At 47.2% G+C, this 144179-nt stretch overlaps 2 protein-coding genes across 3 annotated transcripts in view; both read right to left on the bottom strand.

Moving 5' to 3' along the window:
- Limd1 (LIM domain containing 1) overlaps nt 1-41230 on the bottom strand; it is a 46292-nt gene extending 5062 nt beyond the window's left edge. Inside the window, exons 1-4 of one of the 2 annotated variants that reach the window (XM_051203024.1) lie at nt 39377-41229; nt 17802-17903; nt 4054-4121; nt 3390-3452 (exon numbers count right to left, since the gene is read on the bottom strand). In XM_051203024.1, the coding sequence (XP_051058981.1) occupies nt 3390-3452; nt 4054-4121; nt 17802-17903; nt 39377-40772 (1629 nt within the window). In that variant the 5' untranslated portion in view covers nt 40773-41229. Of the gene's footprint in view, nt 1-3389; nt 3453-4053; nt 4122-17801; nt 17904-39376 lie in introns of both variants that reach the window. The other variant, XM_051203033.1, reaches the window with a different exon arrangement.
- A 14191-nt stretch (nt 41231-55421) lies between these two features.
- Nucleotides 55422-137457, bottom strand: Lars2 (leucyl-tRNA synthetase 2, mitochondrial). The gene is made up of 20 exons (XM_051203011.1): nt 137217-137457; nt 131771-131899; nt 117816-117907; nt 115101-115161; nt 100967-101056; nt 98617-98760; nt 92319-92426; nt 91833-91992; nt 88395-88499; nt 85160-85275; nt 81453-81736; nt 79725-79823; nt 75638-75775; nt 66687-66787; nt 66081-66263; nt 64676-64845; nt 63207-63284; nt 62158-62269; nt 58503-58630; nt 55422-56579 (listed from the first exon to the last, which is right to left on the bottom strand). The coding sequence occupies exons 1-20, from the start codon at nt 137448-137450 to the stop codon at nt 56400-56402; spliced, it is 2712 nt and encodes a 903-aa protein (XP_051058968.1). The 5' UTR covers nt 137451-137457; the 3' UTR covers nt 55422-56399.
- Nucleotides 137458-144179: the final 6722 nt, after the last annotated feature.

Here is a 144179-nt window from a genome sequence, read left to right as displayed (position 1 = left end):
AGAAGGGAAAGTCTCAAAGGCCTCCTTCCTCTCAGTGATGTGATGACTTGAACTGGTAGAGCCTTTCGAAAACAAAAAGCTAAGACACAGAGGGAGGAGAGGACAGTCAACAGAGGAATGGGAAGCTGACGGGAGGGGATGGGAGGGGAGGAGAGGGGAGAAGAGAGGATGGGGAAGGGAAAGGAAAGAGAAAAGAAGAGATGATAGAGGGTATGAGCGAAAGGGGAGGGGGAGGGGGGAAGGGAGGGAAGAGAGGGGAAAATGGAATAAAGGAAATATGGGAAAGGAAAAGGAGAAACATTGGGAAGCACAACCTTGGACAAGGATGTAAGTTCTTAGTTACCGCTTCAGTACCATGCCTGCCTGCCTGCTGCCTGCCTGCCTGCCTGCTGCCTGCCTGCCTGCTGCCTGCCTGCCTGCTGCCTGCCTGCCTGCCTGCCTGCTGCCTGCCTGCCTGCCTGCCTGCTGCCTGCCTGCCTGCCTGCCTGCCTGCTGCCTGCCTGCCTGCTGCCTGCCTGCCTGCTGCCTGCCTGCCTGCCTGCCTGCTGCCTGCCTGCCTGCTGCCTGCCTGCCTGCCTGCCTGCTGCCTGCCTGCCTGCTGCCTGCCTGCCTGCTGCCTGCCTGCCTGCTGCCTGCCTGCCTGCCTGCCTGCTGCCTGCCTGCCTGCCTGCCTGCCTGCTGCCTGCCTGCCTGCCTGCCTGCCTGCCTGCCTGCTGCCTGCCTGCCTGCTGCCTGCCTGCCTGCCTGCCTGCCTGCCTGCCTGCCTGCCTGCCTGCTGCCTGCCTGCCTGCTGCCTGCCTGCCTGCCTGCCTGTCTGTCTGTCTGCCTGCCTGCTGGCATGCTCCTCGCCAAGATAGCCATGAACTCATCCTCAGGAACTGTAAGGCTCCAGTAAACTGTTTCTTCTGTAAGTTGGCTTGGTCATGGTATCTTTTCACAACAATAAAAAAGTAATTAAGATGCTCAGGGAGACTTTGGCTAGTAGTAAGCTCTGCTGTGTTCAAGCCCTAGACGGCAGCAGGTACTCCTCATGAGCAGGGAGGGTTCTGTTCACTGTTGCTTTATAATTGTATAGAACCAGTAAGAAAGCACATTCATCAAAGACATGTACAAGGGCTGATCCTCAGCTGGTAGAATGCTTGCCTAACATGCATGAGGCCCATGGTTCAAAACCCAGGTAGAACATTCCCTGAATCCCCGCACTCAGGAAGCAGATGCAGGTGGATCTCTATGAGTTTGAGACCAGCCTAGTCAATACATCAAGGCCAAAACTACATAGTGATACCCTATTTCAAAAAAATCAGCACACACACACACACACACACACACACACACACACACACACACACACACAGACCCCTAGCACTACATATAACCAGTGGTGGTGCATGCTTGTAATCCTACCATTCAGAGGCAGGGGCAGAAAAACCAGAAGTTTAAGGTGATTGAGGCCCGGGCTAATCTAAACCACATGTACAAGAGTGCTCTGAAATGGCAGAAGCTTTGTGTGCAAGTAGCTCAAAAACGGCGAATATCCAAATTCATATGTACAACAAAATCTACTTGGAAATAAAAACAAAGAAATCACTTCTATAGGGAACAATGTGTGTGAATCCCATGATGACATTTTTGTTTTTTGTTCTGTTTTGTTTTTTGAGACAGGCTTCTCTCTGCAGTACTGGCCATCTGGAACTCACTCTTTTAACCGGGCTGGCCTCAAATTCACAGATTCATTCCCTTCTGCCTCCCAAGGACTGGGATTAAAGGTGATTTCTACCACTGCCCAGCTCATGACATATTTTTAAGCAAGGACAGGCATATACTAACTAGAGTGGCTCTACAATTCAACTTGTATGATGTTCTGAAACCAGTTAGCACATGTGACATTGGATCCTGGAACAGCTGTGGCCTCTGTGGACAAGGATTTTAAGTGGGAAGAAGCAATTTTATGGTGTTTAGACGATGTCTTGCATGGGTAGGTGCACACGTAAAACTTCACTCATTAGCACACTTAAGATTTGTGCCTTTCGGGCTGGAGAGATGGCCCAGATGTTAAGAGAGCTGCCTGCTCTTCCAGAGGTCCTAAGTTCAATTCCCAGCAACCCCAAGGTGGCTCACAACCATCTGTAATGAGATCTAATACCTTCTTTCTGGCATGCAGGTGTATATGCAGGCAGAACATTGTATATGTAATAAAATAAATAACATTTTAAAAAAAGGAGAGGGGGAAAAAGATTTGTGCCTTTTATTCTGAATTATTTCTTAATTAAAAAAAAAAAGGTGAGAGAAAAAAAAAAAACAAAAAAACAACGATTGACAGTTCCCTTCACCAGAATGGAATTAAGAACATAAACACAGAATGGAATGAATGCTTCCAGCTGAAATTATGTTAGATAACCATCTGCTACGACCAGCATATAAGAGACATTTTTTTGGACATGCTTGGCAAGCACTGTGCAACTTCCCAACCAAAAAAAAAAAAAAAAGAAAGAAAAAAAGAAAGAAAGAAGAAGAAGAAAAGGTAAGAAAAGAAAGAGCCACCTGTAAGCTGAACACTCCCCAGAGGAATCCTCCACACAGGATTAACTTTTCCTGCCCCATCAGAAGTTCTTTAAGTGGAGATAAGCACAGCAAATGAAACAAATCTCATCTAGCAGGAGAGTGGTTCCTGGGAGAGAACACCCACCAGACAGCGTTTTTAAGGCACAAGTCAAGGGCTCAGGGAGTGACTTAAACCAGTTGTCAGCCTCTAAGCAACCAGCATAGCTGACTATTTCTTGGTTTTGTTTTTCTCCCAGTGTTAAGGACGTGCACGTGGTAGGCAAGCATTCTGACACTGAATTAAACTCTCAGCTCCCAGTTCCTTAAAGGCCAGTTTCCAACAGCAAACAATTTGTTGACCTCACTACCCGATTCCACGGGGAGCATTATTCTTACGTACGAAGCAAAGACTGAGACCCCACATGATCTAAAAGAGCCAGTGGCTGAGCACAGAATGGGATATGAAAACCTGGGCTCTGTCTATTTGAATGCCAAAAGCTTTTTTAGGAGTGGCTTGTGCTGGAAGAAAAAAAACCTGTTCATCTAGCTGTACCCAATTCCCAGGTGGTTGAAATTTTTGCAAGTAAAACAGGCTGCTCCTAGCACCTCACTGGGAAAGCCAAGGATCACAGAGAAACCAGAGGGAGGCCAGCGGGAGGCATGATTTAAAAAATGCATTGGTCCAAGCCAACAACAGCTTCTACTGGAGAAGAATGTCTAAACCATGCAAGAACTTCTTTAAATAAAACCAGTAGTGACCACAAGCCAGAAAGAAAATGTTGTGTTCAATTATTAACTTCTTTTCAGCCTCCTTCCAAAGCGCTATGATCCTGCTGAACGGCACTCACCATGTCCATGATCAGATGTCCACAAAGAAAACATCTGTCGGCAGACTGCTGAAAGCCAGAGTACTATAGAGAGAAAAAGAAAGATGAGTCAGCCACCTCCCCATCAGCAGCAAACGATGAGGGATTTCTGGAAAAAAACCTGTGTTTCCCCTGAGAGTGTGTTGAGTCCCGGGCAGTCCTGGGCCACCCATCCCAGATACTGTAGCCGGGCCGCACACTTTGTTTATGACACCATAAACCCAAAGAAGCTTTAATCCCTCATCTCAAAGGTTCCAGACACAAGACCCATAGAATCACTCGGAAACTTGGAACAAACTAAGTTTGGGAATTTTGCCCCACATTTACTATGATGGATACAGGGCTGGGGCCTGGCATCTGTGTCCTAACCGGTCTCTGAAGATAGCACATGCTCTCTCTCCCTCTCTCTCTCTCACACACACATACACAGGCAGGGAGTGTGGTGCAGAGGGCACATTTGTACATACATAAAGCTTTGTGGCTTGTATTCTGCTTCAGGACTCAGGTTACCCAGGCATCCACAAGGAGGGAATAGCCCTCTCCCATTAGTACCAGGAGAATAGAGAAACAATCTCCTGCCTTCTGGGCCTCTCCGGTTCCTGCCCTAAGCCACCCTCAACCCCTGCAGCCTGGGTGATATACTCACCAAAAAGTCTTCCTCGCAGAAAACTTTGCCATTGACAAAATAGAAGGCTTTTCCTCTTAACTTCCTGCCTGAAGTAAAAACAGGAACAGGGGGTAAAAGGGAAAAAAGTTAATACATAATGAAGACAGTTTTAAAGAAAGGGCTCCTAACTCTAGCCACACAAGCGATGCCAAACTGTTGATGACAGTTTTGTTACTAAAGGATGGTATTAGCTAGGTGCTGGACACATATATCCTAGCATTTCCGAGGCAAAGACAGAAGGAGCACCACAAGTTTGAGGATGGCTTATGCTAATAGTGAGTGACAAGAACAGACTAATTCCAGGAAGAAGGGTCCCCTGCCTTGAAGCCAACTTGGGATTCCCCACACATCTCCTTGTAGGACTTCTCTTCTGCTCAGAAAAACGTCAGTGAACCCTGGTGACAGGATAGAGGAGGCACGGGACAGTACAGGGCTCTGGCAGCAGTCTCTCCTGAGACACTAAGGACAGTCACCCGCGACAACCTAACAGTGCTATAAAATGGTTAGCTATAAAAAGCCGCAAGGGAAGGATGTGCTGTGTTTTCTCTAGATATGAATGGTGTGGTCTGGTGTATGGGGCTTCAAAGCGTCAGCTCTTAGATTAGACTTCTGGTTCTATGAGGCAGAGACACTGATTAGAAAAGGAGGAACAGCAAGGCTTCCCTAGGTCTGTAGGGGGATGCCGCTTTTGAGGTAAGCCAAAGCCTTGCAGGATCCAACCCATTAGCTGCTCCTGTCCATCCACCGGAAGGGAGCGGTGGGTCAGCAAGACAGATGGACAGGATCCTCCCATGCTACAGTTCCTTGTGCCCTGGAGACGGGGCCTTGCATCACAGGAAGGCTTAGGCCTAGGGGATTGGGGGGGGGGGCTGATGATTAACGGGAACCTTCTCTAAAGCTCCTTTCTCCCTGGCTATTAGTCCCTTTCTCCCAAGCAAGTCTGCCCCTCAACCCCCAGAGTGCATCCAATGATCCCTCCCTTGGGGTGACAACTCCCCACAGGGCCTCCTAACCCACCGGGGTGGCCATACTTGGGCAGTTCTCAGTCCTGTGGGCTGGGCTATCTGGGGGAGTGGGTCCTGGGTTTGGATCTTTCCCTAGGGGCCCTCTTACCCCTCTCTCTTCCTCTCCTATTGCTGTAAATATTTCAACAAAATAGAAAAGGAAAAAAAAAAGACAAAAGAAAGAAAGACATTCTCAGCTGGGCAAGGTGGCACATGCCTTTAGTCCCAGCACTCAGGAGGCAAGCAGATATCTGAGTTTGAGGCCAGCCTGGTCAACAGAGTGAGTTCCAGGACAGGCAGGAATGCCAGGAATGTTACACAGAGAAACTCTGTCTTGAAAAACAAAATAAAGCAAACCAAAAAAAAAAAAAAAAAAAAAAAAAAAAAAAGGAAGGAAGGAAGGGAAGAGAAAAAATCCTTAGCCATATTTTGTTGCAAACGGGTGAAGAACCAGGAGAACCAGGGCAAATGATGGATGGAGTTCAAGCACAGCACCTCTGTGGGGAATGCAAATGCGGCTCCACGGTCCTGGGGGTCCCATATTTCTAGTGCCCAACTGGAGACAGCCATGGGCCCTGGGAAGTCCCGTAAGCGTAATGAATTCTTGGCACTGGGTGGGATCAAGATCTTACAGTCAAAGACCCAGCCTGATGGCAAAATCACAAAGGTCACAAAGCATGGTGGCACTGGCCTGTCGTCCCAGCACTTAGGAAATTAAGGAGGGGGGGTACTGTGAGTTCAAAGGAAGAGGATGAGCAGCTGCAGAAGCCTGTTACATCATCCTAACCATAATCTTGGTTATTAATAGCAACCTAAAATCTGCCATATACTATAAAGATGCCAATTCCACCTGTAATCAAGAGAATTAAATTATAAATCTTTAGCTCAAAAATTGGCAAAGCAATAAATCTGGCTGGGTATGGTGAAGCACACCTGCAGTCCCAGCACTCAGGAGGCAAAAGCAGGAGGATCAGGAGTTCAAATTCAGCCCAAGTTACCCAGCAAAATCTTAATTAAAAAAAAAAAAAAAATCACAACAAAAGAAGAAGAAAAAAATTGAGACAAGATCTTCCCATGTAGCCCTGGCTAGCCTAGAGCTCAGTTTGTAGACTAGGCTGGTCTCCAACTCACAAAGAGTCTCCAGTCTCTGCCTCCTGGACTGGTACAATATGGTATCCACTGGAGAAGTGTCCAAGGAGGTAGCCACCCTGAGAGTCCTGTTAGGAGCCTTGAAATCCTTGTGCACAAGGATATAACATGTTCTACAGATAAAATAGAAGCATCTCCAATGCCCTGGAGATGGAAGAACTGATAAACCAAACAAGAACCTAGAATTATATTCAGTGGATGAGATACTAAACGCGTACCAAAGTTAAAGAACTGGATCGGTACGTATCACCCATCAAACATGCAGTGTCCAGAGTTTGACACCTGTCCGTCTATCAAGTCACACATGGATCACCAAGTCCTAGTCCAGTCTTATTTATGAGCACCCATATTTCCCCCGACGTGTGCTTAGACCTCCCAGGGAATGGAGCCAAAAATCACAGGTGGAGAGGGGGTAAAGAAACAGGACTGCATCAAATACTGGCTCCGCCTCCAGGGGTAGGGCTAGAAGTGCTAAGGAACCTGAGCTAGAAACCAATACTTGGTTTTAATGGTAACTCCAGTTTCAGGGACTCTAACACCTTCTTCTGACCTCCATGTACACCAGACGTGAAGCTGGTGCACATACTTACATACATGTAGGTAAAATACCCATACACATTTAAAAAAAAATCTTAATAGAGGAGAGAATAGCTCTATTTTAAAACCCACAAAAGATCATTAATATGCAACATAATTAAATCTCCTAGCATGCACACAAACACACATGGGGAGGGGTAACATCATTAAGGGCTGTGAAGTTGGAAATCCCTGTCACTGTATATTTTCCTAAGCTACTGAAGAAGTGTAAAATGATAAACCCTTCCTGGAAAGGAAACTTTAAGATGTTTATCTTGACTTATGAGGCCGAGACTTGGCTCTGGGTCAGAATAAAAAATGTCGACAAATATTTACTCAGAGGAAAGATTACATAAAACAAAGAACATCTAGCTGATGAACTGTTATGTAGCCTTTTAAAATATCACGTGAATAGCGTTTTAATGGCACCAGGAAATGTCCTTGCTATAAAAAGACAGTCAGAATGTGTTAGTGAGCGAAGAAAGCAAGCTGGACATGTGAATTCATAGCACAATCCCTACCCCACACAGCAAGAAGAGTGGAAATGGTATGTGGAAGAGCTACTTTATGTACTTCTAAAATACTTGACAAATGGCACTGCAAATTTTATTTTTTTTTCCACTTTGTACATTCTTTGTTTTGCTTTTTAGAATTATGTATAAAGGAAAATACTTATTTAATTTTTAAAAGGTCATGTTATTAACTTTTAAAAATCATATTATGACATTAGAAGAAGAAAAAAGTGAGATCTGAATGCCCCAAGCACGTGAAGACAGTTCCTGTACACCTGCAGAATGGAGGGGTTTCTGCTCTTCCTCCTTTCCCACGTTTCACCAAATGCTTCACAACAAGCAGGAGTTGCTTTGATTTCTCTTTCTAAGACAAGGTCTTGCCTTGTAGCCCAGGTGGCCTTGAATATTAGGTACTGATCATCTTAAAAATCACCAGCTGGCTAGACAACTGCTCTTCCTACCAGCCCTGAGCTAAATAGTCTTGTGCCCAGACAGGAAGGCTCGGGGAGGAGCTCAAAGGCTAGCTTTTCTATGTGTCTGGTTTCTCTGTATTCTCCACTTAAATGTTAAACACCCACAGAGACCTAAGAGGGTAGGAATAGGTCTGTGTCGAAGAACTAACTTCAGTACTCACTTCAGTTTAGGGACTGGATACAGCCTTCAAATTTATTTGTTTGCATTTTTTCAGAGCGAGGAAAAAAAATAAATACCACCTGCTTATTTCCTTTTATGTGTCAAGGCTTGTCTGGAGTCTTTGTATAGATGTTCTAATTTTTATTTTTAAAATTTTTTACTACTGTGTGTGTGTGTGTGTGTGTGTGTGTGTGTGTGTGTGTGTGTGTGTGACAGGCAGCTGGTGAGCTGCCTAACATGGTGCTAGGACTGGACTCAGGTTCCCAGGAAAAGCAGTGAGTGCTCTTAACCCCTGATACATTCTTTAGCCCAAGCTTTGTATATTTTAAGGAACACTTTCAGCCTGGCTGCACATTCCCACTGCTGACTCTGTCTTGTCACCTGCATTTCCGGGAACTAACAGTCATTTTCTGCTCAAAGACATTGTCTACTCCAGGTTTCAGATCGGGGGAATGAGTCACTAGGGTGAAGCAGAAATAAAACATATGCCTATTACCGTCATTGACCAGAGCAGTAAAACCAGAACTGATTACTTGTGGGAGAAACAAGAAACGATATCTCAAGATCACTCTCAACTTTGGGGGTTTCCTTTTCTTCTCATAAAAACAGACTCTCCCTCCAGGAATACTATGGACAGAACCCAGAGCCTTGTGTGCGACTGCTGAGCTACACTTCCATCCAAAAGCATGACGATTTACTTAAATGCTAGCTATGGTCTTTGTGTCATAAATGAGGAATTCTAGGCTCACCCAAGTAGCAAATGGGCAGCTTCGTCTGATTCTGAATGTGCCTGATCAGCAGCTTCTCTGGGCCACCCCACACTCCTAATCTTATAGAACACAATTCCACATTCTCTCTTCCTCAGTGAAAGCAAATGAATCTTTCACTATTTACAACATACTTCACCCATTCTGTCACAGGTAAGTGTAATCAGAATTCTCCAACAACAAACTTGCATAAAGCAAGACTGGCCCTAACTCATACTTGGAGGCAAGCTTAGATGACTACCTGTTTAGAGAAGAGAGGCATGAAGTCAGGTAACAGCAAGCAGCCAGTCTTGAGAGCAAAGAGGAGAGAATGTTTGACCCAGGCTCAGTCACTCCAGATCAGACCAGAAAGACACCAACCAACCCACCTAGAGATCCAGGTTCATAGACACTCACAAATAAGAGCACAGAGCTACCACTAGGTGGTGCTAAACCCAGGCAGGAGCAGGACAGACTGAGGCAATCATCCCAACGAGAACCCCAAATTGGCAAGGGGTTGGTAGGAGGTAACATGGATTATTTCATTCATCTCCCAATAATGCAACCACACACGTTAGGCATTTGAATGTAACTTACTGCATTCTGACTGTGCCTTCTTTTGCTGATGGGTTAAGTCAAACTTAAAAGTCTAGAGTTGAAAATCAGAGCTGAGATTCAAAGGCCTCTTTTGTTTCCGGTCTGTAAGGGTTCTCTCTCGGAGTATGGGGTATGGGAGAGGAGCAGGTAGCTACGGCCATGTGTGGCTAGCTACACATGACTTTAATTAAAGTCGCTTTAACAGTTGAAAGTGTATTCCAAGTACTTGATGCACAGGCACTGAGACCACAAGGTTGTAGGACATCTGTATTTGTCCTAGGGTTGGGCTCCCAGCTGTCTGCCTGCTTTGTCTTCACGTGGTACTGAGAAAACTACCCGCCTCTCTGGTCTTATCTAAGGGCACCATCCCCACAATATACTACCTGAAAACATCACACTGGGGTGAAGGGTGCAACGTAAAATCAGGGAGTTCACACACTTTATTCCATTATGGGGAAGATGCTGGTATTGCCAGTGAAATCTCATACCCACTCTGCTCATCTAGGCAGTGAAATATGCCACCGTTTTACAAACTCTTAGAGCAGCTCACCCTTAGAGGCACGTCACTAAGGAGCTCTGACTGCCATGGGACTGAGGACAGAACAAACAGCATGGTGAGCAAGATTCAGCTTGCTTTAAGACAATCTATGTGAGGGCTATGGTGGTGACTCAGGAAAATTGCTTGCTGTACAAGCACGGGGACATGGGTTCCCACCCCTGGGACTCATGTTAAAAGCTGGGTGCTGCTGTGCACACATTGGTAATACAACGGCTGAAGCTGGATGAAGACAGAAGGAATATTAGGGCTTTTAGCTACCAACCTAACTCCAGGTTCAGTAAGAGACCCTGCTTCAAGAAAATGAGGCAAGGCACAATATAAAGGACATCAAATGTCCTCTGTGTCACTCCTGTAAACACAGGTATGCATAGACCCCTCCACCTCCACATGCCACTGTGAATCACCACCACCCCGGGTGGACCCTGTTAGTGCTGGCTCCGTCCCAGAGTTTCTGGTTTTAGTATGGATGGGAAGATGCTGAGGACCCACATTCCTAGTAAGTTCCTGCTACCAGTGATGGACTAATCCAAGGACTGCCTTATACAGCAAATTCAATTCAAGCCCAGTATGGGCTAAAATTAAGACCCTATCTTTAAAGAAGACAGACAGTAAGTAGGTTAGTTAGTTAGCTAGCTAGCTAGCTAGTTACGTGAGTTCTAAGTCTTGAACAAGTACATTCCGAGGACTTGGTGGTCACCTGTGACTAGGGGGAGAGGGGTGTTGCATCATCACAAAGCTCCGACTGATCTACTTCAAACAGCTTTTTCCGGAATAGGTTAGCTCTTCAAGTATACTGCTGATAACAAAGTAACACAGGGGAAATACTTCACTCTCTTGCTGCTATTGTTACTCTAGCTCAGCTAGCCTGGACCTCTTCACTCTTCCTGCCGTCTGACAGCTGGGATAACAGGTGTGAGCCATAATGCCTGCAAATCAACCATATTGATTAAGCTCAGATGAGCGTGTCTCGCTTGCATTCCAAAGGCTCACTTAGCCCCGGTGAGTCAAGGTCCAGGGCAGAAAGGTGGAAAACAGAAACATTCAGGCTTTGCCTGGGGTTGTCTTGCCTTTGTCCTTGTCTCTTTCCAGGAAAGAGACACTAGCCCATTATCTAGCCTCTGGGCTCCTTAGTAGATACCTAGAAAATGATAAAACCAGGGATTCTGGCAGACAGGAAGTCCAGCACAGTCCCAGCTCCTGTTAGGCCACTGTCATAAGTTACCAAGGCCAGGTCACCTACCTGAGGAAAATAATCACAGCCACCCCTATTATCCTCCTTGTCTATACTCTTCCCGTCTCTGATCCCTTCCCAGTGTGACCACTGTAGGGAGTGTTGCTGGTGTAGAGTGACTTTAGACACTCCTATGGCCTCTGTCCAGGAGTTATATTTGCCAGATTCCCAGGCCCTGAAATCACATCTGGTTCCTGGAGGCTGAGCCCTGGCTCTCACAATGTCTGCTCTACACGTGGTAAGATCTCTTCCCCTCTAGTTTCTAACTGGCCAGAAGGCTGCGTTGATTTTGAGTCATCAAAGTCAACGGGATCTCATGCAGCAGGTGGCTCTGAGGATGACGAAGCCTAGAGAGAAAGGATGTGGAACATCTGTCTGAGTGGAAAAAATGGGTATAAAAGTGAGTGTGCAGCATGACATTAGCAAGGGAAAACCAATGTAAAGTGCAGGCGTTTTTGTTTATTTCTGGTATTGAGTTATGTGGGAGTCTGTTTCCAGGTGCAATTTTTTTTTCTTTTTTATAACGTGACTATAATAAATTTGTGATGTAGAAAACACAAAAACAATAATAAACTTTACTGATAATTTCTCACTAGCAAATGAACTCTGGTTTAAAAAGATGCAAAAAACAGAGGTTTTTACATATTCTGCTCAATACAGTAGCCACTAGCCAATTTGAGTTTGAACTTTAATCAATAAGATGAAAGATTCAATACCTAGCCTTATTTCAGGGGCTCAGAAGCCACGTGTGGCCAGTGGCTGCTGCTGTGGACACTGTAGGTCTACAGTGGAGGAGGAGCCAGAGCGATGGAAATGCACAGGACAGAGGAATAAGTAAGGCCACCTCTGTGGATGCAGACCAAGTTACCAGCCGTCTGCGGTGAGCCCTCAGCATGCTGACCATGGATGTGGGCCCTTGGGCCATGTGTCATCTCTGCAGGAGCCAGTGAGCTTGTGCTACCCGGGAGAAGGCCGGGGCCACAAGTGCAGTAAGTAGTAACAACATGAACCGTGGGCCACCTAAACTTGAGCGCTTCCCAACTCCCCACTCACAGTGAGGCTCCACACCTTCTTGCAGGACATGAGAGATGCTAATTAACGAGGGGGCATGAAAGGAGAAGAGCCAGAGGGAAAACAAATATTGAAGGGGACACCCCAGAGACAGAGGCAGGAAGGACACTTGGGCGATCGAGAAAGCCAAGGACACCACAGAGTGGAACTCCAACACCTCATGTGACACCTGAGGCATGAGAGACTCCCCGTAAAGCCAAAGAGGCAGGTGACACACGGGGGGGGGGCATCCTTGGTCTGAACAGATATGGGAAAGGATGACTGTTCCCATTCCACTGTTTAATATGAGGCCATTAAAATGGAGATGCAGCAATGAGTGAGTGGGGGGGTTATCAGAATGGCTCAGGGGGCAAACAGTCCCGCCACCAAGCTTGATGGCTCAAGTGTGACCTCCAGAAGTCACACATTATTCTACAAGTGGACTGTGGCCCACCCACTCACCCACACAAAATAAATGTAATAAAAGGGGGGAAAATCAATGTGGACAGCTCCTGACAAATCAGCCACGGTTTTCCTCTGGCCTCTGGCTAATGGGAACTCCAAAGGACCCCCGAAAGTCAGCATACTCCCTTCTTCTCATCAATCACACCACTGCCAGAGATGAGTGCTAGCCAAGTTCCTAGACAGTGCAAGCCAGCATAGCCTAGGCCACTGTCACTGTCTCCCCAAGGGTGGACCTCCAGCTTCCTAAGAGCCTCTTGTTGGAGCCACAGTCACCATGGGTAAAGCATGAGTTAGGAGAAGTAAAACTTCAGCACATATCTCCACAGCAACCAAACACCCAGGCGCCGAGGAGCTCACCAGGAAACAGAACCTGAACAACCCACACAGATACCCACACATTCACTCCCTGAATGACCACTTCTTGGAAGAAACTCCAAGGACACAGCTCAGAGGAGGGGGCGTGGGGTGGGGAAAGCAACATCTAATAACTCATAAGCCAAAAGGAGCTAAGTGCAGTAAGGCTGTGCTATGATAAGTGGGTACTGGCGCAAATACAGGTGATAAGAGGACGAACCGTGGGCATATTTTGGTCACAACCCTGAAGGTATGCAAATCTGGATAAAGACTGGAGGGGAAACACCAGAGTGGAAACAGATGCGCTACAAGGCAATTCGTTTCTCCTGTTTTTAAATTATTCTCTGCGGTTACCATGTGGTTCTCATATCTAAAAACGAACTAAACACAGCGCCTCATCAAGGGGCGGGTGAGTGGACAAACCTGTACACAGTGCCCATACCTAGAAAGACAAAGGTCTGCCTGAGCCTTGGTGGAACGCCTTGTATGTAGCTTCAGAAACACGAAGTAGGTGAGAAGGAGTCTGCAGCCAGCCTCTCGTTTCTACAGAGATAGGAGACCTTCAGGCCAATGCGCATAGTAAAGTGTGCGCACTGACGCTCCTTGAGCACAATGCAAGCCTGACGTATTCTTTCCAGTTGTCATTTTGTCTTAGTCTGTTTTCTATGCTATAACGGAATGCCACAGTCTGGATGACTTATGAAGGGAAAAAAGTCTACTCCGCTCACAGTTGTAAATCTCCCAAATGGAAAGGTCACATCCAATGAGGATCTTCTTCCTAAAGGGACTTTGAAGAGGTTAAAGGTGTAGCACAAGGCGTTTCAGAATGATAGCGGTCTGTCCTTCTGTTCTAAAGCAATCGGGGAGCTCCATCCTCACAACCCCAACTAACCCTAACCACCATCCAGGGGCTCCCACCTCCAAGTACTACCAACTATCACTCTGGCCAGTGTACGTCAACAGGAATTTTGGAGGAGCCCCACACTCAAGCCAGAATACAGTGTGAATTATATTAAAAATTTAAAAGAGACTAGGTCCACCTAAGTCCATAAGTGTCTGTGTGATGCCATTTGAGGCCGTCTAAACAGTCCATTAAGAAACAGATGCTATTAAAAAAAAGAAAGAAAGAAAGAAAGAAACAGATGCTATTCGAACAGCCACAGGTAAATGACTGATGCACCACATTCCCCTAAATTTCTTATGCTAGATGCCAGGCTCCAAGGCGCTCACACCAGGAGGCAGGTCTTGGGAGATGGAAACTTATGAAGGAGGTCAGAGCTCTGGGATGACTCTGAGAAGGCCCTCTGAGAGCTTCCATCCCTCTTCTGTGAGGATTCCAGGAAGGTCATCTACGAACCAGGAAGCAGGCCCCTTCAAACACTAAATACGCTGGTGCCTGACCTTGGCTTCCCAGCCTCCACTGTGAGCAGTCCATGTGGCTGTTTACCAGCCACTTGGTCCGTGATGCTTTGATACAGCACATGCCCATAGTAATTAGTAGGCTTCTGCCTGCTAACAGCTTTCCTAGTTCAAACAATACTGCCTGAAATTAAAAGAGAGGAAGGAAGGAAGGAAAGAAGGAAGGAAGGAAGGAAGGGAAGAGGAGAGGAGAGGAGAAAAGAGGAAGAGGAAGAAAGGGAAGGAAAATCTCTACTTGGTATTTTTCTTTCCCATGGTAAACAGAGCAAATATTAAGAAGTAGTTATTAGTCTTCTCAGGAAACAGCACACCAATTGGTTACCTAACAGCAGTCAGTCCTAAAAACAAAAATACAAGTAACTTTAGACAGGCTGCAGCAGGTTGTATTTAGGAATAATTTAGGGATACACACTCACACTTACACATGCATGCAACAGCATTTAATGAAAAAAACGAAGCCATGAATTTGAAAGAGGGCAAGGAGGGGTGTGTGGAAGGGTTTGGAGGGAAGAAAAGGAAGGGATAAGTGACAAATATAAATATAAAATATAAAACGATTATATTATAATTTTAAAAATAAAAGGACACTTGGAAGAGCCAAAGTCCCAACCAAGGTAAGTTTTCTTTTGAACATGTTGCCCAGGTTATCCTTGAACTCACTTGCATGTAACTAAGGATGGCGCCAAACTCTTATTCTTCATGGTGGTATTGATTATAGGTGTTCACATCATGCATGATTTAAGCGGTACTGGGAATTGAACCCAAGGCGTTCCAATGCACGCTAGGCAAGTACTCTATCTACTGAGCTATATCCTTAGCCCCTCAAAGATAAGTTTTAAAGAGCCCTGGTTACATTGTCCACATAGACAAACCACAAACAGGAGGCCTGGTTACATTGTTGGTATAGACAAACCACAAACAGGTCAAATAATGTATCAACTAATGATACTGGCAACATGCTATTGGGAGAATGCAAAAAGGATTTATATCATGGACATTAGGAATGCTGAAGGGGAAAATTGTTTAATAGACACAAAACCGGTCAGGCTCCACAGCAATAAGAAATATCTGCATCTCTAGCAGACACAGCTCACATTGTTGTGTGTAAGTCACGTGAGCAATGGAGCTCAGACACAAGAAAGCCTGGAGACCCAGAGATCCCAGGACTCCAGAAACACAGGAAATTCCCTGACTCACCTCTGAGTGTAACAGAGCTCAGAGACAAGGAAGGCAGGAAGACTCGGAGACCCAACAACCCGGGACACGCAGGGGACTTCCTGACCCATCTCGTTTTTTTTTTTGTTTGTTTGTTTTGTTTTGTTTTGTTTTGTTTTGTTTTTTTTTGTTTTTTCTAATTTTCCCCTAAAAACTGAACATGATGAATGCTCTCAGGCGCGTTTTAAGGGAAACTGCAGTAGAATGGAAGTGTGAGGGTAAGAACTCTTGGAGATGGCAGTACAGAGGCAGGTTAGCCAGCATTAACTAGCCAGGGAACCTGGGGGAAATCTGCCAGGCTAGACCGTGGTAAGCAGGGTCTTCTCACTGACCCGACTCACCCCAGGAAGCTTCTGAAATGAAACACATGGTATTTATAATGATTAATTTGGGCTATCAACTTGACAAGATACAGAGTCACCTAGGATACAAACCTCTTGCCACATCAAAGTGGGAGTTGCCTAGACCAGGTTAATTGAGGTAGGGGGACATACTCTAAAGGTGAGCAGCAGCATCCCATGTGTTGGGGTCCTGGGCTGAACAAAACAGAGGGCTTCCTTCTTACCAGCGTTCACTTCTCTCTGCTTCCTGAGTATAGATGCAATTTGACCAGCTGGCCCATAACCTGTCATTATGGACGATACTCTCCAGCTCCGTGCCCAAATAAACCTTTCCTTCTGAGAGGCTGCCTAGTCAAGTATCTTGTTACAACAATTAGAAAACCAAACAAAAAATGCTTTACATTTAAACTGCATCTTTAAACCTTTTAAATTATATCCTTTGAGCACAGACCTCTCTCTCTCTCTCTCTCTCTCTCTCTCTCTCTCTCACACACACACACACACACACACACACACACACACACACACACACACACACGATGCTTTGCTTGCATACATATCTGTCTGTGTACTTGCCTGGCCCCTGTGAAGGCCATAAGAAGGCATCAGGTCTCCTGGAACTAGAGTTAGAGATAGTTATGAGCCCCTCTGTGGTGCTGGTAATCAAACGCAGGTCCTCCGAAAGAGCAGCCAGAGCTCTTAACCCCGAGCCATCTCTCCAGCCCCACCGATGACATTTTGCCTAACATATTTCATGTATGTATTGTCCATATACTGTTCCTTACTTTTCCCTAAAACTTAGGTGTTATAATGTTCACATCATTCTTACACACAAAAACAAAAAAACCGATGACACATCAGTGTCTTGCCACCCTCGACCTTAACCGGGTTCGCTCTCTTGGGACTGATGATCAAACACATGGGGTAGGTGAGTGTAACCACAGAAGAGGATGAGATGTTAGAAAGGCTCATTATGTGGATCAAGGCACAGACATGGCAGAAATTGCTCTGTGTGTGGCATTATGACCCAATGAAGAGATAACGTTCTTTCTTTCTCTCTTTCCCTCTCCTTCCCTCTTTCCCCCTCTCTGAGATATCCTGGAACCTTATAGACCAGGCCGGATGAACTGAGATCCACCCACACAACCCCAACCCAAGAGCTGAGTGCTGGGATTAAAGGCATGCTGTGTACCACCAGGGCCCAGGCTGAGCCGACTTTCAGAACAGAAAGGAAATGCAGGAAAAAGGGAGGGAGACAGAGAGAGGAACTTCCTTTACAAAAATCTCCTCTGATCTTCAGCAGAGGCCGGAATCAAATACAGTCCATGACTCGGTCAGATGTGCAATCATTCTGTCTGTCAGACTCCAACAGTGACCAGTCAGTGTCTGTCCTTACAATGCACTGGAAGTGACGACGGCCTGAGTCGTACTGAAGGCTCCAGTGTGTCTGTATTTGTGATGTATGCACATTCGCACAACATTCTTCAAATCAGCCAAGAGGGTCACACTAGGTGCAGTGGCTGACGGGCGGCCCACTAGCTGTGTGCCCCCCCCCAGGTAGGGGAGACAAAGTGACATGGCCCTGAGCACCTCTCCCCTCTGTTCCTGAGACCTCCACTGCACATTACAAACCTAGTGTTACTAAGGATGGGTTTGGAGCCACCCAACTTACCATCACCATCTTAAACACTTAGAGGTAAGTCACCTTACTTCGCTATCCTTGTATTAGGGGTAGAGAACCCTTGCTCTGAAGGATACTGTCCAGGCGGGGCGTGACTCCGTGCTGGAGCCACACTGCCTGCATGTGCCGGAAGCTGTGGGTCCCACCCCCACCCTCTGTCCCAGCTCCGCCTTCCACCCCCCACCCCACACTTACTGCAGGCTGCGCAGGTGAAGCATGCATCGTGGTAGAGGTCCCCCATGGCCTGACAGGCCTGGCCGGCTCCAAACACGCCTTTGCTGCATTTCACACAGGCTCCTGCGAGGCAAGAGGACAACACCAAGTCAGGAGAGAACCTGGGGTTAGAAAACCATGAAAAGCCAACCAACAAAACAGAAATACTGCCCCCTGCCACAATATCGCACCCATGGGTGTCTCGGTGCTCAGTCCTTACAAAAACAGAAAACAGCCACCATCAACACCCTCCACAAAGGCACACACACACACACACACACACACACACACACACACTGCCCCTACACCTGCCCAGAGCTTTCAAAGGCTCCCACCATTTGGAAAACCAAATCCTAACCACACCATGACTATAACATAGCTCGGGAGGAAAAAATCCAACCTCAAAAGTGTTTGAATATGTTTAAGTATATTGATGAAATAGGTTCTTACTCTGTAGCCCGGCCTGGTCTAGAATTCATTATATAGCTCACAATGGCTTTAAACTCATAACAGTCCTCCTACCCCAGGCTCCTGAGTACTGGGATTACAGGTATGTGGCAACATGACTGGCTAAAGTTTTAATTTTATGTGAATTATACGTATGTGTTTCAGAGCTCTCCCCAGCACTCAGCCGATGATAACCAACTTATTGTATTATTTCAGAGTTCCTATTTTGACTGATTGATTGATTGATTGATTGATTGATTGAGATAAAGCTCTCTATGCATCCCTGGCTATCCTGGAATTCATTATGTATACCAGGTTGACCTTGAACTCTCAGAGATCTACTTGCTTCTGCCTCAGAGTTCGGTCTTTTCCTCGAGACAGGGTCTTACTATGTAGCTTTGGCTCTCTTGGAACTTACTCACTGTGTAGACGAGGCTGGCCTCGAACTCACAGAAACCAGCCTGCCTGTGCTTTACACATGCTGTGGGATAAAAGGCGTGTGACACTATGTCCAGCCAGATTTTCTATTTTAAATCAACAAACTAATTACTACCAAAAAGTCTAACCCACTACACTCTTTATAAAATGTCCAGATAGCAACCACTCAAGCAAAGAGAAAACATTACATATTACCTACATCTACCAGCCTAGTCCCAAGAAGTGAATTGTCTCATTAAGGCTCAGGGGGGAAAAAAGGCCACAGCCATCAAATCTTGCTCATAAGATTTAGGGCGTTTCCAAGGTGACCCTGATGACCACCAACCTCCCAGGATTAGCTGGACTTAGAAGGCCTTACCCACTCTTTGTAACCCGCCCAAAAGCACTCTCTCCTAATTCTGCCTTATCTTGTTACTTACTGCCTCTGGTCTCCTGCCTGACTCTCCTCAATTCATTTCTTTGGGCTGCAAGCATCGTTCCTCATCATGTGGACTGCCAAGCACAGACACAAAACAAGGAAGGAAACTCCATGTTCAAACTGTTGTTCATGGAGTAAAGAACAGCCATGCAATGCCACATCAGTAGGACAATATTTGGTGTGGATGAGTGGCAAATGGATAGAAAAGTTCCTCTTGGAGAGAAAAAGTGGGGGGAAAAGCGAGTTGAGTTGGGATTCACACTCTGGGAAGTGTGCCTAGCATGGAGACCTTCATTTAAAAAAGGCCCTACTATCCCCCTCCCCACAAGCCAATTTCTAGAAAGGTCAGCCTGCTGGGAGGTTTGAAATATGGAATCTGAGCCCATTTAATCTCTGTGTGGCTATTCACTCTATGTGTGCAGCACCTCACGAAGAGATGGGACTCCCTCCTCGCCTTCATCGTCTGTCCTGCTCAGGGTTCAGGCCGAAGAACAGCCATGCCCCGACCTCACACTGCCAGCCTGGCCCACCGCCCATTTTGCCTTGTTGCCCCCACACAAACCCCAAAGGCCATCTCTGCCCCAAACTTCAACCACAAGGCCCTTCCCATAAAAATGCACCCTTCTGCAAGTGACAGTGTAGCCCTGTCCTTTTCCTTTTGCCCAGTATTCCAGACTGCATTCGTTCAACTATAAATACTTCTCTGTCGCTTGGAGACAGGCTCTCCAGATACTGCAATGGGATGAGGAAGAAAGGTGATTGGATCCAGCCAACCCTGGAGGAAAGAGCAAGCTGTTGATCCTGAGGCCACAAGATTTAAGCAAACACCCAAAAAGAAATGAAATGTCAACAGCTTTTACCGAGCCAAGAGGAAAATGAGTGGAGCATAAGCGTTTAGGAGACAAGAGGCAAAGGCAGGCGCCTTTCCCTGCAAACTAGCTACCCTCTAGTCTAGTCTCCAGACTCTTACCAACACTCCTGTCTCGGCCTCCTGAGTGCTGTGTTCACAGGTGTGAACCATAGTTTCCCTGCATAAGAACAGCTTTTGTGAGGTGTGCCATTCAGTGAACTGCCCATGTATGTCATTTCTGTGTGTGTGTGTGTGTGTGTGTGTGTGTACATAACATGGCACACACACAGAAGTCAGAGAAGAACATTGGGGATTCTGTTCTCTATTTTCATTGTGTGGGTTCTAGGGATAGAACTTCAGGTCACCAGACTGAGCACTTTGCCAGTCTGCATTTAAAGTGTGATGTGATACATGCTGACATTGACAAATGCCTACAGAGTCAGCACAATGAAGAAAGCAAGCCCATCTGCCACCCCAGTGAGTCCCATGCCCTCCCCTCTTCTGTAATCCACTCTGGAGCTCCCTTCCCCGGGCAACTATGGCTCTGTTTACTATCATCCCAGATTAGTTTGTGTCAAGCGTTTATTTAAGTGGCACCTGGACTGTATACCTCTTTATCTGGTTTCTGTCACGGCGTAATTATCTTGGATTTACTCTTGTCCGGGTGGATATCAACAGTTCTCTTTGTTCTTCTTTGTTGCCATGTAGGATTCAGGGGTAGGGGTAGACGACAGAGATATATTCCTACTTGGGGGCTTTCCCGTACTGTTGCTATCAACATTTGGGCAAGCATCTCTGTATAGACTCTTTTCCTCTGGAGTAAAGCCCAGGTCTCACAGCTGGTATACACTTAACTTCCTAAGAAACTGTCCAACCGTTTCCTTTAAAATAAGTAAATAAACAAGGTCTCACGCAGCCCAGGCAAGCCTCAGACTATACATGTACTCAAGAGTGACTTTGCATTTCTTCACCTCTTGCTTCCACTGTGGTCTACATACTGAGATCGTGTGTTTATGTGCGCTGGGGATGGAGCCTGGGACCTCTTAGGACTTCCAGCATCCAAGGCAAGCGCTCTATCAACTGACCCACATCCTCAGTCCCTGCCCAACTCTTTTCTGAAGAAGGGAGATCATCTGACATTCCACCAGCAGTTTAGGAGACTTAGTTTCTCCACATACTTGGCAAGACTTGGTACAGACAACTTTTAATGCCATCCATTCTAACAGGTGTATGGTGTAACCTCATGGTGGCTTCCAGCTGCATTCCTCTAGCAACTACTGTTGTGCCCGAGTCTCATGAAAACCTTTGGTTCCTATGCTTCATCTGTTTATTTTCTTTTTTTAAATTTTGGGCTCTTTTAGGCCAAAGATCAATGCAGCCTCTGGTGTTCCAGCCTCTGAACGAGTATCCATTAAACTTGTGCCAAGCTCTGCACTACTTTTTAATAACATTATTAAATATATATTTAAAGTTATTGTTAAGTACGTATTCGATAGCAAGCTGACACCCAGTTACAGTCATCACTTGACAAAGATGAAGCAGAAAGCTCCAGAGTCAGGCTCACTCAACATCTGTGACTTTTCCGGTCCACTGTACAGGCTTCATAAGGGTTGAGGAAGTAAGGGATAAGAAGAGGTTGTTGTGTAAGTTTCCTGCAAGATTGAAACATACCATCCTGTAAGGAAACTCCTTAATTAGGAAGACAAACAACTCAAAATAGCTTCAGGAAGTTCCTGAAACTGACCAGATTCCCTGGGCCCCTTTCCCCTCCCTGCCAGAGTAAGCCACAGGCGCTGTAAATACTCTCAGACAAGACGAGCTAGCTGCGAAGAAGGCTCTTAGGCAAGACCAGCTGCCTGGAAGAGGTTTAGACCAACTGAGGCAGCTGGAGAGGATGCTATCCCTGCTGAGCTGCCTTAGGCTGTGCAGTTTGCCCTCCAGGTCCCAAGCTTTGTGAGCTGTCACCCATGCTGGGGTGGCTTTGGTGATGCTGCTGTCTGTGGGTCATTTTTACTCCAGCAAGTGACCCCTCACCAATACTCCCATACACAACTCCAGTAAATCTCTTTGGTTCATGCTGAGGCTTTAAGGAGGAACCCAAGCCCATGTTTCTCCTCATGGCACCTTGGACTTGGAGGAACCCTGAACAAAACGTGTGCCCAGGCCTCTGCTTCCCGGGATCATCAGCACCGAATAGGCTGTTGGAAGAGCATTAGTTCAGTTTGTAGACATTAACATCGTTTTGGTTTATTTTCCTCAGGATCTTAGCAATAGGATTTATCGTTTAACCAAGACTCCAGAGGATGATGCTTTCCTAGGAGGCTACACAACTGTCACTGACTGATGAGGCCTAGGTCTTCTGTGGGAAATCCACTCGCTGAACCTCTGCATCACAGGGACCCCCCACCCTGCTTCAACCTTCATGCACCTCCCATGGGAGAGGCTACAGTTGGTGGCTAGGGCCTCGGGCCGTTAGTAGATCAAAGTTTCCATGTGATGGAGAAGAAAAAGTGAGTGTCAAGCAAAGAAAGACACCAATGTTTTGATTTGTTATATCATCATGCCTTTTGAGAGGCTAAAGCAATGTCACAGGCTTCCCACAGAGCCTCTCAACTCACCAGAAGTAAACAAAATGTTCTTCCATTAAGGAAACTAATGTTATAATTGCTGATGCCACATTTGGGCTCCAAGTTAGTGGTTGTGATGATTAATATTGTCAGTGTGACAAGACCTGAATGTGTCTGTAGGTAAACTGAGGCGAGAAGCTTCACTCTTAACTGTGGACAGCATCATCCCATATATAGGCTGGAGTCCAGGTGAGTGAAAAGGAGAGAGAGCTGGCTCAGAGGTTAAGAGCACTGCCTGCTCTTCCAGAGGACCTGAGTTCAATTCCCAGCAACCACATGGTGGCTCACAGCCATCTGTAATGAGATCTGCTGCCCTCTTCTGGTGTGCAGGATTCATGCACTTGTTGCAGCAATAAGAAACCTGAGTAATACAACAGTATTGAGATATATAGGAACCTGACTAATACCAGCACTGAGATATACAGGTCCCCAGAGCCTAACTCTCTTCATACGTAGCGATGCTGTCCTGATTGCTTTTAATGGAACCTCAGAAATACTTAACAGGCTGGAGAGATGGCTCAGCACTGCTCTTGCAGAGGACCTGGCTTTTGTTCCCAGCACCCACATGGCAGCTCACAACCATCTGTAAATCCAGTCCCAAGGGATATAACACATCTCATCTCTGATCTCCTTGGACTCCTGCATACATGTGATATACATACAAATACTCAAGCACGCAACAAATGTTTCTTAAATACATAACTGAGAAAGAAGTTACAGAGATGGCTTACAGTAGCATAGTGTCTCAGCCCACGAACCAGTTCCAGGGAGAATAGCTGAACACCAGTAGCGCAGTATAACAGACCAAATGCAGATTCAACCCAGCCCGGTCTTCAGCATTCCTTGTGGAAGCAGTTGCTTCAAGCTGAGAGTAACTTATTTCCCCCACTCTCAAAGCCAGAGTCCGGGCTGGCCCTGCTATGCTCCCAACTCTCTGTGAAGTTGGAAGCTACAGCAAGGCTGCATGCAGCCTTAGCAAGTTGACCTAGAATAGAATTCTCACCTCTTCTCTGTCCATCGCTGGCTTAAGTGGACCCTGAAATTTCAGTTCCCTTGGCCCAGTCCGGTGGAAAGGCTTTAAGTGAGAGGATACCGCCAGGAGAAGCCAAGGCAGAGAATCTTGAGCTCAAAGCCAGCCTGAGCTAGACTACACAGTGAGACCGTCTCCCAAACAAGCAAGCGAGCAAACAAGCAAAAACAAAACAAAACAAAAACAGAAAGGAAAGAAAAGAAAAACCGCCGAGGTGTTCTCAGTACAGTTCATCAGTCTGTCACACCTTGACTTCTCGGTCACCAAGGAAGGGCAATCCCTTGGAGCTGTACTCTCTGCTCCCACCACTGGATATCACACAGCCATGAACCCTACTGTGTGCTAAAAAGGGAGATGACGTGGAGGTCAGGGCAGCCAGTCAAGAATGGTGTGGTGCTTTGAATAGGAATGCCCCCCATAGGTTCGCATGTTTGAATGTTTGGTCCTTGGGGAGTGATACAGCTGGAGGGGGACTAGGGAGTGTGGCCTTGTTGGAGGAAGAGGTGGGGCTTTGGGGTTTCAAAGGCCCAAGCCAGGCCCAGTGGTCTTCTCTCTTCCTGCTGCCTGTTGATCAGCGCTGAACTCTCAGATCCTGGAGACAGCGCACCCTATGTGCTTGTATACCCCCATGCTTCCCACCGTAATAATAACGAACTAAACCTCTGAAGTGTAAGCCAGCCCAATCACATGCTTTCTTCCATTAGAGTTGCTGTGGCCATGGCGGCTTTCCACATCAACAGGACACTGACTAAGACAGATGGGATATAAGAATGCTAGGCTAGGGTACAAAGCCCAGAGTGAATTTGCACAAAGCTTGTTCTCAGCTAAAAGTTGTAGCCTGTGGTCCTGGGCAGCTCTGGGAAGTCCCGGACATCAACATGTTCTATGAATGGGCCACACCACTGGATCAAGGCTTGACCAACGATCCTACCAACGCTCCTTCCCTGCCACACTAAAGGTTATGATGTATCCCTAGAGGCAGCCAGCGTTGGATGTCTACCTTATACAATGAGCACATCACCTCCTCTCCAGGCCAGCTGTTCAGGTGATGCCCAATACCACCCCCAGAGAGTCCAAAGTCAAAGTTTACCAGCGGATCCTCTGAACATGCAGACAACACAATACAGCATTGCCTGATTCTATGGGCGTCCCGGCTTCTACCCTCTCCCATGAGCTCAGTCCCTGAGTCAACTGGTGAGGCCATCACTAACCCACAAAGGAAGTATTTAAGGCCACTTGGGGCTATAGCCATTGCACCAGCCTGCTTTCTTCAGATGTCCTCAAATGCAGCAAAGGCCTCATTTCACTCAGTGGGGAAGGAAGTTCGGGGGCAACTTCTCAATCACTGTGAATGTGTCCCTTGCTCTCTGGCCGCTGACCATGCTTTCTTGCCCTCAGAGGAAGAAGGGTTTAAGACACTCCACCTCACTTCTTCTGCTAAGCCTTCTCACAGCCCACTGCAAGGCAACCCCTTTAACTGCTGCACACACTCTCCTGAGGGAACAAAAAGAATAAATAGCATTTCTGGAGGATATTTTGATGTATTATTTTCTTTTAAACTCACTCTATGTGATCCAATAATTTCACTGAATTTTTCCTGAGGAGGAAAGACATGCAAGATGCTCGTAAAAACAATGCCAACAAGGCCGGAGAGGAAGCTCAGAAGGTAAGAGTATGCACTGCTCTTGTAGAGGTCCAGGGTTCTGTCCGCATCACCCACATCTGGCAGCCTGTAACTCCTGTGCCAAGGGGATCCATTGCCAACAGCTTTATATCCAACACAGCGTCTCTGTGTGTTATTTGGGGCCGATGTGGCTGTGGGACCAGGCTGGCGGGAAAACTGCTCGTAACAGGACTTTAATACTTTGATAGCTGGACCTTGGTAATCAACCTCAGGAGGAAGAAATGGCCAAATAAGGGAACAGACCTTGGTGGATAGCTTTAGCAAATGTAATCTAATGGAGTTTGTTTGTTTGTTTGCTTGTTTGTTTTTCTGCAAGGAAGAAGGAATGGGGAAGAAAGGCAAAGCCTGCAAGAGCCATGCTTGCCACATGTATACACACGCATGCACATGCATGCACATGCACACACACACACAATTTAAAATAAGATAAACCTTTAAAAAATTACAAGGACTGCTGGGCAGTGGTGGCAGTGCACGCCTTTAATCCAGCACTTGGGAAGCAGAAGCAGGTGGATCTCTGTGAGCTGAAAGCCAGCCTGGTCTACAGAGCGAGTTCCAGGACGGCCATGCCATGGCTACAGAGAAAAAAACCCTGTCTCAACAACAACAAACCAAAAACTTACAGAGACAGAAGCAGATTCATGATTGCAAATCTGGGGTAGGGTTGCATTAACAACAAGCATGGGTCTAAATTTCTTCTTAGAGCAAAGAGTCCTGCTGCCTGGACCCCAGTTGGACCAGTTTCTGTGCACATGCCTGTGGAGGTCCAAGGTTGATACTGGAATCATCCTTCATCTCTCTTCCAGGGTATTCACTGAGATAAAGTCTCTCATCAAATCCAGAGGTTGCTCATATGGCTAGTCTTGCTCTGGGGCTCCAGACTCCATCCTCCAAAGCTGGAATTAAAGGCAGAACACCACCACCGCTCCTACCCAGGAGAACCAAACTCCAATCCTTATACTTGCCATGGGACAAGCACTTAAACCACTGAGCCATCCCCCCCCCCAGCCTCCAATAATGAGACTTTCAGATCAGTTTTATATGTAACCTAGAGTAGAATTCAGGGCAAATCAAATCATTAAAGCTTTTTTTTCCCCTTTAGGGAAATATTGCTTACTAAGACTGCCCTGCTTAAAACTGGAAAGAGGTAACAAAACAAAAACCAAATCTGTCATCAAAGGGCTGGCAACAGGCACAGCGGGTAAAAGTACCTGAAATCTAATAATGGAGGCGTGAAGACTTGAGCTCCATCCCCAGAACCCACATAAACGGGGAGAAGGGAACCAACCACACAAAATGTCTTCTGACCCCCACACACACAGGGGAAAGGGGGGTGGGGGGAGGGGATGGAGAGAGAGGATTACTATGTGAAGTGTGTGATCTGAGAGTTAATATTAGTAATTTAAAGGAATCGACGAGTCAGGCAGTGGTGGCGCAGGCCTTTAGTCCTAGCACTCGGGAGGCAGAGGCAGGCGCATCTCTGTGAGTTCCAGACCAGCCTGGTCTACAAGAGCTAGCTCCAGGACAGCCTCCAAAGCCACAGAGAAGCCCTGTCTCAAAAAACCAAAAGGAATGAAAGACTCTGTGTTTGCTAGTGCCAGCTACGGAGGGAAAGCAGGACATTTGGCAAACACTTATTTGCACTTTGCGGAAAGATAGATGCATCCACGTTTCTGGCACGGTGTGCTCACAACTTCTACAGAGATGGTGCATGTTTTCCTAAAGACGGATGTCAAAAACAACACATGAGCTATTTCACTTAGGGTTAGAATGTTTGCCGCTCAATTTAACTGTGTTAGCGCGCCTCTCTCACCCTCAAATGCACTTCATAAAGCCACCTTTCAATTTTATTTATAAAGGAAATCATTGTTTTCCATTTACTTATGTGGATTATGTGGCATGTGTGCCACGTATGTGGACTCCAGAGGAAAACTTGCAGAAGACGGCTTTCTCCTTCTATCATGTGGGTCCCAGGGATCAAACCTGGGTCTGTGGGCTTGAAAGCAAGCACTTTTACCCACTGAGCTGTCTAGCTGGCCCTATAAAACGGAAATTCTTTAAGAGAAATAAGTAAGCCGGTTCATATGTTTTTATTTATTTTTTTAAACTTTACTCAAATGCTAAGCTTTGCTTAATCTCTAAACTGTGTTGCAATTGGACACTTTGAACAATTTAATTTACAAAGCCTCAGAGCCATACATACAGCCATTGTAAAGACACCTGAGTGTGATGCTCTCCCAAGCAGCTGACAGCCATGTTTTGAGAGCATGCACTCTCTTTTACCTACATGTCTCTTTGTCTAAGGCAGGGGTTCTCAAACCTTCCCGATGCCGTGAACCTTTAACACAGTTCCAACGTTGTGGAGACCCACAACCACAAAGCTATTTTCATTGCTACTTACTTCACAACTATAATTTTGCTACTGCTTTGAACGGTAATGCATCTTATATGCAGGCTATCTGATAGATGATCCCTGTGCAGGGGTCACTCAACACCAGAGGGATTGCAACCCGCAGGTTCAGAACCACTGATTTTTAAAGATTTATTATTTTAATTGCATGTGTGGGTACGTGTGTGTGTGTGTGTGTGTGTGTGTGTGTGTGTGTGTGTGTGTGAGTGTAGGGGCCCTTGGGTTAGAAAAGGTGGGATCCCCTGTAACTGGACTTACAGGAAGTTGTAAGCTACTTAACATGGATGTTAGGAACCAAAGCTGGGTCCTCTGCAAGAGCAAGAAACACTCAAAACTGCTGAGAAATCTCTCCAGTCTAACGTCTCTCTGTCTAAAACTTTAATAGGCCACTAGCTTTGCTTCACCCTGACCTGTGCTATATGGTAAATACCCAATCTAATATATAGTACTGATTTGTTAGCATCGAACCACGTGTAAACATGACATGAATTCTTTTACATCAAGGTTCAGAACAAGCGGAACTTCTACATGGGGGCCAGCAGGATGGGCCATGGAGTAAAATGCTTGCTGCCTAAGCCTGATGTGATGGCTATTGTTGGTTGTCATCCTGACTGTATCTGGAAGTGACTAAAACCCAAATGGCTGGGCATACCTGTGAGGGATTTTTTCTTAATTAAATCATCCGAAGAGGAAAGACACGCTTCTAACCCAGTTCTTTCTAATCTGGTCCACACCTTCTTCTGACAGAAAGTGCATTCCTTCACCGGCATTAGAGCCTACTGATTTGGGAGTTCCAGCCTGTACGGAAGACTAGCTGAGACATCCGACCTCATGGACTAAACAGCTACTGGATTCATGGACCTTCCTTGGGTAGACAGCCATTGTTGGACTGGCTGGACTACAGCCTGTAGGCCACTCTAATAAATCCCTTTTCTAGATGAGAGGCAGACACATGGATGGATGGATGGATGGATGGATGGATTATAGAGATACATACATACATATGTCATACATACATACATACATCATACATACATACATCATGCATACATACGTAGACCTCCCAAAGCACTATCTCCATTCCTCCTACACTCACCTTTATCTCTTTGCTCTGTGGCTATGAACTTGGGCAGAGCTGTCTTTTACACACAACACATACCAACCCCCAGGAATGGGTCAAACAAAGAACTGCAGTCATGGCCCCCAAGCAGAAGAGGGGTTGCTGCCAGCTCCGGCCATTTCAGTGTCTCACACTGACCTCTGGCTAGCCAACAAGGGGCCTCTGTTAAACCCTTGCCACCTGAGAGCACAGCCCCAGCTCCGTCAGGCCTGTGCCCCAGCCTGGCTACCTGCCACCTTCCCTCCCCAACAGGCCAGAGCATAGACAGGCAGACTGTTCCCCCACAGCCTCTAGTGAGCCGATTCCCAAACCACCCTCTTTTCGGGACAGGAAGTGCCAGCTTTGACATACCTGAACCGTGGGATGCACAGTCTTAGGTGCTCTGCCTTCACTCACTAAACAGAAGAGATATTTGATGAGCAGGCTGTGGCTTCCGACCCCCCTGTGCCTTTTCCCAGGGAATACACTGCAGGGAAGCAGCTGAACTCCCCCAATCCTTGCCTCAGGTGGGTGGCAACCGCAAAATCTTTAAAAGTCCGTGCCTCTGAACACATCAGCTGGCACCGTCTTTGAGCTGGGATAACTAATGATGATGGTCTGGTACTTTTCAGAACACAGAAACGTATCTTAAACAGAAAGGGACCCATACCCCTGCCTACCATAGTCTGCTTCCAAGAGAGTGAGGAAAGCCAGGAGTGCGCTCACATTCACAAACAGCCATACTTTAAAGAATAAAAACAAGTGAAGCTATTTTGAATAACATTTTGCTTAGCCTGTCATGTCCAAGAGTCTCGTTTCAACAGAACACATGTGATCTGACAACAGATTGTGTAACCTAAACTGACCTTGAACTCTAGTGTCATCCCTCTTCTATCTCCAAAGTTCTGGGATCACAGGTATGAGCCACCACACCCAGCTCACATAGAAACGCTAACAACTTTTCTTTGTCCCCACCAAATCCTCAAACTCCACCAGATCTCTAATATCTCATGCTTAAAGCACACCTTGGCTTGTACACGTCACCTTGTGATATGCTTAACAGCCGCGGGTCCTCAGTCCCCCATGCTAGAGCGCTCAGACCTACACCAGCCAACCCTGTTTTCACTACAACCAGATGCTCGATTTGCTTATGGGAAAACAGAGGCTCAGAGCAGATGCTTGTGAGATTCTGCATTCCCACAAACAGCTCCAAGCCTGACTTGGTGCAGCAGGAATGTCTCCTCAGAGAGGACCACATGTGCTGGCCAACACGTCGCACTGACACGTCGCACTGACACGTCGCACTGCTTCATTCCAACCTGTGTAGGATTTGGTGAGCTTATCTCTGGGGCTCTTCAGGGCTCTCCAAGGCACCAGGCAGGCGAAAACTACCCTACCCTCACCCTGTGTGAGTGCCTAAGCTGCCTGCAGCTTCCTTCTTCTTTCTCCTCTGTCATTACCCCACATCTTGAGCCATTCCTCCCCCCTCAACCCCCACCCCCGTCTTCAGAAATTACTTTCTGCTGCACGTCTATTTCTGGATAGCCAACCTATACACATAGTCTCAGGAACCTGGCCTGGACCGTTGGGAGGCTTTGAAAGCGATGGAAAGGGGAGGGCTTCAATTTCTCTCCACTTCACCCCATCTCTGCCGCCCATTTTCACTGTAAGACTCTTGGCTGGTCCCTAAGTCTCTTGGGAACACAGTAACCTCACTATGGGATGTCAGCCATCTAAAGGACACTTCAAGGAACTAGAAAAGTTAGAGAGGTGGCATCTGGTACTTTAGGGAAGTCTCAACCAGTCAGTGACCTGAACCTGGTCCAGAGAGGGCCAAAATAAACACAGCACAAACCTCAAAGGGAACCCCACACCCTGTGCGACTTCATGAATGTAAGCAAATCTGTCAGGGCACTGTGCACACATGCATTTCACACCTCCCCTGCCTACCACGTGGCTCCATTGCCACTGCAAGCAGAAGGGGAAAAACTCTGAAGTGTGCCAACACACAAACTTGTTCCTCTTTTCTATGTGCGTATGCACACACAGAGTCTAAAGAAGATTCTGTCCCAATTAACCTACACGTGCGCGCATACACACACCATCTGAAGACTCTGCCTGAACCTCTGTCCTTCTCAGAGATGGAAATGTCCTTCTGGTCAACAGCAGGAATGTGAAGCTCACAACCTAGGAAAAGAAACCTGATCAAAAGACCACGTCATCCAGTCCCCATAGCAGAGCAAAAAAATGTAGCAAAACGCTCAAGCTCGCACAGTTCAAAAGCAGCACGCATAGGTCCTGCTCCCCGAGCAGTTGGCTAATACCAGGGACAGTTCTGTCAGCAAGCTTCCTGGAGCCAGCCACAGCTGCCCCTGAAGTCCAGCTCTTTCTAAAATTGCCACTGTACTGAGTCATCAAGGAGAATTGCTAACTGTGTTGGAAGGAGAGCAGGACACACTTCAGCAGATTCAAAAACCTCAGGGTGTGGCCTGACCATCCCGTGAGCCGCCATGGTCCCACCCTGTTGAAAGGAAACCCTGGAGGCTCAGAGAAAGTGGAAGCTGAAGCTAATGGTCAGAAGGGAACAGAGGCAAATCTGCTACTGACTTTGTTTAAAATGGCCATCACCTGTTGCCCAGCACAGGGCATCACCTCTGACTCTGGATCCACATGAACAGGCTGGGAAACCTGTCCACTAGGTCGTCCAAGGACCTTGGTCATTATACCTCTCCAAATTTAAAAAACAAGCATCATCATGGCAGGCTTCTAGGACTTTCTATGAGCCTGATGTGTTTTCTATAACCCTCCAGTAACCGAGAGTAACCTGTTCTCCCTCTTCTGAGACACATAGATAAGTCGCACAGAGCAGGATCGATGAGAAAGGAACTTGACCAAGTCTACACTCACCGCCTATAAAACTTAAAAATAACCCAGCTGTAGATCTTAAAGCCATCTGCTTGAAATGGTCAAACAGAAGGTCTCCCACAGCATGGTTCTCAGATCCCAAGTCCAGCTGGTTTCCCCATGAGGGATAAAATGAAAAAAAAAAAAAAAAAAAAAAAAAAAAACAACAAACTCTGGAGTAGATATAAATATTTTCTGGCCAACACTCCCTGCTTTGGAAATGTTGGTGACCTGTTTCGTTTAAGGGTAAAGCTTCTGTTCAGCTTGCCAGATATACTCAGCATAGTTTCATCTAAGTTTGGTTTATGTCTCTCTGGACACTGCCTGGGGACAAGTATACAAAATGCTTCCAAGAAAAGTGTGGGTTAGAACACTTCAGCCACGCCTACAACACACTGGGGAGTCACGAAAGCACTAGTGTGGCCTGCTCATATGACCACATGTTTGAGTGGAACATGAGCAGGCAGAGGCTGGCCATCGGGAAGCCATGCTCCCTACACTGGGATCCTACCACAGCACTGCAAGGAAGCATGCCTAGGGGAATGGGATCCTGGGCAGAAGAGGACATGGGTGCTGGACAGGGCTGCAAGACAAGGATCTAGTGTGGGTACCAGAGAAGAAGCTCAGCATGCAGGCCCAGCAAACTAGACAGATTACTGAACACCTGTATACCCTACCGTCCCCACCTGTAAAAGGAGAAGTAATGGGGTTCTCGTGAGGATTAAACAGCAACACGTGGGGTCCTATGAAAAGTAACTTCCTGACAAATTTTGCCCAACTATCAAGTGTGCTAAGTCTGGTAAGAAGCCCAGTCCTTCCCCCTTCCTACCCTAAAGAGTGTCCCTCCATTTTGTCAGTGCCAATCCACTGAGGTACAGAGGGAAGATCAGTGCACCGTGTGAGGCCTCAGGCCACCATCTTGTGTCAGATGACCAGGCTAAGGTCCAGCATTGTCTAGGGTGCCATGGGCATCCAGGGGCATGACAGCAAAAACAAGGACATCAAGCACCACAAACTGCTGCCCCAGCTGCTCCCGAAACAAGTATTATTCTTTAGATAAACCCTGAGTCCTTCCTAAAGCAATTAATTCTTTTTGCTTTTTTTTAAAATAATTATTTAATTAATGTGTATACACATACAAATATGCATGCATGCACATTTACTCGTGTCCAAGGTCAATTTATGGAAGTCAGCAAACATCTATTAATATCTACTAAGCCATCTTCCTGGTCCTCTAAAACACATTTAATTGTGGTTTTTTTTTTTTTTTTGAGACAAGGTGTCTTGGTGTAGCCCAGGCTGGCCTTGAATTTAGAATAATCCTCCTACAAAATACTAGAATTATAGTTATGTAGCACCCACCACTTTTTCTTTTTAATTATGTTTTCCAGCCAGGTGTAGTGGCCCATTCCTTTAATCCAGTGGTTCTCAACCTGTGGGGTGCAACTCCCACGGGGGTCACATATCATATGTTTACATTATGACTCATAACAATAGCAAAATTACAGTTATGAAGTAGCAACAAAATAATTTTATGGTTTGGGGTCCCCACAACATAAGGGACTAACTGTATTAAAGGGCCGAAGCATTAGGAAGGTTGAGAATCACTGCTTTAATCCCAGCACTCGGGAGGCAGAGGCGGGTGGATCTCTGCGAATTCGAGGTCAGCACGGGTCTACATAGGGAGTTCCAGGACAGCCAGAGCTATAGAGTGAGACCCTGTCACAAAAAAACCCAAAAAAACATATGCTTTCCAGAATATACAAGGTAGAAATGCTACTACTTGTCACTGAAAATGGAACTAAACACAAAGCTTTCACTAATTCTGTAGCAATTTGGAAAGGAGACGGGTCTAGGCAACCAGACCCAGATCTCTCCTGGTAGTCGCCACTGTCAACAGTGACAAGCGATGCTGCTCAGACCCCGTTGACTGACAAGCTAAAATCCAGATGTTGATCATGCCCAGTGCCACACCTTAAGGCCTCTGAACCTGACAAGACACTTGGAGGCTATGTTGGTTTAGCAGAGACAGAGACTTGCCCAGCATCAACCCTGGGGCTTCTGGTAGCATTAAGCCCCGGAACAGCTGGCTTCCTGACTTCCAAATGAGCCCTTTCTTCCACAGCCCTGCCTCCCAGGCAGCAGCAAGCAGAAAGGAACAACATTTTCTGGGAGCTCTGACAAGAATGGTCATGTCAACATATCAGCTTCTTGCTCTGAAAGGGTGGGCAGGGGGAGGGGTTTCTTTTATGGTCACAAAGGAAAAAGAGTAGGAACGCACCCTCCCAAGGAGGGGAGGACCTCAAAGAGAAGGCACGATGGGAGGGGACTCAGGTCAGTTAGAGTCAGGGCCCCTGGAGGGAGATCAGCATCAGCGGGCAGGTATCTGCTGGGAACAGTCAGGGCAGCTTGGGTACATGGGTGAGGTTGAGATGCTCAAGCAGGGGGAGCAAAGCCAAAGAAAGTACTCAAGGGCCTTAGGGGAAGCACACATTTACCACGAGTGCCAGACCTGACACTGGCTCCTGTGTCCTTCCCGATCAACTCAGCCAAGTGCTGAGGGCCCGGTAGGGGTGGCCTCAAATGCCCAGTGCACCTACGGATTGGCTGAAGAGGCGTGCAGCCCTGAAATAAAGCCTGGTTCTGTGCCCTTGACATCTCTGAAGGGAGGTGCCAGGAAAGAGGGGCTGGGCGGGCAAAGGGCTGAAGCTTGGGTGAACGTCACAGCCTTCCAGAAGACACAGAAGACCACGTTGTTGTCTGAGTCCTGACCACCGACCATACAGAAGGCACCTCTGTCACTTGCTCTTCGAAGAACCTGCAACAGGGCTTTCTTTCTTTGTGCTGATGTGACAACCCCTGGCCCCTCCCAGACCACCTTACTCGATGACCCACGGAACTCCCATTCGCCCCCAAACACATCACGGTATGTTTTTACTTATTTCCATGTCATCGTATCCTACCTCAGATCTACATTTTCTGCTGCGAATTCCAGAGGGCAATAATGACAGTAAGGGTTCCAGAGGCTTCTGGGATGGTGCAATAATGCTCCGTAGTCACCTGGTGCTAAGGATAGGCTGTGCTTGTTGTGAAAAAGCCGCCCTGTTCTAGCAACCTGAAGGAGCTCCTCTGTTAGATCTAGCCCACGTCATCATGATCTTGCCTGTTATTTCCACCCCAGCTGGAATTCAGCCCCTCACTTCATACCCGCCACGGGAGTCAGGTAAGATGCACTGAAGGACTGGGTGCCTGTAACTCCAGCACTCGGGAGGTGGAGTCAGGAGGATCAGCAGGTCCCAGGTCATCCATCCTCAGCTACATAAAGAGCTCAAGGTTAGCCTGGGCTACATAAGAAAGACCCTGTCTCGAAACAGTAAAAGACAAGAAAAATGCCACCTGGAAGAACTGACCGGACAGCTTGTGCTGGCTTCTTTAGGATGCACAGCCACTCAAATGATATCAGAGTCAGTCTCTGGGTCTTTGTAGGTAGGGAGGGGGTCTGTCGTCTACGACCTATGTTTTCTTTCCTTTACACCCTCAGTGGGGCGCCTACCAGAGGGGGCAGTGCACGTGCTCTCTGGGGTAGATGAACAGAAGACATATAAGCCACTGGGAACCCCACCCCGGAAGAAAAAGCAGCGGTGAGGGCAGTCTGCCATCAAGTCACTGAACCTTTTCACCACGGTTCCTTGTTTAGGACAGAGGACAATGGTGCCTGCGCCACAGCTGGCTGCGAAGGTCCCAAGCACTTAACTCAACGCCTGGCCTTCGGTGGACAGCAGCTACTATCAGAGCTGGGGTATCCAAGGTCACATGTTCTTTCCAGCACCAGAAGTAGGGCTGTGACCTTGCTCCACTGTTTATAAAGCTAGTGTGAGACTGACAGACAGCTAGCACCTGTCGTCAGCCCCTAGGAAGACACTCCAGCCAAGGTCATCTACTCCCAAAATGGCCCACACACAGTAGCTGATGTCTGGGGGAACTTTGCCAGCTCCCTATGGGGTCAGATGTGGACCCCAAGAGAACCACTTAGTGAGTACCCTCCAAGATAAGTTTCAGAGTTAGCCTCAAAGAAAGCCAGGCTGGGATGGCTCTTTGTTTGTGTCCCTTTTCCTTAGAAAGGGAGGAGAGGACCGGAGTCGAGGAGAAAAAATTGGGGGCCCACTAAACAAATCTATGGTGCCGCCTTCCCTGCCTCCCTGCGGCAAGAGCGGCACTGTGAGAACATTCTCTTCAGCGAGTAATGAGCATCAGGGAGGCTGGGAGTCCCAAAGCACCTCTGACGGCATGGATGGCTTCTTTCACCATGAGAAAAGAAGTAAATCAGGCAGAGAGAAATGAACACCACACACGGACATCCAGACAGACACAAGAGTTTATGGGTTAATCTCAAAGAAGCAGATAATAGAACAGTGTTGCCAGGGCGGAGCAAGGGCTGCACTTGGTGGAAAGAGGATGAGGGCCAGGAGGGACCGGAGGGACCGAGTCTGGCACACCAGGGGGGGGGGGCGGGCGATGATGATGAGGAGAAGTGACTGAACATTTCCAGAGAATGAAAACGGAATCATGAAACACAAGTGACAAAGGCCTCCTTGTGCCCTCACCTGCTCCCCGTAGTTTGTGCTGAAATGGTATATGCTGCTCATTGACTCATAAGTACCCACAATCATTTGGGTGTCAGATCAAAATGAAAAACAGGAGGAGTGGAGGGAAACATGGCCCTGTCTAGGCGCATAAAGAACCCAGGTGCAGTAGCTGATATCCATAATCCCAGCACTCAGGAATCGGAGACGGGAAGGTAATTGAGAGCTACAATCTAAGCTATAGAGTGCGGACTTTTCTCAAAAAAAAAAAAAAATTAACTAATTAATTAATTTAAAATACACACACACACACACACACACAGACATCCATGCAAAGTTCCAGGAGTACCCTTATTGCTGAGCTAATAAATAACCAAAAACTAGGACCAGCAGGATGGCTCAAAAGGTATATGCCCTTGATGCCAAGCCTGCTTCCAAGGCCCACAGGGCAGATTGAGAGAGCTGACTCCTGCAAGTTTCCCTCTGATCTCCACACATACACCATGGCACTCGGGTACTTTCCTACCCCCTCCCTCTTTAATACAATTTAAAAAAATCATTAAGTAGCCAGAAACTAGGCATCTTCAGAATCCAACAGCATTCACAGGAGGTGAAGGAGAGCGGCATTAAGTTCTGCCCAGAGTCAGATACCCCAGAGACACCCACAGTCTGTTCCAGAAAGGTATCTAGGATAACAAACCAAATATCTCGTTTGCTTCTAGAGTCCTACTGACTGATGGAGAATACTTCAGCTCCCTCGGGCAAAGGTGCTGTGCCTTGAAATATTATTCTACCTGGAAGTAAAAGTTAACCATAATTTAGTATATACCAAATCTTGCAAATGCTTTGAGAGCTGGGGAAGGGGAAAGGCCTAGTCCACTGGTTTTCTAGGCAAAGGAGGTGCTGCCTAGGAAAGCGCATGGTCTGTTAAGACTTGCCGGATGAGTCCTTAAAGGGAGGAATTTTTTCTGCCACTTGATCAGACCAAGAGAAATTAGAAAGACAACCCACCATCAAAGCTGCACAAGGCAGACTCAGAGCCTCGGCCCTCTCCCTACAAAGTACAGTGGTCCTGCATCCATCCCTTGCCTCCTTCAGGCTCTTGCCCAAACGCCAGTTGAGACTTCACTTTATGACTCAATTTGAAACAAGTAATGTCACCCTTAGGACGAGGCTTCATCCCTACCCTATACCTAATATTCCTCTCCCTGGTACTTGATCATTTCCTTCTGCTTATACTGTATTGGCTGCTCACCTACTGTGCACTCCCAAGGCCTAGCCCACAGCACAACCCCAGACAGGTGATCAGTGGTTGGAGGCTGAATGAATAAACGGTATGGGTCAATATCATTGCTCTGATGACGAGCATAAACCAGCACCCCTGAAATAATAAAACGCTTTTTGTTCCACGAGCTTTAAATTAAGAACTAAGTAAGTTTAAATTAAAAGACCCCCAGCATCTCCAGCTAAATGTTATTTTTCAAGGCCATGCCTTGCAAAACAAGATGAGGTTCACAGCAGGATTAAAAAAATAAATAAAATAAAATAAACCAGGAGCTGGAGAGTTAGCTCTGCAATTACGAACACCTGTTGCTCTTGCAGAGGACCATGGTTCGACTCCCAGCACCCACATGGGGGCTCAAACCCATTTGTGACTCCAGTCCCAGGCAATCCGACGCCCTCCTCTGACTTCTGCCAGCATGAGACATGCGTGTGGTGCACAGGCCATGTGCACAGACAGAACACCCAAATATAACAATAAAATAAACCTAAGGAGAAACAGTTCACAGCAACCATGACCTCTGAGTGCTGAGTGTCCTGAGCACTGGGTCCCAGGGCAGCTTACGATGAGCAAACCCCAGTGCTACTATGAACTGCATATATGCCCATGGTCCCACTCCTTGGACCCTCCTGGGGCCTCGGGGCAGATCTGTTCATTCAGAGAGTGGAAGGAAGCCAGCACCTTTCTCTCCAAGGGCACCCCCTGATCCAGCACCCCTCTGTTTGGGAAAGCTGCTACTTGGTAGGACTTGGACTATGGAGAAATCATGAGCCCTTTACTCAGAGGCCAAAAATAGAGGAAAAATTAAAAGGATGAAAAAAGCCACAGACTTCTAAGCACAGGCTGCCTTCCCAAGCCATTCTCCCACGGGGCTGGCAATTGTTTTCAATGGAGGAATACAGATATTTTTCTTGCTGCCTCCAAACCCCATGCAGAGAAAAAAAAAAGCTGAAGGCAGCAGTCTCAAAAGAGTCCAATTTACTTTTTTAGAAGAGAGAATGAAATTGGCCAAGCCTGAGCAAAACCCTCAAGAAGTTTCTTCATCCTGGTTCAGGCCACACCTGTGGGTATCAGCTGGCTGCTGGCTGGTACCTCGGGAAAGGACCTAACAAACCGGGTTCTGGTGTCTCTGCCCAGCAGGGTCACCTTCTGCTGCTGGCTAGTACCTAGGTGTGAGCTGAGTCAAGAGGCACCTGGCACATTGGCTCAAGTGACCCCGCAGGGTCCTAGGTCCAAGGGGAAGCTACAGAATTCCACTTCTAACCAGCACCTATCTAGGCAGAGAGATGAGGCTGGCCCGGACCTACCTGCGGAACTGCCTTGCTGAACAGCAGTCAAGTATCAAAAGCCTCACATTCCGCTCCCTCACACACGGTGGCTGTGAGTAGAACAACCACATCTCTGGCACTGGGGAAAACACTCCCCCATTCAAGTCCAGCCCAAGCCTTTCAGTGGGAGAGGCTTGAGGTGTCACCTCGAAGCCCTGGAACCCGAAGTCACAGCACTTCCTTTTTTGTGAGAGCAGTTGTGAACAATTCACCCCTGGTTCACACATGGGTAACTCCCTCGCATATGAAGGCTGCTTTCTGCTCACAGCTCTCTAAACAAGCGGTTAAAGAGGAATAATAATAATAATAGCAGACCAGAATCGGTTGAAAGAGGAATATAATAATAATAGTAGTAGTAGTAGTAGTAGTAGCAGCAGACCAATTCAAGAGCAGCCATAGCATTCTGGTGGGGACCCCATCACCCTACCACGGGCAATTCCACAAGTATCTCACTTACCAAAGTAATCTGCTTTGGGATGAGCATCCATTTCTTGCTCCAGACGCTGGGTAAGCGCTTCTAATTTCAGCTCCGCAGTGGAGGGTCCAAGCTCGGGACCTGGTGCCAGGGTCTGGCAGGGCAACCTCACCTTGGTGGGGGTAGAGCTCTCTGGAAGCACAGGTCCCAGGCTACTGTCGCTGGACCAGCTGGGAGGACCCTCTTTACAAGGTAACTCAGACGGAGTGGACATCACCGGATGGACAAGGCTGGCGGGGCTGGGCTTGGGACCAGTGCCAGAGTCCATGCATCCAGGCTTAGGACCCAGCTCGGGGGTCATACCTGGCTGGGTGCTGCCCTTGACAGTTGTTGAGGGTAATGGAGCAGAAACAGAGAGGTAAGACTTAGGGCCATCCTGGAGCCAAGGCTGAGCATCCACAGTAGGGAGGGCTCTGCCTGAATCCTCACATCCCAGACCTGAATCTCTTCTCAGACACGCTCCTTGGCTAGTGCTGTTAGGATCCGGAGGTGCAGAAACAGTTGTGCTCTTGGGTTGACCTGGGGCCCCGTTCTCCAAGCCCAGAGAGGAAAAGCCGAGGTTCACGCGCTGAGAGGAGGCAGTCGACCAAAGGCCTGTTGGCCTCACATTGCTGTGGCCACTAATGCCACCATCCTGGCCACTGATGGCACTCTCAAAAGGCCTGCCAGAGCACACAGGGAGTTGTGGCTCATAAGGGTAATGGTCCCCGCAGGATCTGGGCAATGCGGAATCATTCCCTGGGCAATCAGGCCACCCACTCCTTACACTCGGATTCATGCTGGGGGACACTTCTGGCTTATCTCCCCACTGTGGGCTCGTCAGAGAGAAATTGTCGTAATAGTCTCCATGAGTGAGGCAGGAAGGGTCTTCACAGGGACCCAGGCTGTGTAAAGCGGGCCTCTGGGAACTCACAGGCGCCTCCCTGGAACCACAGTTCTGATTGCCAGGCCTTGCACCATGGGTAGATGGCCTGGCCCTCTGCTCCTGAGACGGGTATGAGGGCTGCAGGGCCACAGTGGTGTTGGCTAATCCAGGTGCCACTGCTGGCGCAGCCAAGGGGGGCTTGGCGGCACCATCTGCGGCCAGCTTGCTGTTCACACCCTGACGGCTCCCACCGTTCACAGGGTTTCTGCCTGCCCTAGACAGGGCCTCCTCCTGTAAGAGCTGCTGCTGCTGCTGCTGCTGCTGCTGCTGCTGCTGCTGCTGGAGATGGATTTTGGCCATCTTGGTCGCGAACACCCTTCGAGTTTCCTCAAACTCAGGGTTGTTGCCCACACCCTTGTCCACTCGGAAGAGTCCATCCTTGGAGGCCTCGTACATGTTCAGGTCCTCGATGAACTTACTGGCCTCCAGGCCCAGGTCGTCATATTTATCCATGCTGCAGATCAGTGTCCGGGGCCTAGCTCCGGTACAAGATGTGATTGGGGTGGGGAGAAGTGGGTGCCAGCCGAGGTTCAGGTCCAGCCCAAAGCAGACAGAGACTCCCACCTGCCCAGGGAGAAGGTCATGACTCCAAAACTTACAGTCCAACCAAAGCTGAGGCCTTCAGGCCAGCTAGGTAAGTTTACTTCCAGACTTCTTTCCCCGGGGGAGCGTCCGCGTCCACGTCCGCATCCACGTGGGGGCAGAGTAGCCTTCAGCTGTGCAAAGGCCTGCTTTGAAAAGTTCTTTTTTTTCCCCCCCTCTAAGACATAAAACCAAAAAATACAGACGAAAGAAGACGGAGAATGAAAACAGAAAAAGCAAATCCACATCCAGGCCAGGCAACCGAACTTGCAAACCCACGGGGCAGCGGCTGGCCCGGGGCCGGTGGCCGAGCCCAGCAGAGCTCACAGCAGCGGCGGCGCGCGGCCCATTGTCCGATGGCGGCGGCGGGACGCGGAAGTGAGCGCGGGTAGTCAATCCCCGGAGTTTGCTGGCCCTCTGCGCCCGCCCCGGGCCGCCCAGGGGCGCAGGCAGAGGCTCGGAGGGCGGGACGGCGCGGGGCGCGGGCGCCCCCTGCAGGCCTGTGGCCGTGGCGTCCCGCGCTGGGCACCGAGAGGGACCGGCCGGCGGTTTGCACCGTGCTTTGGTGCAGACTGTAGAGAGCTCGCCGCCGCCTCCGCCTAAGAGTCAGGGACGAGCCGAGCCATGCCTCCCCACCGTCCCCTCGCGCGTGCCCCACGGGCTCCACCCCTGGCAGCGCTGGGGGAAGTATCCAGGGAGGAAACTAGTGTGCTGGAGTTTGGTGTCGCTGCTCAAGGCCGCCACTTTCCCCAGAGAGCTGCAAACCGATGTTGCTGTGGCTGGTCCTCTTTGACAGAGAAGCCAACCAAGGCAGATAAGGACAGGAGTCCCAGCGGTCTGAATCTTCAGCAAAGCATGGAAGGAAGCTCAGATCCTCTGAAAGAAAGAAAAGGGGCAGGAGTTGTTGTTAAAAGGATGCCTTGGAGCACACTTGGGTTGCACATCCTACGTGTGCCCAGACAGGCTTATCGTCCATTTGGAGACTCTTGAACCCCAAGCTGGTCCAGGGTTCCAGGCCTGTCTTTTCTGCTCCCCCTCCTTCCCGCCCCCCATGGTTCAGGATACTCTCTGGGATAGTTTACATTTTTAACATTGCAGTAGCCACAGTGATCTACAGCAAATTCCAGGTCTGTCGCTTGTGAAATCCAACCCTTAAGGCTTACTTGGGACTTAGTTAAAAAACGTTGCTTCACTTCTGGCCACCCTGCCTGCTACCTCCTGATTCGGGGTCTTCCCTGAGCTCTAGCAGATGGAATCATGACAAGGAAATGTAATCTGTATGTTTAAAACAAACACAGTTTTTTTGTTTTTTGTTTTTCCTTTTCTGAGTGTTTTCCACCCTTGTTGATCAAATGCGGAACTTAGATATGAAGGGTCAACTCCAGCAGTGTATTCATCTGTATATTCTTTTTGTTTGCCAGCTGGTCAGTTATCCAGGGTTTGGTTGAGCATGTATGTCTTGGTGACTCTCTACGGGACTATGACAAGGAGCAAGGAAATATATATATATATATATATATATATATATATATATATATATATATAGAGAGAGAGAGAGAGAGAGAGGGAGAGGGGGGGGAATCAGATACCCCAGAGCTGGGTGATTTTAGTACAGCACCCTGTGTAAGTACTGGGTACTGAACTCCACTTCTGTGCATGAACAATATGTGCTTTAATTGCCAAGCCATCTCTCTTGCCCAGAATTAAATATTTGTTATTTTAAAAGAATTTTGGGAGTTACAGCCCAGTGGTAGAACACCTGCTGGGCATACCTGTGGACCTGGGTTCCATCCCCCAAACAACAACAAAAACAGTAACAGCAGCTTATGAAGATGGTGTCTCTATTCACCATCATGTATGTGATTGTGATTCTTAGAAGTACTGGAAATGGGCTGAAGAGGTGAGTCAGTAGTTAAGAGCACTAGCTGCTATTCCAGAGGACCTGGGTTTTATTCCCACTACCCACATGGTGGCTCACAACCATCTCCAACACCCTCTGCTCGCTGCTCTAGACACTGCATGCATATGATGTGCAGACATACTGTAAGCAAAACGCCCAGGAGCAATGCCCAAAATGGTCAGGAAGCTATGAATGTTTTAGTGTTGCTGTTCAATACTGAAGAGACCAAGATTGTTCCAATTCTGCCCATGACATTTAGAATACCAGCCACAGTTATTTAAGGTAGGCCAGTTTTGTCTGTTTCGTGTATTGGAAAACTTCTGTTGACTAGTCTCTCGGAGGATGTTTTTGGGGCTAGTGAGATGGTTCAGTGGGTAAAAGGCATTTGCTGCCCAGCCTGATGACTTGGGTTTGATTTCCAGAAACTATACCTAACACACACACACACTAAATGAAGGGATGAATTAATGAATGACTGATAAGTGGATAATCTTAAAAGATGTGTTCATTCTTGCCTACCAGTTGTTTAAGGAGAAAAATATTGCTAGGTCTGGTGGTGTAATCCCAGATTCTCAAGAGAGTAAGTCAGGAGATTCATAAGTCCAAGGCCCTTCCTGCGCTACAAATTGAGTTCAAGGCTAGCTTGAACAACTTAGTGAGACCCTATCTCAAAATTAAAAGTAAAAAGAGGGCTTGGAGATGTGTCTCAATGGGAGACCATTCGCCTGGCATGAGAAAGACCGAGAGTTTGGTCCTCAGTACCACAAAAGATAGAAATTGAAAACATACTGGAGGTACAAGCAGGGCCTGTGGCGAGAACACTGTGGATGTGGAGTGGAGGCGGGGCCTGACCTGCAGGGCACAGAGGGGAAGGATTTGAGTAATGGGTGGGTCAGTAAGGACAATGATACTGAGATCTTACTAATAGAATAGAAGCCATGTTAATGGCCTGGATTTCTTTTGTTTGTTTTTTGTTTCGGTGAAATAGGAAGTGAGTGGGTAACTGATGTCAGCAAAGCACCTGCTGGAAACTGGCCGTTTTGTGGAGTAAGAGAATGAGTGACACCGGGGACAGGAAAGTCCTCAGCTGCCCAGCCCCACCTGGAGTCTCTGGGCATAAGGGTCACCAAAGTGAGTGTGGTAGTGTGAAGGCCATTGGCTCCCATAAACTGGCTGGGAGTGGCACTGTTAGTGGGTGTGGCCTTGTTTAGGTGGGTGTGGCCTTGCTTAGGTGGGTGTGGCCTTGTTGGAGGAAGTGTGTCACTGTGGGGGCGGGCTTTGAGGATTTCCATGCTCAGGATACCGCCCAGTGTCTCAAATGACTTCCTGTTGCCTGCAAGATGTGGGTCTCTCAGCCGTTCCTCCAGCACACTCCCATGCTCCCACCCTGATAATAATGAAATGAACTGAACCTCTGAAACTCTAAGCGGCCACCCCAATTAAATGTTTCCTTTGTAAGAGTGGCCATGGTCACGGTGTCTCCTCACAGCAATATGAAAGTTCTAAGACAGTAAGTTCACTACGGTAGCTTGTGTTTCTCCAGTTCCTCTGAGCAGGTGTAGGTACCGAGAGGGAGACCTGGGTCCGTCTAATCAGTGCCAGCTTCGGCCAGCTAGGAGCAGTGTACCAAGAGTAGGCATTTGCTCTGCCTAGAAATCCTTCCCCAAGAAGGCCATTTCTGGGGAAGCCCTTCCCAACACCACTTCCCCAGACACACAGGGGGGAGCTTCTCCCTTGTTGTTTCCATTAGTCTCCTAACTAAAGTACAAACCTTGCCAAACCGTGGACCTCTAACTATTTGCTCTGTTGCTATAATCGAGGACCTCAGAAAAGTACCTGACACATGACAGAGTTACTCAAGAAAGGTTTAAAAAAAAAAAAAAAAAATAGGCACTCACAGTAGAAAAGGGATCGCAGGTGTAGCCATTACAGGTAGAAGAAGTTATTTGGTGGCTCAACTTTTAGAAAGAAACTAACAAATGGAAACCATATTGTTATTCTTACAACCAAGGGTGTCCCTCACGAATGCTAATGGTGCATAGTTTAGTCAGGAGTGTGACTTCAGCCAGATGTGATGGTCTATGCCTGCAATTCCAGAACCTGGGAGGTAGAACAGGAAGACTGAGAGGTGAAGGTCTATCCCCTACTACTAAGAGCATTTGAGTCTCTACCTGAGCTACATGAGAGTTTGTCTTACAAAACAGAAGCAACAACCAAAAAGAAACAGTAAGACGGAGTGTGATTCACATAGGTGTGTGTGTGCATTTAAGTGTGTAAACTATATTTAGGAATACCTGTTTGCAAACTGAGCATGATAGATCACATATGTAATTTCAGCACTCATGAGGCTGAGCAGAACAATCTGTAAGGGTTTGAGGCTAGCCTGAGCTGCACAGTGGGTGCCAGGTCAGCCAGGACTATGGAGTGAGCCACTGTCTCAAAAAAACGTAGAGGCTTAGGTTGTAGTTCAGTGGCATGTATGATTCTTGATTTGAACCCTACACTTGAAAAAAAAACATTTACATGCAGACATATATGTTTTTAATATAGGCATGTGTAAATAATGATGGACTCAAGGGCATCTGAAAACTCCTGTAGCCTCCAGGCAGGTCACTGGAGCTACCAGACATACGAGACAAAGATCGTCTGGCTTGAACAGACAGAGTCCTGCTTGCTTTGCAGTGAACTGAAAGGGCCTTTCTATGGCTTTTGCTTGGTTATAGGAAATGTCCCTGTGCACAATGCTGTGTGTGTCCCAAAGTATGTTCCACTGCAGGGGCAGCTCTGAATGGGATCTTTATATTTCGGCTGAGGAGATGGATGAAGAATTAGCCATTGAGGTTCCTTTGAGCTCTTTCCATCCTACTGATGCCCAGAGCAGGCCAGGAAGTGCTGGCTGCTACAAATCCGCTTCCTGAACCTCGGGCCCCTCTGGCCGCACGCCTCCCTAAGGAACAGCCCCATGAATGGCAAGAAGCAGCTACCTTGAAGGCCCTTTCCTGCTGCCTGTAATGAGCCTTTGTTTCATCATTCTCTGCCCTGGAACACTGCCAGGTCAGGCCCAGAATTTAGGATTGTGACCTTGTTCTGTGTGTGTGTGTGTGTGTGTGTGTCCTATGCCATGCCAGCAAAACGCTACTCCTACCTAGTCCTGCTGCCCCCAGTACTGCAGCACACAGACAGCCTGGCTGATGTCATGTGCCTGGCCACGTGTTCACGGGGATGGGGGGATGGGGGGTGAGAATGTCTAACATCCGTCAGCCCTACTGAAGAACAGCCGGTATTGAGGGAGGAAGGCACAATGAGCTGGCTGGCTCTGAGTTGACACTGGTCTCAGGCTCTCTCTTTGTTGTTTAGAATAACAGCCACCATGGTTGGACAGTTGATTCAGCTGTCACGAGGGCCTGAGTTTTCAACCCCAAACCCATGTTAAAATCCCAGGCATGGTGGTGCATACTTCTTAGATATGCTCCCAACTATGAAGCAGTAGATAGATCCCTGAGGCTATGGCCAGCCAGGCTAGCCTACTTGGTGAGCTCCAGGTAAATGAAAGACTGACTCAAAAAGCTAGGTAGATGGCTCCTAAGGCTGGACTCCATACCCTCAGGAGCATGTGAACACACGAAACAGTAATACACCAGTATGACTTCAAATTCAAAGGGTGCAAATGAGCACACAGTACCAAAGATGTCCTCTGCAGTGCCCTCTGCAGAGCCAGCCACAAACACCTTTCCAAGCCAAGTCGACAGTGCCCTCTGCAGAAACGAGCCACAAACACCTTTGCAAAGTATGTGGAGACATGCTCATTCCTTAAAACGGAAAAGAGTTTTAGAAGTTCCCTGCTCTGGCACTTTGCAGTATATATTAATTTTAGAAATCTCACATTGCCCCGATTTGCAGCTGGCATTTCTCTCCTTGGCTGACTTAGGGATCCACCAGCAGTCTCTTCCTCGTAGACACAGGTGAGTGATTTACAATGAATGAGGTCTTCCTGGGCCCTGGCAAGTCTTATGTCAGCTTGACACAAGCTAAAGTCATCTGAAAACAGGGAACCTCGATTGAGAAAATGCCTCCCAAAGACCCAGATGTAGGACATTTTCTTTCTTTTCTATGTCTTACTCCCTCCCTTCCTCCTTCCCCCATCCTCCTTTTCTTTCTTTTGGTTGGCATGGGGAAGGGCTCAGCCGTTGTGGATAGTGTTCTTAGACTGGTGGTCTAGGTTCTTCAATAAAGCATGCTAGGAAAGCCAGCAGACAGCATCCCTTCGTGGCTTCTGCATCAGCTCCGGCCTCCAGGTTGCTGCCCTATTTTGAGTTCCTGTTCTGACTTCCTTCAATGACAGACTAAGATGTGGAAGTGTAAGCCAAATAAATCCTTTCCTCCCCAACTTGCTTTTGGTCATGGTGCTTCCCCACAGTGATGGTAACCCTAATTAAGACACCCTGTACAAAGCCAAACCAGGCTATCTATGGGGATAGACACCTATGATTTAGGCACACATGCAGCATTCAATAGCTTTACAGTTTTTGACTTTACAGAGGGTTGGTTTACGGAAAAGGAATAAAAGCTCTAGATCAGCTGTGAGACAATACCTCGTAATCTCCTGGGAGACAGGAATCTTTTTAGTCCCTCCACTGCAGCCAGGGCTCAAAGCTTTCTCACTGCCCGCATAGGAGTTCCTGGAGAAATTTCAATTCTTTAGGGTCCTTGCTACACTGTTATAGATCTGTCTCTAGAGCTGTGCTGAGTCAGAGCCTTTGGGTGCTCCCAACCGGGTGCCTGTCACCCACAGCCACTTTGACCTTGGAGTTCTGAAACAGTGGTCTGGGCTCACTAGCTGGCCTAGAACTCAGAGAGCCTTCTGATCTAACTTTTCTCATAGAGAGCTCCAGGCAAATTATGAAAGAGAGCTGGAGAGATGGCTCAGTGGTTAAGAACACTGATCGCTCTTACAAAGGATCCTGGTTGAATTCCCAGCATCCCCATCTGTAAGTCCAATTTCGGGGGATCCAATGTCCTCTTCAGACTTCCATGGGCACAGCAAAACACTCATACACGAAGAGTTATGGAAGGTCTACACAGCGAGTTCCAGGACAGCCAAGGCTACATAGAGAGACCGTAGATGGAGCATTATCCCACATCAAGAGACCCTTGTCTCAAAAATAAAATAATAATAGTAATTAAAGGTAAACCAAACACAGTGAACCTTACTTAATCCCAGAACGTAGGAGGTGAAACAGAAGGATGACGGGAAGGGGAAATCGGGGTGAGACGCACGTGAGGCCCTGTCTTAGAGGGGTGGGGGAAGACATGAGAGGTTCTTGTTACAGCTGAGAAAGAATTCGGAATTGAGACAAATCATGGGGAGTTTTATTACAGGACAAAAGTACCCACTGGAGAGTAAGTGCACGAGAGAAGGTTGCCGCCCCCCACCCCACCCCAGGACAGCTCACCTGGGAGAAAAAAATTGTTTAGGGGTTCAAGCAAGAAAAAAAAAAAAAAAAAAAAAAAAAAAAAAAAGACAGGGGATTCCAGGAGTGGATCTGGGTTACCGGGAATGACGTGTTACTTCCTTTTTCTGTTTTGTACAGTTTTCTCGGTGTGTTATGGTGTTGGGTCCACGTATATGAGAAGCCCAGACAATTCTGCAAGGCAGATGTGGAATGTCGCTGCGATGAAGCGGATGATAGTCGTCAGTCTCCTTGGTTGGACATGTTGGTCCTAGCTGCTCTTGGGTGGACTTGTTTTTCTGCTCTCCTGTCGGCACCAAACAGTCGAGCTGCTGTGCGCTGTGACTCCTTCCCTGTGGGCTGAGGTCTGGCTTGCCTTGGAGAGAAAGCCATCGTTTCCCACTTGTATATGAGGTGATGCTCCAGAACAGAGGAATGCAGCTTAAAGCCAAGGAGACGACAGCTGACCAGAAGGCACTACGTGCTGGTGGCTCGCCACCCCCTGGCTTGCGCTCGTGGCCTCAAGCAGTATGAGAGAATGGCCATTTTTGTTTAAATTGCCTACTTTGTGGTACTCTTTCAAGGCAGCCTTGGGGGGGGGGGATACCAAATCCCGGCACAGGAACCAGTTTGGTTCATGGCAGTGTTTGGCTGTTTTAATCAACCTCAGTGTGAGCAATCAGAGCCCCAGAAGGCAGAACTGGGAACAGGACAGGATTTCTCTTTCAAACATTTATCCCTCTTCTCCTCGGGACGGCGTCTGCCACCAGAGCGAGGCAGATCACTGCTGGCCCATGGCGTAACCAGATAACAGGAGCAGATACACATCAAACTGATGAAGTGCCACACTCCCGTGGCTGTGTCAGGGAAGAAAGGACACACAGGCGTGGCTGAGGGCGTGCGGTTGAGGGAGGACTCTGTGGAGGTGATATTTAAGCCTGGAGCATGCTAGAGACAAATGGGAAGAGTCAAGGCAGGTGAGAATGGTATCAGCAAATGTGTGGTTTGATTGTGCACCTACGGGGGGGGGCAGGGGGCGGCAGGGGTGGGGTGGGAGGCGGCGGGGGGCGGTGGGGGGCGGGGGTTTCCAGGTGCTTGTGTAGCCAAATTATACAAGAATATAACTGCAACAGAAACAGAAACAGAAATACTTCCAGGGAGGAACAGGCTGGAGCAGAGTTAGTAGCTCAAACAGCCCCAGGGAACATTTGGGTTCCCATGTAATAGAACACGTGCCTTTGGGTTCATATATGTATACACAGTGTGGGCTTCTCCTTGGATGCTAATCTGTGCATGTCATTGTACGAACAACTTCATGCATTACAGATCTCGTTAACATTTTAATTTTCTGTCAAAGGGAGAGAGTTTTAGGACTACCCAGGTCACCTTTAGACATGCAGTGCCTGAGCCAGTAGACAGGACTAACTAGCCTTTGATGTGAGGGTCAGACCCAGCCACTCTCAGAAGATGGGAGTACACAAACACTGCAGGAGCACTGTTGCATCTGAACACATGAGGAGATGGGAAGCAATCTGTTCTATCATCCCGCAGGCCCCGGACGATAGGCACTTACCCCACGGTGGGACGTTATTAGTTCTCAAGAGCTAACTGAACTCCCACACCAGGAACATGGCGTGAGGCACTTATCTTTGAGAAACAAAACCCAACCACCATATGCCTTCCCCCAGGACAGGCCTGTTGCTGTGTGATGTGTGTGTGGTGTATGGGAGGGAGCAATGTGGGGAATGTATGTGGTATTGTGTGTGTGTGTGTGTGTGTGTGTGTGTGTGTGGAGGGTTGTTTATATGTGGGACATATATGTATGTTTAGATGTACATGGTGTGTTCATATGTAGTTTGGAATATACAATGTGTAGGTGGTGGTGGTATGTATGTGTGTGGTATGGCACATACATGTGTTAGGGTGCAGTGAGGACCAGAACACATAGAGGCATTCAAAGGGTGACCCTCTTCTAACTTGCAGAGACAGTCATGCCCCTTCTGAAGCAGAAATCTGAAAGATTCCCTGGTTTTCCTGCAGGGAACCTCCACACCTTTCAACAGTCCTAGCACTCCAGAATATTATCTCCACAAACCAATATGTGGGTCTCATGGAAGACAGAAAGTGGGAGGTTGGGACCAAAGAGCAGACCCTTGGTGCCAAGGTCAGCACAAAGAACGCCTAAGTCACACATCTCCGTGGGACAGAGAATGGGGTCTAAGCCGGGAGGAGGGTGGGCTTGGGGTCTGTCCAGTTTGGCATCAGCAAAGGACTCTGAGTATGCAGTTACTTTAGTAGCTCTTACAGCCTTAGAGGGTACATGGCTGCCACTCAGGAAGTGTTAGTTACACAGCGTCAGCAGATCTTTTAGATCTTTACAAGGTAACTGAAGACACTGCTGAAGAGGACTTGGCAAGTTAAGAATGGCCATGGGGCAGGGCGGGGTCTCCCTCTCCTGTTGCTGGGAGCAGCTGCCCAGACCTTGCAACTGCCTGACCCCTTTATGGCTGGATCCTTGCCAAAAGGAAGTAGGCAAAAGGGCCGTGTGCAATTTGAGATCTAGTTTTCAATCTCCTCTGGCTGTCCACCTCCCCACTTCTCTGTGGGCCGCTGGGATATCTTCAGCAACCTCAAAAGCTGCTAGGATTCCCACGCCCTCTAGCAAGCTGGAATTTGCAGAATGGAGCCCTTCACCCCATCCCCCCTCCTCCAGAGAGTTAGACTGACAGGGGCGATGTTTGCTGTGTGTGAGAGACACTAGAGTTAAGTGTTGCTGATGATGTCAATGCTGTGTGTGTGTGTGCGCGCGTGTGCACGCACATACACATGCAAATGTACAGGTGCCCTCAGAGGCCACAAGACAGCACTGGATTCCCTGGAGCTGAAGTTACAGGTAGTTTTAAGTCACTTGGCACAAACGCTAGGAATTGAACACAGGTTCACGGCAAGAGCAAACACGCTTTTTTACCCCTGAGCCATTTCTCTAGCCCACAGATGCCAACATTTTAAATCTGAGGATGACTGACTGACAAGGGAGGCATGAGCGGAATGCTAGGTGTTAGTGTGGCTACGGGGTCCTGGGTACCGACCGACGCAGTAACCACTCAGAGGGAGCTGACGCCTAAACTATTCCCTGGAAACACTATTTACTGACAACCACCAATAATGATGGGGACAATGGGTGACACTTAGGCATCCAGTGCTCAGCTCAGCCCATTTGTGGGGCGTTCTTCCCAATGCCACTTGACAATCCCCCTGGCCTTTACTAGTGGAAAGGACTTGCCCTTACCCTTGAGAAGTGGCATCGCCCAGTGTAGCCCGCCACCTTCCAGTGCACTGCCACCAATACCTTTCTCAATATGCCTGTGAAGGGGAGGCCTCCCTTAGTACCCAGTCTCCTGATTCTGGGGCAGACCATGCCTTAGGAATCCCCAGATGTGCTTTTCAGTGACTGCGGAAAGGATGTCCTAGGGAAATTTCCAGAAGCTCTGCTAGCAAGCCCCACCCACCTTTTCAGACATTTCTTAGGATGTGCATTGGCCAAGCCAAGGTGCCTTCCTGATGTGAGTCCTGGTGACAGTGCCCAGGGGAAACTGAGTCTGCCAGGGGTAATGACTACTCAGTCTGTCAAGTCTCAGGTTCAGGGGTGTTAGGCTGGGCTGGCCTGGGACCAACTTTCTCAGTCACGGGTTGAGAAATGTATACTCGAGAGACCCTGGGGTGGCATCTAGACATCCGGACTGTCTTGGGAAATGCGGAAGGCGCAGGGCTGGCTCTAATAAAGCTGTGGAGCAGAGCGGGGACATGGCTCTGCCCTCTTCTCTGTATGGTCTCAAGCAAGGCCCCTCATTTGATAAAGAAGAGCCTGCACACAGTCCACAGAAAGGGCAGAAATGACGCTAAGTGCTTGTTGGCTTAGCTGTACTCTTCCGGATGCCAGACAAAAACTGGAATTCAGGTTCAGGGTGTGAGGGTCAGGGAGGTGTGAGTCATATGTGTTGAGTTCCAGCAGGCCTGGCCGCTTCCCTTAGGGCCTCATTTCTGTATCTACCTTCCTTCTCCAAGGGTGAGGGTCAACTCCAGGAGGCCACTGGCCTCAGGCCTTTGTCTCAGGCCTGCCCTAAGCAGTCCTATCAGGGCCACCCCGCCCACTACCCACAGGGGGTCTCCCCATGTTCATTGTTGGTCATCTCAGATCCCACTTACCCAACTCATCAGCCTGGGTATGAGCCACTGGCCGCCCACGAAGGAAGCGGCTGTTTTCTGCTTTCTCACTGGCCTCCCCTCCACCTTCTCATGAGCTACGGGTGGGACTGATCCCCACTCAGAAGGCCTTCCGCTCATGCCCCTGCAGCAGCACCGGGCTTCTGCAAAAGGTGCTGTAAGCGGGATATTTACGGAGTGGAGAGTTCAAGAAAGCTCACACACTGTTGCCTGAGCCGTGGGAGCAGGTCTTGGCACAGGCTAAGGGCTTTCTCTGATATCATCTGCAGTCTTGACTGCTGGCAGATGGTCAGTCACTAGGGAAGCAGGAGCACCATCTACAAGATCCCAAGGCTAGCCTTCCCACTCACACCTAGTACCTGGGCCAATGCGGTCTTCAAGTGTTGCTGTGACTCTCTGGATTCGGTTCCAGACAAAGGAGGAAACATTCCCTGGCTGTATCCATAGTCCCAGAAAACTGGACACCCTGACTCGGAAGATAAAGTACTACAAGAGGCCTGATTCATGTGTATCTTCACAGCATCATACTGTCGATTTCTTCATTCACTTGGTATCCCAGGAGGCTTCAGACACATCACCTAAGCTCCCCAAAGCTGGGATTATAGGTATGCAGTACCACACTGGATTGACATTATACATATTGACATTTTTCTGTTGCTAGAATGCTTGATGGCAAAGAGAAGAAAATATAAAATTATAAACAGAAGGAAATACCCTCACACAATGATTTGTGGTGCTGGAGAAATAGCTCAGTACTTAAAAGGACTTGCTGGTCTTACAGTAGACTCAGGCTCAGTTCCCAGCACCCACATAGGTGGCTCACAACTGTAGTGGCATCTTGTTTTGCCAGTGAACTTGCAGTGATGGCCACATCCTAGGGGCAGACGCGATGTGCAGATGTGACCCCTTAAAAGGAAGAGGAGGGGCTGGCTCACTCTCTTGGGTTGTGGTCAGAGCACAACCTGGAGCCAGCCCTTCCTCTAATTGCAGGAGATCCAGCACCCTCTTCTGCATGCATATGCTATACAGACAGACAAGCTGGCAACATGCATAAACACAAATGTAAAGCGATGGTGGTGCATGTCTGAAATCCCTGTACTCAGGATGAGGCAGGCAGGAAGGACAACCTGGCTGTAGAGCGAGGCTGACTCAAAACAAAAGGTTAGGATCACATTGTCTAAGGTACCTTGCTTTTAGTTATGAGAAAATTTCCATGTAACAATTTTAAAGTGTCTTTGCTTGGCTGCCGTCTCTTTCACTGAATGGGTGATCATGTCTGTAATGACCTGTTCTCTGAAGGAGGGTATTCTGGCTGGGTGAGGAATGCCTGGCAGTGTACCACCACAATTAGTGTTTTGGTCTTGGGAGTCAGTTTCATTTTCTTTGGCAGAAGCCCACTCTGGCAGGATCCACGTAGGACTCAATCTTTTTTGCTCACAAATTCTCTTCATCCACTTCCCCAAAGAAATAACCTTTGTCCACTTGGAGCCTGGATCCCCTAGGAGCTATCAACCTTTATCCTAGCCCTAAGGGACAAAGCCCAGGCTCCTGTCTCTCACCAAACAACCATCTGCCCCGGAAGAGTAGGGCACCAGTGCAGTGGTTTCCCAGACTTGAGATTGACTAGTTTGCCATGAGGGAGGCCCAGCCAGACTGCTGGGAAGGCTGACATTTCATCACATTGTCACACATTGAGAAGGTCACTTGGGTAAAGGCCCCGTGACACAGCAGGGCAGCATTAAGATAAGCCACACATGAGTTTACACCTGCCTCTACATAATAGCTTTGAGAACTAGGCAAATTACTGACTCTGAGTCTCGTGGGTTTTTGCTGTTTTGTTTTCATATTCACGAGAATAATTCCTACCCTCCAGGGTTTTGTGGAAACTGAGATAATGAGTTTCTGACTCAGATCACACCCCACCCCATGCGCTCACCCACAGGGAGCAATTTTCTGTCCAATCGTTCCTCATATCCACTTTCTCCTACGAAGTTCCGATGAGCTCATGTTTCCAAGTTTCATCTTCTTGGAGAGAATGTTCTCCAACGCCCATTGTATCAGCCCAGCAGCCTACACACTTTACTGGTCCAGTGCTTGGGACAGATAACACCCAACCAGAAGGCTACTGGGCTCATTCCTGGGGAATACAAAAACAGCTAAAAGCCCTGGCCCTCCCTCCACATGCTCCTGTGTGTCATGGGACGGTCACTTGTTGTCAGCTGGGATTTCCTCTTAAACCAACTCTCCAGGTTGTGACTCTGCCTTCCTTTCTGGTCCCAAATCTCTCCCAAATCTACTTCCTCATGGTACTGGGCCAAACTCATCCGAGGTAAGATGAAAATAATGGAGAAAGGACTGGGTAGAAATTGTGGCTCGGAAACACTCATTAATCCAGTGCTTTCAAACTTCGCTTCTATTGGGGCCTCTGGTAGTTTTTCTTTGAGGCAGAGTCTAGCGTAGCCACAGATAGGTTTAAACCCATGATCCTCATGCCTCCCACATGCTGGGATTACAAGTGTGCTACCACAGTTTTCTTGATAGAACTTCTTTTGCTTTTTTTTGTGTTGGGGATGGAACCTTGGACCTTGCCAACCTAGGCTTGTACACTACCACTGAGCTCTATATATACCCTCAGCAGCCTGACTTGTGAAAAATGTTTAAATCTTTTATGATGACTACAGTTAAATTACAACTTCTAGGCATGGAAACTCAAGGCCCCGTGCATGAGCCTCTCTTGCTCATGGACTTGGATGAGCACAGTCTGTATGGAGTGTGGGTTCAAGGTGACACACCATAGGTATTCCAGGGAGGTGATACAGACCCAGGGCCTGTGATGGTGGAGGACACTGGTCTGCTACCAATTGACCCTTAGAACTGGAATATAGGGCTGTTCCAAGATCACAGACATGTCTCAAAGAGATATGCATTATGACATTAAAAGGCATCTGAATGGTAGGAGACAATGACAGCCACCTCTGGGTGACATCAGATTACAGATACAGAGCTTCGGCATTCTGAGATGGCTAGGTTCTTCGGTCCAACCCTCAACTAAGTATTGAGCCTTTCTTTGCTCAGGCCATGTCCGTGAGAGCCCTTTACTGATGACTCTCTTTAAGTTACTGGTGAGCTGGCTCTACTCCTGGCCATCTCCTAAACAGCTAAAACATAGCAGCTTGGGCACAGGAGGGCATCTACTCCTCTTTGATGAACTTGCTTTTGTTAATGGCATCCTGGGGGCCAAACTGATAACGATAGTATCACCCACGTGAGCCATCCGGGGTTCAAACCCCTGCTGGGCTGTGATGCACCTCGTGACAGCTTCACCCACCAGAGAGCACACTCTACACACTGAAACAGTGGCTATGGCACAGTCCTTCTGTTTGGGCTCGTAAGTGGGGTCCTTACGTAAGTGGGGTCAGACTCGGAACGGGGACACCCAGCTGGAGCGGAACAGACCTGCGTGACACAGATGAAAGGTGGTGGACAGACGCCAGTAGCCATGTCCAGGCCCTCAAGTGAGGCACGGAGCATATACTGAAGGGTTTTATCTATCCTGTAAGCCAAGCCCAGCCAGCGCCTTCCTTCGTACACCTGATCATCGTGCAGCTCCTGAGCCTAATGGTTCCTCTGGTCTACACGGCTTCTGGAGAAGTATCTGAGGCAGTTCCAGAGGTAGGTGCTTGCCAGCCTTGCTTTTCTCCTTGTTCCCATCCAGCAGCATCTCCGGTAGCTTCACACCCTGAGTGGGAGTGGGGGGCGGGGTCACAGGTCCTAGGTTCAGGCCTCAGCGCAGGACACAGGTCCCTGCTGACTGCAGTCTGTCCTGGCACAAAGGTCAATGTCCCTGATGTCTGCCTTTTCTCTTTTCCTAAGCTATCACCCTTTCCTTGATCTGGACAGAGACAGGGGGTCCTTGAAGCCCTGTCACTCTTGCACCAGGAAGTTGATGAGGGCAGTCCTGGGGGAGAGGAAGGCCTTCTTGATGCTTCTTCCCTGCAGCAGCCTGACGCCCAGCTCACTCTGGAGAACAAATTCATGGACCTTGTCCTGGTCCTGGGCAACCTGCTGGGGCACAGAGATCTTGCCACAGGCCTTGTTGTTGATCTGAGAAGGAAAAGAGAAGAGAGGGTTAGGAGAGTCCACAGGGAGGCAGGCTGTGAGGGTGCTCCGACTCCTGTGAGGGTGCTCCGACTCCTGTGAGGGTGCTCCGTCTCCTGAGCCAGGTACTCTTTCTAAATATGGGCTTCCTGTGTTCCATGTGTGGCACAGGTACAATGGGGCCAGGCTTGCTGGTCAGCCTTCATGGATTTGCTGTTTCTCAGCCTCCAGGGTGGATGTGAAGCTGGCTGGCACTTTCCACAACACAAGCTCATTTTGTTTATTGTTTTTTCCGAGACAGGGTGTCTCTGTGTAGCCTTGGCTGCCCTGAAACTCACTCTGTAGACCAGGCTGGCCTTGAACTCACAGAGATCCTCCTGCCTCTGCCTCCCTCGTGCTGGAATTAAAGGCGTGTGCCACCACTGTCTGGCCTCTTTCCTTCTTTTAAGCTTTTCTGTCCCTCTGGGCTTTAAGCTCCATGAGGATAGGAACTCTGCTGCCCCACTGGATTTTTTGGTTTTGTTGAGTAATGTCTTATCACGTATCTAGAGATAGCATCAAACTCACAGTGGTCCTCCAGCCTCCGATTCCCGAGTGCTGAGATCAAAGAGTAAACCACTGTGCCTGGCTTTTGTTTGATTTTGTATCCCTGGAACCTAGCACCATGCCTGGCCTAGAGTGAGGACTGTATGTGGGTGAAGTAAGTCACTTTTTTCTGAGTCTGTAGGAATGGTGTAGCCTCTCATAAGATAATCACATTTGGGTGTAAACAACCCGGTTCCACTCTGCTTGCCATCCGGAGGAGGATCAGGGGAAAGCCTTCCCTGGTCCCTTCACCTTCTGCCGCTGAAGCCATTAGCAGATGTCCCTAGAAATCTGTCTTACAATAAACAAATCATATCTGCACAAAGGGAAACCTACAGGGACCTAGGTTTTGCATAAAAGTTTAAAGGGAACAAAACAAACTATTCTTGCTGGGCCTGGTGGTACAGGCCTATTAATTCCATATTCCTTGGAGGCTGAGGCAAGAGGATCAAAGCTCAAGGCCAGCGTGGGTTTTAGGTCCAGCTTAAGGTCAGTTTGATCAGCTTACTGAGATCCTGTCTTAAAGTAAAAAAATAATAAGAGGGCCGGGAATGCAGCTTAGCAAGACACCACTTGCCTAGAATGCTCTGGGCTCCAGGTTCAACCCCAGAACCTAAAAACAAAATAAAACAAAAACTTGAACCTTGAACTTCCCTCCAACATTACTCCTATATTGAAAGTGGTCAGTTTGCCGAGAGAGAGAGAGAGAGAGAGAGAGAGAGAGAGAGAGAGAGAGAGAAGAATTTATGTAACTTTACTGAAATATGTTTGACAGAGGCATCACATTTTTAAATTTTATTTTATGTGAGTGGGTGGTTTCCCTGCATGTATATACCTGCGCACCACATGCATGCCTGGAGCCAGTGCAGGCTAGAAGAGGGCAGCAGAGCTCCTGGAAATGAGCTCACAGATGGTTGTGAGCTACTACATGGGAGCTGGGAATCGAACTTAGGTCTTCTGGAAGAGTATCCAATGCTCTTAACTACCGAGTCATTTCTCCAGCCCCACAGAGGTATTCTTTGCTGACAGATGTTACCATCTATGTGTCTCCCCGTCCCGCTGCCTTAAACCTACCCAGATGCTAATGAATGCAGCTGGCAGACACTGAAGCCATTGAGGCAGATCTGGCTGGTATTTCCCCTTTCTAGTCCTTCCAGGCCTTAAGAGTTGAAGCTTATATGCTTCTGGGATATAGTGACGGAGCAGAGAAGGGAGTACAGGCCTCTGTGCTGTGGGCTTGGTCAAACGGAAGGGCTGGTTTGGGGGCTTGGTTCGTGGGTCACTGGTAGAAGAGGGATAGTCTGTAGACCACGGTCTAGAGCTGCGGCTGTGGGTGGCACTTACCAGGACGGCCATCTGCACGACTTCAGGCTGCTGAAGGAACTGTGAGTCCACAGTGGGCCAGGCCTGAAGCATCACACCAGCATTCCAGTCATAACTGTCACAGAGCTTGCTTGGCACCAGCGCCAGGCCTGCAACACCAAAGCACAGAAGGTCAGGCCACTCAGCACACACGTCGGTGGGGTGGGGTGGGGGGCGGGGGTCAGGGTGCAAGGCTGTGCCCTTGGCTTACAGCCTTTTGAGAAATCAAGGATGCCGTAACGTGACTTTTTCCATGAGGTTGTGGACTGGCCACTCTGATACTGCCAGTGCCTTCGGTTTTGTTGGCTTGTCTTGGGTTCTTGTGCCAGTATCAGACAGAGATGTCTCATGACTGTTAAAACTTTTTCCTATTTGACACTCTTATGACTGTACGGCTGATCAATGGGGTAGAAATGAAGGCCGCTTAGGGCCTCTTCCCCTGGCTGGTCTGTGACCCCATGTTTCAGCCAGCCTTTCTATAAAAAGCATACAGTGGCGTGAGGATGGATGGACACGGTGCTCTGAAATGAGTGGAAAGGCAAGGCTGCCAGTGTTCTGGAGTTGCCCCTTTGCTGGGGGGAGGGATGCCTTCCTGGGAACTGGGCCCCAAGTGCAGGCTGCGCTCACAGCTTCTCCTGCCATGAGCGCCTTGGTCTTTGCTCTCATTACACATGCTGGCCTCACTGGCTCCCTCTCAGGAATGGACCCTGAGCTTGGGGTAGGCCACATGAAGGTGGTAAGGTTTAAACACTCTCCAGCCTTCTTCTAGAGAGTGCTGGGGCTTCTCCCTTCTGTCTTTTAGGGCTAGGAATGGAGCCCAGGGCCTTAAGAATGCTAAGCATATGCTCTGCCACTAATCTGTACCTGAAGATCCCCCTTTCTTTTTTGAAAAATTATTTATTTCGTATGCATTGGTGTTTTTGCCTTCCTATGCATCTGTTAGGGTGTTGGATCCTGTGGAACAGGAGTCACAGACAGTTGTGAGCCGCCATGTGGTTGCTCAGAATTGAACCCAGATCCTTTGACAGAGTGGTCAGAACTCTTAATGGCTGAGCCATCCCTCCAGTCCCTCCCCATTTTCTTTTTAAAAACACTGTTTTAAACATTTTCCAAAAAGGGTACTTACTGCTTTTATACATACATATACATTACAGTTGTGCTGGCGACAAACCTGGGATTTACATGTGCTGAGTTAAGTGTTTTACCACCGAGCAACACTCGGCTCTTTTGTAATTTGAAAGATAATAATTTTAGTATAGAGTTTTTCCATACTGTGAAATCAGTTCAGGAATTTTCTTTTGGTTTCTTTGAAAGGTTTCATCCTCCCCCACCCCCATTTAACTTTCAAATTTAGCAGTATTCTATTTTGTTTGTCTTATAAAAAATTATCTTCAGAATCACAAAGTAAACTTTTCTAAACCAAGTCTGCTTGCATAAAGAAAGCTTCCTTCCTTATTGATTTGTGGGCTTTCCTTCAAACTATTATTATACTGGGATTGGTTTGTGACCATTGGCTTCAGATATTCAAATTATATGTATATGTAGAAGAAACCAGGGGTCAGAATGTGAATCAACACATACTTCTTCCTTTACTAAAAAAAAAAAAAAAAAAAAGTTCAGGGATGCAGCCGAGTGAAGAAACGTTTGTTAGCATGGACACCGTCCTGAATCTGACACCAGCATTGCAAACACACGTGTGCACACATGCACATACATACACTGTGTATTAGCAATCGCTAGTTTATACCCACCATAAGCTCCCTTCTTCTCACAGACTGGAACTAACAGTCATTAGGTAAGCCTGAGTTGTGGACAAGAAACTGAGTGGCACTGATGCATTCTAGTCCACTGGCCTCTCTGGCACATTCAGTCATTGGAGCTTTTTAAGTTTTCCTATCTGATCCTGGTGACCCTGCGCTGCCAGCTGCTGGCAGGGAAGTGAAGGCTCCTTAGAGCCTGAGTACAGGACGTTGCCCACTCCCTGCCGGTGCCCAGGGTCCTGGCCTGAGCTGCTGTACTTCCCAATGGTCTTAAATGGCATTTTGGCAAATGCAGAAAAGATTCCAACGTCTTCCTTCTCTAAAAGTGAGATGGAGATCACGGAAGACAGACAATCATGTCTTTATTTGCTGAGCTGGTGGGGGCTTGTCCTGTGCCCCAGATGTAGCAGGAAGGGTTCCAAAAACCTCTGTATGGAAGTCATACAGGATGCCTAGTAGATAAAAGGGCCTTGGATGAAAACGCTCTGGATAGAAGCTGTTAGAAATTCTACTGAAAAAAAACAAGGAAGTCAGACTTCCTGATGTAATCAGGGTGCTTATTTATAGGTACCGTGCATCACCAGGCTTTCCCTGGACAGTGTGGTTTGGCCACAGGGGGCGGAGCTCAGGATCCTGCGTATATGCCACTTTGCTCTTTTAAGTAAAAATACCCAACATGCGCATGGCAAATACAACGGCAAAACCAAGGAGACCGGTCAAACAGGGTGAGTCTGAATGCAGGAGATAAGTGCCAATGCTCTGCCATGCAGGGCCATCATGCGGGGCCAGCTGTACGCCTTTCATCCCCACATCTGGAGAGCTGACCTTCTTGCAAAAAACAAAACCAAACCTGTCCCACCCCACGCTGAGCGCAGGCTGCCTGCCAGGCTGCCTTGGTGGGCCACAGTGATTGCTGGGGGCCTGCGGGTGGTGGTCCTGGTTTCTGTGCAGGGCAGTTCTCTCCTGGTGGTACTCCTGGGCCTGTCTTTGCCTGGTCTTTGCTAGCAAATCCCACTGAGTGTGCCAGGAGGGCCTGGGTCTATGCTGACACTACTTACAGAAGCCCTGGCAATTCCAAGAAAATGCACAGGAAGCAAGGCCACTTCACGCTGACCTTTCCCAGAGATTTGATTTTGCTCATATGCTTTTGAAAGAACAACATCCACATTGCATCAGAGGCTGGGGTGTGGCTCTGTGGTAGAGCATGTCCTTAGCATGCACAAAGCTGGACTCAATTTCTAACACCAGAAACTAACAACAAACAAACAAATGTTAAAAATAAAATAAAACAAAAACTATCAGAGGGCCTGGTGGAATGGAGACTCAGTGTCTGGATGAATATTGTGGAAGTGGCTTGGATACCAAAACAGATAAAATCTGAACTTAACTCATGAGTTCACAATGAGGACGGGTCAGGGATGAGTGGATACAAGAGCTTATCTAGCGAGCTTGATGACCTGAGAACCGATGTAAAAACCCCAAACATCTACAGTCCAAGAGCGCTGCTGTGGGAAGGCAGGAGCATCTCTAGTAGCTCTTGGGTCAGTTAACCTAGGTTACACAGTAGTTAATACCTTGTCTCAAAACAGAGTAAAAAGATGGGGACTGACACCCAAAGGTGGTCCTCTGACCTCCACACACATTCATGGCATATTCATGCCCACACCCACAACAAAGCACACACACACACACACACACACACACGCACGCACGCACGCACGCACGCACGCACGCACAGGCTGACAGCGAGTAGCTGAACCCTCAAGGGATGAAGAGCTCTGACCAAGACATTTGCTGAGCTACAAACAATGAGCAATGAGAGGCTTGGGCAAATGCTGGTCAGAAGTAACTACCTAGACAAGGACCCTCTCACATACCTGCCCAGAGCTCTGAGGTTATGTGAGGAGCCATGGGGGCAGCCATCACCAGCAGCGCACACAGAGCATCCTCAAACTCACGGCTATGGAGAACCACTCTCTCGGAGGCTTGCTAGGGAAGAGGAAGGGACACTTACGACTGGGTACAAATAAAGCAGGGGTAAGACAGGCCATGACCGAAGTAGAATCCAGAGGATCAGCAGGTGGGAGAAATATTCTTCATTGCCTCTTTGGTAATGAGGGTCCAAGGATCCCTCGTGGAACCTCATACTCAGTGCTCACAACTGCCCTTCGAGGGCAGGATTTGTACCTCATCTGTCAGAGGAAGAGGCTAAGCCTCAGCAAGGGAGGAAAATCTGCTCTGGGGGCAAGGTCCTCTCCATCCCCCAATTACTGACACATTCTCCCCTTGTCAAGAAAAGCTGGAGTTGCACATAGCAAAGTGAGTGGCACTGAAGACGATGGCTCTCTGCATCAGTGGGAGTGACAGCAGATACAAACATCTACAGTGCCACAAGGCCAGGGCGAAAGCCTGACACATCCACGAAATCAGGCAGTGGGGGATGAAGGTCAGAACACAGAGACAGGCCTAAGCCTGGTCCTGGCTTTGCAGCTGCTCATCCAGACAGGGCATCTAACCTCCTGGGCTTTAGAAAACACGGGAAAGCAAAGGGCTTTAAGCTAGGAGGCAGAAGCAGGAGCATCATCACATGCCAAAGGCAAGCCTGAGCTACATAGTATGACCCTGTCTCAGGCTTTGCTCAGAGGTTAAGAGCACAGGCTGTTCTTCCAGAGGTCCTGAGTTCAATTCCCAACAACCACATGATGGCTCACAACCACCTATAATGAGATCTGATGCCCTCTTCTGGTGTGTAGGCATGTGCAGGCAGAACACTGTAAACATAATAAGTAAATAAATCTTAAAAAAAAAAAAAAAAAAAAAAAAAAAAAAAACACCTTGAAGAAATATGATAGAATTGTGACCATGGGAGAAATGTTCCCAACATTTTCACCCTCCCTCCTCAGCTAAGTGAGATCCAGCTTCTTACCAAGAGGGCACTGCTGAGTCCCATCAGCTGAGAAACTGCAGAATTCAGTGCAAAGTCCTCTGTGAAATGGGTGGTTACCTGTTGGAAAAATTGATTTTATTTATTTATTTATTTTTTTACTCACTTCAGAAATTCTTTTTAGCTTTCCAGAAGAAAATCGAGCAATTAAAAAAAAAAAGAAGGAGGAAGAGGAGAAGAAGCAGCAGCAGCTGCTAAGGGAATATAACAAAAGATGTCTTGAATAATAACCAGATTTCATGAATGCAAAGACTTAAATTCAAAGTCAATGTTGTTTCTGCTGCTTAAGACCACCTTTCTTCCCACATCTGAGACAGTGCGCTTCCCACAACAGAGGCTTAATAGGACAACGCTAGATGCTGGAGCAAGAGGTAGGAGCTGCTGACAAACGCCATAAAGACAACAGTGTGGGTAAAGACATGAGAGGCAGATGATTGCACTTCAGGGTAGGCGCTCACCTAGCAGGAGTGAGGCCTGGACCTAGATTCCTCACACTGGAGAGAGAGAGAAGGAGAGAGAGAGAGAGAGAGAGAGAGAGAGAGAGAGAGAGAGAGAGAGAGAGAGAGAGAGGAGAAATGACACAGCTCTCAGATGCCAAGAGTTCCCTGGTGTTAAAACAACTCGTCAATTATCTGACCTGTGCTCCAGAGAGAACACGTGGTTGCCTGCAGCACTCGGATCCCCAGAGTCACAGAGAATCCAAATAAAGTTGAAGAGATGCCATTACATGAGCATGCTAGACCCAGGGCCCCTCGGTCAGGTCATAAAAACAAACAAACTAACAGAAACCCTGCCATGTCATTAATGTCATCTGAGCTACGGTCCAGGCAAGCAGTGGCCATGGGTGACTTCAAAGGCTTGATTCAGCACCTTTCCCTTCTTAGTTCATGGACTAGAACCCAGGCCTTGGCACACTCTACCACCAACATACACCTACCCCTGAGTCAGCAAGGAAAAAATAAATCAGCCTAAGAATTTGAGTTATCAGATACCCATGAAAAAATAACCTCATATTTGGAGTACAAGGGAGCTCGGATCCCAATCTGTGTTCAGTTCCCCATTAGCTGTAGGATTTTAAGCAAGATACCTGACCTGTCTGGGCCTTAAATTCATCTATAGAATGAGAAGGTATTTTATGGTACTCTCTGTTTCTTTCAACTCTGCATCCCTGATAATAAAATGTACAATGTCTCATTAGAGATTGGTTCTACCTGCAGGTCAAGTCCAGAGACACAGGAAATTGGTGGCTTCCTGAAGTCTAGGTGGAAGAAGGTGACAGGGTGGGAGGGAGCCACCAGGAAGTCTTGGTAAAACAGCCGCAGCAGTGACAGCGGTTAACTGAGGCAGCAGGTCACCTCCCGAAGAAAGAAGGCCACTGTGGCCCTCTGGGTGTGAAGCTGTATAGGCCTCGGGGCAGAGTTTCCCTCAGAGTGAGAAGTGTGCATCCTGACCTGAGTTATGACTGAGTTTTTGTACTCCCAGAGGTTTCGGGCCTTGATTTTCTCCTTGTTGTTCAACAGCTGAGGTTGGGGGACTGGCCCAGAAGTCCTTGCCTCGATGAATCGCGTCGTCAGGGACCACAGCCGCTGTTGCCACCTCAGCACTCCGGGGAGTGCGTCAGCTGCATTTTGTGGCAATCGAGAAGAAGAAGAAATGAGAAAGGCCCCACGTCCCCCCTTACCCCTTCGGTATCCCTGATAATCTGAGCATGGGCAGCAGCAGTAGCCACCTACCCTGGAATGGGCATCAGCACACCGCCTCCTGGGCCCACAAGCTTTCTCTGACAGATACGCCTTGGGGCCAAAGGGTGCTTAAGGTAACTACTGAAGCTGAGGTCTCATGGGAACAGGTAACAGTGGCAGTGGCCACACAACATGCTTGGGAACAGCCTTGGGGCACACAGTGTGAGGTCAGCTAATAACCCCTCAGCTTGCCAGGTGTGTGTGTGTGTGTGTGTGTGTGTGTGTGTGTGTGTATTCCAAACATGTTTACCAAGTCTAGGGGTTAGACAGTGGTTGTTCTGACCCACTTGGTGGTCCTGGGTCATATAGCTGACCAAATAAGCGTGGGTGCAGATGCCTGAACCCCACATTCCCAGGGGTGGGAATTCTTAACAGCGGGGGCACAGCAGGGACAGCCAGAGGCTGTGGGACTTCCCGTGTAGAAAGGAGAAAGCTGAGCTAGTGCCTACACTGCTTTGCATGGTTAGGGCTGGCATCTGTCAGCACCGTCCAGACCCACCGCCCTAAGACACAGTGAGATAAACCAGCCAAGCCCGAGATAAAACACACTCTTTATAACACAGGCACTGGCTTTCACTTCCCACACCCACTCAAGGGCAAAAAACGAAAGCTTCAGAAGGACAAATCTCCTGAGGAGAAGGGATGCTAGCAGGGAGTGGCTGAAAGGCTGCACCTGATCCCAGGACCCAGGCAGCATCCTGGTGAGGGAGGTGGACTCTGTTCTAGAAAGAAACAAGAAAAAACCTGCAGGAAATGCAGGAAGAAGGCTTGCCTCTTTGTGGCACAGCAGGCCCAGGTAAGCACGGGTGCTTGGTCGTCAAGGAAACAGTTGTGTAGAGACCTCGCATTATAATCAGTACAGAGCCTGCAATGGGCCCCAGTGCCAGCAAGTGTAGGGTGAGGACTGGGAACGTGCATGTGCAACGGGAATCTCTCCCATCCACCCCCCACTAAGGGACCCAAGGCTCCTGAACAAAGGGGAGCTAGGGTCTTGGTGTAGGACACAAGGCTGGGCATGATGACCTCTAGAATTCTCCTCTACTGTTTCCAGCAAGACATCCCCTTCCCCAGTTCTTCCAGAGACCGGGGCAGGCTGCAGAGGGAGCAGACTTACTCTTTACATCCCACAAGATGTCCTTCTCAGGGGGGGCTGCGAAGAGGATGTAGAGCCGGATTGTGTCAATCCCGTACTGTGCCACAATCTCCTCAGGGTCCACACCGTTGTGTTTGGATTTGCTCATCTTCTCCCATGTCACCTCTAACCTCCCTTTTGTTTTTGCACAGACAGGGGCAGGACCTAGAGGCCAAAAGAATACTTAGGAACAACGCACAATTCTGAGTGGGTCCTTAACGGGGGGGTGGGGGGGGGCAGCTGCTCGAAGAGGCCAAGGAAGCTGGCAGGGTGGAGGTTCCATATTCTGAGCTGTGCTTTATGGGAAAGGGTCCTGGAAGACCGATCCTATGTTCTGAGTCTGAGGTTCTGTCCAGCAATGTGAGGTCAAATAAGGCTGGTCAAAGGGGCAATTCCCAAGTGAATACTATGTTACACAGGATGGGGCTCAGGAGATAACCAGCCCCAGGAGCAGCCTGCAGAGGCTTGACTAGGATCTGTCTCAGCCTCTGCACCCAGCCAGGACCCAGTAGCAGATGCTGGCTTCTTAAGAGCTCCTGGACCTGGCCTTGGTTCTTACCTGCTCCAGCCAGGTGGGGCCCACCTTACCTGTGAAGTCTACATCCTCCCTCTTTAGACACAGTCCAGATGGAAGGCGGAATGTCTGTCCTTTGATGAGGCCTTGGGCCAGCAGTTTATGGAAAGGCTCCCTGAGGCAGGAACACAGGAAAGAAAGGGGGTCAGTGGGTGGAGCAGCAAGGATACAGGGTATCCAGAAATCAGACCACACACGAAAGCAGGCTCCTTGGCTACAGTGGTCACACTAAGTCGGCAGCACCAGGGTTAATTAAGCTGGGGCCCACTTTCCAGATGTGAAGTGGGAAGGGCACTGGCCTCGGGCTACGCGGCCTATGAGCCACGAAAGCTACCTAATTGCTCTGGGTGTCATTTCCTGCTGCCCACCAGTCCAGATGTAGAATGTTGTGGAATATTCCTTTACACTGAGTCACTGTGATTGGTTTAAGAAAGAGCTGAATGGCTATTAGCTAGGCAGAAGAATTAGGCAGGACTTCTGGGGACAGAGAGCTCTGGGGCAAAGAAATGAGGTGTCACCAGCTGGACAGAGAGGGAGCAAGACATGCAGGAGAGGTAAAAGCCACGAGTCACGTAGCAACAGGTGGGTGAATAGACATGGGTTAGTTTAAGCTATAAGAACTAGTTAGGAACAAGCCTAAGCTAAGGCCAAACTTTCATAATTAAGTCTTCATGTCGTTATTTGGGAGCTGGCAGTCCCCCCAAAAACCAAAATCCTACTATAGATTATTATTTGTCCATTCATGATCTCATTTTAAAAACAAAACAAAATGGAAACACAGGTTAATCCCACAGGATCAGCTATTTTATGTTCAAGGTCATATGAGTTAGGTGAGTAGTGATCCGAGTAAGTCTCACAAGGGTCCCCCTGTCCAACTGATGTGGGTGGGCGATCACAAAGAAGAGTACATTTTCTAGAACATTCAAGAGGGCAGACCAGGCGGTCAAGAGACTGAGAGAGACGAGGACCAGGAACAAAAGACTCCTGACCTTTGTGTATGTCAATTCCATACTGCACCACAGTCTCCTCAAGGTCCAAATGCTGAATACATGCTCTGCCTGAGATGCAGCCCTTCCTGTTCTAAACTCATTTGATTAGTGTATGACCTTACATGTTTTCCCGGAGGTATACAGAAGCAATGCTGAGACGTGGGGCCCATTTACAAAGGTAGAAAAACAAATCCAGTACAGTTAACATTTAAATAGAAATGCTGAATATCATATTTCTAAGGCCCCGTTCAGCGAATGAGTGTATGTGATGATGTCACAGGGCCAAATGAGCGTGCTACTGTGTCAAGATAGAAGATTCCTCTATGTGTGCACAAACGTGATGAAGCTCAAAAACATCTTAATCATTTTTCATCTGTCTGATTAAAAAAATTGTTTTCAAAGAGTCATTTACTTTGTTTTTTGTGTGTGAAGGGTTTGGCTACATGTATGCATATCCACCACATGCATGCCTGGTGCCCAGCATACAAGGCTACACAGAGAAAGTTTGTCTCGAAAAATCAAATGAACAGATTTACACCCAGCACCCTACAGACGTGTCTAGAGTGACTGGCATTAGTAGCATCGAGACTCAGGGGACCAGACTGCACAGTGGTGACAACAGCTTTAAACTCAGCACTCGGAGGCAGAGACAGCTGGATCTCTGAGTTCAAGGCCAGCCTGGTCTACAGATTAATTTCCTGGACTGCCAGAGCTACACAGAGAAACCCTGTCTCCACGGGGGAGGTGGGAGGCAGGGGCCTGGGCGTATGGCTACATACCTCAACCACGGCTACTCAGAAAGCTGAGACAGGGCAGTCCTGAGTCTGAGGCAAGTTTAGGCTAAACAGCATGGCCTTTTCTGACAGACTTAAAGGCAGCGAGGTGGGACCTCCTTATTTAGTATTATTGGGTTTTTTTTTTGTTGTTGTTGTTGTTTTGTTTTGTTTGTTTTTTCATAAAATCAAGTGAAGACCACTGCCACCTTCTGGGGAATGTGTAATTTGCAATTCACCAGAGAGCCCCTGACCCTGGCTGTTCTACCTAAGACTGTACTCCTCTGCCTTGCCTTTTAAAACCCCTCTCTCCCTCTATCTCTATCTCTCCCTAGGCCTTTCCCTCCCCGTTTCTCCCCTCCCCTCTCCTCTCCCTGTTTAAAGCAAACTGTCAGATGACACTTAGCACTCACACGGAAAGTACATGGGAAGTCCTTGAGAGGGTACAACTTGATGAATCTTCATGACGTAGCCACCCAGCTGTGCCAACATAGACGCGCCAGCAGCACCCAACATGGTCCCACCTCCTGGCCAGCTCGACTACCAGCAGAATCATTTGCTTTTCTGTTTCAAGGCTACTTCAAAGGGTTTCTGAATGAGGGCTGCAGGGCATTCATGCTGGCTCTTTCCCCATAAGAGGCCAGGTGCCCTGTAGAACAGGAATGTTCCAGAAGCAAGGCTCTGATAACGAATGTGTCCCAATTTCTGAAAGTCGTGCTACTAGACCTCTGAAGTCCATCTAGCATAGGGACAATCAAACTTGGCACGGAGAAAGGGGTGGGAGCTGGAGAGATGGCTCAGCAATTAAGAGCACCGTTTGCCCTTCCAGAGGACCCAGGTTCGATTACTGGCATCCACATGGCAGCTCACTGTCTTTAACTCCAGGTCCAGAGGATCCAAGGTCCTCTTCTGGGCTCCAGGGCACTGTGCATGTATAGTGAACAGACATACATGCAGGCAAAACACATACATAGCATTTCTAAAAGGTGACATGGATGCCAATGGCCTGGCTATGGCCCCCCAGGGTCCCCCGAGTCTCAGCAGTACTTCTGCAGATTTCTCTGCACCAATCACACATGCAAATATGAACTTCAGCCAGGAGAGTGAGAGATTCCTGCATGCCTGTGGTGCCTTCTAAGGGGCAGGAACAGAGGGTGGGGTTTGGGTAGAGGTGGTGCTCTGAGCCCGAAAGGCCCTTATTCTGCCTTAGCTTCTCCAGGCCTCTTCAACTGCACCACAGGGGGCTGGGGTGATAACACTGTTTACACTGATCTATAGAGCTGGCCTGCAGGTCAGAATGCAAAGCTAGCCACAGCCATAGAGGCTAGACAGAAGTGGTACACACCTTTAATTCCAGCAGCCACACTAGTTAGCCACAGAAGCTGGGCAGTGGTGGCATACGCCTTTAATCCCAGGACTAGTGAGGTATGTAAGACAGGAAGGAGCTCAGGGTCTCACGTGGCATTCAGTCTCCAGGCATGAAGAGGACAGGATTGCCCCAGCCTTGTTAGAGGTAAGAACTCCCTAGTGGCGGGCTGCTCTGCTTTTCTGATCTTCAGCTTGAACCTCAATATCTGTCTCTGGGTTCTTATTATTTGTGATCCAGGGGGCAGATTATTTTCATATACACTGAAGCATACATAGCCTTGTGTAGGCAGGAAGACAAGTGCTGGAATCATCACCATTTCTAGGTTAGTCCATGGCTCCGCCACTAATTCAGAAATCTAAGTGCAGGAGTAGTTGATTCAGAGTTATTATGGAAAGTGCATCATCTACTCATTCAATACACGTTTTTCTGGGTGCCTTCTATGGCCTTCTATGGCCACTGGGCACTGGGGTGTAATGGTGGAAAGCTAGCTTGTTTGCCACTATTGACCCAAATTGTGCCAGATCCCTCCCAAGCATAAGGAAGGAAAAGAATGTGGCTGTGTTTGAAGTGCCTTCTTCCAAATCCCATCCGATTGCTTTCTGGGCCATCAAGAATGTCCCTTCGCCCCTCCTCTGTTCCAAGAGTTGCCTAAGAAACATACTTCTACTTCCTTATCAACACTGCTCCCCTAACTTAACGATATTTCCAGCCCACTACAGACCCAGCACCCTTGGGATGTCTGTTGGCCTCCTGAGCTTTTTCCTGGGTGCCGTGTTACGTGGTGCCAGTAACTACGGTTACTAGTGAACAGGAAACACTGTTTTGTGTTCAGGCCAGTGACTGACCTGCCAGTTGCCCTCCTCCAAGGAAGCAGCAAGAAAATTCTTGAAGACACCTTTGGTGCCTAGCTCACAATAAGTATTCAGTGCTATTAAGGGGATTCGAACTAAATCAAGCTTGTTTCGATGAGCGAATAAAGTTCCCAGCAGCAGAGGCCGGTCAGTCGGTTGGGACAACGTGAAGGGTGGGACAAACTGAAAGCAAAAGCCAGAGGAAGTGAGAGCAGGTGACAGGGACCCACAGGGTGCTGTGGCTTCTGGTTTGGGGCTGGGCTGGGGCTGCTGAGAGATATGTACCTCACACTGGAGCACAGGTCAGCAGGAGTACCTGTATGCTCACAGGGAATGTCATTTTCTTGCTCTTACAGGACCCTAGAGAAGGCTGCACAGGGGATAAAGGATCAGGACCTCATTCTCCTGGCTCAGGAGGCCACGCCTGCCCGCATAGGGGATAAAGGATCAGGACCCCATTCTCCTGGCTCAGGAGGCCACACCTGCCCCCATAGAGGATAAAGGATCAGGACCTCATTCTCCTGGCTCAGGAGGCCACACCTGCCCCCATAGAGGATAAAGGATCAGGACCCCATTCTCCTGGCTCAGGAGGCCACGCCTGCCCCCATAGAGGATAAAGGATCAGGACCTCATTCTCCTGGCTCAGGAGGCCACACCTGCCCCCATAGAGGATAAAGGATCAGGACCCCATTCTCCTGGCTCAGAAAGCCACACCTGCCCACATAGAGGATAAAGGATCAGGACCTCATTCTCCTGGCTCAGGAGGCCACACCTGCCCACATAGGGGATAAAGGATCAGGACCTCATTCTCCTGGCTCAGGAGGCCACACCTGCCCGCATAGGGGATAAAGGATCAGGACCCCATTCTCCTGGCTCAGGAGGCCACGCCTGCCCCCATAGGGGATTCACACCCTTACTCATTCACTACTGTTTGCACCATGACTGGACAGAGCAGTCTGCAATGAACTGGAGGGGTAACAGTCCAACAGGCCACTAAAGACATGCTCATAAATTAGCACCGCCACCAGGCAGGGGCACTAAGTGACAAATGGGGTGACAGATGGTGCATGGGATACGGAGACGGGAAATGCTGCTGGACTTGTAGCCCCATCTTGTTGGAGATCACCGCACATCACCAAGGCCGTTACTCAGATTCACAATTAGCACAGCATCCCCATGTGTTCATCCACTCTCTTGCTCAACAGAAGGGACTCAGGGACAAACCAGTGTAAGCAACCGCACTGCTCATTAATCTCAGGGGCCGCACAGAGGCTTCTGTAAAAGTGAGGTTCTGAAACTCTAAACTGCCAGGGAGGGCTGGCAAAACCAGCCACCATGTTGGCCCTCTCTGCCCGGTTCTTCTGCCTCAGCCTTCTCCTGCCCCCTCCAACTGCACCGCTGGGGGCAGATTATTTTCGTCCCCATTGAAGCGTAGTCTGTGTTAGCAAGGAGACAAGTGCTGGAATCTTCATTTCCAGGTTAGTCCAGGCTCCTCCACTAATTCAGAAATAACAACACTGACACCTGCTGGGTATTGGGGGCCACCTTTGCCCCACCTCTAAAGGACAGGAAGGAGGAAGACGAAGTGAGCGCAGGAAATCCCAAGCACAGATCAACAGGCTGCATTGGGTGCCATTTCTGTGAAAACTGAAGACCTGCACAGACAGCTGCCTACTCCCCTGCCTGGGCCAGGTGGCTGCTTAAGCAGAACAAGAAAGAAACCACATCGAGGCTGGCCTCACTGAGAATTACCAGAAGCCTCCCTGGGTCTCCTTTTTGAAGACTACACACTGTAAATCATGGCTTTTAAAAAATTATTATGGCCAGGCAGTGGTGGAGCACGCCTTTAATCCCAGTACTCAAGGCAGAGGCAGAGGCAGGCGGATCTCTGTGAGTTCCAGGCCAGCCTGGTCTACAGAGCTAGGTCCAGGACAGCCAGGGCTACACAGGGCTGTTTACCCAGAGAAACCCTGTCTTACAAACCCTGGGCTGGGTGTGGTGGTAAATACCTATAATAACCCCAGCACTGAGAGAGGAAGAACACGTGTCCCAGGCTGTCCTGGACCAGATGGCGAGTTAAAAAACAAAACTAAACAAAACAAAAAACCAAAAACAAACACATACACAAAATTTCCCCGAGACTATGATAGTAACAGGACATAACTCACAGCTAGCAAACCTGTTTTCACAGATACAAAATGCAAAGTAGAAGGAGTTGCATAACTGGAACCACAAGCATTTAAACTAATTATCTGATGGGGCCCAGTGACATTGACATGTTTAGTGTCCTTGACACATCAAAGTCTCTGGGATAAGAAGCAGAAACTGAGTTTCAGCACTCAATTACACCCAGCCCAACTCCAGAGCTGGTGGTATGGGTTAAGGGCAGAGCCTCCAGCTCCCTCATTCTAATGAGGCTTAATTTGTCTGCTCCACAGACAATCTGAAAGCTACAGATACATAACATTGTGTTTGATACAGGTTAATCTCCCTGTCTTCGCCCTGTCAAAGATTTTAAAATAGGGACAGACAGACAAGATGGCTGGCCCTGCCTGTGAGTAAAGACACTTGCCACCAAGGTGACAAGTTCGATCCCTGGGACCTACATGGTGAAAGGTGAGAACCCAACCCCTATAAGTTGTCTTCCGAACCCCATACAAACACTGCGGCAAGCACGCACCTACCCACTCAAGCTAATAAATGCATGTAATAGAAGCACTTTAAATGCGCTCTCACTATGCAGCCTAGAACTCAGTGATTCGCCCGCCTCTGTCCCAAGTGCTGCCGGGTGCCACCACTGCCAGCTAAAAAGTTAGAAGAAAATAAATATGCAGCTGTTGACACAAGATTTCAGCTTAGGACAGGTCCTTAAGAAACACTCTCCTCTGCCAGGTGTGGTGGCACACGCCTTAAACCCTGGTACTTGGGAGGCAGAGGCAGGGGGATCTCTGTGAGTCCGAGGCCAGCCTGGTCTACAGAGTGAGTTTCAGGGCACCCAGGGCTGTTACACAGAGAAACCCTGTCTCGAAACAAACAAAACAACAAAGATACACTCACCTATCCTGTTAATAAATAATAATTAAAAATAATAAATTAGGAAAATAAGTGAACACTTTAATAATCATGACACAGTATGCAGAAAGAGAAAAGAATGGGAAATACCTATACTCCGACAGGGAGAAAAAGCATCAAAATATTCCATTAAATCAAAAAAGAAAAGGACACATGTAACATATGTAATATTTACAACCGAGTGGCCCGGCTGGGCCTGTACGGCGGTGCACGTCTATAACCCCAGCTCTTGGGAGATGGAGGCAGGAAGATCAGTTCAAAGTCATCTTCTATTACGCAGTGTGTTTAAACATAGCCAATCTTTCCCCCTCTCCCCAAAAAGCAGACCATTAAGACACACGTATAAGGGGAAGATAAGCAAAATATCTTTTTGTTCTGGAATAGGAAAAGAAACAAAAGCCCAGGAAACGGATGGAAGGTGGCGGGTGGGAAGGGAGATGTACACTTTCCTGTTCTGCTAGTGGGTACTCAACAGGATGGCCTGGGATCATCCTGCTGCAGCATGCACACAGGAGAGTGTAAATTATTGTCCTAACAGAAAAACCAGTGAAAAGGCCAGGCGCAGTACGAAATGCACTGCTTAAAATGTGTCGCTGAGCTGGCAAAACCAGAACAGAATAAAGAAACAACCAAAAACCACGACCTTCTCCCAAGTCCCCAAACACTCAGGAAGTACATTTAATTAAGCTGGGTCTACTCTGAGGCATCAGTGGACCCGGGTAGGCATGACTCCAGACAGAGCAGGGAGCACAAAGACTGGACCAGCAGCTCTGGAGACAAACACCCTCCAGTACAGCAGGAGCCACTGAAGCCACATGAGAGTTGGGAAGCAGCTCACGGCCGGGTAGCACAGAAATCCATTCAACGTTCCTTCATTGGCCATGGTGACAGAGGAAGGAAACACTTTCCCGAGAATCTACAGACATACTCCTATCTTGTTATGACGGTCCTGGGACTGCATCCTCGCTGCCTCCTTGTATGGTCGCACAACCTCAGGCAGAGAATATGAGGCTGTGAGCTGCTGCCCTCTCCAGCGACAGAGGGAAGCTAACACAGACCGCCTACGCAGACTGCACCAGGAGTTACCATAAACGAGGAACAGAGACATACACGCTTGGCTGAAAACCACTATTTCCCCCAAAGAACAATGAACGATGAGTAAGAGTAGCAAAAGCAGGAACACAAAAGCAGACCACAGTGATCTGAGACGCGGGTGTGTGCTGTCTCCCCACCCCACCTCCTATCAACCCCAGGCAGGGGGGAAGAGCTGGCCCTGCTCGTGCAGGTGTAAGAAGGCCAACCCTGGGGCCCTGGAAGCGGGAGGACCGGCCCTGCCCCTCACTCATCCGTGCAAGGGGCAGACTCACCAGGGAGAGCTCACCTTGTGGTGATGACAAGGGACAACTGGCAGGCTCGCCAACCCTGCCGGCGGCTACCCAGGCTCAGAACCAGAGTTATGGGTTGAGTTGGAACACCCCAGTATCTATCTACCCACTCTGTGATCTGCTGGAGCACGTGAAGGAACTGGTCCTGCAGACCCAAAGCTGCAGGATCCTTCACGACACAGGGCAGCAGCCGGATAGCCAAGGAGGCCTCGAACCAGACCAAGGACTCCTGGCAACGAACACTTACAACTAAAGGCGTACGGACAAAGGGGTTTACTGTGTGGCTCACTACTTCGCACTACGGCTTTCACGATGAGATTCTCCCCCCCCCCTTTTCTTTTCTTTTCTTTTTTTCTTTTTTTTTTAGACTTAAATATTATTGGGGGTTGCAAGGGCAGAAAACGGATATGCAGGGTGGGGAATGGATGGGTTAGAGATGCATGATGTGAAAGACGCAAGAAATAAAAAGGAAGTTAAAAAACAAAACAAAACAAACAAACAAAAAAAAAAAAAAACAAACGCTCACCTGTGCTTCACCATCTTTTGATCATGGCAGAAATGACTAAAGAATCTTGCATAGAACAAGTGCATGACAGCATGTTCTTTCCCACCAATGTACAAATCCACAGGCATCCAGAAGTCGGCCAGTGCTGGGCTGAAAGGACTAGAAGAGGGATAAATGGGCATTTTAAAACCTTCTTTGCCACACTCCATAAGTTAGACTGATTGTAATCTGCATATGCCTTGAAAAGAAGTAATGTCAGAAAAGACAGTGACTTTCTTTGAATATGAGAAAAGCATATGCAGTAAGAGAAAAGAGCCGGTGTTGACTGGATCCATGAGTCATCCATCTACTGACCTCTGTGCATGGTTCATGACACATGCACATTCACACGCACACAATAAATGTAATAAAAATGTAACTTTTGAGTTGGTGTGCACGCCTTTAATCCCAGTACTCAGAGGCAGAGGCTGGTGGATCTCTTGACTCCAAAGCCAGCCTGGTTTATACAGTGAGTTCCAGGACAGCCAATGCTGTCTGAAAAAAACAAAAACCAAAACCAGCCAAAAAACCAACCAAACAAACAAAAACATAAACAAGAACAAAAACAAGAACAAAAGAAAAAAATAGTGGCAACAAGGCATCTCCATAGGATGCTTTAATTTTTATTATGTTTAGACAATAGGAATTTTTTTTTTTAAATTCTCACCAATAGAGGGCCACAGCAGCATTTATAATAGAAACTAGCACGGTAGAAAATGTTCATTTTAAAAAAGAAATTCAGTCGTATTTTTAAAAGTGCTTTGAAATAGCCAGCAAGAGATTAAATATGGCTTACTGAAGGGATGAGACTTCTATAGGGCTGTCGTAAAATATCCCAGTAACTCCCTCATCTTGACCAACAAGGTTTTACCACAGGTCAAGCTTCCTCCTACTGCTAAGGTACACAGAGAGGAAGACTCTCTAGGTGGCTGGCTGCTGCTTTGGGAAAGAGTCATTGTGGCTGGGAACAGACCTCTCTGTTCCCGAGGCAACCCTTTGTTTGAAATCAGCTGAGGGAACTTTTGCTTTGGAGGATCTGTGCTACCTGGTTTCATAATTTCAGAGTTTTGGGCTGGAGGGATGGCTCAGAGGTTAATAGCACTGGCCGCTCTTCCAGAGGTCCTAAGTTCAATTCCCAGCAACCACATGGTGACTCACAACCATCTATAATGAGATCTGGTGCCCTCTTCTGGTGTGCAGGGATACATGCAGACAGAACATGGTATGCATTAATAAATAAATCTTTAAAAAAAAGTTTTCAGAGTTTTCTCCCAATGCCACTTTTCACCTAGCATGCTCTTGGCTGGCTAATTCTAGGACTGGAAGCAGAAACTGCTGGTGGCAGGATAGCATAGATTGCAGATACTACTATGCCAGCATTCTAAGAAAACTGAAAATAAGAAAAATCAATCAATCAATAAATAAATAAAACCACCCAAATCACCAAACAGACTTCCAGCTACAATAGTTTCTTAAAGAAATTCAATGCTGCTGGACATGATGGCATAGACCTTTAATCCCAAAACTTGGAAAGCAGAGGCAGGCTGATCTCTGAGTTCAAGATCAGCGTGGTCTACATAGCAAGTTCTAGGACAGCCAGGACAGTGAGGCCCTGTCTCAAATTAAAAATAAATAAATAAATAAATAAAATAAAAAAAATAAAAGTGAGTAAATAAATTCAACTGCTGTTTCAGGCAAAAGCCAAAGTTGAGGTTGGTATTTATGTCACAAATTTGGGATAAATGAGGTTAAATGTTCAGTTTATGCTGCATTCAGGAGAAGCCTTTTCTGTTCACAGAGGAGCTACGCAGGGGTGAGGATGACCGGGAAGCAGCCTGAGCAGGGAAAGCCTCCTTCAACCTTCTCTATGGCTCCCACGGGACTGCTCTGGAGTTCCCGGTCTCCTTGCATCTGTCTATTTACTCAGGATCCCACTCGTTTCCGAAATGAACGCAAATCATGGAACCACATAATGTGACTTGAGCATCCGCCTAAAAAGAAAAATGCTTCCATGCTGCTAATCCACAATAGGGGGCGCTTTCTTTGCCTGTTTTCAACATAAGATACCGTTCTGTAGAACAGGATCCCTTGAACTTACAGCCTCCTGCCTCAGCCTCCAAGGCCGGAACTGCAGGCATGCACCTCCACGCCCAGAATGGACGCCCTTTATATGTGGACAGTACAGTTCCAGGATATTTCTGCCTGTCAAGGCCCATGAGCAGAGTGTGTTTTCCTGGTTCTGGAATAGCTTTGCTTGGTCACTTACTACTCTCTTTCTGTTTCCGTCTTGTCAAAGAAACAGACAGTTGAAAACTCAAACAGCACTTTAAAAAACAGTGGTCTTAGCCTCAGTTCTTCCTACGTCCCAGGCCGGAATCTTAGCACTTTTTAATTTAATTTTAAGTCAGGGTCTCACTGTGTAGCATCCAGGGGCCTGTATAGTGAGATACCCACCTGTCTGCACCTGTTGCACTGACCACGCCCATTGGGGGTGGGGATAGGGGCGGGTGTGACATGCAGGAATTAGTCTGGGGTCAGGAACCCTGGAGCTCTCTCTTGTTTTGGAGAGCATCTGGAAGCATCCTTTGGGACTGGAACCTGCTGGTGTTCATCTGTCTCTGTTGTAAGTTATTTCTCTCTGAACAAACATCAGCCTATCTGTTTTCCCTGATCCTTATTTTTCATGATAGGCCTGGAACTCACTATGTTGACCAGACTGGCCTTGAACTCACAGATATCCACCTGTGTCTGTCTCCTGAGTGCTGGGATTAAAGACATCTGTGGAATATTCCTTTACACTGTGTGAATATATGTTGCTGTGATTGGTTTAAAAGAGAAGCTGACTGGCCAATAGCTGAACAGGATAAGGTTAGATGGGAGAGCCTAACTGAGGAGGCTGGGAAGAAGAAGAAGAGGAAGGAAAGAATGGAAGGAGTTGCCAGCAGACGAGTAGAGAAGCAAGATGGGCATGCCCTACTGAGAAAAGGTGCCAGGCCACATGGCAAAGCATAGCTATGAAATATGGGTTCACATGAATGTGAGAGTTAGCTAGCAACAACCCTGAGCTATCGGCAGAGCATTTCCAATTAATACAAGCCTCTGTGTGGTTATTTGGGAGCGCTGGTGGAACAGAAACTTCCCTCTACAGACACCACCACACCCGGCCAACCTAGTCACTTTTAGTTCTGCATTGTACTCCTATTTTTATTTATTTCATTTATTATTTTGACGTAGGGTCTTTTGCAGCCTAGGCTGGACTCTGGACTCTTGACTTTCTTGTTCCTGCCTCCTGACTTCTGGGATTATGTGCATGTGCCAACACTTTTGGTTACTTTAATTATTTAAAAATGTGTATATTTGTTATTGATTTCCAGTTCAGGAGACTTATTGACCACGTGTGGGAAGAGTCTAAGCTGTTTAGCCTTCCCAGCAATGTGTCCTGTCTCCCTGCAGTCCATGGCCAGGTATCCCTATGGCCCCTAAGTTCACATCTTCTTCCTTTAGAGTTGGGATTTACCAGGCTGAGTAATCTAAAATAGTAATAATTTAACAAACTCACTTTAAAAAAAGCCTTCTCCTGTGGTGTTAGAGATAGAACCTCAGGCTTTTCCATCCTAGGCAAAGGCTCGGTCCCCGAGCTTCCCCAAGCTAAGAGTCTTGCATGAGGCACACAGTTGACCAACTATATCCACCACTGTGTCTGTGGAACTACTCTGGTCCAGCCATCCATACCCAATTACTTCTAAGAGAAGAAAAGGAGGGCATCAGTACAGAAGTGCACCTGCCCACCTTGTGTTCTAAATGGACTTGTGTACGGGGCATTCTTTCCACAGGCCTTGCTGAGGCTTGAGCTTTGCTGTGATCCAGGTCTCCCCTGAATTCTCCTCCTTCAACTCTCTCTGGGTAGCAGCTACAGATATTCACGATGTGGGTGTTCTCCCTGCCAGCTCAGCTCCTCTCTCTGTCCTCCCAGGCATGTCCCCGGCACCCACCTGGCATATCTAATTCCATCTTGGTTTTGTTTTGTAGAGGATGCAAAGCGCTACCTGCCACACTGTAGGGACATTACCTGTGAGCATTGTGAGGGTCTGTGTATCTGAGGTAGTACCATGCAGAGTCCACAAAGGTGTCCATGGTGTCAGTCTCTCTCCTGGCTGATCTCTTGCACCTGAGAAAAAGAAATTTACCAATTGGCTTTTTTTTTTCTTCTCTATTTCAGTGCAGTTTCCCACCAGCTGTGCTTCTGAGGTGTTGGGCCTCATGCCTCCTAATAGTTCACTTTGAGCAGCCTAAGCTTGAGTGAGGCTGCTCTTGGAGAGCTGGGAGAAGAGGGATACAGTCTCCAAGAGAACAGAGGGACCTTCCAGTCACTAAGCACACAAGAGCTTGAGGCTATTTTCAGTTTAAAAATGAAAAGGGTTGTGTTTGACATCCCATATTTGCTAAGCAGTCTACACTGGCTCTATGATTATCACAGGAGGAATCAGCCTTCCCACTCCCACATCAAGCAGGGCCTCATGCCTGCCTTTTTATAGAAAGCCTGGGCTTGGTGGGGTTTCTCAGGGCAGGAGTTGTCAGAGGAGGAAATCCAGTGTGCCTCCAGAAAGGGGTGCCCATCTCCAGAGTGATTCTCTACAGAGTCCAGGTCTTCATTGGATTGGATACTATTTTTGACCACATACAGTAGCTTGCAAAGTAACTGGAAGATGAAGGCATGTTCTCTTCCTTGCTTAGCCTTCAGAAACACGAAGGAAAACCAGGCACCACTACCCAGAAGCCGTCACGTCCGGCCGGCACCCATCATGCTCACTTCCATTAATGTTTCCTTGGGCTTGAAGACAACTAACTGTCACCACTGACACCAAGCCCTTGATGATGGGCACAAGGTCACCAGGTTGGCCTGGGTTACTAGGCCAAAGGTGCCACAGATGCTATCTCATCAGGTTCCCAGAACAGCAGGGAATTGTAAGACAGACTACCCCAAACCCTACTATGCAGAAGAGTAGTGAGATTTCCAAGAGACAGGCCCGAGGTCTTAGAACTGGAAAGTAAATATAAAAAGAGTCCTCCCAAAGCCACTGTCTGTATCTCTGCTGTCATTGGCTTGGATGCTCACAGCCCTGGAGGCTCACTAAATTCACTCAGAGAGCAAGGTCAACGCTGAGGCCTGGGCTCTGCCCTTTGGAAATTCTGTTCTGTGGTCCTGTTAAGAAGTCACGTTACCACACTAGACTGCAGTGATGTACTGGATGTGAACACTCCTTTGCAAAGACAAGCAGGAAAAAAAATGGCACAATGTCTGTTATTGTTCTGTTTAGTCAGCTGATAATAGCATCATGAAAATCACACTAGAAACACTACACTGATCTTAGAAGAGCCCAATCCCACTACAAAATGAGACAGGAAAGAAGGCTGGTGTGTGTCAGCAAGGTAATAAATGAACACACTGGCTGTCATTCCTGGACCCCATGGTTGGTGCTAAAACCTCCATGGCTATCGCAGGCTCTGCTCTCTGGGAAACCAGAGCAGGCGAGAAACGCCCTTTCTCACTTAGAGGAAGCTCTGTGGAACAGAAATGGCTGGCAGCACAATATCCTGAAAACCTATGGTCTTCCCAACACTGGATCAGGGTTTCAGGGCCCTCCCTCGACAGGGGTTGGGCCAGGTTCTACACTCTTGTCTCAGGGGTTCCAAAACGCTTTTGATATTCCTTTTAGGCTGGCAAGGAAGGCAGCACTTAGCACCCAGTGAGAGGAGGGCCTCCTAGACACCTCCGGGTGCTAGCTGTGGCCCTCACCTTGGGCAGGGACAGTTCACCCACTCCAGAGCTGAGGCCAGTGGGGAGCCTCCTCTGCCCGTGAAGGATGCGATGCTGGGCAGCGTCACGGGCAAGTCTTGCAGCGGCACAGGCACAGGGCCACAGGCTGGGCAGTGGACAATGGGGATCGGTGTGCCCCAGTAACGCTGCCTTGAGATCAGCCAGTCTTTGAGTTTGTCACTTGTCACATCTCCACCCACTCTCAACCCACGGGCTTTCTGAGTCAGGGCTAGAAAGGCATCCTGCCGGGTCATACCTGTGAACTGGAAGAGGAAAGAGACAACTGTAAGAAAATCGCTGCCCCCGCTCGGCGCCCTGTACCACTGCATGAAGGTGTGACTCTCAGAGGGTCTGGTTCTGGGCAAGGACGCGTCAGGACTCTCCCCCTACCCCACCCCCCAGCCCTGGATGCATTTAGCATTTTATAGGTCCTTTCCTCCTTAAGCTAACATTAAAAAAAAAAAAAAAAGTCACAGTTTGCAAACGTACTGCTAGAAAAACAAGTAAGAATTTTGAACCTAAAAGTTCAAGGTTTTTTTTTTTTGTTTCCAATAAAAATGTTTATTTATTTACTCATATAGGTGTTTTATCTTCATGTACGTCTGTGTATCACACTTGTGCCTGGTGCTTAGGGAGGTCAGGAAAGGCGTGATAGGTCCCCTGGAACTAGAGTTGCAGATGGTTGTGAGCTGCCATGTGGGTGCTGGGTATTGAACCTGGGTTCCCTGGGAGGACAGTATTCTCAACTGTTGAGCCATTTCTCCAGCTCTACCCCCACATTTTGAAGATATTAAAACATTTCCGGTGGTCTTGGGAAGCAACACTGGCAGTGGGCCCTGTGTGTGGTGGGCAGGGAGTCCTGCTTTTGCGGCCCTCGCTTTCTGCCATGCCCCGCATGTGGAGAATCACTGCCGGTGTTTAACTACCAGGGAAGAGCTGTACCATATGCATTTTAACGACTCCTTCCTTTCAGACAGAAAATAATCCAGAGAAGAAAAATTCAGTGTTGTATCATAGAGATCAGCCTGTCTATGCCTCCCGAGTGGTGGAATTAAAAGCGTGTGCCACCACCACCCGGCTTCAGCATTATATTTTAAGGCAAGTAAGATGCCACATCTGCCTCAGCTTGAATAGACAAATCATTCCCTGTGCTTAAATACTCCCATTTCATAGACAGCAGGGCTGGGCATTACTAGTTCAAAGGTAGAGTCCTCCCTCTCTTCACTGATGCTCTCCAGAGGTCAAACTAATTGGATGAAGCGAGCCCTAAGACGTGCTAACATTCAGATGTGGGCACCTGGGGATCAGTCCTGTCATGTGCCAGGCCTCAGTGTAACCTGCTCCTGTTTTCAAGGAGCTCACAGTCACAAGACATGGCATAGTAACAGAGTCAGCCATGTTCACCAAAGCAACCCCTCTCACTACAGATGTGAAGAGTTTTCTCAAAGAGTTTATTATAAAGGGGTGGTTCTGCTGTGGGGGAGACATTCCCTAGTCTGTACAACTGACACCATTTAGTTGGATACAAAGCATGACAGCCCTCTTCAAAGCTTGTCTTTTCATGTACCACTATCCTCTGCTCCAAAAGCTCATGAAGGAAAACAGCTTTGCATTACCCTTCTTCGCCCCTCATTGACAGAATTTGGCTGAGTGTTTGGCAAAGAGCTAGGCGACTCAAAGGCTACCTGTAGCTATCTGAAAGCAGACAAAGAGGATAACTAATGCTTGGAGTCCCATCCAAAAGACTCCAGAGAGAGAGCCCCGTTTTGGCCATGGATATCATTTTCTGTACTTCCCAGAGCTGGGGCTCCCTTGTAGACATCCAGGCTTGGCTCTTCCATACCTACAGTAGGCTACACAAATGAGGGCCAAGAAAAAAGGCATTACTATCTTAGGACATGGTTTATGTTTGGAGAGACAAACATGAAGTCAGGTACTGTCTCTCTTTTTAAAGGGGAAAGGCTGGTCTCTATTCTCTTGTGGATGAATGGATGGATGATGGATGGTAGATAGATAGATAGATAGATAGATAGATAGATAGATAGATAGATAGACAGACAGACAGACAAAATGATAGACAGTGTGGTAGTTTGAATGTAATTAGCCTCCATAAGCTCATACAGAATGGCACTATAGGGAGATGTGACCTTGTTGGAGTAGGTATGGTCTTGTTGGAAGAATTTTATCTCTGTGGAGGTGAGCTTTGAGGTGTCTTGCTTAAGCTTTGCTCAGTATCACAGTCAACTTCCTGTTGCCTTCTGATCAAGAGATAGCCAGCACCATATTCCCTGCCATGATGATAATGGACTGATCCTCTGAAAATGTAAGCTGATACCTCAATTAAATGTTTTCCTTTATAAAAGTTGCCATAGTCATGGTGTCTCTTCACAGCAATAAAAACCCTAAGACAAACCTGAAACACCTGAATCTTCATGAACAATAGGACCAGAACCAGAACCAGGCGGACAGCCAGTAGGTGCTTCTCCAGTGAGTCATCACTGGCCAGGTGTGAGACTGACATGCTGAGCCAGCAGATCCCAGATTAGGGCTCATGTTCAAATCTCCCGGAAATTGTAACTACTCCTGACCATTAGGTCGAAATATCTGGGTTAAGATTCAACCATCAGACTGATACTTCATTTGTTTTGTTTCTTGAGACAGGGTATCCCATAGTTCAGGCTGTTTTCAAACTCTACGTAGCTAGAATAGCCTTGAACTCCTAACCTTCCAGCCTCACCACCCAAATGTTAGGATTATAGGTATGCATCACCACACTCTCCTTCCAAGCACCAATATTTGAAAACACTTTCCTGGTGTTACCACTGTGTAGCCAAGTTTAAAAATAAATACTCTAAACCAGTGCCCTCAAGTTTTAATGTGCATACAAATCACACAGGGGTCTTGTGTGACTAGGGTAGGGCTGGGAGTCTACATTCCTAACCCTGAAGTCAGAGTCACTGATCTAGGGACCATGCTTTTAGCAGAAAGGCTCTTAGCCAGCGATTCTCAACAGTGATCCCTGGACCAGCACCAGCAACACCAGCACCATGCAAAAGTGCTGGAAACAACTCTTGGGAAGAGTTAGGATCTCTGGATATGTATTATTGCCAGTCTGTGTTTTAACTAGGCCAGTATGATGCTGATACATATGCTCAAGTTCGAGACTCACCTAAACTACTTCCCACTTTAGCCTCTCACCCCGAAACTGCCTCTTCCACCATGCTTTCTGGTTCAGTACAGCGCAGGTGGGGTTCATACCCTGCCAAATGAACTAAATCAAACAAGAGATAACCTTGAGGTATCTCTTGGAATAAGTCTGAGTGTTTTTTTCTGTTCTGTAAGTGGGTTAAACCTTAGGTGGAAACAGCAGATAACCTGGAACAAGCCGTCATCCTCCCCAGGAAGAGGAGTCAGCACCAGGCACCTCTCCAAGAAGCCAAAGATTCTTTTGTAAGGATCATTATCAAGCAAGATTCTCAATGAAGTCGTTCTAGGGTTGGACTAGATTTCAAACTAAGAAACTTCTAGGTATTAAAGAATAGTGTTTTGTTCTGAGAAACTGAGCGGGGCTCCAAGGCTTCTGGGGAGAGAGAGTGAAATGGCAGGCTGTAAGAGCATGTCTCATCACACCCATCTCTGGGTCTTGACTCACAAGTGAATTCTCAGGCACAGGCCAGGGCACCAACCTCAGCAGATCCACTCAGTCTCTCTGTGCCATCTGGTGAAGTTTCAATGACTTCAGAGTAGGGCAGGCCCAGGGCTTGGGCTATGCTGGTATCCTCTGAGCTGGTGCTGGGGATTCCTGTGCAGAGGAGGGGAAAAAAAAAAAAAAAAAAAAAAAAAAAAAAGACCAAAAACACAAAACATCATCTTAAGTGCTCCAAGCAAAGAAACAGGCAAGACCGATGCATGGTGTCAGCTCCTGGAAGAGAAGCCAGGAAGCCCCACCACCCAGGGGAATGGGACACACACAGCTTTGGGGAGCCTGATACACAAGCACACATGTTCACCATGTTGGGATTATTTCCTTTAGGTCTTTTTCTCTGGTTCTTCTTATTCTTAAAAACATAGCTGCAAGTTTAATAATCTACCACACATGCGACTGGAACTCTACATTACAGGTGTGAGGGGGTCCTCTTGAATCTCCTCGGTGACTTCCTGGGGGAAAGCTGTGCTGACCGCCAGCATTTTAACACCCTAAAAACATCCCTCAAGTCTAGGCGCTGAAGGCCGGAACTGGAGACTGTGCTGTGTCCCTGAGATCAGCAGGACATTCTGAACAGGCGTTTAATTCTTGAGGGATGAGGTGGAGCACAAGGAGGTCATTCACCCAAGGGGCGGGGTGAACAGCCTGCTTTTCTGGCTTCAGCTGTGCACAGAAGCAGTCTTTGGTGGCTGGCACTGTAGGACAGGGTTCTGAACGCGGTACTGCTGCCGGGATGGGTTGTTCTGAGCCCAGCAGCACAGGGAACATTCTACATTATCCTGGCCCCTTCCCAGACCACTTCCTCAGCAGGGACAAACAAAATATCTCCAGATTTGCCAAATGCCTCCTGGTGTTGACACCTCTCTTGTGGGAAACGCTGACGTGCGTGTGGGCACGACCCACCAGTTAAGGGTCACACAAGAAGACTAAAAGCCAGCTCTTCTGCAAAACAGATCCAGAAGAGTGGCCGAAAGTCCAGAAGGCATGTGTGGGATTAACTCTACAGTACGGTGCAAAGCTGTGTTGAGTCCAGTCGAGTTGTGAAGGGAAGCATGAAGTCAAGTGAATGAATGTCAGCAGACTGAAGGGTGAGGTAGGAGAGCAACAGCAAACAGTTCCAACCAGTGTTCACAGGCACAGGGGCAAGATGGTGGTCATTTACCAGACTTTCAATGTCCAGCTTAGGGTGGCTCAGTGACAGCCCGAAGGAGACACAGTGACCACATTTATCTAGCCACGTAAAGAGTATTCTTTAGGCAGGACAGTGATGGCAAACACCTTTAATCCCAACACTTGGGAGGCAGAGGCAGGTTCAAGGCCAGTTTAGTCTACAAAGCAAGATCCAGGACAGAGAAAACCTGTCTCAAAAAAAAAAAAAAAAAAAAAGTACTCTAAAATATGACATAGTCTAACTGTGCAGGTTGGATGGTGAAAATTCTGCTTTATTTCATAGTTGTTTCTGTCCTTAGAAGGCACGAAACAATACTTTAGACAACAGGAAAAAAAAATTCCCATGTTCACCTAAAAACATCTAGATCCTTGGAACTTTAATATTGCATCGGTGATCTAGCCAAAATCTCAAATACCCCTTGTCTGCCCCAAACAGCTATATCAAGATTTTCTTCAGTTTACTCTGGCTGGCTGTTTATAACATCCTACTAATTATAAAATGCATGGTTATAATGGTCAGACGTAACCTGAGCACTCAGTGCCAGCTTTCAGCTTTGACACCTCTTCGAAATACTTCATCAAATCTGAGCTGAGGTCATTTTAGTATGAAATGTCACCTGCTCTGCGTGTTTGCAGCAGCATGGAAAACACAATCTGTCCATCCATCGCCACAAGGGCCTGCTGTCCTGCATGGCTGTGATCCCTACCGGGAATCAGGTAAGAGGAGCACCGTTTGTCCTGAAGGCGGACTTGGGGAAGTGCTGTCTCTGGTACTTATCCTTTGTTCCCTTCCCGTGACAGGACATTAGGTGAGGATTGCCTGTGAATAAGGCTGCCAAGGACATCCAACTTTGATTCTAACTATGCCTCTGCATACTGCTTCATGACTCTTTCTCAAGTAGTTTAGATCAGCATCCTCCACAATGCCAAAACCTAGCCCACATGGATCCAATGTGCCTGGAGCTCCCATCTCTGCACATGCTGGTAATTTTGTGAATTTTATTTTGTCTGGTTTGGTCTTGTGAGGTAGCCTAGGCCGACCTTAAACTCAAGATCCTCCTGACTCAGGCTCCTCAATGCTGAGTCACTAAACCTGGCTTGGATTTTGAAATTAGATTTTTAGTCTGTGTTGTATTATCTCCCATATCATGTACCCAAGTCTTCAGAACTAACTCATGATCCAAGAGCCTAGGCTTTTTAAATACTCAATAGCAACCAGGAAGGCGTAAATTGTTTTATTTATGATTATTAGTGTGTGCATATGTATGTATGTATGCAGGCACATGTGGAGGTTTGGAAGACCTCCTAATCAGGTTCTGGTAACTATACCCAGGTTGGCAGGCTTGAGTGGCAAACACTTTTGCACACTGAGCTGTCTTACCAACCCCCAATATGCTTTCAAATATACAAGGTTTCTTGTTGTTTGCAAGCTTGCTTTTGTTTTACCGTGTTGTACAGGCTTTAAGCTTGTGTTACCAGACAGGAGAGATGGCTCAGCAGTTAAAAGAACTTGTTTTTACAAAGGACCTGTGTTCAGTTCCCAGCACCCACATGATAGCTCACAACCATTTGTAATGCCAGTTCCAGGAGATCTGTTTCCTTCTTCTGACCACCAAGGGTGTAAGGCACATACACAGTACACATACACACATGTGGACAAAATACTCATACACATAAAATACATTAAACAAGAAAAAAGCCAAAACAAAACCTTAAACTTGTGATTGTCCCACCTCATGCTCCTGAATGCTAGGAACTCAGGTGTGTACCACCATGCTCTTGACTATGTAGTCCTTAACTAAAAACAATTACATTGAAGGTAAATGACTGTGGTTGCAGTTAATGGTAGATTGCTTAAGCCCTGGATTTGATCCTCAGCTACAAAGAGAAAGAAAACAAAAAGAGGGCCATGAAGTTTCACTAAGAGGCAAAACCCATCACAGACTCAATGGTATACTCTTCTAAGTGACGGCAAGAACTGTGAGCCCTTTGCCCTTAAACCTATACAAGTTATTAGCATGCATGACGCACAGACAGCCACATACCTATTTTTGAATCTAGAGAACCTTCTAAGTCAGCCTTGGCCATGATGACGATGGGGACCTCCTGCTGGGTGAGCAGGTTCACAGCCATCACTGGTGTGAGGCAATCTGAAAACAAGAGCAGACCCATCAGCTAGACACATCCCAGGGCAGACAAGTGAGAAAAAGCAGCACCACGTCTTCCATGCTGTGTGCTAATTGCCGAGGAGCTAGGCCTTTGAAGGGTATTAGCAGATAATTTACACCAGCGGAAATGAGAAGATTAAACGACCATGGGAGAGAGTCCCGTCCATCCACACGCACAAGCAAAGAAGTAAGGAGGGTGTTCCAGAGCTCCAGATGGAAAAGCCATCTCATTACCACCTTTTACTTTTCAAAATTATCTCCAGCAGTGAGAATAAGAAAACACAAAACCTCCCTGTAGTGAAAAGAGGAGACATGAACTTCTAAAGCAAATGGATGGTAGTGTGGCTAGCAAGCAGAACACAGCAGAGCAGAAAAGCAGGAAAAGAGATTTCCAGACATCCAAAGACAGGACAGCCCCTCCCCATGTACCCTTTTCTTAGGAGATACTGGAGTATGTGTATTGCAAAATGAAGGGCTAAACAAAGAAAGACAGGTGTAGGATCCTGAGACACTATGACCAAGGCAACTTTTAGAGGAGTTTGTTTAGAAGAGTTTGGGCTAATAGTTTGAGATGATGAGTCCATGGCCGTCATGAGTGACTGAGAGCTTATGTACTGATCCACATGCACGAGGCAGAGAAAGAGAGACAGGGAGCTAACTAATAATGGCCTAAGCTTTTGAAACCTCAAAGCCCACCCCACTCCAATGAGGCCACGCCTCCTCATCCTTCCCAAACAGTTCCCCCAACTGGGGACCAAGTGTTCAAATCTTTGGGTACAGAAAATTGACTAAGATAATTCCTCAGCTTATCATGTGAAGGTGCTTTGAATTTATGGCGTCTTCAGCTCAGGGGTTATAACTTTTTAAAACTTATTACCTCATTAGTCATTAAAATTTCTTCACTTTGTGGCCTGAAATGAACTAGGAGAGGAGCAAATGTATGACTTGGATATTATAGTATTTAGCTTTTTAGTATTTACTTTTCAACCATCAACAGTTTCAAGGAATCTCAAATTACTCAAAAAGGTAAAACCTGAGTTCTTCCTTCAAATAGTTGAAATTAATTCTTTCTTCCTTTCTTTCTTTCAGCACAGAAAACAAAACAAAAAGCCCTGAGAGGTTAACCTTCATTGTCAGCTTGCCCGGATCTTAGAATCGCCATAGGTGTATATCTGTAAGGGGTTTCCGGAAAGACTTAACTGAGAGGAGGAAGACCCTCCCCGAATGTGTGTGGCACCCTTACGTGGGCTTGGTGCTGGGGCTGAATAAAAAGGAGAAAGTGAGCTAAGCAGCAGCATTCACCTCTCCCTTACTTCCCGGCGTGAGGAGACACGGTGGCCACAGCAACTCTCATAAAAGAAAGCACTTAGCTGGAGCTTGCTTACAGCCTCAGAGGGTTAGGTCATTATTATCAAGGCAGGAAGCATAACAACAGGGAGCATGGTGGCAGGCAGGCATGATGCTGGAGGAGTATCTGAAAGCTACATCTTGACCTAGACGCAGAGCAGAGGGAGAAAAGAAAGACCCCCCCCCCCGCCCCGTGACTCACTTCCTCCAGCAAGACCACCCTTCCTGACTCTTTCAAACTGTGCCATTTCCTGTGATCAAGCATTCAAATACATGAGCCTATGGGGGTGGGGGGGCATTCTTACTCAAACCACCACACTGACTGGATGCAATGCCTCATATTCCTGTTACCATGATTTCTCTACTCACAAACTTCCCATAAGTTGCTTTTGTCAGAAAAGTAATGAAACCAGAACTGGAACTGGAGGCATGGGCAAAGAGGCCTTAAAAGCACACACAGAATTCTAACTTGTATCTTTTCTTTATTTCAATATATAACAACAAACAACAACAACAACAAAAAAAAAAAAAAAAAAAACAAAACAAAACAAAAAGGTGAAGGAAGGCAAGGGATAAGACCTGCCTTGTGTTGGGTGTCTTCTGTCCTAAGCCCAGAGGGACACACAGTCTCTGACCCAGGAGTCTGGACCCACAGCAGTTCCTAGGAAGGGCGGGTGACTAGAGTTGTCATCCTCACTGCACTCAGGAAAACCACCGAAGCAGAAGTAAATTGTCAGGACACTGTCTCTCCAGTTTATACCATCCAAGACAGTTTGAGGGCCCGATAACTCAGGTGCAAGCCACAGGTTAAAGTTCACAGTGTAAGAAGAAGCACAGGATGAGATTTTTGCAGAGACATTTAGTCCAGAGACCTACTTCTAATCAACAAGGGAGTCCTTTTACCCACTACACTCTATGCCCCTCAACCCTTCCCTGGCCGGCTACAGTTTGTATTTAATCAAAGATGTGTGGTCTCCCCTTTGCCAAGGAAAAGGCCAGGAGTCCCAGTGACAGCGACCACTCAGGGAAACCCAGGACAGCCAACTGAATGTTACCAATGTTTATCCTCATGATTTTTAGTACATTTATTTACTTATGGGGGGGTGAAGACTGGGAGTGTGTGCTACAAACGTGTGTGTGTGTGTGTGTGTGTGTGTGTGTGTGTGTGTGTGTGTATGTGGGGTTATCAAAGGATCTACAGGTGTCTGCTCTGTCCTTCCACCGTGTGGGTCATAAGTGTTATGGTAAAAGCTTTACCCCAGCCCCTGGCATCCATATACTCAAAGAGTCTGGGATGTCATGATGGAGGTTCCACCCAAGCCACCCCCCACCCAGAGATACTCAAGACCACTCCCACAGGGTATTTTAACTGTCCCCCAGAGAACAGACTCCTGGTTTACTGGCCTCTCTTTCCCGTCTTGTCTGGGGTGCTGGAAGGCCACCTGGGAGGGGTGTGTCCATTAAATGTGGGCTTTTTCTAATTCGGTTTGATTTGGTCTGATCTGGATTGCTGTATTGGTGGAGAGGCTTACTGGGGTGTAGAAACTTTTCAATAACTGAACCAAGGTCTTCAGGCTTGATGACAATAGGCACCTTTATCCACTGAGCCATCTTTCCAGCCCTTGTTTTAGTGCAGTTTTATTCACCGGAGGAACTAAACATTTGGGAGATGATTCTCTCCTATCAGAAGAAAGCTTTAAACTAAAACTGAATCAAAAGATAAAGAACCAAGCTTCTGGGAAAGCTATGGATGCAGAAAGGCTGGGACTCAGAGAGACTCAGGACAGGCGACGTAAGGTGGCCAGAGCTGTTTTATCCTCAGGTTTTGAGATAAGGTAAAAATCACAGCCGAGCTGAAGAAGAGAAGGAGAAATGGCAAACACGCGGGAAGTGTACGGCTCTTGTGGGCTGCTGCTATCCAGCTGAAGGAGGTAACTCCAGAAGCCTGTGGTTCACCATGTCACTCACCTCTGCCAGGGACTAGTGCCTTCTGCAAGGGTTCCTTCAGAGAACTGCAGCCATGTAGAAGCCTGTGGTTAGGAGAAATGGCCACATGGGAAATGCCGTAAATGGCCTCAGGGGTGGCTGTGTACGCCGTCAGTTTCTCTCCTGTGTCTTGTCCATCAATCTGGCAGGATGAAACGTGACATTACGTTTTCAGTCCTCCTTCTGAGCTATACGGCTTCCCATTCCATCCCTTCCCTCATTTCCAAACGGGCATGGCAACTTCTGGCCACAGGACCAGGAATGTGTATAAGAAGGGGACGGTTTGGTCAGCCCCCACTCTGCACTCAGCACCAGGCATCCAAGATGAAGGGAGAGAAAGCTTGCTCAGAAAGACACCTTCCTGGTTCTCTTTTTCGCAGGGTAGTGTTGTGGTCAGGTGCAGAGCAGCTGTGCATTCAAAGAGCTCCAAAATGCAAGAGCGACCTATGGGTATGAATGCTGGGTTACCTTTAATGTGAAGTCCAGGTGGCAGCCTACACAATCCCCAATCCAGTGGGCCTGCATGCCCTTTATTCCGTACCACTCTGGAAGGTCTGCCAATGCATCCTGCATGGCCTGGGGGGAAAAGAACAGAAAAGTAGCAGTGCAAAGCGCATGTGAGAACAAGTGGTATGGAACTTGAGGTAGGAAGGGTGGGCACATGCAAGAAAGTTCTGGACATTAGATTCCCTCATTCAAATGCCTCAGCAGAGGTAGCAAAAGACAGCAGAGGCGCTCAATTCACAACTCATCTAAGCAAGATCGACCTGACCTACCTCTGTTCAAGGTTTCATGGAAGAAAGCTAACGGGGGGGGGGGGGGGGGGGGGGGGCTGGAGAGATGGCTCAGAGGTTAAGAGTACTGGCTACTCTTTCCAGAGGTCCTGAGCTCAATTCCCAGCAACCACATGGTGGCTCACACCTTTCTGTAATGCGATCTGGGGCCCTCTTCTGGTGTGCAGAAATACATGCAGGCAGAACACTGTACACATAATAAATAAGCAAATCTTTAAAAAAGAAAGAATTAAGAGAAAGAAGGAAGAGAGGGAGAAAGAGGAGGAAGGAAGGAAGGAAGGAAGGAAGGAAGGAAGGAAGGAAGGAAGCTACCTCATACCATTGCTGAATGTGTTTATAGCGTTCTCTCCTCCAGTCTGGAAGTCAAAAGACATTCACAACTAGCAATGAGCTCAGTCTTTCCCTACCACAGAATATTCCAGTTGACTGGCGACAATTCCCACAGAATTTTGTGTCACCCTTCCCAGCATTGCTGGGCTATACCAACAGAACCCTGTCTTGTGATTATTCCCTCCCCTCCTCCCCCTCCTCCCCCTCCTCTCCTTCTTCCCCCTCCTCTCCCTACTTCTTCTAGTTCTTTTTGTCTGTTTGTCTGTTTGCTTTGATACAGGTTCTTAGCCCAAACTGACTTTGAATTCCCAATCCTCCTGCTTCCTCCAAGTGTTGAGGTGACATGTTAGCAGCCAGTGGTTTTGTTTGGTTTTTCTTCCCATAGTGCATGTCAAGGGTTAGGAAAACTCCTGGTGGAGGTGCTTAGCCTTAAAATATTCAGATGGAAACGAGGCCCAAACACTCAAATAGGAAGAAATGTGAATGTTTTCGCATGCTAATTCTGGAAAGATGCTGGCCTAAAATCTAAGCAAATCTATGAATATTTTTACAAAGTAAAATAATTTTTTTTTTTAAATTGAGCAAATGAAACCAATATCTTGGAGCACCAAATAAGCTCTTTTCAATTCCCTGTATAATAAACTCATTTAGGGCTGGAGAGATGGCTCAGCGGTTAAGAGCTCCGACTGCTCTTCCAGAGGACCTGAGTTCATTTCTCAGCACCCACATGGTGGCTCACAACCATCTATAATGGGCTCTGATACCCTCTTCTGGCATAAAATCATAATACAGATAGTGTACTCATACATAAAATGAATAAATCTTAAAATAAAAAACAAAAAAATAGACAAATAAAAAATTAAACACATTTATTCAAGGCCAACTTTGGATTAGCAGATCTTGAGGGAATGCCTCGCCCAACAACACAGCATATGCTAGAGCAGCAACACCCACTCAGCGTTCCTGTCCACTCTCTTTTTGTGAGGGTGGTCCTGGTCTCATCTCACACCTCTACCCTTGGCAAGCAGTTCCTCTTCCCACCAGGTAAACCACAGGTGTAGAAACTCAGTTGGCTCACAGAATAAAAAATCTGGGGAAACTCCAGGTTTCTAGACTTTTTTTTTTTTTTAAGGGGTATGAAATCCGGAGGAGTCAGGCTTGGTGGAACATACTTACAATCCTAGCACTTGGAAGGCTGAGACAAGATGCTCTAGAGTTCAAGGCCAGCAAAGAGACCCTGTGCCCACGTGCACGTGCGTGCCCACGTGCACGTGCGCGCGCACGCACACGCACACACGCAAGCGCATGCACACAATGTCCACAAAAGAAAAAAAAAAACAAATGAAACAAAACAAACAAACAAACGAAAATAGCTCTCACCTCCCAAGGGAGAAGAGATGGTTTATTCTGGAGTCAGAGAGGAGTGACTGTGGCCCAAGAACACAGATTTAGGATACACCAGACTCCATGTGCCAATGTGTTAAAACTTTGATGAAGTTTTTAGAGTAAGAGAACAAAGAAAGCCAAAAATCAAGGCATTGGTGGGAGCAGAAGGTGGGCAGCTACAGCAAAGTGAGGAAACCTCTACTTTAGGCCACAGACCCAGTTTGAAAGCATTCTTAGCCCTTTGACTGGTTGGAAACTAAGGGTCTGTTTATACATTCCAATGAAAAACCACAGTTCTGTTTATACATTGCCAAGGATTTACCTACTGGCCACAAAGTCAAGTACACAGGGGGCAAGGAATGTCTTCTAAGAGGGCCAAATCGCCCCAAGAAAATGTGGATCTAGATTTGCAACATTGTAACTTCTCCACAGGTCTGAAGTTCTGATCAGTGACTCTGCCTCGTAGATCATTCTCTTCAGCAGCTTCCACTCACAAAATTAAATCTGAGCAAGCTGGCGTCAACGGAAGAAGGCATCTCCCTCTGCCCTGTTCAACCGACTCCCAGGCAGGGCACAATTTGGAAACTATGATTTAATAAGGGCAGTTAGCTAAAACTGCTAATGGGAACGAGACATCTAATACAGCCAAAGCCTGTGTCTCCTGCATGGAAAACCTTCATGTTCCTCCCCTCGTGGGTGAGACCATGAGACCCCACCCACCCACCCACAAGGCTCTGCGGTCTTCTCTCCCACTTTAGCTCTCTTTGTCAGTGGCTGCAATCATGCTTACAACTCACGGTGAACAGCTCTGAAGGGCTGGGCAGGGGTGAACGGAAGAAATATAACACACTACACAACAGCCTTTAATTATACGGGTTCCTGTTTCAGGGTTCTCTTTAGACTCTAGAGCACGAGGGAATGGCAGGGCTCCTGGACATAGCTTTGCTCCTAAAGCTGACTACATGGGCAGCTTTGGGGCAAACACAGAGCTCTATGAAGAGCCCTGTGGCAGACAGCTCTCGGGTCAAGCCAGCGCTCACCGCTCACCCCTCCTCCACCTGGATCGCAGGAGCTGAAAAGCCCATGTCCGCTTCTCTCTCTCTCTCTCTCTCTCTCTCTCTCTCTCTCTCTCTCTCAATGCTAGGGTGGGGTCACGTGACACAAAACATGAATGGGATTCTATTGGGGCAGGCGGTTCTGGGAAAGTTCTTGCTATGCAGATAAATCATTTGCACTGCTCCTGCAGCTTCTGTCTTGAATGGAGATGTGGATTCTGGAGGGGGCTGCAGTAGCCATCTAGCAACCACAAGATCAGTGGCAGGAAGAAAAGGCCAAGAGAAGCACCCAGATGCCAAGTCAGAGCCCTTGTACCAGTTCAGCCCCAGCAACTGGTTCTCATTATGTGGGGAAAGTAACTTCCTACTTGTTTAAACCCCTGTGGTTTAGTGGGGTTTAAACAGCCAGGTTTCTTCGCTAATTCATGACAACTTCTATCATACCAGGTTTTCAAGAATCCTATCTCATTCGATCTCTAAGAACCCGGACCAAAATTTCCAAGCTCCTAGTACTTTTCCCTCGTCTTCTAATGTCTAATGGCCATCTCGGACCCAAAGGACTACCTCCACCCCGGGAGAGTGGTCTAACCCCAAACTTCCCATCAACCCAGGTCTTCCTGGATGCTACCACTGCCTGCATCCTCTCTCCTCATCCAACAGATCACCAAGCTCAGGGGATTCTGCCTCTGCGTACTTTTTTAATCCCCTTCTGCTTCTCCTACCTGAATCTAGATTCTGGGGACTAGTGAGATGGCTCAGCTTCCAGCACCCACCCTCTCTGGGTGGCTTACAACCATCTGTAACTCCAGTTCCATGGGATCCAGAACTTCTCGCATGCACATACCCACAACATACACAGGAGTTTAAAAACTATATAAATCTTTAAAAAAGAAAAAGAACTACACCATGGTTCTGACATTCACTACTTTCTTTACAATATTTTATTATTTCATGCTGTTCCTGTGCTGAAGTCCAGCCCCTAATCACCTCTCCAGACCTACTTCCCACATGGCTCTCATGTTTAACTTGCAATGTTCATCTCTTAGCTCCTCAACGCCCAGTACGCATCTATCTGCTAGGGCCACTCAACATGCACCCCCTACACGGGGTGAGACTGTCCTGAGGGAGTGTCCTCAGAGCACAGGGTTGGCTTTATGGTCTATTCCACTCTTGCAGCCCAAACCCTGAAGCGTCGCTCCCTTCTGGCGTTCTCTTTTGGTCCACATTTCCAGCCAGTTCGTTGCTATAGGTGGTTTCCGCTCTCCTGAAATTCACAATGATCATCTTTTCTTTTCAAGTCCTGTTCATTTATGTAACAAATGCCTTGGTATTATTAACTAACTTCAGTCCCTTGGTCTATGCCTAAACTTATCTTTTTCTTTAAACTAAGAGTCACAGTATCCTGCTTTTAAAAAAAGATGTAGTAATTTTTATTACATGCTGGGTACTGCAGATGATACCCTATAGGGGCACTGGGTCATGCTTGACCCCCTTCTGGATCTATTTTGTTCTAGAAGTTCTGTTTGAGTCTCTCAGAGGCTTACTTTTAATCTTCAGTAATTCTGTTTTTGTCCTCAGTCCTAGGGTGTTATCCATGCTCCCAATCATGGCCTCTGGAGATTCAATGCCTCTCTTAACAAGGCACAATCCAAGGGTTTCCTCGTGCCACACAGCCCTGGGCCTGCTCTGCCCTCCTACCAGAGACACTGCCTGTGCCAGCATCATAGACTCTTCCTCTTCTCCCAATTTTCAGTGCTGACCTCCTAAGAGCCTTTTCAATAAATCTGCACAGGAGTTCAGCAAGAACCAAGAGTTACCATGACAACTCACTATTTCTGCGGAACAGTTAAAAATTCACAGCTGACAGTTTAAAGAACAATGCCTCTGGTGCCAGGTTATTACATTTCCAACTCAAAGCGCAGGCCCGAACACAGGCACTAACCAGGTGGCCTTCCAATATTGCCATTAGAGTTCCATGGCACATCCGGGAGGGGACTGGCGCCCTTCTTTCCAATACGCCATCAGAGTCTCGGGGCTTGGGGAGTGACAGCCCTCTCGGGAGCCTGGTGGGTCTAAGGCTAGCAGAGAGGGCCCACATAGAAACCTACACTGCTAGCTTTGCTTCACACCAGGCACTGACTACTACACTCTTCTGAACCTTTTCCAGATCCATGCCAGGGTCAGCTGCATAAAAGTGAACAAAAAGAAAATGAGGGTCAGTGCAGACGACAACGACAGTCCTTAGAGGGAGGACGATGAGTCTCAGTGCAGACGATAGTCCTTAGAGGGAGGACAGTGGGGAGGACGATGAGTCTCAGTGCAGATGACAGTCCTTAGAGGGAGGACAGTGGGGAGGATGATGAGTCTCAGTGCAGACGACAGTCCTTAGAGGGAGGACACAAGGGTCTGCTGAGCTGCTGGCTTGGCCCAGAGTGTGGTAATCAGAAGTTGCCTAGAACCCTGTGCTTGCTCTGTATATGAGCCCTGCACACAACATGTAACCCGAGTTACCTGCAGATGAGACCCGGACTTTGTCCCAGCATGCAATGCATTGCCTCTGAGACTTAAGTCAAAATAGAAGCACTGGGTGTTACACACATATAGAACTGATGACTTATTCCAGGCCACTATGACTTAGCAAGCAACTCTGCTTCTACTACTGGATTTGTCTTGAATCTCTGAATACAGCAATGAGCCAGAAGGTGCTTGAACCATCAACAGGTCTAACCATTCATCTTACTCGCCAGGAAACTGAGGCCCATAGCAGCCTTCACAGTGGACCACAGGCACAGAAAAGTCACATCTAGAGCTTTGGACTTGGCCCAGCTCATTCCTACCCTGGCCTCACCTCCTGGAGACCAGTCAACTCTTCACTTCTAGGTCACTATAAGCGATGGTACAGAAAAACCAGAACTCGAGCCCTCTGGAGCATCACAAAGACTCGTCCCCTTCTTCTTTTTTGGATGCATAATTACAGAGTTATTGTTGCTTTGTGACAGCGCCTCAAACAATGACCTAGAGTGACCTCCAGATGGCCTTTTGTGTTAAAGCTTGAAGACCCTCGCCCACCACCCTGAATGTGAGCAACACCGAGGCTCTGCCTCCCCTCTCTAAAGGCTCTGCTCAGGCTCCTTCCACAGAGCCACCAGTGTGGTCTACCCATGTACTGGGCATTCCTGAGAGTCTCTTACCGCCACTTACCTTTGCATATGCGGTTGTCTTAATGAACCACTGCCGGAGGTATTTCTTCTCCACCTTGGCTCCAGAACGCCATGAGCAGCCGTATTCATTCACTTGCTCATTGGCCAACACCGTTTGATCCACTGGATCCCAGTTAACCAAGGCCTGTTAGGAGGCAGGAGACAGGAGGGCACAGTGTGCTAAATGTCCCGTGGAGGTGCCCTTGGGGAACAAGGCTGTAATATGACAGTGCATGCCTAAGGGCATCTTTAGGGTGGGCTGCCTGGTCAATGGGCCACTAGCAAGATGTGACAAGGACACATGAAATGCCCTTGCTAGAGAAGACTTGGGGAAGCCTTTGAGCACATGTCTAACTCAACTTTAGGTTTTTCTTGAATGACAGGATGAATATTCAGGATCTGAAATTGTAAAACACTTTGCAAAGGAACAACTGGACTTATTTAAAGTTTAGAAGAATAGGGTTACTGGAGAAGAAATCAATATACTTGCTTCTAATAACAACACTAACTCACTGAGTGATAACCAGATGGCAGTTCTCATGCTAAGTGGCTGTCTAGCTCAGGGTTAGCTTGACACTTGAGCTGCCTCAGTCTCCCAAGAGCTGGCAGTACAGTTGTGTGCCATCACTCTCGGCTTACATGTGACCCTTTAACTCTCACAATCAGCTTTGTGGTAAGAGGACTGGTATCCTCAGAGAATCATATCACAGAGAATGAATATGAGGGGCAGAGGAGCAATCAATACAATACACTAAGGTCTCAGAGACACTGACAAAAAGGGAGGAATTCAGGTCTGTGTTTACAATTTTTAAAGGCTGCAGTTTAAAGTATACAGTATATAGAAAGCAGATGAGTCTTAAGTGAGCAAATTAGTGATTTTTTTTTTAAATGAGTAAACCTGTGCCCACTATCCATGTCAAAATACAGAACATTTTCAGCCCCTCTCGAAAATGCTGTGCTTTCTGCCTTTAACCCTGCATCCCAAGGTGATCATTGAGTCCTACCCCATAGGTTCACCTTTAACCCTGCATCCCAAGGTGATCATTGAGTCTTACCCCATAGATTCGCCTGGCCAGTAGAATACAGTCCTAACTATGAGGAGAACTCTCCAGAGTTCCTGTTAGTCTCTGTCTACACTTATCGCTTGGTGACATTCAGGTGCCTCCTAGTACAAAGCAGGCTCGAAGTACTATACTTATACCTGATTTCAAATACAGTGCTTAGAAATTTAATAGCAGACTATGTGCTTAACATGTGCAATTCCTCAGCACCAAAAAGTATTCCTAATAATTCCCATTAGACAGAGGCAGTGCTAGCCATATGGTTTATAAACCCTTCTTCCTCCCTGTTTACCGTCTGCATACGCCTCAAATCTGGTCTTCGGGCTAACCTGTCTTCTGTGAGGAACTCTAGTGGGCTGTGGGAGGTGCTACTGAAGGCTACAACACTGTCAGCCAGCCTCTGCTGCTTGGTCAGGGGCCCAACACTGCCCTCTAGCCTGTACTAGTGACAAGGGTATCCTCTCAGCAGTGCTAGGAACTTTCCAGCCCTTGGAGGCTCTGCTACAGCCAGCACAGTTAGCCCTTTACTATGGTATCTCCAATGGCTCTGTCAAGATAGGCTGGCACCTGACAGGTTCTGGATGTTCTCCACATCAGCATAAAAATAAGGTTGCAGAGGAGTTAGCTAATCCATGAACTATAATCTGGGTTATGATTTTATAAATGCCAGTAGTATAGTCATCCGAAACTTGAAGCTATGCTGTCTGGAATCAGGTGGAAAGAGGCTCAGGGAACAATTTATTCCCTGTAGCACAGGGTCCCCAAGGTCCTCCCCTCATGAGTATATAGAGATGATCAGGATATTAAGTATTAGGATGTAAAATTTCTAGGTTCATAAACCAAAGAAAGCTGGCCCATCTGTTATTACCGATGACACCAGGGAGGTTGCAGGGAGAGTTTTACTTAGTAGGTAAAAAGAAACACTGTCTTATTTTTGGTATGAACTTGAGGCACATTCATCCTTACCATTATGTGCAAAAGGATTTTCTTTCTTCCTCATGTAAAAGTTATGTTTTTTTTGTTTGTTTGTTTGTTTTGTTTTGGGCTTTTTTTTTTTTTTTTTTTTTTTTTTTGGTGGGGGGATATTTTTGGGACAGGGTCTCACATGTAGCTCTGGCTATCGTGGAACTCATTTTGTAGGTCAGGCTGGTCTCAAACTCACCAAGATCTGCCACCTCTGCATCTCAAGTGTGAGGATTAAAGGTGTGGCCGCCGCACCTGGCTAAAAGTGATGATTCTAAGGTGGAGAGAATTTTTAAAATTTTAAAAGGGTAACTAACATGAACGTACCTCTTTCTGATAGGCCAGTCCAGCTTCGTAGAGTTTGATAAACAGGTATTGAGTCCATTTGTAGTAATCTGGCAAACAGGTAGTGATTTCCTGCCCAAAAAAAAAAAAAAAGAAAGAAAGAAAGAAAGAGGCATAAATACACATTCAGGCCCTGCAAGCATTTCATCATATAATTCACAGTTTTGAGATTCAGTTCTTAAAAGCAATTAAACTTTGCAAAATATTTACCAACCTATTTCCACTAACTCTCAAAGTGAGGGAATAAGCCATCCATTCTGGGAAGAAAGAGATGATGTTACTGGAATGTCTCCCCTACCTTTCCTAGACATGTTCAATGATGAGAGACTCTCAAGTCTTTTGCCTATCACCCAGGACTAACAAGTTACAGTACAGGAAATGGCTATGAACATTTTTTACAAAGTTTCATTTTTACTTTAAATTGTATGTGTGCGGGTGTTGGGGTAGGTGCACATGAGTGCTACTGGTGACAGAGGCCAGAAGAGGCTGCCACAGATGCTACAGATGTCCATGAGATGCCAGATATGGCTGTAGGAAACTGAACTTAGGTCCTTTGGAAGAGCAGCAACTGCTCTTAACTACTGAGCCACATTTCCAATCCAGTTATAAACATATTTGCCAGGATACAAACACATACTGGGGACCAAGAATGTAGCACATCTGAAAAGCAATTATAAACGTCAAGAGTATTTGTTCAGTGTGACGTGATCCTCATTTCAAACTAAATCTTGTGTCATAGAATCTAGGGTCTGATAGTGTCCATAGCCTTATAATTTTCCCTTTATTGTATAATATGAATCAAGCTGTTGTCTACATGGGGAGATTAATCAAAAGTTCCTAAAGTTTATTTTCTGCCTGAAAAACGCATTTAATATAGAATCTTAAAAAGCTGGGGCATGGCTTAGAGGTAGAGTGCTTGCCTGGCCAGGTAGAAAGAGAAAAGGCGGTAACAGGAAAACATGTCTCAAATGGCTCTATCTGTAGCTGGCTTTCAGCGTAAGGTGTACTTTACCCCAAGTGCAGAGCACTTCTGTATTCCCTCAGATAAGCAAATGAGGAATGCTTCAAATACAGGGGGGAGGCAGGTACAGTAGGAAGCAGTAACTGAAAAGGGTAGTTTTCCTTATGTTAGATTCATTTGTTCATTCGTTTTGAGACAACAGGGCCCCATCTACTCTGGGCTAGCCCCAAACTCTGAATTTCTGATCTACCTGCCTCTTCCTCTTGACTGCAGAGATAGATCACAGGCACATGCCACTTACTACACCAGGACTGTGTGCTGCTGGGGTCTAATCCGGGGCTTCATGCATGTTAGGCCAGCGTTCTACCGACTGAGCTTGGTTGTTTTATATGCTGCTTTGTTATTGCTGTTGTTTTCAATAGCAGAGCGCTAACACTAAAAAAAAAAAAAATTTGGGGGTGGTATTGGGGACCAAACCCAGGGACTCGGGCATGCTAACAAGTGCTCTAACACTGAGCTGTATCTCAAGCCCAGAAGACAGTTTTTCAAAAATGCAGAACAGGGGTTGGAGAGAGAGCTCAGCAATTAAGAGAACTGGCTGTTCTTCCAGCTCCTGGGTTCAATTCCCAGCACCCACATGGCAGCTCAGAACTGCTTATAAGTCTCATGGGATCTGATGCCCTTGAGTAATATGCAGACATAAATCCAGACATACATAAAATAAATAAATGAACATTTCAAAGATGCAGAATAACTCAACTCTGACCACCAGTCTCATCTTCCCATGATGAGACATAGTGACAAACCAGCCAATCTAATGGGGGTCCCAAGTAGCCTGGCCCCCACCAACACCTAAGCAACATCCAAGAATCACCACCTCCCAGGGACTCCATAGGCAGCTGGTATACAAGGGTGCCAGGCTGAGGAGCTCTACCAGCCCAAGAACCAGACTAATAGACCTCTCCTTGGCCTGCTAGCACGGCACAGAATTGTTCTTTCTCTTTGGTTTTCTGGTCAAACACCTCTAAAACTCCCATTTTTAACAAACATGTCAGTAGTCATTTTCAGTTTTGTTTTACTCAACATTTTATGCTCTCCAGCACTGAGGTACCCCGAGTTAAAAATAAATGAGACATGTAAAAGTCTGTATACAAAAGCAAATTTGTATACATCACGTAAGTTTTCACGGCTAAATTCTCATTGCATTGTGGTCACAAATGCGCAAAGAAAATATACTGAATTGAAAGCTAACGTGGGTGAGGGTTATGGGAAGTTTTTCTTAGACCTTGCTATTGTAGAAATATCTTTATCCACTACAGTTTTAAAGACATATAGTAAAGCAAATATGAAAAATATGAAACTATGGGGTCCATTAAGACTTTATTTTGTGTGTATTTGAGCTGCTCGTAAAAATATCAAAATCTTTCTAATAAATATGTTATAATATAATGCAATGTGAATTATAATTAATATGCATTATACTGAGAATATTTTATAATGAATATTATATAATACACTCGACGCCCCTGGATCTGCTTCCAGACATAGCAACAGAACAGCATTACCTTCAGCTAGGTTTCTGCTTTTGAAAGTCAGTTTTCCCTACAGTGAAAAGCAAGGGTAGGTGAGTGGAGGGGAGATCTTTATCTAGCCAACCTTTCGCCTATGTTCCTATTGGGCATCAGCGACTCAAGGTCAAAGCGGGGCGGGGAGTCTGGGCCCCCTTTTCCTCCTAACTTCACATTTGGACTTGACCTGTTTTATTTTGTTGCTTCTGCAACTGCCATCTGGCGTGGCTGTGTGGCCAGGCCCAAGGAGGCTGAGCCTGAGCAAAGTCCTGTGTTCTCCATGCTGAACCTTCCTACCTGTGGCAGGCCAGGTCTCTAAGACAGGTAATGTACATTTTGAGAGACACAGAACAAAATGAAAACAGTGAATTCTAGTCTTCTAAAATCATCAAAGGTATTCTTTTTTTTTTTTGAAATTATATCACGTAAAAGCTTTTAGTTTAGCCAGTTGGTTAAAAATCAAAACCCTTTCTTCATGTGTTCACTGTGAACCACAGGCCTTACACCCCTGAAAACGTTAGCCTTCCCTCTGTCTAAGGCAGAGACCTTGCTCCCTGACGATTACCTGACAATGGCTAGAAACAATTCTTTGTCACCACTGAGAGTGCACATGTGTACTCGTGTGTGTGCACAATCGTTCACGTGCACACAGCTTAGGTGCCTACATCTGGTGGGCATCTGTGTTAACACCCTTAAAATACTCAGCTATGCACGGATTGCATTTTCTGTGTTTTGGGACAGACTCTTGTATGTAACTCAAACTAGCGTTATACTCAAGGGAGATCTTCCCACCTCACCCTCCCAACTGTTAGATTACAGGAGGAGGCACCATACATTTGTTTAAGCTTTAAATGCTAATAGGACAATCTTGGTCTAAGGGTTTATATTATTTCATTTTAAGTCTGCAGCCACAGGCAGATCAAAGGAACATTAACCAGGCAACTCTCTAGTGGGCAGTCCCTAAAAAGTAACAAAGGAGATTAAATGTCACCTCCTGGGCCTAGTCCATTTACTTAGTTTCCCTCCACCATCAGATTTGGCCCCTCCACTGAACATGACTAGCAAAGTACCAGCAACCTTGCACCACAGAGACAGGTGTTGTTAGCACAAGTGATGTATTTTAGCATCTAGAATTTAAATAATTTAATATGCCCCCAAGAGGTGGTCTGACTTGGAAAATCTCATTATGTAATAATGTTTCTGTTTTGAAGTCAGAGAGAGAGAGACATATGGGATATATTGGTTTATCCCTCCTGCAAAACAGTTGTCAACGCACAGCAGTGTTTAAAGATCACCCCTTGGAATCTAGCCCATGAACACAAATATCCAGATCTGACCACATCTGCAGGGCCCACTCAGAAACCTTGTATCTGTGGGGTGGGGCTCCCTGCCATCCTCATCTGCCCACAGGCAAGGAAGGCACCAATTCAGTAAGACTTTGGTAAGACCATCAGAAAAAGCAAACAAGGCTGACTGTTCCCAGGTCCCCCAGCATTTCTGTATTTTACTTTTCCCTGCTTTCAAATAAGTTCACACAGCCATAGCGATGGCTCAGCACTTGCTGTGCTGGCAAAGGACTGGTCCCAGCACACATCTGGCAACCCACACCTGTGTGTAAGTCCGGTTCCAAGAGACCTGACACACTCTTCACACATGCATACTGTGCACATGCATGCATACAGGAAGTCACTCATACACAAAGCCCACAGTTGCTTGATGTTACCATTGGTTTCAACACAAATAGTCAGGCGATTCAATGCATAGCTCTGAAAGCTGCTACAATCTGACTCCACATAGATCTCCATCATGGTGTCAGCTTTCATAACCTGTGAGCTCTAGAGAGCCCACCTAGATGTTTATCTGGGAGCTCAGTGAAGTGACTCCTACACATTATAACCTTACACTTTACACTGCCGGGGGTTGGTGTAAAAAAAAAAATATTTCACAGATTTGTACGTAAACACGGAACCCAAGGCAGAAGATATGCTCTCTCAGAACACAAAGAGGCTCAAAGCAACCTCTTGGAAACCAACCATTCCCATCTAATGACCTTGACTAACTTAACCTAACAATTAAGCCAGTTTGGCAATGACTTCTAGCCCAGTGATTTGGCACTGATGATGTCCAGGTGGCTGAGGCACTGAGGTCTGGTTATATCTGTGATACAGAAGAACATTTGCACCATGTGTTAGAGATGCGGCATTGCATTCGGGATCCACCTGGGGCTTCTCTAAACGGTCTCAGAAATATCTAAGTGAGTGTGATGTCAGGAAAGGACATCAGAGGCCCCTCAGCAATCCCTAGGCAGGAGAGGGACAGAGGGTGATTGACAGCTTGGCACAGTCCTGGTTAGGGTCTCAATCAGCTCTTCCTGTGGCTTTTGTCTATACCCTTTTCTTTGTTTCTTTTTCTCTATGGAAAGCTAGGAAGTAGCAGGAGGCTGAGGCAGGAGGACTGAAAGTTTGAGGGCAGCCTAGGTGACTTAGTGAGCTCTAGGCATTCACTGCATACTGTAATGATGAAAAGGGGATGTGGCACAGGACTGTAATCCCTCCTACCCAGAAGGTGGAGAGAGTAGGGTAAGTCCAAGGACAAGGGACTGGTGGTGGTGTTGGAAATGCAGGCCAAGCACCGCATAGCTCAGTGGTAGAATGCTTGTGCAGCATGCCAGAGGCTCTCGGATGGATCTTCAGTACAAGGGAGGAAAGGGAAGGCCAGTGGGATGGCTCACCAGGTGCTTGCTTTCACACATGCTTCAGCCTTGGCTTAGACGACTGCCTTATGACAGACCCTGCAATGGAGACCCAGCTAAGCCACCCAAGTCCAAACGATAAACAAATCTCAAGAAAGGTTGTTAATAAAGGAGGCTAATGATTAGAAGGTGACAAGGACAAATGGGGGGGCAGCCCACCATCAAACTAGGCTAGCCTTGTTACTTATGCCCCCAAATTTTATTGACCTCTCAAGCAGGACGAGGGAAGGAACAAACACAGATGACCTGGTCCACCGCAGGTCAGACAACTCCTCCCAACCTGACAGATGCTGCAGCCACTGTAAAGATGAAGGGATCTAGAGAGCACCAGCCTGCCTCTCCAACACTGCCAACCCCTCAGGGATGTGCAAGGCTTCGTGAATCTTCATTAAAGAAAACATTCATTCCAGGAGTTAAGGGTTATCATACAAAGTAGACAAAGCCAAAGCCAAATATGGTTAACAAACACCCATAATCTCATGCTCAGGATGCTGAGGCAGGAGAATCCCCATGAATCTGAGGCTAGTCTGAGCTACACAGTGAGTTTTGGGATAACCTGGGCTATAGCATGATGTCCTTTTTTCCAAAACAAAACAATGCAAAGTGATTCTGGCCTGAGGCAGAGGTCTAGATAATTTTATCTAGACAGCAGGTCTTCAAAGAAACGAGTGTACCATTGCTCCTGGAGTCCCAGTCTGGCTTATCCACGGCACCTCGTCTGAGACATGCCTTCCCAACACACCACACAGTGATTTAAGAAATCTGTGTGCAGAGTCTCCAAGACTCCAAAGACAAACGGAGATCGGTGCTTATCACCAGCAACTTCCAGACCTGAAGCGGAACTGCAGGAGGAGGAGGGGTCACAGTGAGGTCCCCTGCTCAATGATCTAGCACCATTCTGGCTCAGCGTTGTACTCCTCTCTTCTAACTCACTGGCATAGGGCCAGTTGCTGGGTCTTTATCCTAAGGCACTCCGGCGGGCAGTGGGCTACACAAGGAGATGAATCTGCACATGCATTCGCTCATGGCTCAGCTCTTCAGACTCACAGGGTCCTGTCCAGGGCAGAGAATGACAGGAAGGTGACATGCTCAGGTCCACCTCCGAGAGGCCTGAGGACTTTATAGTCTCACCACTCTTGAGCAAAGTTCCTCGGTATCTCATTCCATGCCTGCCTACTCCGTTCCTTCCCATCCGTCCCCTTGGGAAAAGAGAAGCAAGGCCCTGCTACCGTCCATCTAAGCTACATCTTTCCCTGTGACTCCTTGACATCTTCGGGACCACACCAGGCCGCGTGGCCTCCCTTCTCCCTCCCCCTTTCTGGACCATCATCCCCATGATTCTCTCAGCCACACTTACTGAGACCCCACTGGGCCTTTCTCCTGGCCTCTTCCCTGTGTTCTTCTTCTGAGATCTCCCATTCCTTCTTTGCTCATCTCCTTGCAGAATTGAAGGAAAAGGTATTAACATTGGGGTGATTGATTAATACTGAACCTATGTTTATCCAAGCACTCATTTTTGTGCAATTATGTTTTTACACGTAGGACTATCTTTAGATTGAAAATGAACATTTGTTTTTAAGACAACCAAAACTGATAAGTGCTAGACACTGGACTTTTACGGGGTATGTGTGTGTGTTTTTCTTAAGGGTCTTAACTTTCCAAATCCAGGGCCACAAGCTAAGTTCTTAAGTGATCTGAAAGGTTTGGATTCTACATTTCTTTAAAAAAATTTAGAATATTAACAGCAGGAAGGTCAAGGCCTGCAGTTTTGAAGACACTGTCTTTCTTACTAAAAATAGCTCTTCTTCAGAACTGTGTATGTGTGTGTTTGAGTTTTACGATATACCTGGTATCTTGACAGTTTTCCCTACCCATAATACTCAAGATCCTAGGAACTACTTACATGCAGGCAAAAAACAACAATTTGCTAAATTTCCTGGTAATTATTGTCAACTGACAAGAACTTCATCAAGGCAATCTAACAAATGGACAGTTTTGCTAACTTGACATTTAGGGACAGGACACTCTGCATAAAGCTATAGGGGAGATTAATTAGTTTGGGCTGCAATCTGTCATCAGTCTGAGTGAACAGAGACCAGCGCACAATCTTTCTAAAAGGAACACTGATGTGATTTATGTAATTTGAAACATCCTCAAGCAGTCAAGTTCAACAGGGGACAATCTTCTGACAGATACTTCCACGAGGCCAGTCTCTAGGTTTCCCGAGAATGTGAAGGCAATTGTTTAGACACGGTTGAGGGCCAAGAGGCGGGAGAAAACACCTTCTTTATAAACCCACGACTCACAAAGTGGCAGCCATAGAGCCACCTGCAGCTCCACTAAGCAATGACTTGGAGAAACTTACCACAGTGTGAACAATTTTACCTGAGACAAAGACCAAGAAATGAAACCATAAACTTAGAAAAGTCACAAAAAAATCACCTTAACAGCCCAACAGGAAGTATGTGTGTGTGGGGGAGGGGGTATACATGTGTGTGTTAACACGTATGCTTGTAGAAGCCAGAGGTAAACAATGGGCATCTTCCTCCATCACTCTCCATTTTATTTCTTCAGACAAGGCGCCTTACTAACCTGGAGCTTACCAGTGTGGCTAGGCTTGACTGGACAGCAAGCCCCAGAAACCCTCCTGCTCCACAATGCCTTTCCTAGCGCAGCTTTTATGGAGGTACTTATGTGTGTGCAGCAGGCATTTTAGTGACAGCCATTTCCCAGCTAACCCAGTGATTTTTTTTAAAAATTTTAATTAATTAACTAGCTAATTAATTAACTTTAGGCTAGGGATCAAGTGGAGGCAGATAAAAGGCTGGTAAGCAATGGTCCGGTTGGACATGCAAAGGTGCCAAGAAGATATATAGATAAGTCAAGACTCCACAATGACCGAAACATGTTAGTCTCAACAGATGCACAGCAAAATCACTTTGAAAAAAACAAAGGTACCGCCTTGCCTTTGCTGAGTTCCAACAACAGGGAACATGCAAAGGGAACATTCATTTCTCTGAAGGAGCACCAGAAACCCAGGGCCAGAGATTGATTGGCCAGACAAACAGCTTCACTTGTAAGGACCTAAAAGGGAGACTGTCTTAGTCAAATACGTGGAGTGCCTGCCACATGTTGTCAAGGCAACTGGCTCTGAGCTCTCACAGTGGAAGATTCTCCCCAACCTGGTTGTCAGGCACTAGCTTGCCTCAAAGTACTTTTGTTTTAAGATGTTTTTGATTCCTTTAAAATTAAAATTTTCATTAAAAAATATGTCTGCTACCCTGTAGAACTTGCTGTTTCTAGTGGTTCAACCCTTCTTAGTGATATTTACTCACATATGTAAATAAGGTGCCAGGACCTTGAAATAATGACTTTAAAATGACTTTTCATTCTGCAATCGTGACCATGGTATCTGAGAGCAAACTCAGGCAGGAGGGATGCAGGGCCTGTATGTTTGGGATGAAGAAGACACTATTCCTGACTTGTAATCAACACCCAAGGGTGGGGAAGGAGAGGATGAAACAAGCGAGTTCACGGCATGAGGAAATCCCAGCAAAGCCCTAGAAATGCGGAATATGTGAGCTGCTATTCCATGATGCTAAAGCATGTTAGCTGCTCTTGAGCTTGCTCCCTCCCCCCATCCCTCTCTTTTCCTCCCTCCCTCTCTTTCCCTCCCTCCCTCCCTCTCTCTCTCTCTCTCTCTCTCTCTTTCTCCGTCCTTCCCTCTGTTAGTATGTGTGTGCACACGTGTGTGAAGGTATACACACTTGTACATTCATATGAGGCCAGAAGAAAAAGCTACCATCCTCTATCATGCCTGCCTGCTCTTTTGAGACAAGGTCTCTCTTTGAACCCGGCACTCATTTTACAAGCTAGGCTGGGATCCAGCAGGTCAAAATGATCCTGCTGCCTCCATCAGACTCTGAGCTGGGGCTACACATGTGTGCGGGTGGCACACATGGCTTCCTATATGAGTGCTGGGATCTGTATTCTAGACCTCATGACAATGCAGCAGCAAGCACTTTTACCTGCTGAGTCATCTATCCAGCCTGAGTTCTTTACATATGAAATTATGCCATAATGAGAAAGCAAGAGAAACAGAAACAAAAATACTCATGTTGACAAAGGAGATGTCACAAACCCTCGGTGCCAACTGGGTTTCATTCAGGCTGTAAGGCATATATAGATGGCACTCTTAACAGCCGCTTACCCTTATGCAAGATGTAAAGTTATCAGGGCTGTCCTCAGTAGACACCCAGACTGTAATTACAGGCATGGCATCAGTGCAGAAAACTCATAGCCATCAAGAGGGCTGACCTAGCCCACACACAGGCTAAGCACAGGGCAGCCCTGGGCCCTACCCTGCAGCTGACTGCACTGACTATCTCTATTAGCCATGCGCTGGGAGAAAGCATGAGAGCACTTTCTTATTCCCAGCGCAAGTCTTCCAATGTCCCAAAAGACACCCCAAATCGTACCGATGGTTCAGGGTCTTGTTTCTGGGGCTGTCTCACTGTCCCTTTTCTCACTCAAAAACACCATCCAAAAGCTTCCTGATGTCGCTGTTTTTCACTGTTGTGGCTTGTTAAATCAGGCTGCTGGATTTGAAACAAGCTCAAAATCATTTCCTTCAAGGATCATTAACTCATCCTTCCGGGCTTCGGAGGGAGGAAAAGCAACACCTGTCCTTATCCAAACCTTGCAGACATATTTTTCACCTGACAACTTTCAGATGTCAATCGATGACCACACCACTTCTGAGTATCGGCTGAGGTGTCTATTTAACACAGCAGAGGGACCTGGCCGCCGGTTCTCACGGCGCCCCGCAGTGCCTACCCGTTACAGGGCCCTCCTGGCTGGCATACTCCTACCCTACCCTAAACTTCTCCAGCCCGGGGGCTGGGCAGCCCTTCCCCCAGCTGCCCTTCCCTATAATCCAGCCATTTTTCTCTTTTGGTCTACCCTCTAGTCTCTCGGTCCAAGCCACCCCTCTCGGTCGGTGACTCCTTCCCCTTCCCCTCCCCCTTCTCCTCACATGGCCCAGCTTAGTATAGCCATGATCACTCGGGACTCTCCCAGACATGCCTGCCTCTGGCTATGCTCTCCCTCACACCTGTAACAAACCTCCTCCTCCACCATATCTAAGAGAAGTCGTAATTTTTATTTATTTTTCATTAAATTTTTCCATTTATTTCACATACCAACCACAGTTTTCCCTCCCTCCTCTCTTCCTGTTCCCCCCCCCACACACACACACCTCCCATCTATCCCCTCATCCACTCCTCCGTTCAGAAAGGGGCGGACCTCCCATGGGAATCAACAAAGCACGGCATATCAAGTTGAGACAGGACCAATCCCTACCACCTCCCACCCCACATCAAGGCTGGGTGAAGCATCCTAGCATAGGGAGTAGGTTCCAAAAAGCCAGCTAATGCACCAGGGACATGACCCGATCTCATTGTGAGGGGCCCCACAAAAGATCAAGCTACACAACCATCCCTCAGATGCAGAGGGCCTAGGTCAGTCCCATGCAGGCTCCCTAGCTGTCAGTCAAGAGTCCGTGAGCTCCGAGTAGCTCAGGTTAACTGTCTCTGTGCTCTGCATTTGGCATGCTCCTGCCGTGGTGTGCTAATTCCTCTCCACAGACTCAGTCAATGGAGGAGGCTGTGAGCCGGGAATCTCTTCCTCTTTGTGGGCCGATTATCTCAGATATTTATTACCGTAACGGGAAGCAGGCTAACAAAAACACCGTCTGCACCTGTCCAGAGAGTCTACCAGTCACCCCACAAAGCGAGCGCTCCCCAAATAAAGCCCCTCTCCCCTGTCCTCTCATCCCTGCTCTTCCTCCCTCTCTCCTCTCTCCTCCTCCAGTGGAAGGTGCTGAGCTAGTTGCATTCAACTCTCCATCTTCTTCTCAACATGGCACGCACTGCTCTGGGAATAACATCTGACAGGGGAATGAGACGTAGGAGGCACCGTCCGTCCCAAGGCACCCAAGACGGCACTTCACACCATCCTGGCTCAGCAGAAATGCATTGATCCTAGGAATGTGCATGTTTCACAATCCAGAGAATCTATTTTTTTTTTTCCCCTGTAATGGTGATTAGAACATAGCGCAAGAGCCGGACCCTCCTACAGAACGTCTCACCCAGGGAGAGTCAGGAGCTATGACCCAGCCGCAAGGCTCGGTCTCTTCTGTCTGGGGGACAACTAGCACTGCTGAGTCATTTTGTTTTTCCAAATATTTGATTACTTGTCACTTAGCCATCTGCTGCCTTTTATGAGACTTTGGAACTACAGCCAGCAAAGGGTACAATTAAGTAAACTGGTCCTCTGCCTCCTCACTTTGTTCCTCCTCCCCTCGGGCTGGGTCTCTCCAATCATACACCATCTCAGTCAGAAAGATAGAAAAGGGCAGCAGAAAACTCAGTCCAGGGAAGATTCTGAAACAAGCAAAGGAAACACAACACTCTAAACTGTGACCCTATATTGTGCAAAGCTCTGTACTGCCCTGCCAACTCCCTAGGGGTTGTTTGTGTAAGAATGGCCATGTGTATGAATGCTTAGAGAGTGACACTATTCAAAAGGATTAAGAAGTGGACTTATTGGAGTAGGTGTGGCCTTGGAGTAAGTGAGTCAGTGGGACTTTGGGGTTTAAAATACCCAAGTCAGGGCCCCTGCCATGATGACGATGGCCTAAACATCTGAAACTGTAAGCCAGCCCCAGCTCAGTATTTTCCCTTGTAAGAGTTGCTGTGGTCACGTTGTCTCTTCACAGCAATAGGCACTAAGACAGATAAGTACAGGAATACCAGAGTTTATAGGTGAACTCCTACATGAATGTATCGGAATCATGTGTGTTTGTGAAAACAGTATGTGATGTCATGGGAAGTCCTAAAACAAATGACAATAATTTTTTTTTTTAAAAAAACAAACTTAAATGGACAGATGTACTCTAAAGGATCTACTGTCTGGTTTAGGGTCTCGGTTGTAAAACGGATTCCTACAAAATTACAAATGGCCACGTTCAGCCTTTATTGGTCAACCCCAGAAAGGATAGCCTGTTGCACCTCGGGCAAACAGTTTCAGGCAGGAGAGACATGTAGACCCCTACTGCTTCAACAATATCCTCATTTTCAAGTCCCTCACCCCTACCCCTGTAAAGGGTCACAGCCAAATTTTCCCTTGGCAGACCCCTCAATTCCCCATGGGAGAGAGAGGCTGCCTCTTGCTGTCAGCCTGTCTGTCTGCTGAAGGTCAAAGTCTGGTCTCTTTCTACTTTCCATCTCTTTGTGCTGCCTCAGAAATCTAACCCTGATGATATTAAATATCGTTAAGTTTAAATAACTGTCATAAATGTGATTGTGAAACTGAAAGAAAATATCCCAAGATACAAAACAGACAACAACAACAAAACTATTAGGTCCAAAGTGGCCTCAAGACGGCCGTGCTGATGACAATACCCTAACCAGGAGGACTCTGGATGGGTAAGCAGAGGTCTAAAGGATGGTTTGGGGGTTTCTGTTTTTTTGTTTTTGTTTTTGTTTTGTTTTGTTTTTTCAGGAGCCTCCCTTAAGCTCCCGTAATCTTCCCCAAAGATCAACAAGTGCAAGAGCAATCCTAAGAGCCTGTATCCACTCAAAGACCTCACCCTGAAAACCACCAATTAAAATTCCATTGCCTTTTCTGCCATTTTCAACTCTCTCTGTACACACACACACACACACACACACACACACACACACACACACACACACACACACACATGGTGGGGAGGGTGGGAGGTAACGAGAGAGTGAGAGAGACAGAGAGTAAGTTACGAAAATCAATACTAACAACCTTTCGCTTCTCTGGGACTAAACGTTGACCACCGTACCCAGCAACCCTGCAACTGTCTAGGCAGTCATTTGTGGCGGGTGTTAGTGCCAACTGTCCATTTCTGCCCTCAAGGGACCCGCATGTGCACCCCCGAGGGCGCTCTGTGACGGCCCGCACTTCACTTCCTGCCTTCAAACCCCCACTTGGTGCTCCAGGCAACGTAATCGGGAACGGGAGAGGAAAAACCACAACCAAGGCCTCCTTAACCCGTGCCTTTGTCTCTTCCCAGAGCCCTCGCCTCGTCCAGAGGCCGCTGGGGGGGGGGGGGGAGACTGAAGTTGCATGTGTCCCACTGAGTCTGTAGAGTGAGCAGGGTGCTGAGAGGGATCCTGGCACAGAGCGGGCTTTTCTCTGAAGGACAAACAGCAGCCTTTACCCAGGCTTGCTTGCTCCTCCTACACCTGGGCCTCTAAAGGTCTTTCTGGCAGCTGGCATGACTCCCAGGTAGTCCCCTGTGAACCCCCCTGAGTCTGGGATTCCCCACTGGCTCTGGTGTGTAACTTTCTGACAGAGACAGAGACCAAAGACCGTATGTGGCAGAACCACTGTGGGCTGTGCGTGTACCGACTCTGAACACAGGACAAAATATAACTAAATGGCCAGTTAATCACCCAGAGGACCAGCAGGTTTGATATCTAATCACTTTTCTGAGGATTCCAATAATCCTTTGAAACTGTTTCTATGAGCCAGAAATCCTTGTGCAGAGCCTTTGCCATACACACGGCACAGCCCATTAGGAAGTCAAATAAGTTAACTCTCTTAGCTTAATCCCACAGACGATTACTTGTTCACTAGCAAAATACCCACTCGGGTTCTGTTATGTGTGTGGCGTGCTAAGCCTTCCCTCGTGTGACCTGTCAGCCCCGCCCCCCCTTCTCCCAACACAAGCAGGCAGGCCAGCCCCATGCAGTCAGGCCTTTCCCTGAGCAGAGCTCCCGGGAAGAAAGGCCGACTCACCCTGTCCCAGCTGAAGCACAGGCCGAGGCGGTCAAGCTGTTTCCTCATGTATTTAATATTGCTGTGAAAGAAAGCGAGACAAGTTTGATGTTGAGAGGGGTCAGGGCCAGAGCTGAACTACAGTTTAAGGATGTTTTAGAAAACTTAAAAAAAGTCTAGCTCAATCAGGGAAGCCTTACCTGCTGCTTTGCCCTGGCAGAAAAACATAAAGACAATCCCTAAGAACCAGTAAAACATCAATGTGCAAGCAGGCACCCATGATCCGGACATGCTCATCACTACATGCCACTTTGGTCTTGGCCCTGGAAGGCAGCTCTGTTCCCTGGCCACTCTGACAAGCAACCTCTTGAATGTGTGACCCTGGCCTCTCCAAACATCTGTGTTCTACACAGAGTTAAGTCAAGCAAGCTTGACTTAAGTTTTAAAGCGATCAAACAAACAAACAAACAAACTAACACCAGTGAAAGAAACGCTTGCCTGGCATGTGTAAGAACTGGATTCAATCCCCAGAACTGTGAACGTTACATGCACGCACGCACGCACGCACGCACGCACGCACTCACGCACGCACACGTGAGCACACACCTACCTCTTAATGTACAAATTCAAAAGAAACCACACAGTGTTCTATCAGTCAGAACCAAAACTGTCCCAAAATTGGATAATAGAGGGGTGCAATAATTAATTTAGTTCTTGTCGCTGGGAATCAACTTATGCCATGTTTGATCTACTTTATTAGAGTTGTCATTTTATCATTTTCTTCGTTTTATCACTTCCATTAATCTAGAATTAATTGTGTGATGGAGAGAGAACACAGTGATTTTCCTGCTGTGAAGCCTTGGGCAGAAAAAGCAAAGGTGGTGGAGGGGGCTGGGAGACAGTGTGGGGGATAGTGGGGGGATAATGGGGAGGAGGGGGGGGGACAGTGTGTGTGTGTGGGGGGACAGTGTGTGTGTGGACAGTGTGTGTGTGGACAGTGTGTGTGTGTGTGTGTGGACAGTGTGTGTGTGGACAGTGTGTGTGTGTGTGGACAGTGTGTGTGTGGACAGTGTGTGTGTGTGTGGACAGTGTGTGTGTGTGTGGACAGTGTGTGTGTGGACAGTGTGTGTGTGTGTGGACAGTGTGTGTGTGGACAGTGTGTGTGTGTGTGGACAGTGTGTGTGTGTGTGGACAGTGTGTGTGTGTGTGGACAGTGTGTGTGTGGACAGTGTGTGTGTGTGTGTGGACAGTGTGTGTGTGGACAGTGTGTGTGTGTGTGTGTGTAGACAGTGTGTGTGTGGACAGTGTGTGTGGACAGTGTGTGTGTGGACAGTGTGTGTGTGTGTGGACAGTGTGTGTGTGTGGACAGTGTGTGTGTGTGGACAGTGTGTGTGTGTGTGGACAGTGTGTGTGTGGACAGTGTGTGTGTGTGTGGACAGTGTGTGTGTGTGTGGACAGTGTGTGTGTGGACAGTGTGTGTGTGTGTGGACAGTGTGTGTGTAGACAGTGTGTGTGTGGACAGTGTGTGTGTGGACAGTGTGTGTGTGTGTGGACAGTGTGTGTGTGGACAGTGTGTGTGTGTGTGGACAGTGTGTGTGTGGACAGTGTGTGTGTGTGTGGACAGTGTGTGTGTGTGGACAGTGTGTGTGTGGACAGTGTGTGTGTGTGTGTGTGGACAGTGTGTGTGTGTGTGGACAGTGTGTGTGTGGACAGTGTGTGTGTGTGTGGACAGTGTGTGTGTGGACAGTGTGTGTGTGGACAGTGTGTGTGGGGGAGCAGTGTGTGTGGACAGTGTGTGTGTGTGTGGACAGTGTGTGTGTGTGTGGACAGTGTGTGTGTGTGTGGACTGTGTGTGTGTGTGTGGACAGTGTGTGTGGACAGTGTGTGTGTGTGGACAGTGTGTGTGTGTGTGGACAGTGTGTGTGTGTGTGTGTGGACAGTGTGTGTGGACAGTGTGTGTGTGTGTGTGTGTGGACAGTGTGTGTGTGTGTGGACAGTGTGTGTGTGTGTGTGTGGACAGTGTGTGTGGACAGTGTGTGTGTGTGTGTGTGGACAGTGTGTGTGTGGACAGTGTGTGTGTGTGTGTGTGGACAGTGTGTGTGTGTGTGGACAGTGTGTGTGGGGGGAGATGAGTGGGGGACAGTGTGTGGGGGGGAGCAGTGTGTGTGTGGACTGTGTGTGTGTGTGGAGGGAGAGGATATCGTGTGTGGGATAGTGTGTGTGTGTGTGTGGAGGGGGGGACAGAGGCAAGAGTACTGAATTCGTGAGCACAAGGACCTGAATTCAAATCCCCACAATCCATATAAAAAGCCAGGCATGGCTTGCATGCTGTAACCCTTGCTTTGGGACAGACAGAGCCAAGCAGGTCCAGAGCTTACTGAGCAACCAGACTAGCCAAAACAGTACACTTAAAACGCTGTATGATGGCTCAACAGATAAAGGTGTTTTCCTCCAAGCCTCGCCCCCTGAGTTTGATCCCCACAACCCATACGATGGAAGAAGAGAACTTACTTCCATAACTGCACCATGACCTCCATCCATTTATACATTGTGACACATGCCCCTCCCCCCATAGCTAATAACTAACAAACAGACAAACGCCATATACACCTTCCTGTTTGTTTACCTCTTGTCGATCGGCCAATGCTGTAGTGGATTTGTGCTTGTCCCTTTTTTTAAAAAATATTTTAAAAAGGTTTCCGTAGACAAGTGTTTGAGTATGCCTTAAACACTCACCTGTGGGTCCAGCTTTCTGGGTGCAGATCCCTCTCAATGGCAGCATTTTCGGCAGGCAGCCCAAATGCATCCCACCCCATGGGGTTGATAACCTGGTGTGACAGGACAAAGCAGAAATGACAGAGAAATCATGAAAATGGGTTTATAGAATGCTTTTCTTCTGCTTCCTTCCTCTCGTCTGCCTGACTCCAACAGGCTGCCCTCTTCACACAGCATCTGAGTGTGTGTGTGTGTGTGTGGGGGGGGGGAGTGTGTGTGTGTGGGGGGGAGTGTGTGTGTGTGTGTGGTATGTGTGTGTGGGGGGGCGGCATTTGTCACGATCCCTCCTTTCCTTGCCTATTTAACAGAGCCCTGTTAACCGGGAATTTGTTCACTGAAGAATAAAGAATATGTTCCAGGCACAGATACAGGATCCCTACCAATCATCCCACAAACCCAGAGGCCATCTTCATGATGGCCTTATGAAGAAAGCTTCATAAGAAAGCCTTACAAATTCACATGTGGGAAAAAAAAAAAAAAAAAAAAAAAAAAAAAAAAAAGTGGCCAAAAGGAAGGTTAAACACTGCCCCCTTAAATAAAGCAGAGCACTGGCACAGAAAGAGGTACTCCACAGTAAACTACAGCTCATTAAAAAAACCAAACCGGGGCTGGAGAAATGAGTTAGCGCAGTGACGAACGCGCTTGCCACATCGCCAGTGGACATGGCAGTCCACCTCCAATTACTGCGTCTGAAGGTGGGAATGGAACCCTGGGAACAAGCTGGCTAGAGACCTAAGTTTGATTAAGACACCCACTTCAACAGGCTGGCACGCCTTTGACCCCAGCACTTGGGAAGTAGAGGCAGGCAGATTTCCATGAACTCCAGAACATCCTGGTCTAACAATACCACCCAAACCCAGAGATGAAGGGGGATGTCCTTCTGAATGCTGTGAATATGTTTCCTTTATTAGTTGATGAGTAAAGCTGTTTCAGCCAATGGACAGGCAGGATGTAGCCAGATAGGAAGTGTAGGTGGAGTTAACAGACTAGAAGAATTCGGGGAAGAGGAACGAGGAGTTGCTAGAACAATGCCATGTAGCTACTGGGAATGAAGGATGCCTGAGCACTCTCCGATAAGCCAAAACCATGTGGAAATACATAGGTTAATAGTAATGGATTAATAATTAAGAGAGAGGTAGCCACCAACCTGATGCCACCCGAGTCGCTGGCCAAACAGTTTATAGTTAATATAAGCCTCGGTGTGTTTGTTTGGAACTAAACAGCTGCAGGGCCCTGTGAGACAGAAACTTTCCATCTACATGGGGTACCAGACATCTGGCAAGAATTTCCATATGAAACCTGACAAACGCTTAAGAAGGGATTGTAAACACAACAGAACAGAATTGAGCTGTGCTTCCTGGTAGCAGCATTTTTCCAGCTGCTGTACTTTAGACATATTTCGGCACAGCACCATTAAAAAACTCAGTACCCTGAGTACAGCAGAGCTTAAGGCATGTTTGAGCTTATTTCACAGAGGAGATGGGTACTGCTGAGTCAGAGATGAGCCCAAGATTTAGGAACTAAGAGGCTGACTGAGGCAAACATAATGCCCAAGGAAGTCAGGACTGGCCTAGGATAACACAGACGTCACTTAAGCTATTATTGTAAAGCCGTAAGGATGGGTTTACCCCCTAGAAGCAATGCCCAAGATTTAGGTAGAAGGGCCTGGGATGCGTAAAGCATAAATTCTGGGGGATATGAGCAGAGGTTGGCTCAATAGATGGCGAAGGATCACCAGAGTATAAACTACATCCCCTCCCAGCACTCTAGGAAGACAGGTAAAATGGTGCTTTGAAGGATGCCTGTGAACATATCTTTCCAGGCTTCCCTAGTGCCTATCTGTGTACACAAGGACATTTTGCTCTTGTGAACACAGTTCCCACACCCGTAGCTCTCTTGGAGTCAACTGGAAACAGATTCCTTTTCTTTTTTCTTTCTTTCTTTTTTCCTTTACTGATGTTTTTCTAATTAAAAACACAATGCAGGTGCAGCTCTTCCAAAGGATCCAGGTTCCATTCCCAGCACCCACACGGCAGCTCCCGACTGTTGTAACTCCAGTCCCAGAGCATCTGATGACCTCTCCTGGCCTCTGTAGGCACTGCATGTACACGGTGCACGGACACACATGCAGGTAAAATACTCATCCAAACACATACAGGCAGGGACATGTAGTTCCTAATACTCAATGATCTGCCCTCTTCGCTGAACATTATATCCTAGGCACCTGTACAAAGTTTAAAAGTACTAATGCTGATTGTGATGATACCTTTCATAGCCCAGTTGTACAGGAGCTAAGGGCTCAAGATGCTGGGCATTAGAGTTTATCAGGGAACTGACTTGGGGTGGTGGCGCTGAGCTTGTTGTCTTACACCAGTGAAGAGTAATGACGCCGATAGCCACTCGTGGAAGCAGTCTTTATTAAGAACTATCACAGAAAAATCTAGAAAAAGAGATAAGAAACTCTTGAGAGAAGGTAGAGTTTCCAAGACAGAAGAACCATTTCCTTTGCCTAGGTTTTTATAGGGCAGTGGCAGATGTTGAACAAAAGACTGAGGCAGTCTCTATTGAGAGTGGTTCCTTCTCTGGAACCACTTCATGTGTGAAGTCAAAGGAAGGCCCACACACGCTCAGCATGTTCCCCTGGTCCACACAGTGGGACAACCATCGGATGTCCATGCCCTGCCCCTAGTGAAGGTTAGTTGAGGGCCCTTTTGTCCACCTCTGACTCTGGCTTATTTGGCCATGACTATGTGCAAGCTGTCAGTTATCTGGCTAAGGTCACTTCCTCCCCATTTGCAGGCAGCTAGCTAACCGTTAATTATACTGAGTGCCCAGGCTTTGTTAGCCTTCATCTTGACTTCCTGCTGACCATCAGACAACCTGTAGGGAGTCCCAAGTGCCCTTAATTAAATGGAGCGCTCTTCATTCTCAAAGCTACCAAGAAGCAGCAGCGATGTTCTTGGTTATTGCTTTGTCTACAGTACAGTCTGGGATCTCTTTCCAGAAACTGGGCTAGCATGTTATCAGGAATCCATACTACATGTCAGACTATTATAATTAGCTGCATTGAAAGCAAGACTATGTAATAAGCAACAGAAACTAACATGTATCTCCCAAAGGGGAAAGGGCTTTTGGAAGCTATCCAGCAAACCTGCTATCACTGGCCTTGTTTCTTAGAGCCTAATTGTCTCTTGTGGTCCACTTGGACATCTTAAGTATCTTTGTGTCTATTTTTAGTGCTCCTGACTTCATTTTTTAAACCCTAATAATCCCTTTTCACCTTAACGCCCACTCCCACGGTAGCATATAAGGGAGATGTGTAGTTTTTACCATGGGCCCCTTTCCCTTACTGCCTACTATGAGCTAACTCCTGTCTCAGCTGAGTAAATCTATTCTGCTCGGCTTTGGGAACCTGAGTACACAGTTGGGACATGAGGTCTCTTTCCTCATATGGCATATGGGGTGTTCCATCCTCCCTAAACAGTGTTTCCCCATCTCAGTAACTGCTTCATCTTAAGCTTCACACAGCCCTGGTATGGACAGCCACTCTCAAAACCCTTCCCTGATGCAGAAGGATGCATGGGTTTGGACTCTTCCCTGGGCTCCCTGGGCCTTTCTGGAGCTGGAATGGCTACTGTAGAGGTAGGAACTCTTCTCACAAAGAGAGCTGAGGCAGGTCTGGATGCAGAGGAGCCTCAAGGGCCGGCCCTGACCCAGTACCCAGAGTGCCTAGGCTCCTGCAACATTCCCTTGATCCTGTGAGTCTTACCAGGCTCTGAAGTTGGTCTAAGTTAGGCTTCAGTCCCCGGGAGCCAGGGAGCCCCATTAAAGAAGCATCCTTGGCACACAAGCAAGAGTCCTGCTCGCAAACACTGCTTCAACCACAGAAAACACAGTCTTCCATGTTTGCTTTTCCCCTCTCTTTTCAGGAACTAAAAAGCCTGGTTCTAGGTTACTCAGGAGTTCTTCTACACTGCCCGCCCTGCACTTGAGTTCTGTCTGTGCTATGCTGAATTCTCCCAGGTTGCTTCCTTGGAAGAACGGGGTAGCTGTTGTGTAACTGTTCTGCAGAAAAGGGAACTTATCATCACTTGGAGTCTTTGTCAGACCCTGGTCCAATGTTCCTGCCCATTAACATTCTGTTAGGTGCTACCTGGATTTTTAGATAAAGTCAATACAGGAAGTCGGGAGCATGTCTTCAGCCATCCACCAGGTCACTGAACTGAATGGCCTGAGTGGCCCTGCAAGCTTAATTTTAAACCAGGAAGGTCCCCTGTTCACAGGCCCCGGGGGCCACTTGCAGAGCCCACTCCCTTGCTGTAGAATCTCTCACTTCCAATACAGGAGAAATAGGGAGCAAAGACCTAAGCACCGTTGCAATACCTCCATGTGTCTGTCCTTCTGGCAGCAGGCTGGATTATAGGAGATGGTATGCACCTGTAATTCCAGCATTCAGGAAGCTCACACAGGATCATGAGTTCAAGGTTAGCCTGGGCTACATAGTAAGACCCCACTTCAAAACCAAAACAAAACCCAGCTATCATGTACCACATTCCAGGCACTTGATATTATACCTGGGCTTTGAGTGGTAGAAGGCATGCTTAGAATGTGCAAAGGTATAGATTTAATCCCAAACTCCACAAAACAACAAAAAAAGTAACTATACCTATAGTTGGCATCTCTGTGTCCAGGTTGTCCAAACCATTCACTAGAATTTACACTCTTCTGGTTAGTCTTTTATTTTATTTACTTTTTTTTTTTCAATTTTAAAATTTCTTCTTATGTACATTGGTGTAATTCCCCTGGAACTGGAATTACAAACAGTTGTGAGCTACCATGTGGGTGCTAAGGATTGAACCCAGGTCCTCTGGAAGAACAGCCAATGTTCTTAACCACTGAGCCATCTCTCTAGCTCCTCCTCTGGCTAGTTTTAAAATGACTCATCTCTCTTCACATCAATGAACTTCCACAGTTGAAGTAAGTTATCACACCTAGAGCTTACATGTACAAACATGCCAATTTACCCTAAAGAAAGGGGGGGGGCAGCTGCACTTATCTGCAGGGCCCAGCTGGGCATGATGGCACACGCCTATAACCCAGCTAACTGGAAAGCTGAAGTACTGAGAGTTTGAGGCCAGCCTGGGCAATATCAAAGGCCCCTTTTTGAAATAAAATAATATATAGCAGATCCTGAGCATTCCTGATTTATTTTTTAAGCTAACCTCTTCTTAGGTGTGAATGCTTCCTATGGCTTCATTTTTTTTTCAAGATATTTGATCTATTTTTACGAACCTACTTCAGATATACTTTTAAATACCCATCATGTCAATTTCAGAACAGTGGGTACGTGACATCATGGGAGGGGGCAGAAGATAAAACTGATAATTTTAAGATAATAAATGTAAAAATATTCAGAGGCTGAATCAAGAAGTCCCAGTTACTTAAATTAGAAATCAGTAACTTCAGCCGGGCAGTGGCAGCACGCGCATTTAATCCCAGCACTCGGGAGACAGAGGAAGGCAGAGCTCTGAGTTTGAGGTCAGCCTGGTCTACACAGTGAGTTCCAGGACAGTCTGGGATACACAGAGAAACCCTGTCTTGAGAGAAAAAGAAGGAGGAGAAGGAGAAGGAGAAGAAAGAAGGCAAAAATCCAGCACATTTCAAAATTTGAAAAACCACATTCTCTATCTAGTTCTTACAACAAATACTCCAAATATGTAAGTTGGATGAGACGCTACAAAGGCAGTGAAGCTACCCCAAAATTCAGAAAGGCCAGATAGCATCACTAGCTCAGACCTGACAGAGCCACCAGAGCCACCTAGAACCCAAGAGACAGAGGCAGCAGTGGGCAGGGCCAAGGCCGATATGAGAGACGGCGTGTAAATGTGTGGGCTCATCTTACCAGACAGAACCACAGGAGATGGGCAGTGGCCGAGGCAAGAGCCAAGGAGGAGATTCTCCGGTTTCTCCATTTACCTGACCTCCAATTCCACCTAGAATCCCTATGCCTCAAATCTAGCCACAGTAGGAGGAAGGATTTGTGATGCCCACCCCCACCCCCACCCCCACCCCCCGCCCCCAAGAGCAGTCAGTATCAGGACTATGATGCCTCTGCCCAGCAGTCGGTTTTTGCTGGGGGTGGATGGTAGAGACAGCAAGAGACATTGATTCTCTTCAGGGGGAACCCTAATTAAACTCAACGGATCACAAAGTCAAACAATCACAACAAAAGACCAGCCAGGCGGCTGATCCCACAGCTTGAGAAGCACAGCTTAACGCGAGGCGAGCAGGATGGAACTGTGTAGCAACACATCTCCAAGCGGAGTCTCAGAGAGGAGTCACTCAGGGCTGCCGACTCTCGTGGAAGATGGGCCACCCCCACGTGGGTTCTCAGAGGATCAGAAATGGGTATTATGGCAGATGGAACATCTGTGTGAGGTCCCAGGGGGAGTATCAGACTGGCTAGTGTCATGGCAGACCAGAAACCACTAGCCCAGAATATAGTTGTATGTACGTCAGAGCTCTGCAAGTCAGACCAGAGCTGGAACCAGAGTGAGGGCTGGGGGCTGGGCCTGGGTCTGGGACAGCGTCTGGTGTACAGTCCTCTAGATCTGAGAACCTGGACATTCCAGGGTTGGCAGGAGGGCTGGAGGCATGCTGACTCAGCAAAAGGGACCCAGAGCTGAGGGAGTCCAGGCTACAGCCTTATCTATGCTGTATTTCTTTCACAAAGAGGCAAGGTGGAAATTTATGTACAATTTAAAAATACTTTAAGAAAAGGGGGGGGGGGGGACAAGCGGGCAGGTCATTTGTCCTTCTAACATGGGAAACAAGAGCAAGCTGAGCAAAGAGAGGTTTACATGTGGACAGGAAGGACACAGGCATCTGGCCCCTGCCTTCCCACCACAGACAGGAGCATGCCCCTCCCCTATAAAACAAAGCTTTATATTTGAAACCAATTCAGCTTCAGATGTGGGCACCATGGTTACTGTTTCACAAAGACATGCTATTTCCAGTGTCTCTCCTTCTCTGGAATGGATTCAGCACTCTATTTCCAAGAAATGAAAAATGCAGTGTTTAATTTCATTTAGCCAGTGTAATAAGCAACCATTATTACAGATTGGATGTAGAAAGAAATCAAGTGACTACTTCAGAGTAAGAAAAAACAGTGGCGGCGCCTATCCCTAAAAGGCCTGCCTCCTGTGGGAACGCAGAACCTGACTCCAGGCACTTTCCAATCAAGGCGCTAGGCTATCGTGCCTTCTCACCTTCAAACCACACCTGAGAGCCTAAGTCTAGAAATCCACTGCCTACCTCCGGATGCCACAGGGATTTGAAAGTCTGGAACTAAATGTCACACTGTGCACTCTGGGCACATCACAGGCGACACTCAACGACCAACTGAAAACTGTGGACGCATCCACAGCCACTTGCTTGCTGGGAATGTCCCCTGCATCTGGCCTTTGTGGGTGACCACACAGTGATTATACATCTGCTAGACGCTGAGCCCAACCTCTTCCTACACTTGGACAAGGCTGTGGGCTTTCTGCCTGGGACTAGACAGTCCAGGCCCAGAACTCTGATGCTCCCTTCCATCACCCAGCTCCTGGACCAGAGACGGTGCTGGGAACACCAACTGAGGTGGGAGGCAGAAAATTTATTTTCCAACCATCTGTGCATATGATATATGAAAACACAACAACACCACATGGAACTAAGCTTTAAGTGTGTCATTAGGCATCCTTTGAGTTTCAGGAGCATCCACCCAACTGGCAGCATAGCCTTTTCTGACTGCAGAAAAAGAAGACTTTAATTCTGGCTTCAAATGGCCCTTGAGTAAACATGCAAGTCTCAGGAATGCTTTATGGTGGCCACTGAAATTGCATTACACTTCTTTGTTTGTCTTTTGAGGTAGTCTCACTCAGTCCCGGACGGCTTTGCCGTCGTGTCCCTCCCGCCTCCCACTAAGTTCTGGAATTTCTGAGGTGTGCACCACACGTTTGAAGGGATCTCTTGCTCATCACCTCTGGGTGAAGCAGACATCCTCACTGCTCTGATTTAGCTCCCTCAGACCACCCAACACTCAACTCATCCAATCTACACATCTGTGGTAAAAGTCAGCCGCTCCGCTCGAGACTTTAACTCTCTTCTCAAACCGTTTGGCTCAGCAGAGACACCATCCATCCATCACACGTGATACCTGGCCCGGCCACCTACTCTGCTTTTGCTAGACTCCACCCCTAGCAAACTCAAGGGAAATCTGCCATTACACAGGAACACTGCAGCGGTGGTAGATGCTTCACATTTTGGCTCAAGTCTGGGGACCCACTGTTTCCCCGATGGCTTTCAAGTTTTTACTACTATTGTGAGAGTACAGAACACACACCATGGAGTGAGTACATTGGAGGTCACGGGACAACTTTATCGATGCTTTCCACCTTCATGTTGAGTTCTGAGGATTAAACTCAGGACATCAGGCCTATTTGCAAAGTGCCTTTATCTGATTGTCAAATGTCTAGTTCTCACACTCGGCGATAATCTTAAAAAAGACTGCCGAGCCAGGGATACTACAATTATCTGTATTCCCACCATATGCAGAGGTCATGGATCAGATCAGCTCGTGGTAGGAACACACTGCTTTTATTTGATGCTGTCTGGTTTGTTTAATTTGAGGCAAGGTCTCACTCACTATGTTGCCTATATTGACCGCAAAGCTAACGTTCCTCCCGCCACTGGCTTCCCAGCACTGCGTCTATAGGTGTGCACCACACTATGTCTGGCTGGAAACAAAGGGCCTTGTAAGTTGTAGTGTGTTAAAAAAAAAAAAAAAAAAAGATGTGTTCCAAGTAACCATTAAACAGTTGAAATGCTACTAACAAAGGAAGTTGTAGGCCCTTCTCTGTCGCCAAGAAATTAAAATAGTATTGGGTAGATGACAGTAACACAGAGAACCTGTGAGTTTAGCCGAGGTGGCCTATGGTTCTTCCCATAACTACTGATAAGTGTGAGCTACAGAAATGAAGGCCAGTTTACTCACAGTGCAAGGAAAATTAAGTGGACCTTGGAGAGTAACAAGGACTTACTTAGAGGGGAGACTGAGAAGAACTTAAGAAGGGGACACCTGGGTGAAAAACGACAGGTGAGAACAAAGACGTTCACTATGAAAAAACTACGTGCATCATTAAGGGCTGTGGATGCAGGAGACTTGGGCTAGCAGGCCGAAAAAAGCATCATTATAAGTGGGCTGCAGATGGCTCGGGGGTCAAGTGCACCCACTCGGCGGCCAATAACCGTCCTTAAGTCCAGTCCCGGTGGATCTCTCATCCTCTTCTGGCATTCCTGGGCACCAGGCAAGCACATGGTGCACAGACATGCGTGCAGGAAAAACGCCCACACTCAGAAAGTAAACAAATGAAAATGTCTAAATCACTATAAAAAGAAAACCGAGACAGACGCAGAGTAACTCGAGACTGAGATATATGGTAGCGTGCAGGTTACAGGTTAAGGGCCCTAGATTGGCGCTGGAGGACCACAGTCGGAGAACCATACAGGCTAGCTGGTCACCGGCACAGATACAGGAAGACTGCCCTGCTATCTGGTGTAGGAAAAATGCCAAGACTTGAAATCTGGGCCTAAGTAATCACTTCCCAATCAAGGGAATCACCGGCTTCTAAGAAGGGTGATGCACCCGAGTCCTCACGCCCTGGGCGGTAACAACCCTGAGCCCCATGACAGAGCCTTTCACCCAGGCACAGGGGAGGGGAGCAGCTCATAGTGCAAAGAGTGTGAGTGTGTGTGTATACACATATATATGTGTGTGTATACATAAAAATGGTGTGTATACATATATGTGTGTATACATATATATGTGTATGTGTGTACATATATATATATGGGTGTGTATATACATATATGTGTGCGTGTGTATTATATATATGTGTGTGTACATATATGAACATATGTGTTTGTGTATACATATATATGAACATATATGTGTGTGTGTACATATATATGAACATATATATTTGCGTGCATGTGTATACATGTTCATTTAGTCAGTTCTGTTCCTGTTTCTCTAAAGAACCCTGGCTAATATACTGACATTTAGTAACACGTAACAGTTTGAAATCCAGACTCAGCCAGTGGGCAAACAGAAGAAAGCCCTGGCCACATGAGCAGCAGCAGCAGCTTCTTAGAGCAGCCCTGTAGCCTGCTCCCAGCAGAAGACTGTAGGGACTCCTTGATTAAACGGAGCTGAATCACTTTTCTGAGCAGCTCCCAGCAAATCAATCAGTATAAATCATAATTACAGCTATCGCTTATTAAGGGATGCATTAAGCACCAGACACGTGGCACACCGCACTACCTAATCTGACCTCACAGAAACCTGAGAAGAAATCAGTCTCAGTGTCTGTCTGTCTCCCTCCCTCCCTCCCTCCCTCCCTCCCTCTCTCCTCTCTTCCCTGGATACCAACTGCAGGGCCTAGGTGAATTCCCTGCTGCTGAGCAGATCCCAAGCCTTCCTTAGGGCAAACGGGGGAAGTGGGAGTCAGAGACACTAGGTGACTATGCAGGGTGTAGGAAGTAGCAGAGCAGGGGTCAAACCAATGCTGTCCGCTCTGCTTTTGGATTTCAGTCCCCCTTCTCTTGGCCGTGAGCTCTGCCTGATTCCTCCCATGCATCTTTGTTAATATCTCATCCTACCCAAGACAATCAGACTCCCACATAAATATATATATCCCTTGACTTACCTCTCTGCTGGCAGGCTTCCCCACATCCTGTCACCAATAATAAGTTTTTGCTTAAATGTTCCTGCTTAGGAAGGGCAGTGCCTGCAGCCTGCATGCACTGGTCAAATTAAGGTGACTTAATTTTTAAAAGGATACATAGAGTTGAAGGTTAGTTACAGAATTACACTTTTAAGGGAGTACAGTACGTAGCGAATTACACTTTTAAGGGAGTACAGTACGTAGCGCAGTGATCACACACATTCCTAGCCTGTGCCAGGTTCTGGGTTACAGCCTTAGGAACGAAAGTGGGAGGGGAATATTGCACTTTGGCAGAGTCAATTAATTCTATCTTGCTTTTTTTCTTTCAAGATTTAAAATTTTATTTTTATTTATAAGTATATGTATGAATATATGCCCACCACCTGGCATATGAACCAGTGGATGCCAGAAGTATCAGATATCCTAGAACTGGAGTTACAGCAGACCACAAGAGTTCTGAGAAGTGAACTCAGGCCCCTGCAAAAATAGTCAGTGCTCTGAATGGTTGAGCCATCTTTCTACCCTCCGTCCTGCCTCTTTTTTAAGAAATACTGTAAAACTGTGTCTCAGAAAAATATCTTTCCTAAACCAGGATGACAAATAACTGTGATAACTTTAAGTTCCAATGGAACCCCCGACCTACTATTAACGCTCAAGTGAAAACACGACCTCGTTTTCATGGGCTTCGTCTGCCAACAAAAGGTTCCCATTCAACTGTCTCGAGAGACATACTTAACCTTCCTAAAGGCCTAGGAGGTGCAAGGTGCCGCCTGCATAGGGCCTGATAGGTTAATAAAAGCAATGGCCAGTGGTGCGCCAGCAAATGTAACAACTGGCTCTCACGTGACAAAGTCCCAGTTTGGTGCCAGGCACGGTGGCACATCCTGGCAATCCCTAGCAGTCAGGAAGTAGAGGCAGAAGCTCACAGAGTCAAGGTCATCCTTGACTCCCTACCAAGTATGGAGTCAGCCTGGCTTGCGTGAGACCCTGTATCAAACAGAGCATATGTTGTGCTCACCTACCCTTTTACACTCTTGCAGTCCAGGGTCCCCTTGCCTCAAGAGTGGAGCCAATGGTAGCGGGCAGGTCTCCCCCTCAGTTAATAAAACGAAGACAATCCCCACAGACGTGCCCTGGGCAGCCATTCACCGAGACCCCGCCCCGGTGATCCCACATCGTGTCGAGTTAACTAACACTAAACATCAGGGGTGGGGTCGGAGGTTGAGAGCGCTTAGGGACCTTGCAGAGGAACTGAGTCAGTGACCCGACACTGAGTTACACATCTGTAACTCAGGGGCCTCCTTAATCACCTGCACTCATGTGCATATACCAATGGATACGGAGTTTCAAAACAGTAATAAATCTTAAAAAAGAAGAAGAGACACTAACCATACTGGGACTGACCCACATCAGCCAAGAAAAAGGCACATCCTCTTTTTCCTTTTAAGTTCCGTTTTTTATCAGGTGGCTCCTCTTTGGGCCAGTGACTTGGCTCAGCAAAATAAGCATTCTTGCCACCAACCCTGAACTTGATCCCCAGTACCCACGCGGTGGAAGAAAATGGACTTAGGCAGGCACATGCCTCCTACCAATACATAAATGTAATAAAACTGGACGTTCCCTCTTTAGGGAATTCTCCCCCACTCCCCACAGTTATTATTTTTTCTTATAAAATTTTATTTTCCCACTATAAAATAAATATTGTTTTCACCAGAGAATAGAGAAAACATCCAGTAACGAGGTGGGATTGGGGGGGGGGGGGAACCAAAGCTGATGTGATGTCCAAAACCACACTGTAGCCAAGACTGGCCTTGAACCCCTGGTTCTCCCCCTCAACCTTTCAAGTTTGGGGATTACCGGGGTGCGTCTACCACACACAGCACTATAGTATGGACCACAGATGTACACAGAGGCCCACGCTCAAAGGCCTTGTCCCAGGGTGGTACTCCTGAACAATGCTGAGATCTTCCAGAGGTAAGGACTAGCTGTGGCACAAGCTTCCCGGCTGCTCCAGAAGCTGAGGCAGAAAGACCGTAACTTCAAGGCCAGCTTGAGCAACTTAGTGAAACCCCCGCCTCAAAATAACATTAGGAAGAGGAGCTAAGGGTGTGGCTCAGTGGTAGAACACTGGCCTGGTAGGTGGGATTGATGCCCTGTAGCACTCACCAAAAGAGACAGGGTCACTGAGGATTAGGCCCTCAAAGAAAATCCTGGGAACGACGACGGTTCTCTATTGCTTACTAGGCATGGGGTTAGCAGTGTAGTGATATATTATTTATGATTTATTAAAGCTTGACCGAGGATTCAGCCTCAAGCTGTAGAGAACAGGTAGTGGTGATACACACCTTGAATCCCAGCACTCAGAATTGAGAGGAAGACGGACGTCTGTGAGTCCAAGGCCACCCAGATCTACACAACAGTGAATCGGTCTAAAAGAGAATTATGGCTCACACCTTTAATCCCAACATTAGGGAAGTATATAAGACAGAAGCAAGGTCTCAGAGAGAGAGAGACTGATTCACTCTCCAGTCACACCGAGGAGAGGCTACAGTCTGAGGCTTGGTGAAGAGCCCGTGGAGACAGAGTCAGCCTATTCAGCCCGAGGAAGAGGAAAGAAGCTAGTGGCCGGCTGCTTTGCTTTTTGGACTTTAGCTTGAAGTCTGAGCCCCAGTACCAGTCTCTGGGTCCTTTACTTTTCATATTACAAAGCAGCCATGCTCCCATGTGCTGGTCACCATGGCTCTCCAGCATCCTCAGCGGAGGCCTAAGCACACTGCGCCCTCTACTCAAGCACTGTATTTGTAAGAACAGGGGCCATAATAAGCCTTCCTTTTTCTTCTTGATAACCACCTCCGGTATTTGCAATGGAGGTGCAAAGCTGACCAGGGTATCGTCACTGCCCTGTACAGTGACAGCTTATGGGGCGAGCTCTTCCTGGGGAAAGAGCTGCCTGCACCTGCCCTTGCCCTCCCCAAGCCTACCCGATGTCCACCCCGCCCCCAGCATAACACCCAGTCTACCCATATGCTTCACTACAAAGGCTTCCCTGAGCTCTTCATGTTCACACTTAGAGTGGCCTCTCTTTGTTATCCTAAACACGCATTACCACACTCCTGTCCACGGAGCAAGGCAGACTCTTGCTCTTACCTGCATGCCTCTCATTTTCTGGAACCGTGCAATGGTGTCACTCAGAGTGTAGACTCGTACATGGCCCATGTGCAGCTTGCCAGAAGGGTAAGGGAACATGGACAGCACGTAGAATTTGGGCTTCGATTTCTAGGAAAGAGTGACACAGTATGATAGAATGTATGTATTACATATTTTCTGGAAGCTATGCATACGTTAATATTTTGGCACTTTATTCAAGTTAAGTTTCCAAAAGGAAAAAAACAAAATTCCTGCCAGGCAGTGATGGTGCACACTTTAATCCCAGCACTCAGAAGTCACAGGCAAGTAGATATCTGTGAGTTCGAAGCCAGCCTGGTCTACAGAGTGAGCTCCAGGACAGTTTTAAAGGACTGCTTTCCAAATGAGCCTCTAACACAGAGATGAGTCTCTTTCCCAGGTCCCCTTAGCTGTAACCACCTGAACTCCACTGCCGACCACAGTCTCCAGGTATTAGATGGGCCCTGAGGTCGATCCTGTGCACTGAGAGCTTCTCTTTTAACATAGGAAATCTATACATCTGACTGGAATGAAGACAGGACAGGGCGTCCCATGAGGTCGCTACCTTTGGACACCCTCGGTCTTTCCCAGCAGGATGGGGCATGTTGTTAAGAGTTTGTGTACGTCAGAGGACCAGGCCCCAAAGGAATGGATCTAGTCACAGAGCTGGTTGCTTACGGAACACCTGACTTTTCTGGTGCTTGTGGAAAATTCTGCAGTGATGAGGATAGAACTGAGGACCTTGTACGTGCTAGGTGAGTGCTGCATCACTGTACTTCATGCACAACTGCCAGGATTACATGCAATCTCTATATTCACCATGCTAGCACTCAATAGGACTGCAATAACTCTTAAAAGAATGCCTGTTGGCCTTGGGGAAGCACCTTCTAACAAAGGCATGGCCGTTTACCCCAGCAGATTTTACAAATCCTGTCCGGGTGACTGGAGGCTCCCCTAACCAAGCCTCAAATTCTGCCACAGAGCATCTGGAAGGGCGACAGGTTACTGCTGCCCGTGGTCAATGAGGATAGGCTCTCCCTCTTTGGTTCCTACTTCTTCCTAGAATTTTAGGAAGCATCAAGGTTTTGCTTCTCCTAAAGGAATGAATGTAAACACAGACAGAAATTCACAGCCCTTCCTGTGCATGTGTGGGAGGTGACGCTTTAAATGCTGTTTGCTAGTATTCGCAAGACTGATGATGGACAGAACCTACTCGCGATGCTTAGTACCAACTGAAGACGGGCATGGTGGTGCACACCTTTAATCTCAGCAAAGACAGGTGGATCTGTGAGTTCCAAGCCAGCTTGGTCTACAGAGTGAGTTCCAGGACAGCCAGGGCTACACTGAGAACATCTGTCTCAAAAAAACCAACTAAACAAACACACACACATACACACACACACATACACACACACACACATATACACACACAACTATTAACCTGACAGGTTCTAAAATCACCAAGGGGAGCAAAGTTAAGGCATGTTAGTGAACATGGTTAACTGAGGACCCAGCCTACATGTGATGAGTACTGTTCCATGGGCTCAGGTATTGGACTAAAAGGGAGAGAGAAAGATGAGCAGTGCATTCACCTGTCTTTGCTTGCTTATTGTTGAAACAACGTGACCCACTGCTCCCCCCCCCATCTAGACCGTATTCTCCAAAACTGTGAGTCAAGACAAACCCTTCCTTATGTTGCTTCTATCTGATATTTGACCACCACAACAAAAGCAACTAATATACAACATAAATCAGGGGAGCGGAACTAGAAATCAGATTCCAGCAAAGTGGGATTTTTGTGTGTTTGGTTGCTTGGTTGATTTCTGGGACAGAATTTTGCTATATAGCACAGGCTGGCCTCAAACTTGCAGCAACCCTGCCTCCAGAGTGCTGGGACTACAGGTGTACATCACCATGTCATGTCTAGCTTCTCGCTAAGTTCTTAAAGTTCAGCAAAGGTTTTAAATCTTTAGCAAAACCACAAACAAGAGCTAACCACCCTCCACCCCTAAAAAACACGAAGCACAACTTTTCTCTGTCCTGTCCATCCTCTAGAAATAAAAAAGGTAAATAGGTAAGCAGCACCACCTGGAGAAAGAAACGCTTTTTAAAGGTTTTCTCAGAGTCTGTGCCACTGGAAGAATCATGACTTAAATAAGCAGAGTGGCAGGCAGGGAACAGGAGATCTCACGAGTGAGGAGACCCCCAGTGGGATTCATGTGTACTCGGGGACTTCCCTGCTTTTAAGAAGACTAGGTCAGCCCTGTGGTTTGGCTCCGTGATACAGTACTGGCCTAGTCCGTGCAAGCCCATGGGCTTCATCCTTGGCACTGGGGAGAAGAAAAGGTGAGTGACAGAAAAAAGTCCTTTCCCCTTGTGAACAAGTTCTTATGAAAGGTGAAACAGCTCAGTGTCTACTGAATGCAAAAATAAAACTGTCTCCTTTTTACTGAACCCTTTCTCCTACTACCTGCAATAGGTTAGACCCCATGGCTTTTCTTTGGGAATTTTGAGTACCACAGGAAAAGACTGTAATCACGTGGGAGCTGGAGAGACGACTTGGTGGTTAAGAGCACTGGCTGCTCTTACAGAGGACCTGAGTTCAATTCTCAGCACCCACATGGCAGCTCACACTTGTCTGGAACTCCAGTTCCGGGGAACCTGATGTCCTCACACAGGCATACATGCAGGCAAAACACCAATGAACAGAGAGTAAAAGGAAATAAATCACTTTTTAAAAAAGACTATACTCACACTCCTTTACATACACTATTGGTAAAGTTTTTTGCTTTCTAAGACAGGGTCTTGTTTTATAACCCGGGCTGGGCTCAGACTTCTTGAGTGTTGGGACTACAGGCCTATGCCACACCTGGCCATCTAGTTTTTGACTTTCAAGTTATTATGTAAAGCAATTTTATTATAATCACCCTATCTTCTTGTACTATTTATTTTATCACATTAATTATCAACCTTGCTCAAACATTTTCTACACACAGCTTCTTCACTAGCCTCTCCATTTTTGAATGCTTGTTCAATGAAGATTAAATTAATGGCAACATCAAATAATTCATCGCACACAAGCTAAGCTGAACTCCAAACCCGAGTTCATAAGAGCTATGCAGAAAAGCGATGCTACTGCATCTTGATACTCATGAACATTTTTGTTTCCGTGGAAAATACATTCAGCCCACTGCCTGTCCCTGCCTGGTGCTTTTCGGTGTGAATTAAGTCATTTTCCTCTGTGACAATGACGTGAGTTCTATCATCTGGAGGTGGAAAAGAGAAAAAATGACAGAAAGCTGTGTTATAATTGAGCAGGAATCTGACTGAAAGGGAAATTTTCATAATTACATAAAAGTGCAGGAATTCGAGCCTTTAAGAGAAATTATGAATGCCAGCGATGGTAAGAGGAAGGCGTCTAAAAGCCGGCCCCATATTTCCATCAGACTGTGATTTAGGGCATGACTTCGGCCTCGCTGGGGCTTCCTCTCTAAGACGGTAACAGTCCCCACAGGCACGCAGGGCCTCCAGTTCTGACCCTCCCTTTGCCATGAGATGTGAGGCCTCAGGCAAAATCACTGTGCCTTCCTAGGCTCTGTCTACTCTCCGTTGATGACTGACACAGAGAGTTTCCAGACAGCAAGGCTCTCAGGGGGTTGGGCGGATCCCAGCTTGGCACATTACGTGGGTTTCAGTGTTCCAGCTCCCCAGGTACGGATAATGCTCACCCTCAAGGCTGTTCTGATTCTAAGACATTCAACCAATGGCAATGGTACATGGTAAAATGCTCACTAAATGGAAGTTGGGATTTGTTTTGTTCTGATTTTAAATGGTGGTTTGATGATGGTGGTGGCAAGGCTGCTGGCTTCCAAACACTCACTTGGGTGGATTTCAGTCGTACTTAATATCAATGTGAGGTGAAAACTAAAGCTTCATTTCATACACACCAGAGTTCAGTCAGATTCTCAGTCCCTGGTAAAATAGCACGTGATTTTTATCTGCAGCTTCATTTATTTATTTATGCAACACACTTCAGTTTAGAAAATGTTCAGCTATATTTTCTCATTTGATTTTCAAAACGAACTTGTAAGATATACAATGTGAGGCGCTGAGAATCGTGGGGTTGAGGGAAGGGCCAAGTTTTAATGTAAATTACTCAACTTTCCCTCTTTGTTAAATATGGTATCTCTTTCAACTCCAGATCTTCTTTCCACGCAATGCCAAAGCCGCTTTCCAGCTGAGTACGAGTGGCGCCCACCCTCACAGAAGGGACGGGTGTAACTTCAGTAAGAGTCAGGGGACAGGAAAAGGCAGGTCCAATACAGTATTAGCTGTAAGCACAACCCAACTGTTTTCTCCTGGCCCCCTAATCAATCCACAAACACCTCTACTTTTGGATTGCTACTGTCACAAAGGCATAGTCAAGATATAAATGCCTTCTAATATTTTCTCAGGTCCAATTATAACAGGAGACATAGAACATTCCACAGAAATTAATGACAGCCAAATGGACCCAACTTCAGATCACATCAAAGAACAGTTTGGCCTCCATCCTCCGACCACATGGCAGAGCAGGCTGTTAGGTCAAGTCTACAGAGAAATGGGCAGATACTTCTTACCTCATACAACCTCCTGACATATTCCCAGGCTTCTCCTGCAATTTCACTCATGACCTGTTAGATCCACAGGTGTCATTCTACCACACGAGGGCCAAAAAGGACCCAGCACCTACCAGCACTTCTTTTTTGTTCAGATTCCTCCAATCAAAGTATCTCAGAATATCACTATGGGGCTGTCTGTCATACAACCATGTAAAATACTAGCCACCACACTGGAAAGGTTTTTGCACCCTAACCTTGTATCACCTCCTTTACTCAACAATCCCGAGAACCAAGTGGGCGCTATCATCACCCTCCATTTGAGATTAAAAAAAGAAAAGAAAAGAAAAGAAAAAAGGAAAAATCACAAAGAGACTCAATCTCAATACTTATAACTTATCCTAAACCATGCACTGTGAGCCCAGAGTCCAGGTCCTTTGTTCCTCTTCTCTACTGACATGGTTTGAATGTGCAATATCCACCACAGGACCATTGTGTCTGCACGCTTGGCCCCCAGCTGGTGGTGCCATCTGGGGAAGTTGTAGACGCTCCAGGAGGTAAACTGAGCCTGGCTAGAGGAAGCGGGTCACTAAGGTGAGCCTTGAGGTTCTGTAGCCCAGCCCCACATCCAGTCTGTTCTCTGCCTCCTAACATATGGATGCACCTCACATTCCTGCCGGAACGCCAAGCCCCCTCCCCATGATGAACTTTTGAATTCCCTCAAACTGTGGACCACAACAACTCTCCCTCCCTTAAGTCACATCTTGCCAGGTGTTCGGCATCAGCAACAAGGAGAGAAACTTGTGTGTCTGCCCTCCCACAACACTCACGTCGTCTTCTGAAACTCTGGACGCCTGCTCTTTTATGTGTTGGTGCCACCACTTCTCAACATCCTTTCTGGTCTGGAGCGTGTACTCCTTCGTCCACTTCCCCGTGGCACTGTAAATACTTCTGGCACACCCTGGAATCGCTCTTCTTTCCCGCTGGATGACAGGTAGCCCGCGGACGAGCTGTCTTTTCAGAGGAGAGGCATAAAAACGCAGCCTCCGACAAGATGATGCCATTCTTCAGGAGGGAGGGGCCTAAGGAAGAGGGGGGAAAGAAACATGGCATGCACCACCCAGAACTCTCTCGGGGTTAAGTCTTTCCGGTCAACAACACAGCCCAGCATTTACTGCTCGTTTACACACTTTCTCTCCTCCTTTTGATAATCATTTACTAACAGAACATTCTACAAGTTCTGCTGAATTAGATACAAACTTTTTTATTGGAAAGCATAAAGGCAATCCGTGCCCTAAACACCAAAAGTACAAAACCCTCCCTCACAGAAACAAAGGGAGTGCGTCACAAAGGGCCAGTGGCCACAAGTTTCAGGCAGCATGGGAAGTGACTGAGCTCCTCCTTCCAGAGTCTATCTAGCCTATCAACGGCTGTCTGTCTGAACTCCAGAACTCTAAGCACATCTTATCTTAGCCTTGAGCTCAAGTATCAGGAGGCATCTCAACAAAGGTCTCTGAGAAGGACCAGGAATTTTGAACTAAGTTAACATCTTTCATTATACCAGGTCCACACTCTGTTCCAAGCACTACATATATAGCAACCAAGAGTCCCAGGCTGAAGAGACACAGGGTGTGTGCTCAGCATGCGTGAAGGAAGACCTGGGTTCCATTCCTAGGAAGCAAAAACAAAACACAGAGTGCCTTCTTTCACAGCAACTAAATACTGAGAAGCAGGTGAGACACAAATAGATAGTGTTGCCATTTAACTCCAGTAAAACCACCTGGGGTCCAAATTTGAATTCTGATACTTCACTCACTCAGGCAAGTGGCAGAAATGGCCTTGATGAAGAACTTTCCTACTTTTAATCTCTTTTCAGGGGCTGAGATGAGATTTCACCAAACATTTAGGATACAGTACTAAACATGCAAAACATTCTGCATTCTTGCATAACGGCAACAGGGAAGTAAAAAGACCTTCCAAACTGAGATAGGGAGACTGGCATTACAAACTGATGTCAATCATAGGATTCTCTCAGAATCCTACTAGGGTTTGGCCTGTTACATGGAGTCACTGGGTCAAATGTTGCCAGGAGGGTTGCTACAGGCTCTAAAAGAGGAATTCACACTCACATAACATGGGACTGTAGCACTGGCTTTGTTATAAACTGATCTGCCCAAGTTCTAGATATACGAATTCCCAGTTTTTTTTTTTTGTTGTTGTTGTTGTTTTGTTTTGTTTTTTTAACACTTTTTATACTCTTTTAGGGCTAGAATAAGTGACAGGCTGGAACAGGGAAGATTCCCCTATCAGCTGGGCTTGGGTATTTTAAAATAGGTAAATATGACTATTTAGGAATTAGAGTGAACTATATGATGCCAGTAATTCTATATGGTTAACTTTATGTAAGGAGGGCAATTACATTTCTTTTTAGGGCTTTTTTGAGTTCTATATTATTAGAACTATCTATGTGAATCTGAGAGTCTATGGTTTTCTTCTATTTTTGGTTGTGAGCTTAGCCTTTAATGGCTGGGCCATCTCTTTAGCTCCATTTTATACTTTTCTTACTAGATATTCTGAAATCACTTTAAACCAAAGAATGTCTATTAACAGAAGGCACCTAGACAGATACCCCACAGATACCCCACATTTCCAGAAAAAATGGAATGCAGGGGAGAGGGGGTATTGATAAGACAGATCAAATGCCAAAAAAAAAAAAAAAAAAAAAAAGATCAACTTTACTACTAATCAAATAAATAAAAACAATTAAATATCTTATCATATTGGCAAAAAAAAATGTCTGAATGAAATAATTACTTGTATATGCTCCTAGTAGGAATGTAAATTGAAAAGGCCCCTCTGAAACAATCTGGCAATGTATGTATGACAAGCCAGTAGCTTGGGAGGCTGAGGTAGGAAGATTGTCAAGACAAAGCCCAGGACAGTGGTGCACACCTTTAATCCCAGCACTCGGGAGGCAGAGGCAGGTGGATCTCTGAGATTCAAGATAACCTGGTCTACAAAGCAAGTTCCAGGTCAGCTAACACTGTTGTTACACAGAGAAACCTTGTCTCAAAAAACACAAAGCAAAAAAAAAAAAAAAAGTTCCAGGACAACCTGGGCCAGGAGATGCAGGGAAGCTTGGGCTATATAAGGAGACCCCATCTTTAAACAAACAAACAAACAAGGAACAAGAGACATTGCCCAGCAGTTAATAGAACACACTGCTCTTGCACAGGATCCCAGTTTGGTTCCCATCACCCACAACAGGTGGCTCATAACTGCCTATGACTCCAGCCCCAGGGAGATCTGATGCCTATGGCCTCCATAGGCATTCACACTCAGAGACAAATGATTAAAAATAAACCTTAAACAAAACAAAGACAAGTCCATTAAGAAAATCCAAGTGTTGGGCATATTAAACAGATGTTCAGCATATCCTTGGGTTCAATCCTCAGCACCAAAAACTAAACAAAACTAATGAATAGGGCAAGTAAGGAGGCTGGGGATATAGCGTGGTAGAGTAATTCCTTGGCGACACTGGAGGCCTCTGGTCCCATCCCCAGCTGTGCAAATAAATAAATAAAAAGTCCACACTCTTAGGCATAGGCCCAAGATCACCCTCAGAGTCTTATTCATTAGAATGTACTAGGAACAAATAGTCTGTACTTTACCTATGAGTTTAGAGAACCTTTGAGTTCCAACCCTGTTCTCACCTTTTACGTCCTAGGCATAGTTCTGGGCCCACTTCAAGTACCTCTCCCTGGAAGTTCTAATTGGCATTGCCTCGTCCCGGCATCAAGAATAGCCATTTTAGCAGAGGGTGGTGTGGATACATTGAATGGAAAACATATGACTGGCATCCTACATTTACAATCAGCGAGGACCCTTTCTTCCTTAGCTCTGGCTCATCTTCTTTACCTGCTGGAATGTCGTCTCTTCTGCCTCTTTCTGTACTTTTCCCCAGTGCTCCTCTTTCAATTCAGCCCTGACCTGATCTCACTTTATGTGGGACTCATGGTTAAAGTAACTGAGAATATGAGGGACCTGAGAAATGGGTCTAAAATGATGATCATAAACAGGGAAACCTAAGGAGAAGCACATTAACCATCCACATGCTCTCAAAAGAACATGCAAGAAACCTAATCAGAGGCAGAGGCTGGAGTATGGGAGGTTTGGGACCAGCTTCAATAGAACCCTATTTCCAAAACCGGAAGAGGAAACCAAATTAGGTCAGGAAGATGGGTGTGTGCCCATGATCCCAACACTCAGAAGGCTGGACAGGCTTGATTCTAAGTTCAAGACCAGCCCGGGCTACATATTAAGCTCAGAACAACTTGGAATAAACAGCAAAACCCGGTCTCAAAGGAACAAAGCAAGTAAGTAAACCCACCCCCAGCAAACGCATTTTGCAAAACACGGTGTTAAAAAACAGAAGCTAAGTGTAATCTCCTGCAGGACCTCAGGCGTGTCATTTCCAATCTGGAACTCCTTCTCTAAAGCCGTGAGCCTGTAAGGTGGTATGTCCAGATGACTTCTGAGGACCTGCAGGTCCTAGCACACTGTGGATCCCCCAAATGTACTATTGCATGATCTCTTACTGGGCCCAAACCCCCAACTCCGGGGCGAAGACCTAGGGATCGGGGTTAGGCAAGGGGTAGAGGAGAATTCAAAGTCATGAGAAGGTGTGCGTTTCTACAAGCAAGAGCTGTCAGCGTGGTCCATGGCTGGATGAACCTGCAAACTAGACCCTGGAGCTTTTCCGGGTTTGGAAAACTGCAAGGTCCAGGGATTGCCAGTTCGCACATTCACCTCCTGCCCTGGCAGTTGGGACTAGGCAGGGCCTGTCTCTCGTCCTCCTGAGCCCCAGCTGGGGCTTACCTGCTCACAGGCTCTGGCCTGCAGCTGCCTTCTGCCTCGTTCCCCAAAGCACTACACGAACGAAGCCCCGCGAGTCACTGTGGGCGCCGCCATGTTGTCAGAACAACAACTTTATCAGCAGCGGACACAGACAGGGGAGGCGGAGCCAGGAAGGAGGAGCAGACTCCGCCCCCACCCCCGCTCCGGGCCGGCCCCGCCCCGGTCTCTCTCAGGCCCCGCCCAGGCCTCGCTCTCTGTGCAAGCTTTCCAGACTTGAATAAATTCTACTTGCCTGTGCGGAAGTCACATTATTTATTGCAATTGTGGCAGAAACGGGAGATGCTAAAGGATAAAGGCGGCAGGCGGTAAAAAGAGCTCTGGAGTGGTTCAAGGTCAGAAACTGCCTCCTGGGCTGGTTTGGCTCACTTTTTGATCCATTGTAGGCCTGGTGATTGCTTGTTGAAGCACTTTCATCTGCCATGATATAAGCCCAGGAGGAGAATTGCGTAGCCCCGAGGAGGGTAGAAGTAAAGTAGATAGGAAAGCAAGCTGCCTCAACAAACCCTCCTTGGGGATTTAAAGTACCCCATGGCCCTGCACATGTCAGAGCAAGTACTTAAGGCTTGTAATAAACTAAGGAATTTCAAAGGAGCAATGATATCTTTTTAAGGACGAATTCTAAGAACGCATGTGAGAAGTCCAGGATACTGAGATTTGGTAATATTGCAAAATGATTGATGTCCTAGTCTCCATCTTAGATCCTGTCCTTACATAGATGAATGTAGTCCATAAGGAGGCCAGCAAGGGTGCACTCTCCTACAGAGCAAAACTTTCCATTCTGTGTGCCACCCAGGGACACACAGCAACCTTTTATCCGTTTCCAAGACTTAAAAAAAAAAAAAAATTCCTGATACCTGAAAGCTTGAAACACCATTTTACTCTAGAACAGCATCAAACCTCATCTGGAAAACAAAGGATCTCAGGCTCCATTCTGGGAGCCTGTTTTCAGAGCCTGCATTTCTTTTAACATGAGCCAAGAGTTCAAGTCCGAGATGCACTATGCTAGAATGTGAGAGATTTTGAACAATAAAGTAGCTTTCTCAGTTTGCAGATATATAAATTGAGGCACAGGACTGGGCATGTGGCTCAGTTGGTTCACACAGACAGCCCTGGATTCGATGCCTAGCACTGCATAAGCCAGATCCCGTGGTACACGCCTGTAATCTCAGCACTAAGGAGGTGGAGACAGGAGGGTCAGAAGTTCAAGCTAACCCTTCCCTGCATAGTTCCAGGCCAGCCTTGGCTACATGAGATCTTTTCTCAAAATGAGGATCAGGACATAAAAAAAAAAAAACTGAAACCAAAGGGACCTGGCTGTCTTGCTCAAGGCAACCTAATGAAAGACTTGGTATTCAAAACCTAGGATGCCAGCACCTGGGAAGCTGAGGCAAGAGAGCCTGGAAATCAAGTCCAGCCTGAGCTACAAAGCCCTGTCTCAAAAATAAAACAAACTTTAAAAAGTGAAGTTTGATGGCTCACTCTTGAAATCCCAGCAGTCAAGAGGCAGAGGCAGGAGGATTGACTTGAGTTAAAAGCCAAACCGAGTTACATAATGAGTGTTAGGCCAGCTTGGGCTGCCTGGTGAAATCTTGTCTAAAAGTTGTTGTGGAATAATCATTCTGTACACTGTGAAGATGTGTCTTTGCCAGGAGCCTTTTTTTTTTTTTTTATTGGTTTAATAAAAAGTTAAACAGCCTTTAGCAAGGCAGGAAGTATAGGCAAGTCAGCCAGACATAGAGGATGCTGGGAAGAAGAAAGGCAGGGTTACCAGGAGACAGAGTGAGCAAGACATGTTGGAGGACTGGTAAAGCCATGAACCACGGGGAAATACGTAGGTTAATAGAAAAGGATTAATTTAAGTTATAAGAGCTAGTTAGAAACAAGCCTAAACTATAAGTCAAGCTTTTATAATTAATAATAAGTCTCTGGGTCATGATTTGGGAGGTGGCTGTGGGACAGGAAAGGTCTGCTTACAAAAAAATAAAACCAAAACCAAGAAAGAAACAAAGGAAGGAAGGAAGGAAAAAGGAAGGAAGGAAAAAAGAAAGCCCTAGTCTTCGGCCTGTCATATTAATATCTGTTCCCAAATTGCAAAATGAGAGATTATGAGACATATGATTGCAACCTAATCCCCCCCATTTGAAGATGGTGGGACACAGCTTGCCTGAGGTCATATACCTAGTGTATGGAAAAGCCAGGATACCAACCCAGATCTTTTGATCTCTCTGCCACCAAGATGGATAGCTTAAAGTAAGGTGTTACAATGGAAGCACTGTTCAGCGGATGAACTTATCACTATTTTCTTTTCTTTTTGAAAATTGATTCTTGGGCTGGAGAGCTGGCTCAGCAGTTAAGAGCACTGACTGCTCTTCCAGAGGATCCAAACTCAATTCCTACTGCTTACAACTATCTGTAACTAACAACTTTATACCAACATATAAGCAGGTAAAACACCAATGTTGTGTTTAACTAAGTCTCTGTAATTTTACTTTATCAATAAAGACTCGAGAGCAAACAAAAAACACTTCCTCCAACCACATGACCTTTCTACTCTCTCTCTCTCTCTCTCTTCCCCCTACTACCCTCTGTGTTTTTCCTCTGTCAACAGATTGTTTTTGTTTGTTTGTTTGTTTCAGTAAACAACACAATCTTGGGTTCGAAATGTGATCAAATATCCTGCAACACACCAATGCATGTGAAATTAAAATAAGTAAAATTTTGAAAAATAGAAAGGAAGTGTATTGTTTTTGCATGTGATGCATCCTGATTATATAGTCTCCTCCTCCCTCTACTCCTCCCAGTTCCTCCCCACCTCCCTCCCCTCTGGATCCACTCCCCTTTCTCTCTCTCATGAGGAAAGACCAGGCTTCTGAGAG

This window comes from Phodopus roborovskii, unplaced genomic scaffold, assembly GCF_943737965.1.
Source record: "Phodopus roborovskii unplaced genomic scaffold, PHOROB, whole genome shotgun sequence".
Lineage (NCBI taxonomy): Eukaryota > Metazoa > Chordata > Mammalia > Rodentia > Cricetidae > Phodopus > Phodopus roborovskii.
The sequence above is the reverse complement of the archived record's forward strand: the minus strand, read 5'-3'. Positions and strand labels throughout refer to the sequence as shown.

Coding starts and splice junctions, on each gene's coding strand:
- Lars2 (XM_051203011.1), bottom strand. CDS start 137,450: ATGGCATCATCTTGTCGGAGGCTGCGTTTTTATGCCTCTCCTCTGAAA. Junction 131,900..137,216: donor CCAGAGTTTCAGAAGACGAC/GTGAGTGTTGTG, acceptor ACTCTTTCCTAG/AAATCGAAGCCCAAATTCTA. Junction 75,776..79,724: donor GACCCTCACAATGCTCACAG/GTAATGTCCCTA, acceptor TCCCTCTTCTAG/TCCTTTCAGCCCAGCACTGG.